Source organism: Oncorhynchus mykiss, chromosome 15 (assembly GCF_013265735.2).
Source record: "Oncorhynchus mykiss isolate Arlee chromosome 15, USDA_OmykA_1.1, whole genome shotgun sequence".
Taxonomy (NCBI): domain Eukaryota; kingdom Metazoa; phylum Chordata; class Actinopteri; order Salmoniformes; family Salmonidae; genus Oncorhynchus; species Oncorhynchus mykiss.
In genome coordinates this window covers 57,661,221-57,805,399 of record NC_048579.1, presented here as the reverse complement: position 1 = coordinate 57,805,399, position 144,179 = coordinate 57,661,221, and the positions used below count along the sequence as shown (strand labels likewise).

Below are 144,179 nucleotides of genomic sequence, written 5' to 3'. Positions count from 1 at the left end.
GTAACAAAGCCTACCATCAGTAACACACTACGCCACCAGGGACTCAAATCCTGCAGTGCCAGACGTGTCCCCCTGCTTAAGCCAGTACATGTCCAGGCCCGTCTGAAGTTTGCTAGAGAGCATTTGGATGATCCAGAAGAAGATTGGGAGAATGTCATATGGTCAGATGAAAGAATACCATACCTACTGTAAAGCATGGGGGTGGAAACATCGTGCTTTGGGGCTGTTATACTGCAAAGGGACCAGGACGACTGATCCATGTAAAGAGAATAATGAATGGGGCCATGTATCGTGAGATTGAGTGAAAACCTCCTTCCATCAGCAAGGGCATTGAAGATTAAATGTGGCTGGGTCTTTCAGCATGACAATGATCCCAAACACACCGCCTGGGCAACGAAGGAGTGGCTTTGTAAGAAGCATTAAGGTCCTGAAGTGGCCTAGCCAGTCTCCAGATCTCAACCCCATAGAAAATCTTTGGAGGGAGTTGAAAGTCCGTGTGACCCAGCAACAGCCCCAAAACATCACTGCTCTAGAGGAGATCTGCATGGAGGAATGGGCCAAAATACCAGCAACAGTGTGTGAAAACCTTGTGAAGACTTACAGAAAACATTTGACCTCTCATTGCCAACAAAGGGTATATAAAAGTAGAAAAACTTTTGTTATTGACCAAATACTTATTTTCCACCATAATTTGCAAATAAATTCATTAAAAATCCTACAATGTGATTTTATTGATTTTTTCCCCCTCATTTTCAAATGACTCAAATGATGTAAACTAGCCTATCAGAAGCTTCTAAAGCCATTACATAATTTTGTGAATTATAAATTAAATAATCTGTCTGTAAACAATTGTTGGAAAAATTACTTGTGTCATGCACAAAGTAGATGTCCTAACGGACTTGCCAAAACAATAGTTTAAGAAATTTCTGGAGTTGCTGAAAAACTAGTTTTAATGACTCCAACCTAAGTGTATGTAAACTTCCGACTTCAACTGTATACACACTTAGAAAACCAGTTGGATAAGGGATTAGTCAGTGTTTGTGTGATTGACCATTCTTTTAACATTCCCCCTCAAGTGAACATGGACACATGAGTATCAATAACTTTGATTCTACTAGCTGATACATGAGCAACAAGGAAAGGTTTATAGCTGGTTCTTACAGCCTTTGTTTTTAAATCACACAGGATTCCCGAGTGAAGGTCATTACTGGTCAAGGTTAGAATGTTTACAAATAACATTCCTTGCAGCAACTTCTCCTTGTTGTATTGTGTCTCCCCACTGTGAAATTGAGACGATAATCACTTTGAAAATGACATGCACAGCATTTTTCTGAGGATACAGAGTATCAGAAATTCTAGAGGTGCACAAATAGCTTAGAAGTTAACGTTAATAGCTTTGATCACTTGCATGTCTTTCAAGGAGGTTGCATGCGAGATAGGCTTTATATACGGTCTATCGAGAGAGGACACTCAGGGTGGTACTGCTTCGATATGGTGGCAGAATAAGAAACCTGTGGATTTAGCTAGGCAGCCGCTTTGGCACAGAATAATAATGTTAGATGATACATTTGAATAGGCAACACGCTTCCTAGCTAATATTGTTGGCAACTGACAGCTGTGCTTTGAAGTGGTTCAATAAGGCTGTCAAGAATGCAGAAGCCTACGTACATTTTATGAAATATATTATACATACAGCACACAAAATAGAAAGGTGGTGGTATTTACTTACTGTCGAACAACGGTCAAGCTAAATGTAAGCATTTTAGGCTAAGGCTAAGCCCCCCCCAGTTTTACACAGTTTTACATAAACACCAGATTTTGGGGTGTAAAAATAGTTTATTATTTATGAAATTAAGTAAAATATGAATAAGATTCCACTCGAGGCCACTTGGTCATTTGTCTGCAGGAAAGGGGTACAGACTTGGTGGTTTAATAGTCATAGCACTGACTTACAGCCAAGAGGTTGTGGGTTTAATATCTTCTGTGTGCTTTTGTATAAATTTTTGCAACTCATTGTCAAAATTACAAAGAAGAACATTTGAAGGAGTCTCTGGTTCTGGCGAAAGGATCCCACCCCATAAGAAGTTTGAACCCACAGCCACTAGGTCAGATCAGACTATAGCTGCAGACACAAAATACTATTTTGGTGCAGGATATCTTCAATCAAATGAGAAGCCATTTAGCACCCTCAATCTTTAACTTACCTTCATATGGGCCTGCATAGTTACTTACCTGCACAGTACACCACCACCAACCCAATCACTCTACACATTTCACCTTCCCTTTACCTCAACCACCAGCTGGCTCTCTATGCACCAGCAATTTGAGCCTGGAGATGAGCTTAACCTTCCCTTAACCAGCACAGAACAGAAGTACATTACTAGCCAGTAAAGATGCTTCACTCTTTTTTGTGGGTCAAATTTATTGAACAGAAGTTGTGGATCAGACACTTCTGAGGTACATGTGGTTGGCAGTGGTGGGGGTCAAAACAAACTGGAATTCCACAGTTTTCCACACAAACATTTTTTGATCATATAAAAAAAACTCACTAAATGGGTACCTCACAAAATGCATTCCACTTAATCCAATACACTGACCCTAAATGTGCCAATTAGGTTGTAACTCGTAAATAGGAAAAATAAGAAAATATATTTTTTGTTTGTTTTCCAAATACATTTTATATAGCCATCTCTTATTTAGCACTAGGTATATGAAATACCTGGTATTTGGTCCTTTACTTGGCCAACGACAGATCAGTGTAATCTGACGGATGACAAGGAACTTGTTGTCTGAAGAGAGGAGGTGCCACGTGAATCTCCTGCCTCTCATCCAGGAAAAAAAATCTAGAACCTATCAAAACGCATCAGAGTCAGATTTGATTCTACTAACTCCCTGAAAAACTGCTGAGTTGTGAGGTATTGTCCAATGAACCTGAGGTACAACAACATTTCAATGGTAGAATGCAGCAAGGAAACGACAGAACACCAGATAAATGGAAAGAGTAAAACATGCTATTTTAGAAAACTGCAGAAGGTACTTCCAGTCGAAGACGTGTCCCACTTTACCGCTCACCAGTTTACATACAGCAAGGAAAAAGCAAGGAAATAGGATTCTTTAAAATTCATAATTTAGCAGCACAAGTGAATATCACAATTCTAAGATTGAAAAACAACAGGCTTAATAGCAGCAAGAAAAATATATCTAAGATAAAACAGATCCATTTAGTCTTTCATCACTTAAATCACTCAATTACTTTAAGTAATTAACACAAACAAAACTTTAAATGCTTACCCATATATTTTCTCAGTTTATAGCAAATTGCGTTTCATGAGAAAAAGAAAATAGGTTTTAAATACTTTCTGCATTGGTGAACGTGGTTGCCAAAAGTAAATAGCAGTTTTCTGCCTATAGGTTTAAAGTCCATATGTTATTTCTTTTCTCTCTGAAAAACAAGCTGAACTGTGGAGCAAAACAAAATACAAGAAAAAACTATGAACCAGAAAAAAAACATTGTGTAATCCTTTCTTAGGACCATCATATTGATTTGGATATGAAGCAGGCAAAAATAAAATTCAAGTTAAATGGATGTATTCAAATAATCAAGTCTAGATGTGATTTTTAATGCTTTCCTAGGTTTGGATTGCAATTGATTTGGTTCCATGTTGGTAAACCCTTCTCCTACTCATTGGTCAGGAAATTCCTTCTAGTCCTTGTGCATCACCCGAAGTGGGGATCCAGCCCAGAGAATATCAAATAACTTAAAATTAAAAAATAAAATTATAAAAAAATAAAAACATTAGAAAACCCACCTACCCCATTTGATCACCATCCCCTTAAGCTTTTAAGGAACATGTTTTTAAAAGTGCATTTAGGTTGATCCAAGTCTTTGACCATGACTTAAATATCTAGTTGGATTTAACAACAGGCCCTTACAGGAAATGTTCCAGCACACCAAACGTCTCCCTCGTGATCAACTCTTGACCTATCAGAATGACAACCGCCTGCAGCCCTTCCAATCAAGAACAGGCTTGTTCTGGTGTGCCACAAGAGCTTCCTACCAATGTCTTCATCCATTTCCCCCTCATTTGAACTGTTTGCAGTCCTTCATTTCATGGCACCAATCGTGCCGTCTCTAGTTCCATTCTCAAAACCTCCCCTTTTTGCCATCTCCTCTCACTCTCCAATAGGCTACTCCACTTTTGCCAAACTTTCACTGCTCTAAATGTTCCACACTCCAACTCTACAAAACTTTTTTAACAAGCCATCTGACACTAACAAACTGTAGTTTCATTCTCATCTCCAGACTAAGACCATCCCTCCAACATGCTGTCTCCCTTTCCCTAGTATTGGCTTTGTCTGACCCAGAACGAAAACATGCTTTCACGCCAAGGTTACTGACAGACTTAAAACAGTGCTCCCTGGTATAAAAGGTATATATGATCCTCAATCAATTTTCTAATAACATGCAGGAGTTTCTCAGAGCACACAACCCAATAACATATAACAACAAAAATAGCTTTGTTCAATTAGAAAGTAAATATTGGCTTGGTATTAACTTGGCAATGAAATCAAGACCTTAACAGCTGAGTTGTTCTGTCCTTGCTCTCACCCTTAGGGGGCAGTATATACACACCCTCAGGACACCTTACCTGTGTCTCTCTACACCCTCTCGCTCTCTTTGTGTTATGTGTGAGTGGGCCCAGCCCTCTCCTGGCCAGCATATAAGAGCATAAATAGGAAGCAGTGCTACAGATGCAGAGCTAAGCAGGCAGGAGATACCGCTCTCTTCATCCTGTACATTAGCTTCTCCTAAATAAAGGTGTATGAACACTGTGCAGGACCAAACCAGTACTTAATGTAATGCGCACAGTACTACAGGGGCTTCCTGTATTTGAAATTGAGGGAAACACCCAGCCACTGTGAAATTGATAAATGCTTACTAATGATTAACAATTATTATAATAATCATAAAACTAAATTATATTGAAATAATGATAACAATATCTAGAATAACAATAATTAAAATACAATAATATGAATGTTTTTGCTAGCTTTTTTAGAGTGAAAAACTATATTTTGTATTTTTATCAAGTAAAAAAACTAATATTTCTATATTTAATAATTCAATGATGCAAATCTATTCAAGTTTCCTTTCTGCAAACCTAAGGCACTATCAAGTTTTCAAATACATTGGGTCTAAAAAAGCTTGTTTAATTCAATATGGCACATATGTCAATATGTGACCAGCTAAATATAGATGGGAGCCACCCATTTTTATTTTTTTTACCTATTCTCTATATTGTTTGTAAAAGTTCTTATCAGTTGATAATTCCAGCATAATGCTGTTGACAGCTCAGATTGCCAACCCAAACTTTGTGGGACCTCACAGGTTGACTTAACAAACAAGGGTGGGAACTCGTAGGTTGGTGTGGCATTTAGTGGTGGGAGTTCATTGGTTGACTTGGCGTATGTGCTGGCAGCTCATTGCTTGACATTGCGAATGTTGTTAGATCCCATAGATTGACAGAGCGACGTAATTGTTGGGAGCTCGCTGGTGGGCGTCACTCTTGTAGATGGTGGTGGTGGGGGGGGGGAGCTCATAGGTTGACGTCGCGTACGTCTGTTGGGGTGCTGGATACGTCTGTTGGGGTTCTGGATTGGTCTTGCTGCTCCATGGCCTTGCTGCCCGGTCTGCCTTGGGCCATCTGCCTCTGCTGCTGTTGCTCCTGCTGCAGGCTACTGGCCAACACCCTCTCTATCTGCTCCTGACACGCCTTCAGACAGTCCTGCAACAGACACAGAGAAGAGACATCAATACACTAACACCTCTACTTAGGGTGCTGTACACACACTCTTGATTGACCCCAGACACCTGTGGACGAACAGTTAACGCTGTCATGCAGTTACATGTTCGACATCTGACTGTTATTGGAACAGCTTTGGTCACATGCATGGCAGGCCAGACCGGGAGGGTATTATGAGTCTTGTGATAGGTGGTCGTGCCTGTTTCATGATCAGTCAGTCACTAGAACAATGGGTACCAGCGCACACAGACACCAGGCAGAGAGTGGCGACTCATTGGGCCCTTGAATCCTCCTAAACACACGTGAGGTGTCGGTAGAAATCCTAATTGTCCTAAAGTCAATAATGGGCTAGACTTCCAAATGGTTACATAGTCCCTTTATAGTGCAACATTTTTGACCAAGGCCCATTGGGTTGTTGAGAGGAACACAGCAGCCCTGAGACCAAATAAACCTTTCTCATCACTCAGGACACAGCGGGTGAATCTCAAAAGTAATTTCCCTGATTCCGTGCATCCTCTCGAGGGAGGTCTGACTCTGGAGCCGAAAGCGCGGGCCCTAAAGAGTGCACACAGCTCGCAAAGAGGCCAACATTCCTTTGAAATGTACGGATAACTAAAAGTTAATGGGCCGCAGTCTTAGCGCCAGCGTTGCCATGGCCACATAATAACCACAGGTCTATCGAGAGCTGCTGGGTTGTTCCTAGTCTTAGACTGACTGTGGCCCCTGAGTCCCTGTGTGCTGCTGTACTGGCCTCAGGTTCCTTTGTGTAAGCCAAGAGCGCAGACTTCGTGATAAAGAAATATCTTAGACAACAAAACAGCGATTTAATCTGTGACGTAAAATTATAGATTCACATCCGCAGTATATATACATATACAGTGCCATCAGAAAGTATTCAGACCCCTTGACTTTTTCCACATTGTTATGTTACAGCCTTATTCTACAATGGATTAAATAAAATCCTCAGCCTTCTACACACAATACCCCATAATGACGAAGCGAAAACATGTTATCTACCTACATAAGTATTCAGACCCTTTGCTATGAGACTCGAAATTTAGCTCAGGCGCATCCTGTTTCCATTGATCATCCTTGAGATGTTTCTACAACTTGATTGGATTCCATCTGTGGTACATTCAAAAGATTGGATATGATTTGGAAAGGCACACACCTGTCTATATAAGGGTCCATAGTTAACAGTGCATTACAGAGGAAAAACTAAGCCATGAGATCAAAGGAATTGTCTGTAGAGTTCCGAGACAGGATTGTGTCGAGACACAGATCTGGGGAAGGTTACCGAAACAATTCTGCAGCATTGAAGGTCCCCAAGAACACAGTGGCCTCCATCATTCTTAAATGGAAGAAGTTTGGAAACACCAAAACTCTTTCTAGAGCTGACCGCCCGGCCAAACTGAGCAATCGGGGGAGAAGGGCCTTGGTCAGGGAGGTGACCAGGAACCCGATGGATACTCTGACAGAGCTCTAGAGTTCCTCTGTGGAGATTGGAGAACCTTCCAGAAGGACAACCATCTCTGCAGCACTCCACCAATCAGGCCTTTATGGTAGAATGGCCAGATGGAAGCCACTCCTCAGTAAAAGGGACATGACAGCATGCTTGGAGTTTTCCAAAAGGTACCTAAACACTCTGACCATGAGAAACGAGACTCTCTGGTCTGATGAAACCAAGCGACAACTCTGTGGCTTGAATGCCAAGCGTCACATCTGGAGGAAACCTGGCACCATCCCTACAGTGAAGCATAGTGGTGGCAGCATCATGCTGTGGGGATGTTTTTTCAGCAGCAGGGACTGGGAGACTAGTCAGGATCAAGGCAAAGATGAACGGCGCAAAGTACTGAGAGATCCTTGATTGAAAACCTGCTCCAGAGCGCTCAGGACCGCAGACTGGGGCGAAGGTTCGCCTTCCAACAGGACAACAACCCTAAGCACACAGCCAAGACAATGCAGGAGTGGCTTAGGGACAAGTCTCTGAATGTTCTTGAGTGGCCCAGCCAGAGCCCGGACTTGAACCCGATCGAACATCACTGGAGAGACCTGAAAATAGCTGTGCAGCAACGCTCCCCATCGAACCTGACAGAACTTGAGAGGATCTGCAGAGAAGAATGGGAGAAACTCTCCAAATACAGGTTGGCCAAGCTTGTAGCGTCAAACCAAAGAAGACACTAGGCTGTAATCGCTGTCAAAGGTGCTTTAAAAAGGACTGAGTAAAGGCTCTGAATACTTATGAAAATGTGATATTTCTGTTTAAAATATATATATATTTAAATCAGCAAACATGTCTAAAAACCTGTTTCTGCTTTGTCATTATGGGGTATTTTGTGTAGATTGATGAACAATTTTTTGAATCAATTTTAGAATAAGGCTGTAACCTAACAAAATGTGGAAGGCAAGGGGTCTGAATACTTTCCGAAGGCACTGTGTGTGTGTGTGTGTGTGTGTGTATACACACACATATATATATATATATATATATTTACACACACACACACACACACACACACACACATACACACACACACACACACACACACACACAGTGGGGCAAAAAAGTATTTAGTCAGCCACCAATTGTGCAAGTTCTCCCACTTAAAAAGATGAGGCCTGTAATTTTCATCGTAGGTACACTTCAACTATGACAGACAAAATGAGATGTATTTGCAAATTATGGTGGAAAATAAGTATTTGGTCAATAACAAAAGTTTCTCAATACTTTGTTATATACCCTTTGTTGGTAATGACAGAGGTCAAACGTTTTCTGTAAGTCTTCACAAGGTTTTCACACACTGTTGCTGGTATTTTGGCCCATTCCTCCATGCAGATCTCCTCTAGAGCAGTGATGTTTTGAGGCTGTTGCTAGGCAACAGACTTTCAACTCCCTCCAAAGATTTTCTATGGGGTTGAGATCTGGAGACTGGCTAGGCCACTCCAGGACCTTGAAATGCTTCTTACGAAGCCACTCCTTCGTTGCCCAGGTGGTGTGTTTGGGATCATTGTCATGCTGAAAGACCCAGCCACATTTAATCTTCAATGCCCTTGCTGATGGAAGGAGGTTTTCACTCAAAATCTCACGATACATGGCCCCATTCATTGTTTCCTTTACACGGATCAGTCGTCCTGGTCCCTTTGCAGAAAAACAGCCCCAAAGCATGATGTTTCCACCCCCATGCTTTACAGTAGGTATGGTGTTCTTTGGATACAACTCAGCATTCTTTGTCCTCCAAATACAACGAGTTGAGTTTTTAACCATCTCACCATATGGCATTCTCCCAATCTTCTTCTGGATCATCCAAATGCTCTCTAGCAAACTTCAGACGGGCCTGGACATGTACTGGCTTAAGCAGGGGGACACGTCTAGCACTGCAGGATGAGTCCCTGGCGGCGTAGTGTGTTACTGATGGTAGCCTTTGTTACTTTGGTCCCAGCTCTCTGCAGGTCATTCACTAGGTCCTCCCGTGTGGTCCTGGGATTTTTGCTCACCGTTCTTGTGATCATTTTGACCCCACGGGGTGAGATCTTGCATGGAACCCCAGATCGAGGGAGATTATCAGTGGTCTTGTATGTCTTCCATTTCCCAATAATTGCTCCCACAGTTGATTTCTTCAAACCAAGCTGCTTACCTATTGCAGATTTAGTCTTCCCAGCCTGGTGCAGGTCTACAATTTTGTTTCTGGTGTCCTTTGACAGCTCTTTGGTCTTGGCCATAGTGGAGTTTGGAGTGTGACTGTTTGAGGTTGGGGACAGGTGTCTTTTATACTGATAACAAGTTCAAACAAGTGCCATTAATACAGGTAACGAGTGGAGGACAGAGGGGCCTCTTAAAGAAGAAGTTACAGTTCTGTGAGAGCCAGAAATCTTGCTTCTTTGTAGGTGACCAAATACTTATTTTCCACCATCATTTGCAAATAAATTCATTAAAAATCCTTCAATGAGATTTTCTGGATTTTTTTCTAATTTTGTCTGTCATAGTTGAAGTGTACCTATGATGAAAATTACAGGCCTCTCCCATCTTTTTTAAGTGGGAGAACTTGCACAATTAGTGGCTGACTAAATATTTTTTTGCCCCACACACCCACATAGCAGTGGAGGCTGGAGCTATAATAATGGCTGGAATGGAATAAATGGGACAGACTCAAACATGTGGTTTCCATATGTTTGATACCGTTCCATTCATGCCATTACAATGAGCCCGTCCTCCTATAGCTCCTCCCACCAGCCTCCACTAATATATATGGTGTGAGAGCTCTCAATGCATGTCATCTTAAGGAGTTAGGAAATCTGTGTGTTTCTCATCTGCCATTTCGCCTGGAAAGATGGAGCCTCTGTTAGGCATAAGAGAAGAGTTAAAGTGGGAGCCATGCAAAGGAACTGCCTGCCTGTGTTCTACCACAAGAATGTGGGCCCTGGGTTCTAAGAAGACATTCCCTTGCCTCTGCTCTTTATAGCTGCAGTCTAGGTCCCGAGCCAAAACCCACAGGCTCTGACTCCATGAAAAGTAAATAGCTTCAATGTGCGACTACTGCAGGCATACTGTAGCATCGCTCTTGTTTACCAGGAAGGTCTCCGTGCTCCAAGCCCAGGAACGTTGGTGAATAGCTAAGTCTAACAGGCAGCCAAAGAGGGTGTCGGTGCCCATTGTTGGAACACATTAAGTATGTTGTGCTATACGCTCGCCAACACTGATATTACCATCTCTTCAAAAGTTTCGCGCCATGCTCCTAAAATGTCTGCCATGTAGCACTTACCTAGCCTGATATCAGATCTGTTTGTGCTGTCTTGCTAACGCCTTGTCATTCATTAACATAACAAGGAATTGGCCAAACATTAAAAACAGACCTGGGATCAGGCTATAGACACTACTTACCACCTCTGTGTTGGTGATCTTGGCCAGCAGGTCAGTCAGACGGTCTCGACTCAGGGCCTGGTCTGATTGGTCCAGCTGCAGGCCGCAGACGGCCGCCCCCACGCTGCCCGTAGCGATCATTGAGGGGGGGTTCATAGCGAAGCTGAAATCTGAGGATAAGAGACAACGTGATCCGTCAGTCACCTGTCGGACATCAGTGAGTTCACAACAGTGACAAATCACAATCATAGTTGCACATTCAAGTCCAGGAGTAGTGAGGAAGCATTTAGAGGGGAAAAATCTACAATATAAGCTACGAACTGAGTTGAACTGTACTTTCCCACAGACTAACACAAGACGCACTATCAAGTCAAGATGTAGTCCAAATGAAGTAGCTGAGCATTTAAAGACGTTCAAACATCTTCCTAATCTCTTAATATGAGCTTTTAAAGAGCTTAACACAACTTTCCCACAGTCTAACACATGTCCAACATGGCCGTGGTGGAGCCTGTGTGTTTTCCCCTCACTCTGCCTCAGCTGTGATTAGGAAAACATAGCAGGAATCCTCCTACTCAGTGAGCAATGAGTTCCAGAAACTACTCCCTCTTGTCCTCCATCAACCAGGCCCAGAGCGCTCAGTGACAATAGCCCTGCCTGCTGGCGGGGGAGGGAGGAAGCAGGCCTGGAGGAAAGGAAACGGCCCTAAAGTGGACTGGGTTTAGCTTCAGCTCCAGCTCTAGCCCAAGCACAGTCCAGCCAAGCACAGACCCTGGTCTCTGTGCTGTGGCCTTCTCTCTCTTTATAGAAAGAGGATGCGACTGATAGCTTTGGATCAACCCCAGGGAGTAGTCCAACCACTCTCGTCTCCTCCTCAAGAGGCCAGCTGTGCAGAGGCCAGAGAGCTCCCCTGTCATGAGAACAACATTCAGAGCAGCACATAAACCCCCAAACATTTACATTATTGCTAAACCACAGACTTTTTTATTGTGGCTGTTTTGCGCTTGTGATATAAAACGGGCAGCTTATGAATAGTGGGGAGACCGCTGAAACACACCCAAATAAAAAATGCAACACTAAAATGGCACTAAACAGCCACAGGGCATGAACCTCATTGAAGGAGCCTATGGCTTGAATACCATATTGTAGTAAACAAGGACTTATGGGCCAGATCGGATCAAAGAGACACATGGCAGTAAATCTCAATACATCAAAGTGGACTTTTTTCCTAAGTTACATTTCCTCCCTCTAAAATTGTCTGACGTGAAAGATGTAATATATAGGAGAGAGAGAGAGCAGCAGCTGCCTACAGGTCAGCTAAATCAGACTGTCTTATTACTGCAGTCCATTCAATCAGAACAAGGACATAGGAGGTAGGGCAGGTAGCCTAGTGGTTAGAGCTTTGGGGCAGTAAGCGAAAGGTTGCTAGATCGAATCCCTGAGCTGACAAGGTAAAAATCTGTTATTCTGCCCCTGAACGAGGCAGTTAACCCACTGTTCCTAGGCTGTCATTGTAAATAAGAATGTGTTCTTAACTGACTTGCCTAGTTAAATAAAGGTAAACAATACAGTAGGATAAAGGAAACAACCCCATTGGGATTCATCCTTAGAGTTTAGGAAGGGTCTGAAGCAGCGTCTGAGTCCATCCTGCTCCACAGCAGAGATGTACAGAGGCTAGGGGAGGAAGGAAGACCACCGGCTGCCAGTTCTGACTTATCAAACCTGGAAGGGCCTCTGTGTGTGTGTTTGTTTTGAGAGAGCGAGAGAGACCCACAGCTGCTGTACCCTAGTCCACAGAGGTGGTGGTGGAAGGGGAGCCAAACAGCAGGCGAGGAGACTCATCCACCCACTGTCATCACAGGGAGAGGCTAACCTAAACACAACACGCACTGAGAGGATTCTCCCAGCCTCCTTTAACTATACTATTAATGCCTTATATGCTCAAAGTGCTCTCGATACTGCTTGCATCTGCTTTTAGCAGCCGTTCTAATGTAAAGATGACCCCATTAGGCTACGAGAAGTGTTGGGAAGAGAAACGTGGAGAGCAGCCATTGGATGGATGTGTGTTTGTGGTCCCTCCCTGCCCTTAGACTGCTGAGTAGAGGGTCAGATGAGTGCAATCAAAGATGAGTCACAATGTCAGATAGATTGTTAACGAGAAAAAAGGCGAGACTATCCTATCAGGAAGCAGAAGTTCTCCTGAGGTAATTTCCTGTTATTACCTGTGGCACACAGGGCGATGAATGTCTGTGTGTGCTTGCGGACCACAGATAGCTTATCTTTCGGCAGGGGCAGTCTGTGCAGGATGTGATCCACAAAGTCGTTTGGGATGACTGCCGCCATGTTCCACTTCAACTTCCCTAGTACCACCAACTCCCACTCCTAGAGGACAGAGACGGAAGGAAGAAAACAAAGCATGAGAAGAATTGTAATGTCTTGTGGATCATTATTATGCATTCACCACTTTTACTCAGCCTTACTGTCAACAAATGCATGAGCTGGGTTTTTTAAGCTGCTGACACTTTATAGGGTATTAGTGCTAAACGATTAACCAAAATGTTGTTTTTTAAACTACTAATTGACTGACGTCTATTCAATTATTAGAATGCCATTTGTTTTTTCTTCTTCGTCTGTGAGCTCAATGGGCACATCGTCCAGTTTCTCTAGAGATAAATCATATTGAGCCTGAACTGTGCGATGTAGTAGGGTGTTGTCGTTTCCAACAGGCCAATATTCTATATAGTTTAGCGAAGTAATTAACTACAATAACCATAATCCATTGCGCATCTACTTGTCCGGTCTGGGTTTATTTTACGCCTGCTACGGAAGAGATCAATGCACGATGAGGTGATATAGAGAGCAGCTGTTGCTTCGCAAGGAATCTACCTGAAAATAGATTGATGGTATTCAGCAGTAATAAAAATATGCCTTATTTACTTTGAAGCACTACTAAAATTGTGATTTTGTCAGACAATAGGCAGCAGCTCTACAGAGATGAGATGACTTGGAATTAAATAATAGTCCTCAAATAAAACAAGTGTAATATACACAACTGAAATACCTTATTAAAAGTAAAATGATGTGAAATGATGGTTAATAAGTGATAAGCAGTAATGGGGAGTCACTACCATCATGGGACTTTTAATGGTTTTATTCTGTTGCACTATAGGGTATTGAGGGGATGTGTGTTGATTCTGTTCCTCTTCTGTTTGCCATGAAATACCATGCATACCAACAAGTCCGTCTCAATTCAGAGGAGATATCATTCAACACCAAAGCAACATTTTCCTTCACACTCTCTCGTTCTGCATGGTTCTCCCATTACTCTTCATGTGACACGTCGGGCCTCGCCACTGGTTCCAGCCAGACAGCAGCATCACAGCCACAGTTGCTTCCTTCCTGTCACAAGCCTTAGCTAACGTCTTTGGTCTGCACCGCCCGTGTTGGTTAGCACGCTGCGGGGAGCTTTCATGTTAAAAGCAGCCTCACCCCAAGGGGAAAAGGAAAGGAACAAAACAGCCAATGTGATAAATTCAGCTGACCCCCCCGACTGGTTTCCTCTTTTGAGATGATGGGTCAACCCGAGATGGAGACTGTGGCAGGGAACACCCATGTTTACTGAAACCCCTCTGTTAGCGTGGACAGGGACAGGCCCCTCTCTGAGCGGCTCTCTCAGATTATAGGGGCAGCCCAGAACAAGCGTCAGCCATACTTCATTAATCTATATGTGTTTCCTACCAGCACAGCGCCACACATGCAAACGATTAACCTATGGTAAGACCGTGGAGAATGTTGACTGAAGATGTGCAGGGAGGTCTGTCATATTGTCACTGCTGCGCTCACTTCCTGGACAGCTGCCCTTGCTAGAAACCCCCTGAATTCCCCTCTCTCTCGCAGCTGATGCACCAGCAGTGGCTCATTGACAAAGAATCTCAATTTCACCATCCTGGTCCCAGGTCTGTTTGTGCCGTCTAGCATGAGTTGGCATTACTGTGACCTTAGGAATTGGCAAGACAGCACAAACACATCTGGGACCAGCCTCTACCTATAAGTTTCCATTCATTTTTTCCTAGGAAACCTCGAGCACAGGGGTTGTGTGATGATGCAACCCCGGCAGCTGGACAGCAGAGGAGAAGAGGACAGTCCTATAGCTCTCCTATGGTGATTCATATTTGGACACTTGAGCAACATGGGTAGGACATGCCATGGGGGGGGGGGGGGGGGGGGGGCAGGATTCACAGGAATAACCTGTGAATTACAGTCCCCTGAGAGAGACCAATCATTCAATTAAGAGAAAGTGGTCAGGAAAAACACAGTTGGATATTATGAAACTAATGTATATAAACTTCCTCAGCCAGTGGATATTAATAAAACCCTTGCGGATTTATGCACGACTGTTCCTTTCTACAAATGATTAATCCACAATGTTGAAACATTTGAAATCCTTCTACCACAAGACAGACTGGATAACTGCCACTAGGTGGCAACACAGGCCACTTTAGCTCAGACGTGATCAGGCACTCTGATGCATGCACAGGCCCACTTTATGGCCACTTTATGGCCAAGGAATGAATCAGTCTCCAGAACTGTACACTGATATATTTAACTAAATATGGCAGAAGAAAAACACTTTAATATTGCACAATTATTGGGCTATACACGAATGTATGATGTTTTAAGTAATTGCATACTTTTCCATGCATTAAGAGAAAACAATAGTTTCTTACCAGCAGCTCCCTTGGTGTGATGGAGTTGTCTGTGTACATGCACAGCTTTTCTGCAGTTAATGGACGACTCTCCTTTAACTTTGTTGCAAGGAACATGCATACAGCTCCTAGAAGTTGCAAATAACACTTTCTAGTGGGCGCCACCGCTAAAAATCTGTCCAAATAATTAATAGCCAAGGGGAAAACGTCTTCCTCACTCTTCTCCTCTTCACAAACCTGGTGGGAGATAATATTATTTATTATATTAGGCCTACTATTTTTAATTACTCTATCAATATTTACATGAATGTCTGCAGACATCCCATTTCAATATATGCATGATGGGCAAACCAAACGTTGTCGATATTCATTCAGTGGATCCGCATTAAAAGCTTAAATATCAAAGTATATCAAAGAGCGGAAGTCGTGACCAAACACCCACGCAGCTCACTTCGCCATGTCCGTCATATTTTCAAAAAATAATTACAAATATAAATAAATTAGCTACAGCAGGAAAATTGAATGCATAATGTTCACAAGCCATTCATAAACCATTCCCGAAAATTGAGAAAGTAATTTGTCTTTGATTAAAGTTTATAATGGCCAAAACTAAAGTAGCCTGTGCGTGCTTGCTATTTTGAGGCAGCAAGAAGTGAAAATATTTTTTTCAAAACAATTGTCATAATTATTTAGAACGGACAAATTGTATAGATTCAACATGAAAATGAAGCTTAGAATGTCTTCTTTCATTTAACTGATTCCATAACCGATACAATACAAGATATTGACATTCAGCGAACTTAAATGTATGGCGATGACTTTAGCTAGCCTGGTGGAACTTCCCAGGCACCACATGCCTTGCATGGGTCATGTCTCAGTGAATTCAATTGTAAAAATTCGGCAACATGTCATCTCTCAAAATAACCATGCTATGAAACTTTAATAAACCATCTGAATAAATAGACAAACGTATTACAGTTATTAGAACATGCTCCTATGTGCAACATTCTTACACAAAACGCACACACCCTTGTAGGCTAATTTGTTTTAGATAAATCAAATCTTACTATACACAGTACACTTATTAGAGTGAGAGATATGCCCTCAAACAATACACCTGACTAATGCACAAATGCATTGAAAACAGCACCATACCTGACCAATGCACATGTAGGCTAAAAACGCTCACAAACCTCGTGCATCCATCCTGCAACCATTCGCCTCATATGTGGCTGAATGTCCTGCTGGACACATTTAAAATACGAACATTGCGGTAGAAACCTGTCTTCTATGGTTAGCAGACTTTGCAATACTCTGTCGTCATAGAGAATGTTGGGGTCAATTTGGGCAAGCACGACTTTGTCCTCGAAGCAAAGAAGTTCCATGGTTCGGTTCTTTCCTTTGCAGAAAAAATAAATAACGTCAAAACAGTAGTGGGGACAGTGTAAAACAGCTGGAGAAGAAGGCTATTCGGGAGGAAGCATGGGTGAGACTGCAGGGTTTATTCCAGCGTAGTCCTGCCTCTCGATAGCCTGTTTCCTCTCAGCCCTGGGCTTTAGGCTACTTGCCGCTTATTGAAGTCTGAATAAACGCAGGGTAGTCTATAGGCTATGATGCAAGCATATCTCATTCTGCACAATAGTTGGCTAGGCTATAGTGATAGAGCAAAAGCTTGTTGTACAATCTATCATTTGCTGTGTTGCTAGAAGCAGGAACCGGATGAATGCCACCTCACTCGTTTAACTTGTCCCTCTCCCCACCCCAACTCCGGTCTCACACATGCGCTGATGCAGTGAAATCGAACATAATGCTAAAGAAATGTCAGACATGAACCTAATCGATCACAGTAGCATTGTGAGGTTTCTGTATCTCTTACATCTTAGTTTGTCATATTTAGCCAGGCGACTGCTTCTACTACGGCTAACGAATATGACTAGGCTATTCTTAATTGGCACTTATTGTGTTAATTATCAAGCGCTTGGAATCTAGCAAACTAAACTGCAAGCTTTTCTTTAGTTCAACTAACTCAATGTTTACAGAACAGTATCCTATACTGTTGAAAAAGGAACTAAAAACCATTGAGCTGAAAAAGCAGCATCTTACTGGGATGATTACACACATTTCCTCTTTCACTACCAATCATTACCAAAAATAACTAAATTAAATATGCCACATCTTCTGAGTTTTTGTGAGAACAGAATGCGCAGAAAGAAAGGGAGAATTGTCTCTATGGGAATGTCAAGGTTAGTTGGATTAGTTTTACTTCAAAGGGGACAGGCGGAAACCATTCAGTTTGCATTCCACTTTCAGGTCAGACAGATATGCAATTAATATAGGCCTATGGGGGAACAAGCTTAAGAACTCAGTTATGGTGTGCATGAGTCTCAGCTGGAGACCAAATGGAACCCTGGCTGCCATGTTCATACCAGGCAGCATAATCCAAACCTTGGGGGAAACGGAGGTGTCAGACAGATAAAGCTCCCTTTGCTCAGTGCTGCTATGTGTGCATGTGTCTAATGATAACACGTGTCAGCCACTATCACACAGTCCAAGTCGCACAGAGGTAACAGAGACTGGGCAGAGCCCTGGGAAAACGTGGAGGAGCGTGAAATCACCTTGATCCAAAGATTCCTGCTGCATACCAGCCCACTGAACCCATTAGAGCAGGGGCTCCGAGACTTACAGGCCCTCAGATCAGAACAGATCACAGGATGACACCAGGGTCAGAGAAAGACACACACACACACACACACACACACACACACACACACACACACACACACACACACACACACACACACACACACACACACACACACACACACACACACACACACACACACACACACACACACACACACACACACACACACACACACACACACACACACTGGGGAGAGAAAGATAGTGGGGTAAAAAAAAGATATTAGCTAATCCCTGAAATTGTCCTGAAGGTCAACGTCATTATGTTAAGAATGATGTGTGATCAAGTGAGTAATACAAGCAAAACAGGTAAATAAAATTCCACCATGAAGTGTCAGTTAACTGCAAAACCTGATTATAGAGTGCCCACATAGCCAGGGCCCAGAGTTTTTCATGACAGTCTGACCCTCAGGGACAACTCAGAGCACCACGATGGCACATGAAGAGGCACAAAGTCTATTTTGGTTTATTTGCAGCAGAGCGGAGCATTCCAGGCTGGAATGCCTGTGTGTGAACAGTCAGTGGTGAGAACCTCTCTCAGAGCTGTAGAGTGGCACTTGGAGCCAATGAGGGTAAGAACCTCTCTCAGAGCTGTAGAGTGGTACTGGAAGCCAATAAGGGTAAGAACCTCTCTCAGAGCTGTAGAGTGGTACTGGAAGCCAATAAGGGTAAGAACCTCTCTCAGTGCTGTAGAGTGGTACTGGAAGCCAATGCGGTAAGAACCTCTCTCAGTGCTGTAGAGTGGTACTGGAAGCCAATAAGGCTAAGAACCTCTCTCAGTGCTGTAGAGTGGTACTGGAAGCCAATGAGGGTAAGAACCTCTCTTAGAGCTGTAGAGTGGTACTGGAAGCCAATGAGGGTAAGAACCTCTCTCAGAGCTGTAGAGTGGTACTTGGGGCCAATGCGGTAAGAACCTCTCTCAGTGCTGTAGAGTGGTACTGGGAGCCAATGAGGGTAAGAACCTCTCTCAGAGCTGTAGAGTGGTACTGGAAGCCAATGAGGGTAAGAACCTCTCTCAGAGCTGTAGAGTGGTACTGGAAGCCAATGAGGGTAAGAACCTCTCTCAGAGCTGTAGAGTGGTACTGGAAGCCAATAAGGCTAAGAACCTCTCTCAGTGCTGTAGAGTGGTACTGGAAGCCAATGAGGGTAAGAACCTCTCTTAGAGCTGTAGAGTGGTACTGGAAGCCAATGAGGGTAAGAACCTCTCTCAGAGCTGTAGAGTGGTACTTGGGGCCAATGCGGTAAGAACCTCTCTCAGTGCTGTAGAGTGGTACTGGGAGCCAATGAGGGTAAGAACCTCTCTCAGAGCTGTAGAGTGGTACTGGAAGCCAATGAGGGTAAGAACCTCTCTCAGAGCTGTAGAGTGGTACTGGAAGCCAATGAGGGTAAGAACCTCTCTCAGAGCTGTAGAGTGGTACTGGAAGCCAATGAGGGTAAGAACCTCTCTCAGAGCTGTAGAGTGGTACTGGAAGCCAATGAGGGTAAGAACCTCTCTCAGAGCTGTAGAGTGGTACTTGGGGCCAATGCGGCAAGTACCTCTCTCAGAGCTTCTCAGAGTTGTAGTGTGGTACTTGGAGCCAATGCGGTAAGAACCTCTCTCAGAGCTGTAGAGTGGTACTGGGAGCCAATGCGGTAAGTACCTCTCTCAGAGCTTCTCAGAGTTGTAGAGTGGTACTTGGAGCCAATGCGGTAAGAACCTCTCTCAGAGCTGTGGAGTGGTAATTGGAGCCAATGCGGTAAGAACCTCTCTCAGAGCTGTAGAATGGTACTGGGAGCCAATGCGGTGAGATAATTACATTACAGATATTGGGTAATGGACATGACGAGCACAGCTTCAAGGTTTGTGTGTGGTAATGGGGTTAACACACTCAATAGAGTTATGTATGTGTAGGGTAGTCGGCATTTTACATAAGAGACTCCCATCACTCCTAAGGTTCTTCTCCAGAGCAAAGTAAACCTATGAAGAAGCCAGTGAATGCGAAAAAGCTGACCTGGCACAGAATAAAAACCATAGAGAGCAAAAGGCATGTGGGTTGGCCTGACTGCAGCCTAAGTCATTCCTTTCAATTTGAGTCCTGTTGAAGACTGAGGGAAGATAATAAAATATTTACATAGAAAACATAGACAGAAACACAGACGTAGTCTATGCAGACATGCATAAACAGTTAAATTTAGTCTCAGAAGAGCTAGAGATAAATGAATGGAAAGAACTATACATTCAGAACAGGAAATAGAGGGGTGTTTCCCACATTGTGCATTGAGAGATTATCAGTGAAACTGAAAGCTCTTATACAAAACCCAATGGCAACATTTAAGAAGACAACGTTGAGACAGTAAGCACTTCCGTGTTTGTCTTTGGTCTTGAACACAGACCTGAGTCAGTGGCTCTATCCAACCTTCTCTCAGCCCCTCCTATATACAACTATCCCTCTATTTCTCTCTCTCTCTAGCTCTCTCTCTGACGTCCATCAGCTTGTGTCTCTATCTTGTAAACATCATCGCTTCGAGAACATTAGCCTACTCTGTCCCTTCCATACACTCAGGAGTGAGTTGGGAGGCAGGTAGCCTAGTGGTTAGAGCATTGGGCCAGTAACCGAAAGGGTGCTAGATCGAATCCCCGAGCTGACAAGGTACAAATCTGTTATTCTGCCCCTGAACGAGGCAGTTAACCCACTGTTCCTAGGCAGTCATTGTAAATAAGAATGTGTTCTTAACTGACTTGCCTAGTAAAATATAAAGAAGAGAGAGGGTGCAAAAGGAGGAAGGGGGGAGCTTGAATTAAGTCATGAGCAGCTAGTGAAATAGGTTGGATTTTTACTGGGTGAGATCACATCCTCTCCTCTGAACAGAGAACAAAACTCATCCTCTGACGCCTGGAGGATCGCACTCTGCCCAGCCTGAGACGGGGTCTTTGTATGTCAACCTGTTCATACAGTGTGTAGGCTATGAGCAAGTGAAGTAGCTTCTGTGAATGCCATACTTGGTAGAGGGATTCTGCGTTATGTAACTAACCAGCCTGAGGCTGAGCCCCCCCCCCTGCTGCTCAGTCTGTCAGTTCACAGGAGGTTGGTGGCACCCAAATTGGGGAGGACGGGCTTGTGGTAATGGCTGGAGCGGAATTAGTGCAACGGTGTCAACTAAATCAAACACAGTTTCCATGTGTTTGATGCCATTCCATTCGCTCCATTCCAGCCATTATTATGAGCCATCCTCCCCTCATCAGCCTCCACTGAGTCAGTTCCCTTCCTCGCCCTCCGGTTGCCTCTCCTCTCCTCACATCACAGACATCTCAAGGCAGTGAAGAAGGGAAGCGGTCTGAGTGGGAGCCAATATTCAGTGGGCTGCCTGTCACAAGTGGACCGGGTCTCTGCGGTCAAAGATCAGGGGAAGGGAGAACACAAACAAAAAAGATTCCGGTGAGGGAGCTCCTGTCAGCAGCAGCGTCGGCTGGTGCTTTCTGAGTGGGGAGGATGCTGTATTTGGTTGTGCTGGGCTGAGGGGGTGTGTCCTTGTGACCACCAGCATCCTCTTTAACGGCTGATTCATCAGGGACAGGATGTCCAACAGGAAGACAGGCCCAGGGGGCAGATAGACCAACAGAGTAGCTGGTGCGATACAGTATCCTCGTCCCAAACAAAAGTTCTGTACAAACGGATGATTGCTGTTGTTCTGTAGCCTGTTGAAAACATGGTGTGTTAATCAGTGGCGAGCAGTTTCCAGTAAAACATTTTCAGAGAAGTTTATTTTAAAGCGCTGGCCCCACTTGTCTACAAATAACATTGCTTTCTTTGTCTCTGTGACTTCCCTCCGTCTTTGCAACATTTCCTCCCCAGCACACTTACATTTCCCTCCAGAGAGAAAGGAGGAAATGGGGCCATAGCTCGCATGGCTGAAGAAAGTGCTTTGAAAACTGCTATAGCAAGGTGATTCGACTCCCTATAAATCACTAGCAGGGGAGGGTAGACTCCTGGGTCTGCTCTGGGGGCCCTGTTCCTTTCCTGTGTGTGATGCATGCTAACCATGGGCCTTATATTCCTATACCAGGCACAAAGAGACCTCTGTGAGAGAATAGCCATCTCAGCTCCCATCTTAATTTACCTTATTGGTCTCATTGCTTGATTAGATTGAGGGAGGACGCAGGATGAGAGAGCTCCCCTGTCGCCAGACTCAGCCATTCAACAGGACGATGGAAGTCATCGTGCAACCCAAAGTGGGACTTGGATTCCATCCAGCCAGACCAGGGTTGAAATAATTACAATATTTAAAATACTTTATCTGTGCTTGATTGAGCTTGCCTGGCTTACTGGACCAATAGAAAAATCCCCAAAAGTGCAAACCCCGCTCACCTGGCACTCCAGCAAAGCTAAAGCAAACGCCCAACAAATTTGAAAACGTCATATAGTATTTGAACCCAGGTCTGGAGCAAGCACAGAGTGTTATCCTGAAACACAGCAGTATCCTGGGGACACTGCTGGGCTTCAAGCAATTCAAGGGGAAAAAGCCATCCATGTCTGTGAGGTACAGTAAGTCTTTCTGACTGATTTCCCAACATATTTCTCTCAAAGTGAAAAGCCATTCTAGGAACCTTGGCTGGGTCAAGTACAATCTTGCAGCACAGGCTTGGTTAGCGCACTCAGGGACAATAGGGTGGGGGCGGTATGGCCTATCGCCCAGAGATGGCTGTGGCCACTACGGTCCCAAACCTCTCACCACAAACCAGTCCAGCAGCAGAGACCGGCAATTAACAAAGCAAACAAACAAACACTCTCACATTACGATGGTAATTTAAAAAAAATCCCAACAAGATTGCATAACCTTACATTCCAAATAGCCTAGAGAAGATCTGAGATAAGCACCAGGCATACCAGCTTTATCACCTTATCTGCAGGAAATGCCATAATATGAATTAGAGTGGTGAGGTCGGTGTGACCGGCAGTGACCATTCCCCATGCTACCCCCCATCCCCTGGGACACGGCCTGGATTTGATCCTGTGATTTCTCTCCTGGCGTGGAGGACCAGGGAGGCAGAGGAGGCTGACCTGACCAGGGTGGGACCAGTATTGCGGTGGTCTGCCTGGGATCAGAGCGTGGTGCCATGAGGCTGGTATGTCAGTGCTCTGTACCCACCAGGGCATTCCTTTGGACCAAGCCAAAGAATGTCACATACTGCACACTGCAATCCTCTAATCTCAACTCAATTGGAGAAATATGAGACTTAAACATGAATGGACTGGAGCAAGTGTTGATTGCTCAATAATGTGGTGTTGTGATAAGTCATGTCTTTTTTCTTCTTCTCTGTTCCTTCTCCTCCAAATTACACTGAAAATATGTTTAATTGTTCTCCCATAATTCCCTGCCCGTCCGTTCAGAAGTATATGGTCACTGTTTTCCCATGTCTTTTTTCCCATGACACATTACTTTGGGCACAGCCCTTTTTTAGCTGGGAGCCTAAATTCAGTTCAACAGGCTCGATCTTTATTTAGCAAGAGGGCAATAAGCACTTTCTTTCTCCACAGTGAAAACCAGTTGAAATACAAACCTGGATAAGAAACTAATAGGACCTGATACTGGTGTTGTCACATACAAAGTTAGAGACACCCAAGAAATGGGAGGTGTATCAGAGCAGGCTGATGATGATGATGGCATTATGAAGGGACCAATAAGAGAGCAGGGTTATGATGTCATAATAAAGGGATCAATCAGAGGTTATGAAAACATCCCAATAAAGGTACCAATCATAAAGCAGGGTTATGATGATGTCATAATGAACAAACAATCAGAGAGCAGGGTTCTGTAAGAGATAATCAACGAGAGGCTATGCATATTATAGAACATAATTAACTCCATGGATGGTGTGTTCCACGTCATGCTAGCGGAGTGGAACTGACCCTCCACAGAGTTGCATTGTTTCGAGTTGATTATCGCTTTTATACCATGGCTATAATTTAACACATTTGCCTCTAGAAATGTGTCCATTTGCAGGTAGAAATGTGTTAAACATCCACTGAAGTAGAAAGCAAGTTTACTAAAAATAGCTACAGTAGTTTTCTTGGTAACTAAACAAACAGACTTGCTAGTCTAGCCAACCAAACCATCAGTGCTAGCTTGCTGTTATGAAAATCAAATTCAACAACGCCAATAATATTTTCAATTCGACTTTTACTTTAAAAGCAGCACAAACATAAAACATATAAGAATGAACTACAGCCATTGAATTCTACCGTGCTAATAACCGAGTTCTAAGGAAATAATGCAAGCTCTCGAATACCCTTCCAGTGTAACGGCTTTCTTCTATGGACGAAGGAGAGGACCAAAGCGCAGCGTGGTTAGTGTTCATCATGTTTAATAAAGACGATAACCGTGAACACTACAAAGTACAAAACAACAAACGTGACGAAACAGTTCTTTCTGGTGCAGACACACAAAGACAGAAGACAACCACCCACAAAACCCAACACAAAACAGGCTACCTAAATATGGTTCCCAATCAGAGTCAATGACTAACACCTGCCTCTGATTGAGAACCATATCAGGCCAAACATAGAAACGGGAAAACTAGACACACAACATAGAATGCCCACTCAGCTCACGTCCTGACCAACACAAAAACAAAGAAAACACAAAAGAACTATGGTCAGAACGTGACATCCAGCCCATCAGAAAAGAGCATTCAACAACGCCACAGTATAAGACAATGTGTATAATGGAAAATTGACCCCTTATTATTACATCATCATAACTCTGCTTTCTGATTTGTGCATCATAATGACATTGTCATAACCCTGCTCTCTGATTTGTCCTTTCATAATATCATGTTCTTACGATGGACTAATCTGAGAGCAGAGTTATGATGACGTCATTATAAAGGGGCCAATCAGAAAGAAATGTTATGATGATATCACAATGTCCTAATAAAGGCTGGGGCTAATCAGAGAGCAGGGTTATGACAATGTCATTATGATGCACTATGCCATTATGAAGGGACCACTCAAGAGAGTAGCAGGTATATTATACACACAACATGTCACACACACAAGCCTTATTTCAACATTTTGAGAAACAAGTGATATACAATCAGAGTACAAAATTCCCACAAGGACTGTTCAGATCGCTCTATTGGGCATTTTAATACCAGATACCCCTCTGAAGAGACATATCCCTCCCTCGTCCCTGAGATCAAACGAGAGGAAGTCATCGATTCTTCCCACCAAAACTCTGGGAAGAAGAATAGAGGCCCAGAGTCTTTTTCCCCTGAAACGTTATTATTCCAATGTCAAGCCCCACACCAGCCGGTCCACTTGTGTGAGAGGAGAAAGCGAGGTTCACAGTGCTGCCGAGGCTTTGCTGCGATGCTCCAGGCTCACCCTGGGCCACCATTTCCCAGGACCAAGGCCACATCCCTGGGGATCACTCATCCAGTTTTGGCCCCCATCGCTTTTGGATCCTCCGTGGTCTTCCGGACTGGGAAAATGGCCCATCAGGCCATCACACTGACCTACATAGCGCACTGTTGGATGGTGCCCATCTATCAAATCCGTCAGACATACAGTGCACTCAGATCGTTGTAGCCTTTTAATTTCTAGGAATGACGAATGTGACATATCCAATGTTTAAAAAACAAATGTTCTTCTGCTGGAAGCTGAATTTTTCCATTATTCTATGTCAGACTAAAGCCATGTAAACAAATCATAATCAAAAATCTTGCTTTTTCCACCTGCCGTCATCAATTTACACACAGTGATGCACATTCTGTAATTATATAATCTGGGGAATATCTTGATAAGAAAAAAGCAAGGTTGGGTTACAGAATAATAACCCCATTGGAACTTTCATTGATGCCAAATACAGAGAAGGTGTCCTGGCTGTTTTTGGAATTGGACGACCTTGGATGTCTGTGTTTCCGAGCCTTATGTAAGCATCCATAACAGGAAGTAGTGAGGCATGTGTTATGGTTGGAGCGATGGCTGTGCTGGAGCTCAGGCCCTTGGTCAGGATTCCCACTGTCAATGAGGAAATTAAGGCAAAGGGAGGCTCTCTTTATGGTTAGCCCTGGTATACATAAATACTCCCAAGGAGGAGGAGGACTTTCAATGGAGAAAAATAACGGAGGACTTATTCTATCTTGCACAACGCACAAAACTGAGCAACTGGATAAAACATTGAGCAATGAAACTGACCACAATGCAACAGGACATTTTCATTTAAATCTAATCAAATTGATGTCTTGGTAAAGAGACCAAAGATTTTCAGGAATCTCTGCAATGCACAGTGTGGGAGGAGTGATTATCCAAACTGAGATGTTTGTAGACATGACAGAGCATTGAAGGTGTGGCTCTTTTCTCCATGTCCTTTGCTGTAATGGTAGTCATTCATTATGAGACCACTACTCCTGGGTGTGTAAACTGAGTGTGTGTTTGTAGGCCCAGGGTATACCCACTGGGATAAAAACTGGTTGAATTAATGTTGTTTCCACATCATAAAAAAACAACAACTGAAATGTGATGACATTGAATCAACATGGAAAACTGATTGGTCTTGAAAAACTAACATTTTTGTTGATTTCACGTTAAATTCACATTAGTTGACAACTCAATCAAAATTAGACGTTGAAATGATGTCTGTGCCCAGTGAGTACACACTAGTGTGAATATGGGGTCCTGTGGAGATTCCCAGTTCCTCAAAACAAACAGGCTATTAGTCTACACTGTGACCTGCTTGCAATCTGTTAAAAAGGAAAGAACAACAGAGGTATCACTACCCAGCTGTGTCTGCTTCCTCAAGACAGTGGTACATACAAGGGGAACATGATACAGCCACTTTCCACTGTGTGCCAGCTAACAACAAGAACCAACATGACATTTGGCAAATGCATTTCAATATACAGTACCAGTCAAAAGTTTGGACACACCTACTCATTCAAGGGTTTTTCTTTATTTTTTACTATTTTCTATATTGTAGAATAATAGTGAAGACATCACAACTATGAAATAACACATATGGAATCATGTAGTAACACAAACAAGTGTTAAACAAATCAAAATATATTTGAGATGTGAGATTCTTTGCACACACAGCTTTGCACACTCTTGGCATTTTCTCAACCAGCTTCACTTGGAATGCCTTTCCAACAGTCTTGAAGGAGTTCCCACATACGCTGAGCACTTGTTGGCTGATTTTCCATCATCCCAAACCATTTCAATTGGGTTGAGGACGGATGATTTTGTAGGCCAGGTTATCTAATGCAGCACTCCATCACACTCCGTATTGGTCTAATAGCCCTTACACAGCCTGGAGGTGTGTTGGGTCATTGTCTTGTTGAAAAACAAATAATAGTCCCACTAAGCACAAACCAGATGGGAGGGAGTATCTCTGCAGAATGCTGTGGTAGCCATGCTGGTTAAGTGTGCCTTGAATTCTAAATAAATCCCAGAGTGTCACCAGCAAACCAACTCCACACCATCACACCTCCTCCACACTACCCACACATGCAGATATCATCCGTTCACCTACTCTGTGTCTCACAAAGACACGGCAGTTGGGAACCAAAAATCTCAAATTTGGACTCATCAGACCAAAGGACAGATATCCATGGTCTAATGTCCATTGCTCGTGTTTCTTGGTCGAAGCAAGTCTCTTCTTATTATTGGTGTCCTTTAGTAGTGGTTTCTTTGCAGTAATTAGACCACGAAGGCCTGATTCACACTCTCCTCTGAACAGTTGATGTTGAGATGTCTGTTACTTGAAATCTGTGAAGCATTTATTTGGGCTCCAATTTCTGAGGCTGGTAACACTAACGAACTGATCCTCTGCAGCAGAGGTAACTCTGGGCCTTCCTTTCCTCTGGTGGTCCTCATAAGAGCCAGTTTCATCATAGCGCTTGATGGTTTTTGTGACTGCACTTGAAAAAACTTTATTGAAATGTTCCGCATTGACTGACCTTCATGTCTTAAAGTAATGATGGACTGTCGTTTCTATATGCTTATTTGAGCTGTTCTTGCCATAATATGGACTTGGTCTTTTACCAAATAGGGCTATCTTCTGTATACCACTCATACCTTGTCACAACACAGCTGATTGGCTCAAACGGATTAAGAAGGAAAGAAATTCCACAAATGAACTTTTAACAAGGCACACTTGTTAATTGAAATGTATTCCAGGTGACTACCTCACAAAGCTGGTTGAGAGAATGTCAACAGTGTGTAAAGCTGTCACAAAGGCAAAGGGTGGCTACTTTGAAGAATCTCAAATATAAAATATCTGTTGATTTGTTTAGCACTTTTTTTGGTTACTACATGATTCCATATGTGTTATTTCATAGTTTTAATGTCTTCACTGTTATTCTACAATGTAGAAAATAGTTAGTTTTTTTTAAGAAAGAAAATAAATAGACATTGGCTGACACTACACATCAGGAACAATTCAAATCAAGAGGTCGGACAGAAAGAAAACATGTCATTCGGTCAGAGCCGCAACATGTGTTTCTTCACATCTAACTGATAAGGTTCTACCAAGTGTGGCGTACAGTATGAAGCATGAGGGATCTACTGGGGGAAAGAGGAGTGATAACGCATTCCCATATGCTACAATAATTTCCTCCCTCAGGCACTGTTGCTGCCTCGACAGCTAGCTCACCAGTTGGGAGAGGGTGTGCTGGAAAATATGCCAATGACATGGTGACATTCTTTGTTGATTTCACATTGAATTCCTGTTCGTTGACAACCCAACCAAATGTAAATCAAAAGTAGATGTTGAAATGACATCTGTGCCCAGTAGGTACACACTAGGGTGCCTATGAAGGTCCTGTGGATTTTCCCAGTTCCCACAAACACAGAGTTGGGGGGCTGCTGCAGCTTTAGGTAGGAAGTTGCATTGAACAACATGACCCATTCTTCCATGCAGCACTACAGTGCATTTAAGAGGTCAAGTCAACATGACACAAGCAAAGGAAGTCAGGTGACAACGCACCTACCGGTAAGTAGACAGACATACAGGCAGCCATATAAGTGGACAAACAGGCTATGACAGTATACACTGTGTCCTGCTTTCAATCTGACTGTTAAAATGGGAAGAAGAACAACAGAGGTATCACTACCCAGCTGTGTCTGCTTCCTCAAGACAGTGGTACATACAAGGGGAACATGATACAGCCACTTTCCACTGTGTGCCAGCAAACAACAAGAACCAACATGACATTTGGCAAATACATTTCAATATACATGACCTTAGAATAGACATTGGCTGACATTACATGTCAGGAACAATTCACATCAAATGGGGGGACAGATAGAAAACATGTCATTCGGTCAGAGCCGCAACATGTGTTTCTTCACATCTAACTGATAAGGTTCTACCAAGTGTGGCGTACAGTATGAAGCATGAGGGATCTACTGGGGGAACGAGGAGTGATAACGCATTCCCATATGCTACAATAATTTCCTCCCTCAGGCACTGTTGCTGCCTCGACAGCTAGCTCACCAGTTGGGAGAGGGTGTGCTGGAAAATATGCCTCGGCAGTGAGTTACTGGAGAAGAAAAGGAAAGATGCTTCAGCCGTATTGGAAACATCTTTTCTCACAGTCAAGCCAATAGGCAGTGTCATGAGATAGGCTTTGGCTGGAGCTAGCTGGGTCACCCTTCACAAGCTGCACTTCCTGTCCTAAGATGACTTGTCACAGGAAGTCAGGAGGCCAGGTCATCACTGTAACGGCGTACACCAGCCAAACTAAAACTAGCAAGCATTTCCCAACACAGTCCACAGAGAATAAATTATAACCAGGAATAGCTTATATTCTCGCTACATATTCGTCGCCAGACCCACTGGCTCCAGATCATCTACAAGTCCATGCTAGGTAAAGCTCCGCCTTATCTCAGTTCACTGGTCACGATGGCAACACCCACCCGTAGTACGCGCTCCAGCAGGTGCATCTCACTGATCATCCCTAAAGCCAACACCTCATTTGGCCGCCTTTCGTTCCAGTTCTCTGCTGCCTGTGACTGGAACGAATTGCAAAAATCGCTGAAGTTGGAGACTTTTATCTCCCTCACCAACTTCAAACATCTGCTATCTGAGCAGCTAACCGATCGCTGCAGCTGTACATAGTCTATCGGTAGATAACCCACCCAATTTACCTACCTCATCCCCATACTGTTTATATTTATTTACTTTTCTGCTCTTTTACACACCAGTATCTCTACCTGCACATGACCATCTGATCATTTATCACTTCAGTGTTAATCTGCAAAATTGTAATTATTCGCCTACCTCCTCATGCCTTTTGCACACAATGTATATAGACTCTCTTTTTTTTCCTTTTTTTTCTCTACTGTGTTATTGACTTGTTAATTGTTTACTCCACGTGTAACTCTGTGTTGTCTGTTCACACTGCTATGCTTTATCTTGGCCAGGTGGCAGTTGCAAATGAGAACTTGTTCTCAACTAGCCTACCTGGTTAAATAAAGGTGAAATAAAAAAAATAAAAAAATAAAAAATAAAAAAATACATTTGTATCTTACATTAAGTGTGATTCAAAGATTTCTTCACTTTAATGGAAATTAATTAAATAGGTGGGGACTGCAAAGTCAAAGAAATTACAGCACTATCTTGCCTAAGATACCCACTTATATGATGCATTAACAAATTCAAGGCCTGGCTATTGCAACAACCACTCTACAGTACACATCTCATTTTGATTGTCAGTGAGTCATCTGCCCAACGCTGGTAAGTCTGCATGGGCACTTCCTCTGACAGTTCTGCATGCTCTGCTCTTCACCCACAGACACACAGAGTTGCACTTTGTTCTTCACAGGAACTGTGATGATCTCTTCTCACCACCTGCGAGGCATGCTGAGCCTCTCGCCCTGCCCTCCATTCACCACCCAGACTGTCTCGCATAAATATATGGGGCACCAGCGCTCTCAAACGTGGCTGAGAAGGCGGGAGACGGGCACGTGCCAACACGCTCAGCTCTGCCCTCACTTGTTTGTCATACTCTAGGGGTTTTCCCAGACGTGCCAACTGCAGCGAACATGTTCTCACAACATCTACAGATAACAACAAAGATGAGGAGGAAGCTTATGCAACATTTCCACAAACAACAATATCACAGAATCAACATGCCTCGCCTCTGGTGTTTCCTTCAATAACCACATAGCAGGAAACATGGTGAAAGCTCTCTGTACAAACAAATAGGATCCTTTGCAAGACAGAGGTGGATGGCTGGCCAAAGAGAGGGCAAAAGCATGCTTTTTTCACATATTCACTGTAGCCAATTCGCCTCAGCTCACATTGCCACAAAAAATGGCTGCACGTTATTGTCCCACTGATGTAATTTGTGTCCCCAAGACACACTTCTAAACCGTGAACAAATGCCTAATCTTATTTCCAGATATGTAATCTTCCTACCATAACCAAACATGCACTAAGGGTTTCAGAATAAGAGGTGAATGAATGCCTCGTGGACCTTTGTATTATAAAGACCAAAGATACAAAAACATGCTCCCTGCACGACGTTAAGATGTTTGCAGCCGCTTTGAAACGGCGATACAGAGGGTTGATTTTACCATTCTAGGCCTATTGACCAGAGAGATCTACAGAGGTACAGAGCTCCAATGCAACTTTAATGGAAAGCTGTGTGGGTAACTGTGCACTCATTGATGTACGCCTAGCTCTGATTCCACAAAAGCATCCAAGAACACATGAAAATCCTTTCTGCCATGTCATAACATCCAGAATAGGCACAGCTCTATCCCCGTCGACGTCGATGACAGCGCCGCATTGTGAATCAGATCAAACGTCTGGGCTAGCCTGGAGCGCATTATATCAGATTCAATTTTGGGTTGAGGCCCCTTCATTCATTTCTGACATTTACAGTTGGAGCAGCCCCCTCTCGGAGGCCTCTTGTATCTGGCTCTCTCTGTGGCCCCAGTCAAGTCAGCCACTCTGGAAAAACCCAGCAGTAGCCGTGTGTGTTCCGTTTGGCCTCATCGCTGGTGGAGTAGAGCGCGCCAATTACCAGCAACTGCTCTCTCCTAGACGAGCATGATGTCCTCCCCCGGTCCGCCATAACAGACTGCAGATGAGCGGGGGTTTGGACTAGAGAGGGCTGGGTCTCAAGCCGAATGAATGTGCCTCACACAGGCACAGAAAATGAGCTGAAGGCTTAAAACAAGGAGGATTTGACTGTACAAACTGCAGAAATACAGACTTCTAACACATAATTAATATTTCCTCAATATTAAAAGGTGCTTGCATCACTTTGCGGTGCTAAATCAAAGGTTGTGTAAGAATTGAATTACAAACACGCCGAAAGTAGATATTAGTGCACCAGCTGTCTCAGATAACAACCCAGGCTACAGATGGGTGTGCATGACTGATGTCATAGCTGTGAGAAAGCACAAAATGCCTCCAAGGCAGGACCTCTATAGAGGGCTTCAGCTATAATGAACCACACCCCTGAAGACACAACACTGTGTAAAGGAGAGAAAACAACTGCCTGATGGGGTGTGCTCCCCTGGCCTCTTCTAGGGCTCTGGAGGACATACTTTTTTGTGTGTGGGAAGCCACAGATAGCCAACTGTATCCTCAAATATCAAAGGAAGGATGAACAATACAGCATAGTGAGGCACACACACACGCGCAAACCACTCCATTGATGACTGGTTTTGGTATCATCCCAGGGGGCTTTGCACTTTTTAGGAAATGTTATAAAGCCACATCAGAGGCTGTCTCCTCTCCCAGAATGGACCTGTGGGTTACAGCAGGCCTCCTTTCATTTCCCCATGTAATTCATCCAGAACTCTCCAACCACACACTCCACACACACTCCCCACCAGGAGTATAAGCTCTTTCTATAACCCCTTTCTAAGAAATAAATATTTGTTTTGCACTATTTAGGAGTGTAATGGAAATAGTAAAAACAATACTGCTGGTGCAGTGACTTCCAATGACTGTTGTGTAGTCTTATATGACAGGGAAACTCCGGTATTTGTTTCACTAGTCCATTCTTGACATAGTCCCAACATGTTTTGTTTGTCAGCAATCACATTTTCAAGATATGTAACTTTCAAAATACAGAGATCATCCGCGTATGATGGATTTTGCATCATATGATGCAAAACACAGCTTCATATGATGCAAAATGCATCCTACGCCGATGATTTCTGTATTTTGAAAGTTACATGTCTTGAAAATGTGATTGCTGACAAACACAACATGTTGTGACTATGTCAAGAATGGACTAGTGAAACTAATATCAAAATATAGTTTTGGGGTGGAGTTTTCATTTAAATATAGCAGTGGCCTGAAGCTCTCAGAAACTGCAAGACAAGAATGCACAAGAATGCACATCATGATATCTGTGTGTAAGAAGAACCAACCAACACATACATAAAACAAGATGAACAGATGGCAGGTTAAGACAAGAGAAAGTTCTAAACAAGATTACATTTGAAAATGACTGGGGTGTTTATCAACAGATGACATTCAGGATGTTTATCAATCTTCCTGTGTGACATCAGGTAAAGCCCAATGTTTCTCAGCCTCAGAAGTAGGAGGCTTCTCATGGTAGACACAGCACTTTCACAGAGGGAATGTTTTTTGGGGGCCGAAGCATTCAAAGGTACATTCAAATTGGCCATTTGACAACATTTGGCCACTGTCCAGCTCATTTCACATCCCCTTAAGTTGAAAATAATTTTTCGAGAGCATCTGGGCTCCTCTTCTGCTGAGAGCAGAGCAGAGCACTTCATCTTCACAGACCACCGCTCAGATACAGCTCAGAGGAGGGTCATAGTAGTTGGAGTAAGGTGAGGTCAGAACCTTAACAAACCTTACTCAACCTTGAACTCTCCTTGTCTCACTCCTCAACAAGTGTGATCATGTGTGGTAGAACTAGCCTGGCTACCATAGAACGATGTAAGGCTTCAGACAATGTAACTTAGCTCAACAGAAGACTGATCATTCGTATCCTACGCTATGTTCAAAATGCCTCCTGATCTTTAGGAGGAGGACACCATTGAGAAGACCCATAGGACAGTCTGGTCTGGGGTTAAGAGGAAATGACCTCATAATCAGAAGTCCCCTCGGCTAATCTCTGTCAATCATGGCTCATGATAGATTGATGGTTGTTGAATGTTGAATGTCTCCAAACACGACTACAAAGGAAGATCTAAAACGACAGTCTAGGCCTAAATGTTAAAAAAAGAACTCTGCTCTATCCTCTTGACTAAGATCATACCCTATTATATAGCTGCCTTTCTCTCTCTCTCTCTCTCTCTATGGACCTCCACCCTATCAGTCTGCAAGGCTGTGTGTGTCACTGTCATAGTAACTGGTGAGCTATGCCAAGGTTCACATTCCACTGCCATCCACCTCCTGCCCTGCCCACATTTTCCCACAGAACTTTAAACCCTGTGAATGAGAGTCTGCCTTTGTTTTCAAGCATTTTTCCTCCAGATCCCAGCAACTTCTCCAAGGTAGGAATCCAGCCGGAATGCCAACACCAGCTACCTGCATTAGAGGGCCTTTGTCCGGAAATAGGAGCGGCTGAAGAAGAGAACAGGTCAAAAAGGTTTGACAGTTGATACCTCGGCTCGAAGGAGCCAAGTCCACAATCCTTAGCAAATGAACAGTACATACAGTCTGGATCAATGTTTAAACATGGTGAAGGGGCACAAGCAGAGAGGCAAAAAAGTATGTTTGCACAGGACAGTTTCAGTTTGTGTCACGGGTCACAAGAGCCTCCCCCCACACGTCCCCCTGCACAAATCATTAACTTTTCTGCTGATGAGAGAACTGATTGCACACATAGCACACTCAACACGATCGCTATCTAAGGTTAGCGTCCCAAATGGCACCCTATTCTCAATATAATGCACTACTTTTGACCAGATCCCTTTGGGAATAGAGAATAGGGTGTTTTGGGACACACCCCAAATGTGTCAGGAGCAGATACAACACTGTGCCGTGGACTTATCACTTCAGCCCAGAGCTTGGAATGATGAGGCAGCCGTTTAGCCTGAGGTTCTAATTCTATATGTTCCTGCATGCTTGCAGTACAGTACAGTGAGAGAGACCTGAAGATGCTAGATGAAATAACCATAGTCTGAGCTTCCAGCACTGCTAAGAGAAGGGTTACAATCGCTGCATAAATTCATTAAAAGTCGTTATGTCATAGCCTGCATAAAGTGGACTCTCCCTGTTCTCTGCAGAAGAGTAATTTGTGATGTAATTCTTAAACCAACGCACCTATTTCCTGACATGATATGGCAGCATACTGCTCTTCTGATATGAATGTTGTTCAATTTGATAGGCTACATGAGCCATGAGTAACTGCTTGGACAAGAAACCCACATTCTCAAAGTATACTTGAGAGGAATCTAAACATTTGCAATCATTTGCAATACCAGCCAAAATAAAAAGCCACTGTAAGCGTGGGAACCATTGGATGCCGCTGTACATGTTGGAGCAAGAGAATACAGAGGCTTTTGCGATGGCATGCACAGGCAGGGCCAGCTATAAGGGCCCTGTGTGAAGACAACAGAGAGGACCGTTTCTCCCCTGCAACCTGAGAAGGCCTATCTCACGGAGTGAGACCGATCACTGATCTGGCCTGGAATCCCAGTTTGACAACTAACGAAGATAAGGTGCTAACAGAGGGGTAGTAATAGAGGTAGAATGAATAGAGACTGGGACATCATATCATGTTAGCTGTTAGCCAACGCTCTGAAGAAGATAAGATTGTCTGAGTTCATTTCCTGGGTGACAACAACAAAAAGCGAACCAAATCCGAACCACACCTCTCCCTCAGTCTTTGAATCTTTAGTTATGGTGGTCAGACATATGATACAACATCCTCTTAGAAAACACAGCAGATGTACAGTTTTAGTTTTATGACCCTCACGCCAACTAGACTCATTGGGGCAAAGTTGACAGAGGGGAGAGGTCCAGAGGTCCAACTTCAAGAGGTCCAGACTCCCTCTGGAGAGGATATATTTTATGAACTCAGAAGGGGAAAGCTGAAGCACGGCAGCCTATATATTATGACCAGAGAAAAGATTCTACTGTTTCCAGACAGTTTAATTTATGAGTGAATCTTAGACAAGGGTTACTGGTAGGAACCTAGGACTATTAGGAATACCATTTAGACAGAGTATCGTAGGAACACATGCCTGCATTCACAGTCAGTCAGTGCTGACATCAATATGAGTCAAGGGTCATGACCCTAGAAGCAAAGGTGAACTGTCACAGGCCACCAATCAAAGTACATCACAGGGATACCTCCACAATGAACTGACAGATGGATGTCTCACTGCTCAACAGATGGAAGACCATCTCACAAGAATTAGGCGTTGGTCTACATTTACCACTAGACGGTACAGCTATAATTTTTGATAAACCTATTGTGGCAGGTCAGAATCATGCACCTTTCATTTTCAAGAGACTACAAGTGGATAGTGTTTCAGTGCTACATCCCATTATATTATTCTACATTGATACGAATGGAAATATCAAAGTGATGCAAAATACATTCCCATTCAGCTCTTGTTTGTTATTATTTACATCCTCCCTTCACCATGGACACCAGGGCCTGCACACTCAACACGGAGAGCGAAGCAGATTCATTTCCTCTTTGAAAACCCATTACATAACCACGACAGCCGGTAGATAAGCTAGAGGTTTCATGATGACAGGTTGACTAAGATTAAAATAGAAGAGTAGGCCTAGTCATGACAGGGTGGAAATCAGAGATTAAAGTAGTTGTCATTGGACATATGGAGGAACGTAGGCTTTTCTTCATGGTGAAGTAGGTGAAAATTCAGCACTAAATCAAACTATTCTAACTAACGCCATTGGCAATGTCCTGGTTCTAGATACGACATGGTGACTGCAAAAGCAACACAAAGGGGGGTTTGTCTCTCAATCCTATGAAAGTCATTGTCCTCTGAATAATTAGAAAATATTGCTTTAGACTACTAAGCCCTGAGAGTCAACGGGCATTTCTGTGAATGGAACCCTCTGCGCAGCAGCATATACTGTACAGTAAACACTGCTAAAGAGGAAGGAAGGAAGACTGGACGGATGACACCAGTGATGTAACACCCCTCTTTCACAGCTACTAAGTGGATGAAAGCAGTGAGAAATGCCCAAAGGAAGCCATGTTGAATTCTGAAACTGCCATCTTTGGCAAGACAGACGGAATACTGGGTTGGGTAGGGATATGTCACAAAGATTCACTCACATTCTCAAGCAAACCACTGACCTGAGCTCCTGAAATGCACCATAAACCATCCACACTCTCCTAGTAACTGGTACACACACATAAACAAAGAACCCAAAGCATTAGGAAACCTTGCCCAAAGACAACACTAGCACTTGAGAGTTTCCACACAGCAAATTGGAATGCATGGCCAGCCGTTGAGAAATGCTTGTTGAAGTTTTCGATAATCATGGATTTGGGGCGGCAGGGTAGCCTAGTGGTTAGAGCATTGGGCTAGTAACCGGAAGGTTGCAAGTTCAAATCCCCGAGCTGACAAGGTACAAATCTGTCGTTCTGCCCCTGAACAGGCAGTTATCCCACTGTTCCTAGGCCATCATTGAAAATAAGAATTTGTTCTTAACTGACTTGCCTGGTTAAATAAAGGTAAAGTAAAAAATTTGCCCAGTGCAGTGGGCAGCTGGGAGGAGGTGCTCATTAGACATGGCAAATTATGTAGAATTGCAAGAAAATTTGCTTTTAAAACTGCTAAATGTTCTGAACCCCTTGACAAAATGTGTAGAATTGCAGGAAATAATCATTAAACCTGCAAAATGTTATCTCTGCCAACAAGAGGGCTGTGAACAGTTTGTGTCATGAACAGTGCTTGTGCCCATAGAAAGGGGGATCTGAGTGAAAAAGTTTGGGAACCTCTGACCTAGATGACACTGTGGTCAGGCAATGAGTTCAGCTGGGCCACATGCTAGTTTAGTCTCTTCCCTCGCTCCTGGCGTGTCAAGAACGGTCACTGTTATGGGCAGAGATAAGTCACCTTGCCAAGAGCTAGAAGAGTAGATCCTGTAAACACAATACAGAAACCAATACCCTCCAGACCGACTGAAAACCTTCCAAATACAAGAACGGTTCATAAGGTGCCTCTCATGTGTCCACTGTCCAGGTGGGTAATGACAGTACAAAGGACAGACGACAGACTAGGAGGCTCAACAATGGGGGTGCAGACATGTAGCGTGTGCCACACGTATGAATAGGAGCTAATGTGTCGCCTATGTTAAGGTAAGTTAAGCGTACACTGGAGCCACATGATGTGGTATGGAGGGGTGTCACGGCAGGTGTTCTCCCTGAGTGAAAATTGTGGCACACGCCAGCCATCCTGTGACTATAAGGGGACATTCACGCAATAACACCTGGTTAGTGTTGGCCTCATTGTAACTGGGCATCAATAATTAAATTACCACTATAATAGAAGAGAGAGAGAGATAAAAAGAGAGAAAGAGGTCTATCATCTAACTCCAAGTTCAGAATTATTTTGGGCGCAATGTTCTATGTCATTGTCTTACTGCTGTAAGTACTGAAATTCAAAACTGTTATTTCAACTATCAAAGTCTATACAGTGCCTTGCGAAAGTATTCGGCCCCTTTGAACTTTGCGACCTTTTGCCACATTTCAGGCTTCAAACATAAAGATATAAAACTGTATTTTTTTGTGAAGAATCAACAACAAGTGGGACACAATCATGAAGTGGAACGACATTTATTGGATATTTCAAACTTTTTTAACAAATCAAAAACTGAAAAATTGGGCGTGCAAAATTATTCAGCCCCTTTAAATTAATACTTTGTAGCGCCACCTTTTGCTGCGATTACAGCTGTAAGTCGCTTGGGGTATGGCTCTATCAGTTTTGCACATCGAGAGACTGAATTTTTTTCCCATTCCTCCTTGCAAAACAGCTCGAGCTCAGTGAGGTTGGATGGAGAGCATTTGTGAACAGCAGTTTTCAGTTCTTTCCACAGATTCTCGATTGGATTCAGGTCTGGACTTTGACTTGGCCATTCTAACACCTGGATATGTTTATTTTTGAACCATTCCATTGTAGATTTTGCTTTATGTTTTGGATCATTGTCTTGTTGGAAGACAAATCTCCGTCCCAGTCTCAGGTCTTTTGCAGACTCCATCAGGTTTTCTTTCAGAATGGTCCTGTATTTGGCTCCATCCATCTTCCCATCAATTTTAACCATCTTCCCTGTCCCTGCTGAAGAAAAGCAGGCCCAAACCATGATGCTGCCACCACCATGTTTGACAGTGGGGATGGTGTGTTCAGGGAGATGAGCTGTGTTGCTTTTACGCCAAACATAACGTTTTGCATTGTTGCCAAAAAGTTCAATTTTGGTTTCATCTGACCAGAGCACCTTCTTCCACATGTTTGGTGTGTCTCCCAGGTGGCTTGTGGCAAACTTTAAACAACACTTTTTATGGATATCTTTAAGAAATGGCTTTCTTCTTGCCACTCTTCCATAAAGGCAAGATTTGTGCAATATACGACTGATTGTTGTCCTATGGACAGAGTCTCCCACCTCAGCTGTAGATCTCTGCAGTTCATCCAGAGTGATCATGGGCCTCTTGGCTGCATCTCTGATCAGTCTTCTCCTTGTATGAGCTCAAAGTTTAGAGGGACGGCCAGGTCTTGGTAGATTTGCAGTGGTCTGATACTCCTTCCATTTCAATATTATCGCTTGCACAGTGCTCCTTGGGATGTTTAAAGCTTGGGAAATCTTTTTGTATCCAAATCCGGCTTTAAACTTCTTCACAACAGTATATCGGACCTGCCTGGTGTGTTCCTTGTTCTTCATGATGCTCTCTGCGCTTTTAACGGACCTCTGAGACTATCACAGTGCAGGTGCATTTATATGGAGACTTGATTACACACAGGTGGATTGTATTTATCATCATTAGTCATTTAGGTCAACATTGGATCATTCAGAGATCCTCACTGAACTTCTGGAGAGAGTTTGCTGCACTGAAAGTAAAGGGGCTGAACAATTTTGCACGCCCAATTTTTCAGTTTTTGATTTGTTAAAAAAGTTTGAAATATCCAATAAATGTCGTTCCACTTCATGATTGTGTCCCACTTGTTGTTGATTCTTCACAAAAAAATACAGTTTCATATCTTTATGTTTGAAGCCTGAAATGTGGCAAAAGGTCGCAAAGTTCAAGGGGGCCGAATACTTTCGCAAGGCACTGTATCTATTATTTTTCTGTTTATTCCTCATGTTATTATTTTTCTATTGGTATTGTTGGAAAGTAAGTAAGAATTTCACCTGTTGTTTACGAAGCATGTGACAAATTACTTTTTATTGGATTTGATTCAAAAACAGAGTAGCATTTATAGGGGGCAGCCCAAAAATATACACTGCTCAAAAAAATAAAGGGAACACTAAAATAACACATCCTAGATCTGAATTAATGAAATATTCTTATTAAATACTTTTTTCTTTACATAGTTGAATGTGCTGACAACAAAATCACACAAAAAGTATCAATGGAAATCAAATTTATCAACCCATGGAGGTCTGGATTTGGAGTCACACTCAAAATTAAAGTGGAAAACCACACTACAGGCTGATCCAACTTTGATGTAATGTCCTTAAAAATAGTCAAAATGAGGCTCAGTAGTGTGTGTGGCCTCCACGTGCTTGTATGACCTCCCTACAATGCATAGGCATGCTCCTGATGAGGTTGAGGATGGTCTCCTGAGGGATCTCCTCCCAGACCTGGACTAAAGCATCTGCCAACTCCTGGACAGTCTGTGGTGCAACGTGGCGTTAGTGGATGGAGCGAGACATGATGTCCCAGATGTGCTCAATTGGATTCAGGTCTGGGGAACGGGCGGGCCAGTCCATAGCATCAATGCCTTCCTCTTGCAGGAACTGCTGACACACTCCAGCCATATGAGGTCTAGCATTGTCTTGCATTAGGAGGAACCCAGGGCCAACCGCACCAGCATATGGTCTCACAAGGGGTCTGAGGATCTCATCTCGGTACCTAATAGCAGTCAGGCTACCTCTGGCGAGCACATGGAGGGCTGTGCGGCCCCCCCAAAGAAATGCCACCCCACACCATGACTGACCCACCGCCAAACCGGTCATGCTGGAGGATGTTGCAGGCAGCAGAACGTTCTCCACGGCATCTTCAGACTCTGTCACGTCTGTCACGTGCTCAGTGTGAACCTGATTTCATCTGTGAAGAGCACAGGGCGCCAGTGGCGAATTTGCCAATCTTGGTGTTCTCTGGCAAATGCCAAACGTCCTGCACGGTGTTGGGCTGTAAGCACAACCCCCACCTGTGGACGACGGGCCCTCATACCACCCTCATGGAGTCTGTTTCTGACCGTTTGAGCAGACACATGCACATTTGTGGCCTGCTGGAGGTCATTTTGCAGGGCTCTGGCAGTGCTCCTCCTTGCACAAAGGCGGAGGTAGCGGTCCTGCTGCTGGGTTGTTGCCCTCCTACGGCCTCCTCCACGTCTCCTGATGTACTGGCCTGTCTCCTGGTAGTGCCTCCATGCTCTGGACACTACGTTGACAGACACAGCAAACCTTCTTGCCACAGCTCGCATTGATGTGCCATCCTGGATGAGCTACACTACCTGAGCCACTTGTGTGGGTTGTAGACTCCGTCTCATGCTACCACTAGAGTGAAAGCACCGCCAGCATTCAAAAGTGACCAATACATCAGCCAGGAAGCATAGGAACTGAGAAGTGGTCTGTGGTCACCACCTGCAGAACCACTCCTTTATTGGGGGTGTCTTGCTAATTGCCTATAATTTCCACCTGTTGTCTATTCCATTTGCACAACAGCATGTGAAATGTATTGTCAATCAGTGTTGCTTCCTAAGTGGACAGTTTGATTTCACAGAAGTGTGATTGACTTGGAGTTACATTGTGTTGTTTAAGTGTTCCCTTTATTTTTTTGAGCAGTGTATATCTACCAATCAAGAGTGAGGTTTAAGACTTAGTTACAAAACTGTCACATTTCTGTAGTGTTGAGTAGACTCAAGCGTCAACTCTAGAAATGCAACATCTAAAAGGAACAGGGACACGCCAGCAAAATAACTGTACATCACCACTGTACACACTGAACGCATTACTCTGCTACTCTCCGTTGACTGTGGGTGGGAGATGCCCACGTAGGCTACTTAACCTGTTGCACTGTGCAGACGTCTTCCATTCTGTCAGCACGAGCCAGGCTGCGAGCACACGGGCACCATTTCAACTAGTCCTCAGTCTTGGCTAGGGTAGTGGGAACAGTTTTTATTAACTATGTGTGAGATTCCCCAGACATACAGCCTATACCAGTTGTACATGCACTGTAAAGTATATACTGTAAAGTATGTTGAGAAGGAATAGGTGGATTGGAGATATTTTATCTGTGCCTCACTCTCCTTTTCTGAGAGAAAGATGATAGGCAATGAGAATAAATAGAAGAAAATAGAAGATAAGAAAATAACAATAGAGAAGATTGGAAAAATCCTCAATGCATTTTCAGGTGCTAGCTGGGAAAATGACCGTTTATTTCTCTGTTGACAGCATTATATCGGTAGTGAAATCAAAACAGAACAGAGTACCGGTAACTACTGTATAAACCAATTGTTCTGAAACAAGGTGAGTCACATGTTTCCATGTCAGGCAAATATTATCACCAATGAGTCAATGGCCTTTTTCAGGTTTTCCCCCAGAATACCTCAACTCAGCACTCTCTTCAAACCACCCGTCTTATAGTGGTTTCAGAACGTGTAGTCAGTCTCTGGAGCTTACAAGATGACTGTACTAATGACAGGGTGAAGAGTCTTTGCCTCCACCTATTGGCTAAGCTCAGTAATGCCCTGTGAATGTCCGACATATCCAGTATAAACAAAACCTCAAAACATATACACACCACACCAAATATACTTAAACAAATCCATGTAATTGCACATAAACAATGACCCATTACCCATCATTTTAAAGTGACAATAATCCAGATAAATTACATCCCCAATGCTGCATGAAGACAACAACCCCTCCACTAGGTAGTTCACCCTGCAGTGAGTGCACTTTGTGTTTGGTCCTTGATTCCTACGGTCTCCAGTCTCCACTCTTTAACCCTTTAGCTCCGTCAGCCTGAGGACCACTCCTGTTGCTTTCCCTCTGGGGTTCGTCTGTAGAGCAGCATATATGCTGTGTCTTCTCTGTTAACAAAGGATAAGACACCTGTCAACTGATGCCATTTCCTCCCCAGAATTGATCGAGGATAATACTGAGTGTTGTCGCCATTCTAAAGAGAAGTAATTTTGTGTTAAAACCTTACCTTAGACTTCCTCCATAGGTGTTCTGTACTTCCTTCCAGCTAACCTGTGTTTGTGCAAATGTTAGGTTACTTTTAATGATACCAAAAAACGTATAGGTGTAATACAAACTTGCTGAGTGGTGTAAACATTCTTCCGCTCATTTTCTTTTACCTGCCGTACAGAACTATCATTAGCGTGGTACCAGCTCTGGTCCTTGTGACGAAGGTATGCTGTGTAGTGTCCAAACATGGCATCGCCGGAGTGCACTATGACTGCACACAAACTGTACTGGCTGTCACTCTGAAAGAACAAACAAATACAATTTGATGTCCGTCAGTACAGCTGTACTATTTCCCTCCAATGATGTTGTGATAAAATGTAATTGTGTTTATATAGAGGCCCATGTGTAATTGTTTTATGTGCATAATTTTGTATATTAGCATACCTCAAACAAAAATTGTAAACATCTGCCTATCTACCTGTACATAACGTTCTGACAGTGCCTCTACTGTCAAGATCTCAGAAATGTTCAGGGTTTCTGGGAAGGTGACTTTGCAGTGTAGTTTCCTGGTGTAACCACGGGAATTACGGAATCTCTTCAGGTGAAGACACAAGACAGGTGGCAGGGAGATAAGTTTGAAGCCCTACATAAGAAAGAACAAAATGGAGTAATTCAGTTAACAGGCAAATCACAAGAGTCTCTACAATGGAACATCCCTTCAGTTAGAAAGAACTGACCTGTTTGGATGGCTTCTTCTCTCCACACCTTTCACAGTAGCACTTATCTCCATCACTTAGCTCCAGAAGCTCGAAGAAGAACCGTATGCAGTCCTCCTGGAAGACCACAGAATAGGAAAGACACAGAGACTAAATTTTCATTTTGAACAAACCACATCCTCCCTTTGACAGCTATCAAATAGAGCAATGTAACATTCCGTGCCAAGTACTTTGAATAGAATCCCAATAAAAGAGAAAACTCAAGCCAAGTTTGAGGGAACCCTCACCAGGGAGTCATGGCTCTCCCTTATGTGCATGGGGAGGCTGAGTAGAAAGCTGGTCCCAGTTTCGATGTATGTACATTCTAGACACTGAAGGTGTGTCTCCACGGTAACCTTGTACAGAGACTGAATCTCCTGAGCCTGGGGATGGAGAACACAGACAGAGAAGCTTCCTATCGTATCATCTCCAACATGCTTTTTGTTGGGTGTCCCTGTTGTTATTTTTTAGTTGATCTAATATTATGTCAATTTAAGTAGTACATACCAAGGCCTTGTCACTCATCTGTTGTTGGATAAGGTTTAAAATGGAAAGGAATACCTCATCTGCATCCTGCTGAACATTGTCTGAGAAACACATTATTGTCAATGTTAAAGTTACAGACAGTAAAATTATATTCTTTGTAATTCATATTTTTTTCATTTTTTATGTAATGACACAGACTACTCATACTGCGGATGTAATTTCTGTCCAGGCAGTGCAGGAAGTCTTTATGAGGAGCAGGCTGGGATTGGTCACTCTGCATGGCTAGCAGCACCTTCCTCAGATACAAAGGGACACTCTCCTTGTCAACTGGGTTCCACCTAAGAACATAAAATTCCAAGCACTCAATGCTTTCCCACAAGCAGCCTGATAACTACCAGTAAGCTAACTAATGTCTTTGTTACATGTTGATTCTTAATAGCAAAGTATTGTAACCTGCCACCTGGCTTACCCTTCTAGCAGATCTACCAGTTCCCAGGTGGCAGAGAAGGACTGCAGCAGAGCATTCACACAGCATGACAGGCCATAGTTCAGCAGACCTCTTAGGCCTATGGGCATCAATATGATCAGAACATAGCTGCCTGCCTCAATTCTATCCAGACAGTTAAGTAATAATAATGTATTATGTCTCACAGGAGGTTGGTAATTGATGGAGCAGAGTCAGTGGAATGGTATCAAATACATAAATATATGGTTTCCATGTGTTTGATGCCATTCCATTCACTCAGCAGCCTCCTGTGCTTGTGTCCATATTGATCAATGCAAAGTGTGTGGTGTAAATTGCAGTGATGCTACGGCTGATTATGGTCAGAATTTTTTCCTGGTCATGTGATCAGGAAGAGGGAAAACTCAATGCCCTATGGCGGCTAAGTAGCGTTCAGTTATAGGGAAAAGTGTAAAACAGGTCCCGTGATCAGGGAAAAATAACCAGCCCACTGGCTTGTTTCAGTATCTACTTTCCACCATATGCATTCAGTCAAAGCCCGTACCTTGTGACCTACTCTCGATAGGTAGACTCCAACTACGGTAGAACATTGAGTAACTTCTTCGTGACATCAGGGCTATCGTTTTATCGTATCTATTGCTGGACTACTGTTGTTGAGTTAAGAAGTCCAAGGGGTCCACCTCCCTGTGAGTGAAATACAAATGAATAACTGGATAGTCATCATACATTTTTACATAGCTGAGTTTACTTAACTTTGAGAAACTAGGCTAACATTAAGGGTGCAATTTCTGTGAATCCAAAACACTGCATATAACATAATATGTATTTATTTTAAGCAAAGATTTCACTTACTTTATCGATCTCATTGACTATCCACAGCCTTGGGAAAAAATCAAATGGAAAAGACGCGACTTGAGGCGACTACCGCAGCATCACTTTCACTTTCTATTTCTGGCAAACTTTAGGTAAAAACGAAACTAACGAAACTGAGTCCATGATATCGCCATCTGCCGGCCTTTGGGCTAAGTGCCATTCATTTCTACCGATTTCTATCTTATCTTATTGTTGGGTTTTGTGGAGGTCACCACATACAGTTTTTTAAAACAGCATGGACTGTAATTTGCCTGTAAAATTCCATGTCAGGACTATAAAGTAGTTGGCAGCAACAGTTAACAAAAATTGGACTTCTGTTATGTAAAAGGTTGTCTACATAGTTCTAGACAGCTGTGTAGGCAACTATTTTAAATCAGCATGGAGGCAACCTTTCGCAGCAAGAGAAGAAATTAGACTTATTATGGGACAAGATATAGAACTATTGGGCCCTCCTTCAGAACAGTACAGTATGAAACCCACATAGTTGGTTGGATGGCACCCCCTAGTGATAAACCTGATCAAGCTGTAATTTATTCAATGGAGAATGAGGATGAAGCTCCCAGGGTTTGAGGTCTTCATGGCAGGGGCGTAATTTCATCTAAACCTAGGGTATGGCAGCTCATTTACTGCATTTCTACACAATTCAAAAACTCTCCAATGCATTTAGGAGAACAGCAAAAACAACCTAAATGCACTCCAGCCATTATAACATTGGCTGCAGTAGCTTCATTCACCTCAGTCAATAGGAGACTTAACATTCTACAAACATGTCATACTGCAATTAGCTACTACGCACTAGCTCAGCACAGGGGTCAAACACTCTAGTTTAGTTACACGTCAAGTCAAACAGTTACCTAGCCATCTTATAGATCTGCACTGTCATCTGGAGAACTGCGTCGATGTTCTCTCTGTCCATAGTCCTAAAGCCAGCTAGCCGGGCAAACAGCCTTCTCGCCCTGCTCTGAGCCCTCTGCATGTTCCTAAAGCCAGCCCTCTAATCCTGCTAAACTGCATTTTCCTTTTAATTGGGATTGGAATGATTTTAGTTGCCAATTTGAAATTGTTGGTGTTGCGCTAGGTAGGGTATGGTGACTGCCATATTGCCCAATTGACGACCTACTTCACAGGTCCAAAACGTTGGTCCCAGATCAGAACGAGGACAATTAGACCCGGATTCGAACGGACCCGGTCAGATTTTTGGACCCGGTCACTTGTTTTTTAAATTATTATTATTTTTTACCAATGATGTATATAAACCCTTGATTGCTATTTATTCATATTGCCCAATGAGAGGTTTTGAAGCCACCGTCCGCCATATTGGTACTCCTCAGATGGAGCAGTCCTCATAGATGGGTTGGTTGTTTAGCAACAAAACTGACAACTATGGGGCAAAACAGAGGGGGTTATCTTAGATTGTTGTCAACATGTTAACTCTATTATGTCTCCAAATGTTTATTGAAAACTTAAATACATTTGCACAATGAGCTTGTTGTCTCTCAAATACATCATGACAGTTGTTGATAAGCTAGCTAGTGATTTTTTTGCCATATTAGCATTGACATGAAATCAGTCAAAACAAGACATGGTATCAAGAACAAGATAAAACTAGCTGAAGCAAGCCACTTACAATTCCCCATAAAGCAGCTTCTTGTCATTGTTACCAGCTATCTGACCGCTCAGAATCATAACAAAGTACGGCTTCCGGCCACATCAATGTGCACGCATTATTTATGTGACGTTGTCAACCTACCCATCATTACAAGTACAATCACTTGGTTTAATTTCATTCTTGGTGCATAACTTTACACCTACATTCCGGTTTGTTCATAAGAATGAATAAAGTGCTACTTCAATCAGCAAAATTATACTTCTCAAAATATTTACAAAATTGTGATTAATGCAAAGAAAACGGATGGATTATATTCATAAAATGAAGGAAACCCCTAATCGTACAATCATTGAACTGATGCACATCAGCAGATACTGTAAAAGTACTGTACTGTACTATAAATGTATAAAGCTTATAATGTACACAACTACTTCATGTTGTGAGGTTCACAATTTGCCATTATATAAAGTGTGCAAAGCTATCTTCAAGGCAAATGGTGGCTACTTTGAAGAATCTCAAATAGAAAATATATTTTGATTTGTTTAACACTTTTTGGGTTACTACATGATTCAATGTGTGTTATTTCATAGTTTTGATCTGTTCTATTATTCTACAATGTAGAAAATAGTAAAAATAAAGAAAATCCCGACTTGCCTGTCTCAGCCTCCAGTATTTATGCTGCAGTAGTTTATGTGTCGGGGGGCTAGGGTCAGTTTGTTATATCTGGAGTACTTCTCCTGTCCTATTCGGTGTCCTGTGTGAATCTAAGTGTGCGTTCTCTAATTCTCTCCTTCTCTCTTTCTCTCTCTCGGAGGACCTGAGCCCTAGGACCATGCCCCAGGAATACCTGACATGATGACTCCTTGCTGTCCCCAGTCCACCTGACTGTGCTGCTGCTCCAGTTTCAACTATTCTGCCTTATTATTATTCGACCATGCTGGTCATTTATGAACATTTGAACATCTTGACCATGTTTTGTTATAATCTCCACCCGGCACAGCCAGAAGAGGACTGGCCACCCCACATAGCCTGGTTCCTCTCTAGGTTTCTTCCTAGGTTTTGGCCTTTCTAGGGAGTTTTTCCTAGCCACCGTGCTTCTACACCTGCATTGCTTGCTGTTTGGGGTTTTAGGCTGGGTTTCTGTACAGCACTTTGAGATATCAGCTGATGTACGAAGGGCTATATAAATAAATTTGATTTGATTTGACTTGCCAAAACGATAGTTTGTTAACAAGAAATTTGTGGAGTGGTTGAAAAACTAGTTTTAATGACTCCAACCTAAGTGTATGTAAACTTCCGACTTCAACTGTACATACACTCTAATGCCTCACTGCCACTGCGGCTGGGACTTTCATATCTCTTACAGATCTCACAGGGGAATACCCCCACTAGGGACCTATCCTACATGTCACTCATGGATCTCACAGAGAGAACTAGCTCCACTCGGGACCTATCCTTATGGAACCTACCCTACACCATATATTTACGACCGGTTGTTAGACAATGGGCCTACTGAATAAACTCAGGTTTTCTGGGTCCCTATCCTATAATTGTTCAGCCTACGATTCTCATCTCCCCAAGATGTCAGAATTGGTGGTAACAGGTGTAGGAATTGTGCCTACCTTGTTTCTGGTGCCAGCTCGTTTCACTGATTTAGACTCTCTAGTTCGACTGTAAATCGTGGTGAACCCTGCTCGCAGCGCCAACTGTTGGATTCTAAATAAACGGAGTAGAAACTCATAGACGACTAGTAAAGCTCATATCAAGTTTATTCACCCAATGGGTCAAACAACTGAAAGACAAAGACATATTTACACAAGCACTGGTATTTAAACCTTCCTGCTATGCTGAGTCTCGTCCTTACACATCTGGACAGCCAATAGATCTCCGTTGCTAGACAGGACTTTAGTGATTTCTGTTCTTTCTCACTTCATCTGACCTGACCTCAGCCCAAATTCCTCACTCCTCCCCAACTCCTCCCCAACTCATGGCTGTCTTGTTGACTTGTACCAGACTGTGGCCTTTCTCCTTTCCATAGGATATCTGATGTCTAACCATAACATGTTCTGACAGAATGTAAACATTCTGCATTTCCCTCCCTCCCTCCCTCAGTAACATGAATAATGCAAAGAAAACAGATGGATTATATTAATAAAATGAATGAAACCCATAATTGCACAACCATTGAACTGATGCACATCAGCAGATACTGTAAAACCACTGTACTGTAAAGGTATAAAGCTTATAATGTACACAACTACTTTTGTTGTGAGGTTCGCAATTTGCCGTTATATAATGTCAGTAGCACTACAAAAATGCTTGCATTGTAGAAAACAGAACATCTAGTAATCATAGTAAGGTGCATCCCAAGGGTATCTGTAATTTGTCAAACATTTAACAGAGTGCTAAATCAATTTCTCTAATTCACAAAAGCATATGTTTTTGCCTCGGTTTAATATCAAAAGGTTCACAATTCACCCCTCGCAGTCAGCCTCAACTAATGACACAGGAGTTGTCAGGTTTAGGTGCAGGGGTTGGTGATGGTGTGTATGTTGGTGCAGGTCTAGGCGCTGGTCTGTATGCTGGTGCTGGTCTAGGCACTGGGGCAGCCGCTGGTCTGTATGCTGGTGCTGGTCTAGGCATTGTGGCAGCCGCTGGTCTGTATGCTGGTGCTGGAGCAGGTACAGGAGCTGGACGGTAGTATTGCTGGTATCCTTGTGTCCATGCATCGTCCTCACCATAATGGATGAGGTACTCTGGGTACACCTGGTGCTTCTCAAACACCACAAAGATGGAGGGGTTGCTGACGTCATCCACACAGCTGTCGTAGAAGATGGTGTCCCCTCCATCCTTTGAGGGGGGCCGGAGGAAGCTCGAGTGTCCTTTGATGTAATCTCCCGACAACACACGACAGACAAACATGGACCTCGAATTTGATTGGCCAGTGTAGCTGTTGGAGTATTTGGCATCCCTGGCAAAGTAACTCCCTGAAATTGGATGTTAGGGGGATGAAGGGGTAAGCAGTAATCATTAATCACAGGAAAATATATTATATCAACGATATATCATGTTGATTTATGTCAATAATTAGAATGACATGTAATAGCACAAGCACATGAGACAGCTCACCTTTCCCATAGGTTGTTCCATTTAGTCCACAGATCCGCCAGTCAAAGTTGTTAAGGCAGATGGCATCGAGGTATTTGGAGTCTGTGCCATGGAAAAGCTGTTTCTCCGTTACATTCCTCCCTCTGTTGTTCTTCTTCATGAGATCCCTTTGCCTTACAATCAGAATAAATCAAATAAATCCCTTTGCCTTGCAATCAGAATTACACAAATAAATCCCTTTGCCTTGCAATCAGAATTACACAAATAAATCCCTTTGCCTTGCAATCAGAATAAATCAAATAAATCCCTTTGCCTTGCAATCAGAATTACACAAATAAATCCCTTTGCCTTGCAATCAGAATTACACAACTAAATTCCTTTGCCTTGCAATCAGAATTACACGAATAAATCCCTTTGCCTTGCAATCAGAATAATAGAAATACATCTCTTTGCCTTGCAATCAGAATTACACAAATAAATCCCTTTGCCTTGCAATCAGAATTACACAACTAAATTCCTTTGCCTTGCAATCAGAATTACACGAATAAATCCCTTTGCCTTGCAATCAGAATAATAGAAATACATCTCTTTGCCTTGCAATCAGTGCATGTCCCCTAGAAGCACTGTAGACAGTGTGCAGAATGTATTGAAAATAAATTATTTGTATTTCCTTTTGAGATTATATTTGTGACAGAAAGTTAGTCGAGAGAGAGAGAAATATTGTATAATGTGCAATTATTGTGGGTGCATTCAGGAAGTGAGCATCAGGCTGTATCACATCCGGCTGTGATTGGGAGTCCCATAGGGCGACACACAATTGGCCCAGCGTCATCCGGGTTTGGCTAGGGTAGGCCGTCATTGTAAATAAGAATTAGTTCTTAACTGGCTTACCTAGTTAAATAAAGGTTAAAAAAAATCAAAAATCAAACATCTAATCTAGACCAATCAATAGGTGATTGTCAGTTGAAAGTGTATGTAGTCTTAGGGAACGTACCACTGAAAGACTTCCCAAAGGGCTTTGTTCTGAATCCTCTCGATTTGGCGGATGCTGAAGCCTCTCATGGTGTTCTGAAAAAGTCCTTGAATCTCCTTAAACTCCACTGACGAGCATGGAAGGTCAATTCTCTGATAGGGACATGATGGGAGACAGAGAAACAGTCATAATACACCATTAGCCTACCATGTAGGGACAGATTGGAGCAGTTATTTTGCCCAGGAACAAAACAAACAGTCATCTCCATTGGTCTAAAACAGCAGGTTCCTTGCATCTGGTATGTACTGTATATAATATAATACCTTGTATCCTGTTTCAGGGGTTTGTGCCTTGTCCCAGTGTCCTGGTAAAGCTCTGAAATTTGAGTGATTGATCGGAGCCCTTTTTCTGAAATGTAGAAGAACAAAAAAATATTCCTAAAGGTAAAAATGCAAAGAGACATTTGGCTGTCCAGTTCAACCACAAAATGTAAAACAAAAGTAAAAAAGGCAAATGGTTGCAGATAAATAGTAGCCTGGCTAAATAAAAGACAGCTTAGAATTTTTAGACTGCCATTGTTTTGGGGGAAGTTTTGGACACCATTTTTAATCAGGAGAATCTCTTTTTAATAATGCAAGTCTGGGCAGCGAGCTCTGCTGTCACCGATCGCTAGACCAGAAAAAGTCAGAAGTTGCAATTTTTCTATACTTGCTCATTGCGCAGATGTAAGCACACTTGACACCACTGAGTTGTTATTTATAAAATAATATTTATAAAATAAAAAGGGATACTTCTTTTGGTGCCATTTAGGGGAAAGAAATTGAATTCTAAGTATCACTTCTATCAAGGATCATGGTAAGACCCAGATGCAGACCGTGTTGAAGTAACAATGTTTATTACAGCAGCAGGGGCAAAGGTACAGAATGGTAGGCAGGCTCAGGGTCAGGTCAGGCAGAGGTTGGTAATCCAGAGATGGGGCAAAGGTACAGGACGGCAGGCCAGCCGTCCTGTACCTTTGATCAAAAACCAGGAGGATGGGAAAAGAGAGACTGGGGAAAAGCAGGAGCTGACACACAAACGCTGGTTGGCTTGACAAACAAGATGAACTGGCAACGAACACAGACAAACACAGAACACAAGTATAAATACGCGGGATGATGGGGAAGACGAGCGACACCTGGAGGGGCATGGAGACAATCACAAGGACAAGTGAAACAGATCACAACTTCAGTCAGAAGAGGCTCAGCGAAGGTTTGTTTCAATTCATTTGCTATGGCCTTGTGCTGGTGTCCCAGCTCAGCCAATGTTCCTTTGGCTGTTCTTCAGCCTTGGGTAAATATTTACTTATTCTATTGTCCAGCCTACCAGCGGAGCTAGCTGGTAAATCAAGCTCTTGCCGAATCCAGTCCGATAAAACATCTTCTACCCCAAGAAAAGCCTTCAATGCAGTTTTTTGCTGATCTTTCAATTAAGCTATTGACTCCAGTTCTTTAATAACTGATGCTATAGCAGCATCAACACCAACCTCCAGGCACTTCTCGTTGTCATCATCAACTAAACCACCCCCACAGATTATCAGAGGACGCTGATTGGTCCGGCTGTACGGTGGAGGGAGAGGGATGTGCTCAAATGGTTTGAATCTGGTCGTTGCCAGACTGTATCCGTGTTGCGAAACAGAATGTAAGTTTGCGTCATCAGGATGGTTCGTACAAGGCTATAGTGCTACGGCAAAATCAAAACGTGCACCCGGTCAGCTACTCCTCTTCTATAGACATCTTTCAAGGCAAGAGAACACATGAGGAGCCTAGTGGTGAAGTGAGTGAACAATCCCCAGGAGAGTCATTTCAAGAGCAAATTGATCCATGCAAAAAACATTCACAGCTTTATCTTACCTGGTTTTGATAGTTTGTGCATCAGCTGAAGAGACAAACACAGGCCGTCTTCTCACAACCTTCTTGGTGGTGTACTGCTTGTTTGTTTGAATCATGTCTGAAAAGGAGCAGAGCTGTTGTAACAACAGACAGTTCACTTCACATGCAGATGTCATTGTTTTACCATAGTGACTCCATCGAGAAATCTCTCAATTTGTCACATACAGCAGTAGCTGTAAGAATCACTGCATATCTGTTCGTAATATACTATGTTTGGTGTATATAGTTTTAAGGCTGCAGTTGGTTTATCTTCGATATCACGTCATCTGTGCTCACCAGGGAAACTGAATTCATAGGTCTGTGACCCCGCAGTGAACTCTATCACAGCCTTGTTGTCTTCCTGGAACCTCTTCTCCAGGTCTTCACTGGTGATGGTAGCTGCCCTGTGTCCACTGATCTGTAGGGCAAGACAGAAAACATGGAGGTTATGCATTATTTTTATTTAAAGAGGGACTGAACTCTGTCCTATTCAACCATCACTATTCAACACTGCTCGTCGTCACTCACTGCTGATGCGTACTGGATCCAGTTTCCAAACTCGTCCTCCCAGAACCAGGACCACTCTGTGGTGAGGATGAAGGTAGGCTGTAGCACAGAGGAGATGGTGGAGAGACGCCGGGCTTTGTTCAGGCCGCAGGTCATCGTATCGAAACACACAGGCTGGACTCCCCGACTAGACAAGAAAGAATAAAAGACAGCGAACAATCAGCAGTCACAATAGGAGAAGCTGTATTTCACACTAACTAGAAGCGTATATGGCATTAATAACTCATTGTATTAGCAACATTTGCCCCCCATGGACCAAGAGCCCTACGTGTTACTGCCCATTCAAGTGAATTCTTCTTAAAGGTAGAGCCCACCTGTATGTCTTTGCTGGGTCGCAATAGTCCTTCTCAATCACCTCGTTGTTTTGTAGAGCTGTCCAGTTTAGTCCCTCCCTCACCTCCCATTGGTAGGGCATGGTAGAGTGGGCTTTAAAGCACTTATCTGAAATATGAGTAAAGTTAGGTGTTGAAGTCTTATGTTTATTAAGCTGTACGCATTGATTATTCATAAAATGATGCTTTGAAAATGCTGTCTTACCACCGTGCATGCAACTGCCCTTGATGAAGTACATGCATATTTCAGCTTTATCTGAAAAAGAGAACTGGACATTTCATTTACCATGCCAATAGAATCAACATCTATACATTTTGATAGCTTGTGACTGGGAACTTGTTCTTAATGTTCATCACTCATCGGATCTTAATACCAGTTAATAATCATACAAATACACTGTAACTGAGCACGTAAAATAGTTTCTGCCAAATGTTATTTTAAACAAGAAATCCACAATTAACCTATATGTTGATTCTTGACATCAATGATGTGACTGCATGACCACCATGCTACGTGCAGTATTGCCGTTACCTTGACTAGGTCTGTTGGACCTCTGGCTTGTGTTAAGGGCAGCGGTGGCAGCAGCCGCAGGAGTAGCAGTATCATGCTCAACCTCTTGGAGGTGGAGCGCCCTGAGTCTGGCGAGCATAGGAGCGGGAAATAGGGGTGCTGGAGTTTCTGCAGCACCCTCTGATAAATGTAAATATATTTTCCAAAAATATATAATTAGCCTACTCCTGTCTGTACAGACATTAATAAAAGCATTCAAAATAATACAACAGAGAGCCGCAATCTGGGCAGCAAGCGCACCAAATATCCAACTGCTTGTTGCGTTGTGGCCATGGACCTATAATCCATGGAAGGGTCTTGGAACCTCTAACCCTGGCAATTTGACTGGTAAACTCATGAGTACACTCAAGATGCCTGCCAGTCCTGACTTCAATGGACACAACCGTTCTGTGTATTCTAATTATATTGTTGCGGTTGTCAGTGAAGAGCAAGCTATTGGCCTTTCGTTAATGTCTAAATACAATCGCGGGAAAAACTTAGTTTGAAATGCAAATGCCTCTTGCTGAACAGATAAGACTAATCTGTCTGCAGAAGCTACCAAATGTTTTCTCAACACCTGCCAATGTTAAGCAAAGAACCAGTTATTTTGATTGGCTCAAGCGAATCGGCCATCACCGGTGAGTAGCCTACGTATATTCATGCGTTATCATGAATGGATCTTTATCATTGGGTAAGCCAGTGTCACTGGATATTTTATTTAGTCGCCTATACTGTAGCCCAGGGTTTCTTAAATCATGAGTAGGGACCCAAGTAGGCCCCTGGTCATGTGAGAGGTGTGTTGCAGTTATGAGAATGCATCTATAATCACACACTATTTCTTCTAACTCCTGAAGATATTAGGAAGTAGCATTAGGTTGCACTAAATGCTATGTTCTCATTAATTAAACAAACTCACTTTACCATCTTTACACTTTAGTAAAACTATATTAAGGTAAAACACAATATTATTTAATAACTTATGAGTTAACATGCTAATAACAGTGTCGGCCTTACCGTGAGTGCTCAGAGGGCCTCTGTTAGACTTGTTACTTGTGTTAGCGGTTGCATTAGCTTTAGCTCTTTGATGTTGCCCCTTGCCTTGCATGACACGGTCTTGCTTTTGCAACCACTCGATGTTCATGTACACCGACTTCAGGGAGGCAATGAGCTCGTTGGGCACCCCTCTGTCCTGCAGGATTTTTAATGGGTGGGGTTCGTAGAAATCATGGCACCTGGGACAGTTGCAGCTACCCCTGAGATACATCTCACAGATGTGGAGCCTCTTGCATGTCTCGCCATCCAGGCATTTGCCATACTCTCCAACGCCGTTGTTGTAGTTGTGGCACACCTAGCAGAAGGAAATGTTTGTACGAGAAAACAATACACACAAACACACATGCATGCACACACACCTATACACATGCATGTATGAGTACATACACACACAATATTCTGGGATATTCCATGTATATTTCTGCACACCACAGCACAAGATTGGCGGAACATGAACTTAATTTAGATCATGATCACTAAACACAACGCCTTAACCAGACAGAGCATACTTTAGCAAAGGAGCCTACTGCAGTGTTACATACTGGTGGTAAGAGGAAGCCATCATTCTGAAGCAGCAGGGTGCACAGCTCAGATCTGTTCAGTTCCTCCAGTCCGTGTTCTTTCAGGATTCTGCTGTTCTCCCCCGAGGTCATGTCATGGTTGAAGCGACATCCTCCTCTGTAGTCAAAAGTAAACATTTTCTTGATACAACCTTCCATCTCACTAGGCACAAACTGGTTGAATCAACATGATTTGTCAATGTATTGTAACGTGAAATCTATGTGGAAAATACACTCAGTGTACAAAATATTAGGAACACCTTCCAAATATTGAGCCCCTTTTGCCCTCAGTACAGCCTCAATTCGTCAGGGCATGGACTCAACAAGGTGTCGACAGCGTTCCACAGGGATGCTGGCCCATGTTGACTCCAATGCCTCCCACAGTTATGTCAAGTTGGCTGGATGTCCTTTGGGTGGTGGACCATTCTTCTTTTTTTCTCATGATATCCAATTGTGATCCAATTACGATTTTGTCTCATCGCTGCAACTCCCCAACGGGCTTGGGAGAGGCGAAAGTCGAGTCATGCGTCCTAAGTTAAGGCTATCTTACAAACTAATGTAACAGTATTTATTTAAGTGATAATGCCCGAGACGCCAGTGTTTGGAGGATATATTGGCATGGGATATGTTGGCAAACCGTGCCAACATATCCTCCAAACACTGACTTCAATGGCATTATCACTTTGATACAACGGGTTACCAACATATTCAAATAATGATTGACATATTTTCATTAACGTTATTTAGATACATTTATTCATACAATTTCATCCTTCCACAAGATTGTTCCGACACAAATCTAGGGTTGCTACACAAGCTGGTTGCCAGAGACACGACCCAGTTGTTCGGGCTGTTTGTCCTGTATCAATGGACGCAACCCAGTCGTTAATTCTAAACGTTACATTGCCATACTGGCTGGCAACGTTCTTATCCCTTGCTTGCTAGCTAGCCAACTACGGCTAACTTACAGTCACGTCAAACAGTGCAGCCAGAATAACAACAAAGTAGCTGCATTTGCATTAGCTTTTTTCTAAATTACATTTATTTGCATACATCCATAACAATGAGCGATTTCCCCTGGTGTAGAAAAGGTGTTCACTCGTCAGGACACTGTTGTTCAGAGGAGCTAGCCAACAACACAGCTAACACAATCACTTAAAACTGAAGCTGAAAAGTCTGCAAACTAGCTGTACTCCGTTTAGTTGTACGTTTTTTCAATTGACATTTATGTGTATATATCCATAAAAATGATGCCAGCTGATTCATGATTTCGACTGGCTGAGAAACGCTGCCTGCCTGTCTGTATCGTCACGACATATTAATTACTATTGGACAGTTGGAGATTTTTTTTAAATATTGAAACAATGTTGCAAATGTCGGGGAGACAGACAGCAAGGTTTATACAAATCTCTGCTGTTGAAAACTAAATGTCAGTCTAAAAGAAATGTGAGATAATGTCTAGATGTTTTTTATAAATTACCTGGCTAGGCTGATGAGACAGCAGATTGCGCAGTCAAATGGAACAGAGTAAATAGGCATTTTAACTTAATAGATTTAGCCCGGTGGTAACTTGTGGAATAGACACCGGCTGGAATGCGGTTTTAACCAATCAGCATTCAGGATTAGACCCACCCGTTGTATAATCAACTATAAATGTCTTATGTATAAATGTCTTCTTATGTAATTACTGAAAGTGTGCATGCTCAAAATAGCATGCAAAGGTTGCAGGTCTGTGAAGGTGATAACACATCAAATAGATGCATAAATGCGACATATCTGATATTGTATTCCCAATTGAAATTTGTTGTGGTTTTAAATGGTTGAGAGCACAGTGATAACACATTTAGATGATGTCCCGCTGGTATGAAGAGATTCGGGAGACAGGAGCAGGAATGCGTAATAGTTTTTTTTAATCACACCCAAAATTACGGCGTGCCGTGTAAAGGCACGGGGACAAAGACCAAACAAACACATACACAAAACACAGGGTTGAAACCCAAACAAAAGAGCAAGGAGTACCTTGAATAAATACACGAGCACAAAGATTAACACACAGGACGAGACCCGTAATCATCTACGCAATCCACAACAGTATGAAAGCCCAAAACACACAGCACAGGTACTCACACGCACCAACGGACATTGGAACAATAATCGACAGCACCATGATAAACAAAGGGCACATATATACAAATACAATCAGTGGGAATAGGAGCCAGGTGTGCGCAATGAAAGTTCCAGAGGGATCCGTGACAGATGACAACTAAGAGCTTGATTCAATCTGTATCACCGAAGTTCAGCGCTATAGTGCGATTGAAATTTAAACGAGCCCTAAACCAAAATCAGACATCGCTTTTCCATTGGAATTTGGTTGTGCTTTTAGATGGTTGAGAGCATAGTGATCTAGAGGTGAAAGAAACGCACACCTATTTAGACGAGGTGCTGGCTAGCGGAATGGAAAACTTGAAAATAAAGGGGAGCTGCACACTCTAGGAGCTCAGATGCAAAAATGTAATGTCCAACGTTTCGACAGACAAGCTGTCTTCATCAGGGTATATTGACAAACACTGCGGGGTGACTCATTTATATAGTATCAAAAGACACACACAGGTGTCTGTAATCATGGCCGGGTGAGGCCTGATATCATTGGTTAATTCTCATATTAAAATAGCACACAACAAACATAAATGGATAGCGTACGATCATAGATACAATTTGGCTACATAAGCCAACAAACATTTACAATAGCAAAATCACAATAATCACAAGAATGGCTTCAGATCAAAGTCTACGTTGAGACGGAAGGGAGCAAGGTCTTTAAATTAAAGATCCATGCAGCCTCTCGTTTTAACAAATTATCGAGGTCACCCCCTCTCCAATATAACGTAGAAACAAAATCGAGTGGTTTGCTTCCAAAAAGTGGGCCGCAACTGGGTAAGTCGAGTTGTTGTACCTAATGGTGCTACGATGCTCTGAGATTCATACTTTTAATTCACGCTTTGTTTTACCCACATCATTTTTTTACCACAAGGACAAGTTATAAGATAAATAACTGCCTTAGTGGAGCCCATGACAACACCTTTGATTGGGATCTGTTTCCCTGTTTGGGGGGTGTTTGAAGGATCTACATTTATAAGTGCCATTGCATTGAGCACAGCCATTACACTTGTAGTTTCCATCCAGAATGGGTGCAAGACATTGTGCAGGGAGATCTTGGGCTGGTAAATCAGAGTTTACCAATTGATCTCTGAGATTTCTGCCCCGCAAGAATACGACCAAGGGAAGGTCCGAAACTCTTTACCAATACTATCATTGGATCTTAGAATGTGCCAATGTTTGTGAACGATTCCCTTAATTTGTTCAGAGCACTTTGAATAGCGAGGAGTTAGAACGCAAGAATGCTTCTTTTTGCGAGACTGACCTTGAAAAAGGTCATGTCTCATTTTGTTTTGAATTTTCTCAATGGCAGTATTAATCTGACCATTTCTATCGAAATCTGATTGTTTTTTGCAAATTATTTTGATTAGACAGAAGTGGCTGTAGGGCAAACCATTTTTTCAAATGGTTGGTGACAACTATTAGCCCTCAACAAATTGTTACGATCAGTAGGTTTCCTGTAAAGACCTGTGTATAGAACATGATCTTCACACAAGATCAGAAGATCAAGATTTGACGTGTATCAGATTGCATAGTAAATCTCAAATGCTCAGAACAGGAGTTAAGAAAAGCTTGGAACGCCTGGAGCTGTTTTGCATCACCCCTCCATAGAACAAAAATATCATCAATATACCGTTTCCAAATAATAATGTTAGACAAGAAAACATTTTTGAGAGGATTAAAAATAGACTATTTCTCCATGTAACCCACATACAAATTAGCATAGTTAGGAGCCATTGGGGATCCCATAGCAGTACCCTTCGTCTGAATAAAGAAATAATTTAGAAACATGAAGTAGTTGTGTGTGAGTACTATTTCAGCCTATGTTATAATGCATGCACTGGAAGGTAGTTCATTACAGTCACGTTGCAGAAGATAATGTTCCATAGCTTCAATAGCGCCCTCGTGTGGAATTTGTGTATAACGACTCAACATCAAAAGCAACTAACAAAGTATTCTCAGGGAGTGGACCAAGAGATTCAATGATAGAGATCATACTGCTGGTGTCCTTTACAAAGGAGGGGAGCTGTTCTGCGAGTGGTCTAATAAAAAAAAGTAAACAAAAGTAGATAGATGCCTGCTACAATAGGGCACCCTGGAGGTTTTGTAACATTCTTGTGTAATTTCAGCAAAGTATAGAAAGTGGCAATTTTAGGGTGTTGAACAACATCTGACCACAACTTAAATACCCATCTAGGACAGTAAAGATCGTGTTCTGAAATTGGGCGGTGGGAGTTTCTTGTAAAAGGTTTTGTCTATGACACTCATTTACATAAGCTGTCCTATCCATGAGTACAACCGACCCACCCTTATCAGCAGGGCGGGTAAAGACTGAAGTATCGGATTGTAAATCAAGCAAAGCTTGTTTTTCATCCTTAGGTAAATTATGGAAAGATATGTACTCCTGTTTGTTCTTAAGGAAATTAACAACAAGTCTGCAATATGTCTCAATGGAGTGATTGCGATTGGCTGGAGGTATAAAATAACTCTTACTTCTAAAAGGAGTTGGAGTATGTACAGGTGAGCAACCTACTATTTCAGTAGAAATACCACGATTAGGGGAGCTTAAGTATTCCCTGAAACGGATGCTTCTAAAAAACTTAAACATGTCTACCTTAACATCAAAATCGTTGCACTGAGTTGTAGGCACAAAAGGCTTGATAAATTAAAGACACTCAGTCCCGTGGGTTCTGGGACCGTGTGAGCGGTCCCCTCTGCAATCTGGTAGTCGTTTCTTCTTACCACGTCGGGTGCGGCATCTCGTCGGTGCGCGTGCCTACGGCCACCTGCGCCCTTCCGTCGGTCCAGTCTCTCGTTGGATAAAAAAGTGCCACTGGAAGCAGATGAGACGGTGGTTGAAGAGCGTTGGGCAGACGGAGGTGGACAAAAGGAAGCGGCATCTCTCCTGCGTCTGTCATGGAGAGGCGGAGCAGGACCTCCCTTGTCAGAGTTTCTCCAGAAGTAGCCTTTGTCCTCGGCCTTGTCTTTTTTGTCTTGGTTGAATTTCTTGATTTTAAGTTCCTTAATTTCTGTAGACAACTTGTCCTGGAGCGCTTGGTTAGTTTTCATCAGTTCAATGAATATGCCATCATCATTAACAGCTCCTAACAGCTGTGCATTTCTCTTCAATCATGTTATCCATTTCAATAAAATACATTTTCAACTGGTCAACAACAATTTCGTCTCTACATTATATTGGCATCGAACATGTCACCCTCCCTAAGAGAGGGGGTGACCTCGATCATTTATTGTTGAAACGAGAGGCTGCCTGGATCTTTAATTTAAAGACGTTGGACATTACATTTTTTTGCATCTGAGCTCCTAGAGTGTGCGGCTCTCATTGAGAGCATTGTGATAACACATTGGGAATTCAACAAACTTTTGGCTGTCTTTCTGAGTGGGTGAATAAATATTGAAATCTCACTGATCAACATCTCAAACAAATATTACAAGAATATCCACGTTGAAATTACGTGGTGTGCCCAGTGGGATGCGGCTATAGGCCTATACTTAATCCATTGGAAACAGTAAAAATAGGGATCCTACACACTGGGCAAAAAAATGGTTGAATCAACGTTGTTGACATGTCATTAAAAAACATATGTGTAATGTGATGACGCTGAATCAACATGGAAACTGATTGGATTTGCAAAATGTCATCAACGTAAGGGAATTTCGTATTTTTCTCACCAGACTTTTAACCTAAATCTAATATGATGGATTTTTATTTGATTTCACGTTGAATTCATGTTAGTTGACAACTCAACCAAATGTAAATCAAAAATAGACTTTGAACAGACGTTTGTTTTCATTGGGTATTTGATCAGTGCATGATAGTATGCCCAGGTGTCACGTTCTGACCTCTATTTCCGTTGTTTAGTATTTATTTAGTATGGTCAGGGCGTGAGTTGGGTGGGCAGTCTATGTTTGTTTTTCTGTGTTTTGGGGCATTTCTATGTTTTCGGCCTAGTATGGTTCTCAATCAGAGGCAGGTGTCATTAGTTGTCTCTGATTGAGAACCATACTTAGGTAGCCTGGGTTTCACTGTGTGTTTGTGGGTGATTGTTCCTGTCACTGTGTTTGGTGTCACGGGATAGGACTGTTTTGCGTTTTCACATTTCTTGTTTTTGTTAGTTTGTTCATGTGTAGCGATTTATTAAAACATGAATAACCACCACGCTGCGCTTTGGTCCGCTTCTCTTCCTCCTACAGACGAACGCCCTTACACCAGGCCTGTTTCTTACTATTTATTGCAACTTACGTTTAGCTTAGCGCACAATGGAAAAACTTTTGAATGCAATGCGGAATTTCATGCATAATTATGGAATATTTTGGATAGGGCCTACTGGAAAAGTTATTAAAAGTAGGCCCCCTCAGAGGGCCGCCTGTGCCGCCAGTCAGCCAGGGGCCGCCAGTAAGCCAGGGGCCGCCAGTGCCGTCAGTCAGCCAGGGGCCGCCCGAGCAGCTGCCCCTCTGTCCAGAGCAGCTGTCGCCCCTCTGTCCCGAGCAGCTGCCCCTCTGTCCCGAGCAGCTGCCCCTCTGTCCCGAGCAGCTGCCCCTCTGTCCCGAGCAGCTGCCGCCCCTCTGTCCCGAGCAGCTGCCGCCCCTCTGTCCCGAGCAGCTATCGCCCCTCTGTCCCGAGCAGCTATCGCCCCTCTGTCCCGAGCTGCTATCGCCCCTCTGTCCCGAGCTGCTATCGCCCCTCTGTCCCGAGCAGTTGTCCCTCTGTCCCGAGCAGTTGTCCCTCTGTCCCGAGCAGCTGCTTCACCTCTGTCCCGAGCTGCCCCTCTGTCCCGAGCAGCCCCTCTGTCCAGTGGGGTCATTGAGAGGGGTGGTCATGGTGAGTAAGCCAGGGAGGCGGACAATAAGGCGGACTAAGACAATGGTGAAGTGGGGTCCGCGTCCCGCGCCAGAGCCGCCACCGCGGACAGACGCCCACCCAGACCCTCCCCTATAGGTCAAGGTTTTGCGGCCGGAGTCCGCACCTTTGGGGGGGGGTACTGTCACGTTCTGACCTCTATTTCCGTTGTTTAGTATTTATTTAGTATGGTCAGGGCGTGAGTTGGGTGGGCAGTCTGTTTGTTTTTCTGTGTTTTGGGGCATTTCTATGTTTTCGGCCTAGTATGGTTCTCAATCAGAGGCAGGTGTCATTAGTTGTCTCTGATTGAGAACCATACTTAGGTAGCCTGGGTTTCACTGTGTGTTTGTGGGTGATTGTTCCTGTCACTGTGTTTGGTGTCACGGGATAGGACTGTTTTGCGTTTTCACATTTCTTGTTTTTGTTAGTTTGTTCATGTGTAGCGATTTATTAAAACATGAATAACCACCACGCTGCGCTTTGGTCCGCTTCTCTTCCTCCTACAGACGAACGCCCTTACACCAGGCCTGTTTCTTACTATTTATTGCAACTTACGTTTAGCTTAGCGCACAATGGAAAAACTTTTGAATGCAATGCGGAATTTCATGCATAATTATGGAATATTTTGGATAGGGCCTACTGGAAAAGTTATTAAAAGTAGGCCCCCTCAGATTTGTGCCTCCTAAGATTTGCCCTGTTTAAAAAATAGTTGTATAATTTTTTGGTTTCATTTTTTGTTGGTGTTTCTCTGTAATACTCCTAGCCACCTAGCCAACTTCAGAAAATTGCTATCTCCCAACCTTATAGCTGGTCACCAAGAAGCCATTTCAGCTAGCTTGTCTAACTATCTTAGCTGGCATGCCTGCTGGCAATGTTGGTAGACTTTAGAAAAGCAAGCAACGACTAAATGTACTGAATAAGACTCACATTCACGATTTTAGCAGATACAGAAAAGCATATTTATGTTCTTTAAAAAAAGAACCAGGCACAGATCTGGGGAAGTGTATCAAAACATTTCTGCAGCATTGAAGATCCCCAAGAACACAGTAGCCTCCATTGTTCATAAATGGAAGAAGTTTGGAACCACCAAGACTCTTCCTAGAGCTGGCCGTCCAGCCAAACTGAACAACTGTGGGAGAATTTAAGCACTGTATGCTTAAAAATACAGAAAAATAAAAATTTCTGACATAGAATTAAGCATAGTGATTATGGCTCAAGATTGCAGGAAAAGGCTGTTTGGGGGCCTAGCCCCCCTCAGACCACCCCAGAGATATCCTCACATACTTGTACTTTGATTTTTTTGGGCACGGATTGTACTTTATAAACTTGAAAAGCTTAGAGAATAAAGTCGAGACATTTCGAGAAAAATTTGAAATGTATTTTTTAAAATAAAGTCAATATTTTGTGAATAAAGTGACAATATTTTGAGAATAAAGTTGCAGTTGTATTTCAAGATTAAAGTAGGGGATGGGTTAATAAATGCATACCTCCCTGGCTCCCTGTTGCTGTGTGCTCCGCCTTTGAAATGCCTGAGTTAGATGACTGGTGAAACTATACTTTAGAATTGTCTTTAGTAACAAGGACATCCTTGCACTTTAGGCACATAATAACCAAACTATTATAAGTATTAGGACCTGGAAGAGGTTGTGACTGCCACAGATTGGGTCTTTTCAGAACGAGGAACCACACGGACTTGGATTAAGTATTTAAGTCAGTGTGGATACATAAATAGGTAGAGACGAGCAGGTTAAAACAAACAAATGGCCATAATAATTAAATACATTGTTCAAACAGGCGTCACTGCGCACTCACGCTTATCAATCTAATGTTCTGTGTCCTAAGAACAGCCCTTAGCCGTGGTATATTGGCCATATACCACACCACTTTGGGCCTTATTGCTTAGTTATAGCAGTCAAAATAAGTGAAATCGACATTCATTGATGGAAAATGTTTAACAAGGGTGAATTATCTTTTCTCTTGCGACATATTCTTAAACTCAGAAAGATCATCATTTTGATGGAAAACCTCATTTTACCTCAGTCTATGTCGTTACAAATTATGGCAATATTCCTTCCTACCTGCTAGATAACATTATGGAAAAAAATGTGTTTTTTTTTTGGCTCAGAAAACTTGGGGACCAAATATAAAACAACCGTTGTTGCCAGTTGTGGAACCCTGGTTTATGGCGTTATTGGTGTATATTGAGAACCACCAGGGTTGGTGGTTCTCAATATACACCAATAACGCCATAAACCAGGGTTCCACAACTGGCAACAACGGTTGTTTTATATTTGGTCCCCAAGTTTTCTGAGCCAAAAAAAAAAAAACATTTTTATTTGGACATCAAATACTAAAAACACCAGGAGATCAGCTGCAAGTGATTTTAATTTGAGAAATATGTTCCACATATTCAAAAGCATAATATAGATAGACTTGATCGTAAACAAATGTAAGCAAGATTTGAGATTATTACGTTTCAGTGAAATATTATATCTGTTTGGGATTCTTGCGGTCAATTTGCAGTCAAATGATTTGTAATTATGATCCCTGCCATGAAGCAAAGGGAAAGGATATGTGCCAAAAGTTCCCCAGAGCAGGCCTTGTAATTAAAATAGCGTCAAGGTAACAACAGTATCAAAATTGGGAAGCGTTGAAGTTCCATACCTTCTCCGTCTGAATGGGCAATCCCCAAGCATGAATCGTTTACAAAAATGTAAATTTCGGCATCCCTGGCAATCTTTGGATTTGCACAATCGAACTCCAGTCTTGGCTACCACCCTTTGCTCTCCGTTAAAAACAACAAAACAAAATTTCGCTCTATTCGTAATTACATCCCGCACCGAGACTTGCAAGTCACTGTAAAAAATTGCATCTAATTCATCGACGTTCATTGATCCACGATTAGCACAAATAAGTTTAGTTATTGTCGATTCCGTCATTTCTTCAACCCGTTATACACAGTTATATTCTTTCCATATGGTTCGGGACTCAGACGAGGAAATGATGTGTTGAGAAGGAAGCTGGTGAGTGAATCGAAAACGAAACTTAGTATAACCTTACTGATCATTCCTTCTTCTGCAATGCAATAAAGCGTTCATATTGCACAAAATAATTAGCAAGATCTTGACACTAGCCAATGTGTTATAGTATTTATATAAATAGGCCTGGAATCTTTATCATTGGATTGTAAATATGGAGGTCTACTATCGCCTGTCTACTGTAAAAAATGCCAACTATGCCCAGTAGATGTCAGATGCATCCCATCCAAACTCTAAGCCTAGGGAAAATTCATGTCAGTCAAATCACTTTAGGTGATCAGAATTTTTTAACATGTAACTATCAATATATTTCCATGAATTTGTTGCAATTTCCATCCTTACATTTGTGCATAATTGTTTATAGTGAGTGCCAGTTGAGGTTGCTGAGGGAAGGATGACTCATAATAATATCTGGAATGGAGTCAATGGAATGCTACCAAACACGTGGTTTCCATGGTCAACATTCCAGACATTATTATGAGCCGTCCTCCCCTCAGCAGCCTCCACTGGTGATTGTGCTGCCGTTACCATATGCCAGGGAGTTACACTCACGGCTGTACAGCAAGATTGAAACTCTCTCATATTACATTGGTGGCAGAGGTGGGATAGGCCAGAGACAGCAGAGGCTATGTTGTAAGTGTACCATTGGGCTTCATGCAAAAGTACACATAGGGAGAGTAGGGATAATTTGCTGATAATAGGCTTATATCCTACATCAGGAGTACTCAGCTCTTACCCTACGAGGTCCGGATACGAGGTCCGGAGCCTGCTGGTTTTCTGTTCTACCTATTAATTAAGTCCCAGGTCTAAAGCGCCCCCTCAAACAAATGGCATGGAACTGGCTTCGAGGTCCTGAGTTGAGTTTGAGGGGCCTACATGCATAGTATAATTGACAAATGCTATAGAGGGAAAATATTGTTATGAGAGTTTTATTAAAATATGCACATTTTGGAGGTCCCACAGGGACCTCTTGAAACCCCAGGGGCCCTAGACAACCAGCTTACTAATTAGTGACCTTAGTTCATCGCTCAAATACAAGGGTGGAGCGAAAACACGCAGACACTCAGCCCTCCGCGTGTAAACATCATAGGCAATATCCCGATATGGGGTACCCCTTTAAGAAAGAAGTGGCTGCAGAAGAGAGTCTGGCTGCAGGCTAGACTAAAGTGTGTTTCTTGAATATAATTATTTAATTGGCTCCGTGGATTTCGTAGGCGTCTCTTTCTAGCAATGAACCATTTGGAGATCTTTCTCCCCAATAAGAAACGCTTACGAAACTCAGGAAACCAATAAGATAATTATACGCAAGGAACGCCTTTTTTACCAGGCTGCAGTCAAACCCTCTGTAGCAAGTGGGCTGGGCTCAATACTGAGAATTCACGTCATTTCGCCGTTTACACATCCAAGTCAATGAGCAGCACCACGGAGATGTCTGCCTTTTACACCCGTCTTCCAGGAAGAGAATTAACCAACGCGTCGCCGAAATGTAGAGCACAGCACCAACAGAAAACAAAGAACTTTCATGCGTTTATGACAAACATGGTTATGTAATGGATCGATAACAAACCCTAAACATATTTATTACGTGGCCCTGTAACCATCCCCAAGTCAGGGAGTCGGGTGTGGGTGTTTTTTTCTGGTTTATTTCAAAGAGGAGAACGAGAAAAGGAAAGTGGGAAGAGGAGAACTTCCTGAATTTAGCGAGACATGTCAGAATCGTCATCGCAGATCATAACCAAGGTATTTGTTGATTTTATAATGCAGAATCAAGTTCTAGGACCCCGGGGTGAGATGCGCTTGACGCAGTCGTGTTGTTGACAACTGCATCGTGTGTGTTGGTAATCATCTGTTGCTGAGGGGAACGTTTCGCCGCTCTGTTGTATACTACAGCAGCGCCTGGTAAGTCCATCCATGCTGCGCTATAAGTTTACCGACTTCACAGCACACCTGAGATAAACGTTTTCGTCACGACGTTCGTTTTCATAGGCTATTGGTGCTTTGAAGACAACTGAGAACTCGGGAAAAAACGAGGTCAAATCATGACGTCAGTGATCTTGAGGTCGGAAAGTCGGAGCTATAGAAAGATGCCCCAAACGATTTTTCCCAGTCGGAGCTCGTTTTTTTCTGTGTTGCTAGTTGTCATGAACGCACTGAAGTCATAAGTCGGATATTTCAGAGTTCCCAGTTGTTTTGAACGCGCCATATGGCTTGTTTGAAAACCACCAGAAATGTGACTATCCTTATATATCGTATACACAGGTAATTCATTTTCTATACAATATATTTTGTATATGTAAACCTGAAATGTGTAGGCCTAAAATATGTAAAACAGTTGCAGTGCATAAATGCATGGTGGTTATCATGTTATTACATTACAGTAACAGTCTAAAGATGGCTCTTCAAATTTCAGGTGACAAGGAAACTATTTGGGATTGTTGGGATGCAACCCTAGGAGAGTAGGCCTAAATATATTTTGGAATGATATTGTTTTGCAGAGAAAAGTAGCAGAGTTATTGAAGGCTATATGTATGCCCCTAAACACACACACACACACTCGCACACAAACTCACTCTCTTGCCCCCTCTCGGCCCTATCTGTACCTGAACCCCTTTTTGACCTTACATAACCTTGTCAAATCTGGGCTGTACACATGCAAAATCTTCTAAAGGTAAGACTTGATATAGTATATTATTGTTGGCTATAGGCTACCAAAATACATGAAATATTCTTGAAGAGTAGGGCGGTCATGCTACATATGCCACAGTGAGTTCCTAATACAGTAGGCTAATAGAAACTAGCCATTTTAGATTGACTGGTTAAATTAATCACCAATCCATGTTATAAGATGCTGCTGTTGGCAAACGGAGAGCCTATAAACATCACATTCAGCAGCACTGTTGATGTTCCATAGAAGGTGCAGAGTAGAAAGAGGCAAATGAATGATGTTAGAAGACCATGGTACACAACAGAACATGCATACATTGTCAGATTGACAGGTTACATTTTGTATAAGTAAATGTGCACAAATACCAGTAAGTTCAACCTCCTGTTTAGTGACTGTCTGCATTGACCATGCAAACACACCAGCATCTTTCACCAAATAAGTCAAATACGATTTTATGAATAAAAAGATTGGCTATGTGTGGGTACCAGATAAAGAATGTGTAAATGGTGTTATAGTTTCTCGGTGTAGTGATTCTCAGGCTGTTTGGGTTTAAGGATGGTTTTCGGGAGGTTTGTAACTAAGGCATGCTTTGTGTCTCTGTGTATCTATTCATAGAAGGAGAGGCGCTCATTCAGTCCTTCCTCCGTGAGCCCCCTGCCAAACTCCACTTCCTCCCCCGTCCATGCTCCCACGGCCAGGCCAGCCAGCCGAATGGAGGACGAGCCTGCCAGGCTGCCAGTGCACCTGCGTGAGTCACTCACACAAACATGCAGACACGCACACACACACACAACTCATGACACCCACAGGCGCACACAGAGAATACATGGCAGTCATAATCAACAAACGAATCTCTTTGTCTTTTCAGCCTGCATTTTTTTTATCCCTTAAACATTTGTTTTGAGAGCATTTGACCTCAGAAAATGGCAGAATGAAAGCCATGATTTACTATAGCTACTTGCATGTCACGTCATCACTCCAACTGGCATCACTCTCCCCATGAGGACAGACAGACCTACTCATGTATCCCTCCTCTGAGGTGCTGAAGCAGACCCAGGGTCAAGGACCAACACAAGATGTCTTTCCTGGACCATAGCAGAGTCACTGTACTGGAACACTACACAGTGGAATTCAACACAGCAGGACAGTGACAGCCAACACAACTCAGTACACGGCAGCACCGCAGTGTTCAGTACATTAACACCTCAGGGTACTGAAGTACAGCACACAACACAAGGTAGCTCAGTACAAGAGGATAGAGAACAGCACAGAATAATAGCCCAGTGTAATGGAGGAGTATAACACGTAAAGAGTTTAGGAGAAGAAAGGAAGTAGGAGATGGGTTGGGCTGGGAAGAGTCTAGAAATAGGAGAGAGAGTGAGGTATTACAGGACAGGACGGACAAGAAGGAAAGCAGGGAGAAGGCTGTAAATATGAGGCAAGGTAAAGAGAAGATTTTTAATCGAGAGGGCAGATGCGTATATTGATTTACTGTGCTACTTTACATTATTCTGCACTGTTGAGGAAGAGCAGCAAGTAAGAATTTCACTGTATCATTTACACCCGCTGTATCCTGTGCACGTGACGAATAAACTTCGATTTGAGGTGTTTATTGACCTGACATGGTTGGAAAAGTGAGAGCATTGGTGGAAACCATGTTTTTTAAAAACCTATTCTTAAGACCAGTAAAATCCCCAAGGGCCTCAAAAAAGAGGGGAAGGAAGAGAGACAAGGAGAGGAGGAAACATGACAACTGTGTGCTGTCTGGTGAAGCTGACGGCAGGTCTCAACCGGCCACTGCCTGAGCCAATAAAACAACAGGCGGGGTTGGATCACAGCCAGGATATAGACTGGGTGTTTATAGAGTTGTAGAGTCACTGGGCCTGCTCTGTGTGAAAAACTATTAATGTTTAACCAGGCACCTTTTAACATGTATGACTTTTAGGGCTTTGAAGACTAGTGAGATTCGTCTTTGTATTTCTTCAGTGAGTTTGGATATAAATCTTCCCACTGGGCACAGCCGTCAATTAAACGTCTATTCCACGTTGGTTCAACGCAATTTCATTGAAAAGACGTGGAAACAGCGTTAATTTTACTAGTTTGTGCACAATGATTTGTCGTGGGAACTTTTGAGGGTAATTGACCTAAATATTGCCGGTTTGTTGGTGTGTTTGGCAAAGATATGGTACAGTACTCCTAAATTATACCAGTATATTAACACACTTTGTGGTAAGCTCAATATCTAAAAGAAATGACCTGTAGTGTCTATCCACGTGGACCATACAGAGGAAATTCCCCATTTCCACTTCCCCTTCTGTATTGCCATAGAAAAAGGAAGAACGTTTAACATGTCTGTTTTGGTCTGAGGTTGTCTGTTAGGGCCATTTATCTGGGCGTGGTGAATGTGGTCTGCTGGACTGTGAGCTTCGATTCAACTTTTTGTTTGAATCTTTAGATTAGGCAAGATTTCCCTCCATTATACATGTTGACTCTGTCTTTAACTCTGTGAAATATATGAACTACCCTTCACCTGTAGGCCTACAGTTCCCAAACCTCTTATTGGAACCTTGTTTGGCTCAAAGCCATCACTCTTCCTGAAAGACAGAATGAAAGCGGGGGGGAAAAAGAGGGAGAGGAAATTGCAGTGTGGGCAGAAATCCGCCTTCTCCATTTCCTGAGGAGGAAGTGGATTAGATCAGGGGGTGAGTTGTAGCCGTCTCCTCACTCTCAAAGAAGGCTTCTCTTCTTTTTACCCCATTTAGCCAGGAGTGTTAGAAACCACCCCACTCTGAATGGGAGAGGTTTGCCTGGGTGAATGTTCTTGAAGTGGTGAAGTTAAGAGTTACATTTCTCCATCACATTGGCGGATTTTCACGTTAATCCTCCAATTTCCTGTCTGTTAGCTGTCTCATTGTTGAACTATAGAACATGCACATGAAAAGAAAAATAAGCACAGCTGTAAAACACTTGATTATACTGTTTGGTTGCACTAGATGTCAGCGTTTGAGTGAAGTGGATGACTTTTCAACCCTCAATTCCATTCCATTAATCGTGTTTACTTAATTGTCTTGCAATGTGTCAGCCTCAAGGTCACCCGCCTAGCAGACACTAAGAAGCGTAGCAGTGTCATTCAGGCTCACTGCAATAAGGGATTCACTCTATTTACTGACGTCACGACAAGTCGGGCGGGCACTGATGGGGAGGTAACATTGAGACACCTGTGACAAGTTCAAAGAATATGGAGTGAGTGTCTATGGGAATTTGTATGGAGAGTACAGCTTACGTTAAACATTGAAGCTTATTGAACATGAGAAATCTCTTGCTGGGTGACAGAGAAAGAAGCCTCGTCTTGGATACTTGGCTTGCTGCTGTTTTTCTTTGTAAACCTTTCTCAATAGATTGAGTTTGCTTTGCTCACAGCTGGGTTTCTACTGTGTGTGTGTGTGGGTGGGTGGCTGAGTGTGTGTGTGTGTGTGACTGTCTTTGTGTACAGGCATGTTGGAGTTGGTGTGTGCTTGTGTATTAATCGATCTCCTTGTGTGTGCATGTCTACATGTCACTCTGTGAGTAATTGTACTGTGTGTGTGTGTGCCTGCATACTCGTTTGTGGAGTCTTTCTGTATGTGTACAGATGTTTGCGTGCATATCAACGGTACAGGACACACAGAAGGGTATTTGAGTATCTTGTGTGTGTGCAGTCATTGTATATGTGTGACTGTGTGTACCCCAGTGCCTTTCAGAGGGGAAAGCCGTTCTCATCCTCAGGAATTTCCTGAGTGGGCAGACGGCGCTTCCTGAATAAATGTTGTTGTTTTTCCCCCTTCGTTCCCTTTTCTCCCTCTGAAAGGGGAAACTGTTCTCACATGCCAGCAGCCAAGTGGAGAGAAGCCCCTTCTCTTCCTGTTTGAAACACTCCACATGCCATCATGGAAGGAAGGGGGTTTGGGAGGAAAGTGGGGGTCATAGTTCCCCACCCTAAACCAGGCAGGGAGAAAACTGAGCCCACCAGACAGATTGATGCTTAAAAGACATCGCTATGTTGCTAATGCTACCCATTCTGCCTTTAAAGGGCGACTGCACTTCCTTTGGCTTTGTTTTGAATATTGCTCAATAAGAAATGCTTGAGACCACAACTGAAGCCAAACCAGAGTTATTACTTCTAAACAAAATAACTTTTTGGGGTTCTCATACACTTACAATTGTGTTTTGATTATAGCTTGAACAGTCAATAAGACAATTTGGTTGTGATCTTTGCAAAATAACTGTTTTGGATGCCGCAGTTGTTAGCTAGAATGCTAATGCTCATTGACATAGTCTGTAGCAAAAGCTAGCCAAAGAGTAATTTTACTGGTTGAAGTTGAAATGTTTTTAAAGTAAAATGCAGTTGATTTGCGATGATGACACAAACATTCATACGAGCCTTAAAGGCCCATTTAAAATCCAAAAGTCATGTGAAATGCTATCAAAAGCTGGCGTTCTATAAGAACTTCCCCGTGTTCTGCCACCAACTTGTGCGTATCGCTCTCGTGAGGCAATGTTTGCAAACACAGAAATGGGTTTATTGTACCTTGGCAGGTGTTTGTCCCTCCTGAGTCACTGTTGCAACAACAACCACTTCCTCAAAATATTAATTCATTTAGACGGTTTTGCAGAGGAGGTCTTAGTTGCGCAATTTTGCATCTAGCTAAGGTGTTTGGTGCAGTAATTCTTAAGTAAAAACATTTGCATGAAAAACTAGTCTGCACTGCATACAGTCTATCGAGCCAGGAAAGTCTGGCTCCGCGCTCTGGACTGATTTCTGAGAACAATAATATCTTTACAGTATCATCTGTAAGCTGTCAAACTATTGTAAATAAAACACAAGCAACACACTGTTTATCAGTGTACAAATCACTTGCTAGCTAGCAAAGTTCCAACTCTGTGTTTGTCAATTAAGCTAGCAAGTAGGGACAAGCAGGCACACTGAGCAGCCAGGCCACAATCATCTTATCAAGTCAGTGGTGAGTTGTCTGCTTCGGTGCTGTTATTTATTTAAATAGATTTTTTTACTTTCTCACCATCTATTACCAGAATGTGAGTCTGTCTGGCAGTGTTTTAATAGGGAATCATGTTACAAAACAGGTCGCGGGAAATACAAAATGCTTGCGAATGGGTTTTGGAATATTGAGCAGTGCTCTCTGATCGTCTCATTTTGCCCCCAAAAAGTGTCCGACTCGAGTGATTGACACTATCAAACATAATCAAGTGGCCACTCCATAAAGGGCTTAGGGTCAAGGGTTATTTCAACATAACGTTGGCGAGATCAGTTGTCTTATGTAAACACGTCTGAGATGCTGTGTAATGGGCAGATCTGTTTCACAGTCTGGAGGTTCTGGCTGCTATGATTGGATAGAGCGCGTGCAGCTGATGGAGCGCAATTAGTACAGCTGCTCCTCTCGTGTTAGTGGGCATGACCGTAATCCATACCCAACCCCCCAGTAAGTCACGACAAACTCATTTACAGAACTCAGTTTTGGATGAGACTGTCTTCATGACCAAAATTATCTTATTTACACGTTGTAGATGATTTTGACCCTACAATTGATGTTTCTATCTCATATCGATATAACCAACTTCTCTGGTTTTAAACGGCCTAATGGGCAGTTGACATTTTTAAGTGAAGCGCCTACTGCAAATGTCATTAGCATAGATGACATGCTAATTTCCATGACATTGTGGTTTAGTACAGAATAATTCTGGATTGAACAATGAGGTCAAACTGAGAACAGCTATTCACTTGAACATCTCTGAAACCTCTAGCTGGGCTGATGTATGTTCCTAATACATTTGCATAATTTCATATATATGAAACCTTCAATCCTGTAAGGGTCTGTTAACGTGAAACATTGCATTTATTCTAAGTTCTTGGTTGGTATTCTATGGCTCTAAGCTCTCAAGGGCATAGCTGGCACTGTTTAGTCTGTTTGAACAATAACCTCTATCTAGCATGTACATGTTCTGTGGTCTGTTTGCCCAAAGAGAAGGAAAGCATGGTAGCTTGTAGGTGTGCATTTAAGATTCACAAGTGTAGCTTTTTAGGTACAGCATTAGTACAGTACTACTTGTTCCTACATTTTCTAAAAGAGGGTTGGCCTTCTCTTATAAAAACGCATAAATAGAATCAGTGAAGGCAGGAACTTGTTGAAAACAAACTACAGTACATGAGCCAGCTTGCCCCCAATGCACAACATACTATCAAACAGGTTGCGCTACTTCCTGCCCATGAACCAAGCGTTTGATTGGTCATCTGTTTTATGCTTGTTTTGACTGGATGGAGTCCAATCCGGCTGGATTTGGAACACACTGTTTCCGATGAGGTGAAGTATGTAGTTTGCATATTGACCTGGAGCGAGAGAAAGGAGGGGGGATAAAGTGAAGGACAGAAATGGGGAGGGTGAGAGAAGAGGGTGTGAGTAAGGGAAATGTGTAAGGTGTTACACCCTCATGCCTGACTCACAAGGTCAAAAGGCCTCTTCTCCCTCCTACCCTGCATGAAGAAAAGCTATTTTCAATCAAGAATGGAAGACAATATCCGCCTCTTCATTCAAGAAGGAAAGCAAACATTTGCAGCAAAGGTAAATGACTATAGAGAGCATTGATTCAGGAAACATACTTTTGACCAAAGTCCTTAGCTGTCAAAAGCATTTGCCAACTTCTATAGCATTTACAGGTGAAACTGTACACACACACACACACACACACACTACTGGTCTGACCTTTAGAGGTCTACAGAATGGACACATTTCCCCTGTATGTTCTGTTTTGCTGAGAGAGGAGTTAAAGAGGTTGTGGAGGGTAACGACGAAACAAGATACCAGTGATCTCATCCCTTCTCTCCTTCATTCATCCCTTGCACTTCCGAGTTTCCCCGGCAACAGCGTGCATCACTGTGTGAGTGCGGGGGCCTGCAAATCCACAGAGTGAAAATTATGTGTCATCAGAGAGGATTAGTAGCCCACGGTTTAGTCAAGGGCCTTTCGGTTGGATCCGCTGGTCGTGTTCGAGAGTGTTTCATCCCAAACACAAACAGACTGTACACCAGAAACCCGAGATGGTGTCCAACAAAGACACGGATGGTGAAACGAGAGGGGGGGCTGAAATTGATTTGGTCATGAACACCGAAACAGTAAATCTTCAGTGAAATGTGAAAAGGATTGGGTGAAAGGGGAAACTGCTCTGAGCCTGTGAGGGACATTAAGATGTGGGGCTAGTCAAAGAGGCACTGTCATTCTCTTTCCTCCTGATCTTTTTCTGGCTGCCTCAGCTTCTCTCTTTCCTCTCTCTCTTTCTCACCATGTGCTTGTCTGCTGAGTCTTAATATCCGTTTCTCTTCCTGTTGGTCTTCTTTATTCTACCACTTCTCCGTTATTGTTTCTGGTTCACATCACTCTCTCTATCCCCCCCCTCCCTGCTCTATCCTTTTCTCTCTCCGCTCTCTCCGTTGCTGCTGACTGTTGATAAACCTCACAGCGTCGCTCCCTAAGCTTACCGTAGGAAGTTTCCTGTGCTGAAATGGAGCCCATGCTGGATCGCTTCCTGCCCAAGCGCCCCCCCCTCCCTCCGCTGGGCCCTGTGCAGATGGCTGGGTCCAGCAGGCCGGATCTCAGTGGAGTTTTGGCAGCGTTGTGCCTTCCCTCTCTTTCTCCTCTCTCTCTCTCTCTCTCCCTCTCTCTCTCTCTCTCTCTCTCCAGCCGTGGAGAGAACATACCACGGCAGTGACCTCACAGCCAGGGCCTCCCTGCACGCCGTACGCATCACTAAGGTTATGTGATTAAGGGGTCACCCGTAGGCGGCACAGCTGGTGGATGCTGAGCATATGGTAATTAGATCTGTTCTCTTGTTAGGTGCTACCTTACTGATAGTGTTTGTTCATGGGAGGCAATGGCATTGTTCGGTTGTTCAATCTAAAATCTAGAGCTGGCATTAGAATGAAAGGATATGAAAACATATTTCATTGGGACATTCTAAAATCCCTACAAACAATGGGCTGTAGTCCTCATGTTATTCTTGAACACCGGTATCCAACTGTTGTATGATTTACACCTTTACTCATAAAAGGGCTCTTTACTTGTCATATGTGACCCTTTGGGGGCCAATTGGCCCCTGATTGAAAATCCAGCTCAGCTAGATAACCAGATGCATGGCCCCTGTGACAATCTGTAGTATTATTCACAGACTCTGGTTCTGACTTGACTGTTTGTGGAGACTATCTAAGTAGACCCTGTGTAGTGATAGAATAGGCTGCATAAAACATTCCATTACACATCAAGTTGTTCACTGGCTATATAAACTCAGCAAAAAAAAAATTGTCCTCTCACTGTCAACTGCTTTTTTTTCAGAAAACTTAACAAATGTAAATATTTGTATGAACAAAACAAGACTCAACAACTGAGACATAAACTGAACAAGTTCCACAGACATGTGACCAACATAAATGGAATAATGTGTCCCTGAACAAAGGGGGGGGGGGGGGTCAAATCAAAAGTAACAGTCTGGTGTGGCCACCAGCTGCATTTAGTACTGCAGTGCATCTCCTCCTCATGGACTGCACCCGATTTACCAGTTGGGCCAATGGGATTGAGATCCGGGCTATTCGCTGGCCATGGCAGAACACTGACATTCCTGTCTTGCAGGGAATCACGCACACAACGAGCAGTATGGCTGGTGGCATTGTCATGCTGGAGGATCATGTCAGGATGAGCCTGCAGGAAGGGTACCACATGAGGGAGGAGGATGTCTTCCCTGTAATGCACAGCGTTGAGATTGCCTGCAATGACAACAAGCTCAGTCCTATGATGCTGTGACACACCGCCCCAGAACATGTTGGACCCTCCACCTCCAAATCGATCCAGCTCCATAGCACAGGCCTCAGTGTAATGCTCATTCCTTCGACGATAAACGCAAATCCAACCATCACTCCTGGTGAGACAAAACCGCAACTCGTCAGTGAAGAGCACTCTTTGCCAGTCTTGTCTGGTCCAGCGACGGTGGGTTTGTGCCCATAGGCGACGTTGTTACCGGTGATGTCTGGTGAGGCCCACAAACCCTCAGTCCAGCCTCTCTCAGCCTATTGCAGACTGTCTGAGCACTGATGGTGCGTTCCTGATGTAACTGGTGCAGTTGTTGTTGCCATCCTGTACCTGGCCTGAAGGTGTGATGTACCGATCCTGTGCAGGTGTTGTTACACGTGGTCTGCCACTGCGAGGACGATCAGCTGTCCGTCCTGTCTCCCTGTAGCACTGTCTTAGGTGTCTCATAGTAGGGACATTGCAATTTATTGCCCTGGCCACATCTGCAGTCCTCATGCCTCCTTGCAGAATGCGTAAGGCATGTTCACGCAGATGAGCAGGGACCCTGGGCATCTTTCTTTTGGTGTTTTTCAGAGTCAGTAGAAAGGCCTCTTTAGTGTCCTAAGTTTTCATAACTTTGACCTTAATTGCCTACCATCTGTAAGCTGTTAGTGTCTTAACGACCGTCCCACAGGTGCATGTTCATTAATTGTTTATGGTTCATTGAACAAGCATGGGAAACAGTGTTTAAATCCTTTACAATGAAGATCTGTGAAGTTATTTGGATTTTTAAAACAAAAAAAATTTAAAGACAGGGTCCTGAAAAAGAGACGTTTCTTTTTTTGCTGAGGTTAGTTATGTCCATATGCTATATTCTAGATAAACTTTCCCTTCACAAGCCCTGCCAATCTCTCCTCTCTATCTCAATATGGAAGGGAAGAGAGAAATGGGAAACTGGCAGTCTAAGAGACGTTTATTTTTATATTGATTGTTCCCTGTATAAAACGTTCTTTGTTTGACGGGTGGGGGGGAAGCGATCGCTCTGAAACAGAGCACGGGTTCCGATTATTCCTGTGACAGTGACATTGCGCGCACCGCCGGCCAAAGATAACAGTTGTCCCATTCCAAGAGGAAGTGTTTGAGGCCTGGCGATAAGTGAGACGTAGAAACTGCTGCTCTTTGTCTGGTGTAGGCGTGATGGATGCTACTCTGGTGGTTTGCTGTGTGTGTGTGTGTGTGTGTGTGTGTGTGTGTGTGTGTGTGTGTGTGTGTGTGTGTGTGTGTGTGTGTGTGTGGTGAAGCACAACGATACTGTAAATCTGTTCACAGGTTAGTGCTTAATACACATGTATGAATGTAAATATAGGCCACCCAGTACCCAATGACGTCATCTAGATCATGGCTCTCCAACGCTGTTCCCGGGGAGAGACTCTCCTGCTACAGATGCCAGAGAAAACAGTTCCTGACAAACAACAATTACTTTTCTGTCAGTGATTTATGTGCTAAACATCTCGTACTCACAATTGCAAAATGATGAGCAAGACTGGGAAAACAATACGACTTGACTCAATATGCCGTATAAACCCATGGTAAGGCTTTCTAGCTGATATGAATTACATGCTCTTTACTTTCTAGACATCCACTGCTCTCTGATTCCTGCGGTCACCTGCCATTGTTTTCCCTTTGAATACTATTGTGTTGTTCATGTGTGGGTTTAACGAAAAATGTAATGTGATTTTTATGACATCAATTTCCTAAAATAATGTATAGAATGCATCTGAAGGTTTGATTTAACCACGTTGTTATTGCTTAGGTTACAAGGAACAAGGTTACATTTTCTAAGTCATGGTCCTGGTCACACATTTATAGTGAGCGTTGATTTCTGGGCTATTGCTCAGTCACTAATGCGTTTGGGCGATCCGAAAAATATTTCAGAGCCTGAAGGGTGAAAAATGTCAGAGCTGTTTCCTCTGGTATTCCTTAGTGTGTCCTTGCCTTTTATATGCACTATGCATTAGACTACTCTAATACACATGTAGTTAGTTATACACTATGTTTTAGACTGACTGAGAGAAAGCCACAGGCTTTCCTTAGCGAAATAAATCTACCACGGTTAACTCACAAATATTGACAAACATTAAGCAAATATGAAATGAACGGGCACTGTATGTGAGCACGCATGACTGAAGTTTCATCTTTCTTGTTCGACACCTCCATTCCTGCACTCTGCTTATCTCACCTCATACCCCCCCCCCCTTCTCCCCCCCCCCCCCCTCCGCTATAATCTTCAAATCAATCCCTCTTACTTTGATCTCCTTCCCTCATTTCCCTTTTTACTGCCACCTCTGTCTCCTTCCTCCCTCGCTCCATTTTCTCCTTCCTTTATTTCCCCCGGTCTCCCTCCTCCCCAACACTTTACTCTCTCTTCTACCACTCCTCTCTCCCTCCTAACCCCCCTCTCTCCCTCCTAACCCCCCTCTCTCCCTCCTAACACCCCTCTCTCCCTCCACCCCCAGGCCTGCAGCCGGTGTTCTGGAGCAGGGAGGACGTGGGCCAGTGGTTGCGCTGGGCCGAGAGGGAGTTTGCCCTGCGGCCCAACACCAGCGGCAGCTTCCAGATGAACGGCAAGGCCCTGCTCCTCCTCACCAAGGAGGACTTCCGCTACCGTTCGCCCCACTCCGGTACGCCCACCACCCACGGCCCTTATTAATTCAAACGGTTGCTATGTTATTAGAACGCATTTCTAACAACATGCTCATGTTTAACAAAAATTAATACTGAAGGGGGAATGACTTTGGAGAAATGGCACACTGACCTAAGATAATGGCCATGTGTTTAGGGCATTCACTGAATGTCTTTGATAGACCTTTAGCCTAGCAATATCAGGTGATTTAGCAGCTGCCTTAGTGGAGTTGCTGTCTGTCTTTATTGTTGGGGGGAGGAAGTAGGAGACTGGTTGGGTAAACGGCCGATCAGGAAGTGCAAACCGACCTCAACCGTCACCTGCTAACACCAGGAATTTCCCCTGCAGTGCCGTGTTAAACAGCAGGGCCAGAAAGTGAGAACTGAAAGGGGTTTATATGTGTAAGTGTGTGTGCCTGTGGCGTCTTCACTTCCTTTATGAGAACCATTTCCTTGATGTTCTGACGGGAAGCCTCTCAAATTGAAGTGAAAAAACTCCCTCCATTCTATTGATTCCCTTTGAGGGAAATATATATACAGGTAGCGAGTTAAATCTTTCAGGATGGCCTAATGCAATTTTTACACAATTTTTAAACGGTGTTATGCTAATGCCATCTCTGTTGTAGAAGATACTACAGGCTTTTTTTCTTATCGTCTGACACAATCAACCTAGCCTTAACACAGGAATCTAGGAGTGAGTCACATGGTTGGTTTATGACTAGACTTGCCATTAGGATTCTGTCACGTCCATGACCACCTCAAGTAGGCTGCTTTGTAGGAGAACGGACGAGGTACGGAAGTTGCTAGGCAATAATATCAAGTCTTGAAACGGTCTCTTGGCAGGCTGACTCATTAGCAACGCTATGACTCTTGTCTTGATCTGTTGGCATCATTTACCATCTGTTTGGTCCGAACATGTTTTAAAACTTTTTTGAATCCTTTTGATGACATTGATTGACAGCTGCTGCCATGTCCATGGGGTGCACCATTGGAGGGGCTCATACGGTAACGTCTGACCTCTAACCACTGACGTGTGTATTCTGCAGGGGACGTCCTGTACGAGCTGCTGCAGCACATCCTGAAGCAGAGGAAGCCGCACGTCTCCTACCCCTCCGCCTACTTCCCCGGCAACTCCTTCCACCCTTTGCCAGAGGGAGCTCTCCAGCACCACAAACTGGAAGGTCAGTGATGTTCATTAGTGCACACTGTAGCACAGGGCTTTGTAACAGCAAATTCAAATCTGTGTTCAGACAAGTTCATGTTGTACATTGCGTTTCACTCTCCCTGCTGAACAGCAGCCTGATGGTGTTCTTGAGATTACACCTACGGAAGGAAGAATGGGGAGCGATGATTACAGGAAAGCGTTGAATTGAATGGGGGGAATGCAGTGGCGTTGAGTTCAATAACTTTAGGATGGCTGTTGATTATTGTAATGTGATCTTTGAGAGCCAGTTCACTTGGAAAGCATTTCTCAGACCAATATGAAATCAACTTATTGGCCTATGGGGGGGAAAGACAACATTTGAGGCCCACCGTGGAGTGGAATATTGAACGCATCACCATTGTGTCACTTTCCTGACAATATTATTTTGTTATTCATCAAACTTGTCTGCCAGAAGAATTTCGCAATTCTGTTCTTGCCTAGGGGAATTTGCCATGTGTAATTCCCCCTGAAGAACCCAACTGCTCTGACTTCTGTTTCACAGGAGTTACTCAACAATCTTAGACGGTGGCTTCAATTCAAGTATTTAATTACACATGATTAGCAAAAATCAGTTGGTCATGTAGCAATACAATTGCGAGAAAGCATCTCAAGTATGCTTTAAGTGAATCTGACAAAAGTAGCAAGTGGTTCAATGGTCTACTCTAGAGAGAGGTGTTTAAATCTCTGTTTACTATCCACCTGAAAAGAGGAGAGATTTCACCTTCTTCGTGCTACACTTTGGACTCATTTCCCTGGCATGGATAGATGGAAATAGAAGGAGCGAGGAGAGGAGAGGTGTGGGGTTGGAGTGTTGACAGTGAAACCTGCTCCACAAGGAAATGCTTCTATAATTTAAACAACCTTAGGTCTAGGAGTTGAATATCTACAGTTCCTCATCTCTACATGTTTTATAGGGGAAGTGATTGGGTTAGACGATTACGATGCTCAGGACTTCCTTGTTGTTCGGTATGCTAGTTTTGGTATGCAGAAGCAAAGAGATTTCTTTCTTGCTTAGAGGCAAAGAATACTAGCTATTCACATGTAAACACTAAGTAAATGTGTACTGTACATGTTATAATGTCCTACCCAGTAGAGGGCAGTCCAAATTAATCACTAATAATCTACCACCCACATACATTGAGACATGATGACGTTTGTAAATGTGTGTAGTGACATCTACTGGACATAATGTAAATATGTTTTGAAACATATATCCAAGGGGCTGCAGGTAGCCAAGTGGTTAGAGCATTGGGCCAGTAACCGATAGGTTGCTGGATCAAATCCCCGAGCAGACAAAGTAAAAATCTGTCATTCTGCCCCTGAGCAAGGCAGTTAACCCACTGTTCCCCATGCACCAAAGACGTGGATGTCGATTTAAGGCAGTCCCCCGCACCTGTCTGATTCAGAAGGGTTGGGTTAAATGCGGAAGACACATTTCAGTTGAAGGCAGGCATTCAGCTGTACAACTGACAAGGTGTCCCCTTTTCCCCTTCATTGCAGAAACGGTACGGCGGACACCACGCAGTACAGAGCTCCAACCCCAGCACCCACCCACCATTGAGCTCCGACACCGCTCCCGCTCGCCACACCAGCCCGCTCCACGCCTCTCCCCTCTGGACCCCAACTACCCACGCCCTGGTGCCGAGGACCACCTCCAGACATCCTCCCAGCTGCCCGACAGCAACCAACACCTGCCAGAGGACTTGTACACTCTGTCAGTGTCCCCGGCCGCCCCTAACGGCCGCTGCGCCACACCCCGCGAGGCCCCCTGCCCAGGCAGCCCCGGTTGCCAGGACGCTGCCCCCCCTCGTGTCATCCAGCTCATGCCCAGCGCCATCATGCACCCCCTGCTGCTTAGCCCAGGGCGAGGAGGTGGCGCTGGAGACTTCAGGCATGGCCGTGGGGGGCCACCACTTCAGGCCCACCATGAAAACGGGCGTGAGGGGAAGAGCCACATCCAGCTGGCACTGGCCCACCACCAGCAGCTTACTCTGCATCAGCAGGAGGAGGCGCTCTACAGGAACCACCACGTCATCGTGCCCGTCTCGCCACCAGAGGAACAGGCAATGCCCATTGGACGGATAGCAGGTAACTAACACTCCTAAAAACTCAGGGTTCATCTTTGAGGGGGGTGGTCATGGCTTCAATCAACTCTGGAAGAAGTGTGGCTAGAAAACAGTTGAAGTTAACAGATACTGTCTGAAATGTCTCACACCTCTAACGTGTTTGTGTTCCCAGACTGCAGGCTGCTATGGGACTACGTCTACCAGCTCCTCTCAGACAGCCGGTACGAGAACTACATCCGCTGGGAGGACACAGAGACCAAAGTCTTCCGCATCATGGACCCCAACGGCCTGGCTCGCCTGTGGGGGAACCACAAGGTAACGAACTCCACCCCCCCAGTGTTTGATTGGAAAAGGCATTTTCCCGCAGTGCCGGTTTTCTTAAAGTTCTGTGTTGACATTATATCTTGTTCCATTGGTTGTAACAGAACAGGACCAATATGACGTACGAGAAGATGTCGCGAGCACTGAGACACTACTACAAACTGAACATTATCAGGAAAGAGCCAGGACAGAGACTCTTATTCAGGTATGGTAGGGTTTAGTTAAAACACAATAATTATTTGAACACACACATCCAGTTTGAGTTAATGATTAACCACTGTGTGTATGTGCGGTTCAGGTTCATGAAAACCCCAGATGAGATTATGAGTGGACAAACTGACAGGCTGGAGCACATAGAGTCGGACACAGATGATCAAATCTACATCAAAGAGGAGTGCTGAGGCCCTTGGGAAATGGAGTCCACTAAAGCGATGAACTACTACAGCCGCTGATGCCTTTCGGAAAGCAGCTCAAACAATCGTTTCAAACCAAGAGCGCCCGGACATTCACTCTATCCAAAACTCAGAGGAACTTGAAGGTGACGTCTCTCTGCCTTTTAAAACTTTATAAGATTTTCTTTCCAGACAAATCTTATCAGTTTTCTGTCTTAATTCAAGGAGTTCAAAGGACCTGGTGAAAAGTATATCTCATAAGACATTCCTTTTCCCTGAACTACCACAGCAAATCAATCATTTCATGCTTGTCATGTCATATTGTTGATTTTTCTTCCCCACGTCTGCATTAAGTATAAGAAAATGTTGCAATTTGTGCAAATAATGGGAGGGGGTGTGTAGCTGGAACGTTTTCACCACCGAATAAATATTTTTGAATAATTTGTATGGCTGACCTCTTTAAACTGCATCTGACCTTATTGCCTGAAGCATAAGTCTAGCAATCATTCCTGAAATGATTGAATGAAGTGATATGTAGGTTAAATATATGGTGACAGTTTTTTTTAATTGTTTTTTTTACATAACTGCCAACATCAAGTTTGGAACTTATTCTGAAACAATCCACATGGTGGCAATGCTGCACCACTTTTGACTGTAAACCAACAGTTCACTGCACTGTAGCCCAAGTCCAGCTCTGTTGAAGTTCACAAGGAATCAAAGGTGCAATGCAGCCATTATTATCTCAATGTCAAATCCTTTCCGGGTAACAATTAAGTACCTCAACTGTGGTTTTTGTTTTCAATTAAAATGGTCAAAAAGAAACAAAAATAGCAACTTAGCAAAGAGCAATTTCTCATTATCATCATGTTCATAATTTCACAGTATTATTCCACGCTCATAGTGTGGAAAAATATATATATATATATATACACACACATACAACACAAGAAATTCACTTTTTGACTGCACTGCGCCTTTAAGAGGTTTTAATTAGTCTGTGTGATCCAACCACACCTGTTCTCACATAAGACAATTTAAAGGTATACAATATATCTACTTATGCAAAGCTGGGTCCCCTAAGGCTCACATCTGCCAAAGTTAAATTCAATCTTCAATCTAGACCAATGCAAATACTACCCCTAAACTATAATGTCATGTCTCTTACAACTTTCAAAAATCATATTTAACGATATGATGCAATTCAATGTCATGAATCGAAAATCCCATTGATCGTATTTGCGCAAAACTGAGCAAACACATTTTTGTGTAGTCTTGAAATGATTAACCAATGTAGGCATATTAGTGTGTTTACGCCAGTGGCGATGGATTGTGTTAGTGGCCTTGTGCCACTATGATATGGGTTATTCCCGAGTCTGTGATGAGCGCAGCGGTCGGTAGGTGTTTGTATGATGATAAGTTAGTGCGTACAGTCAGTCTCTGATGGAACTCCGTGGAATACAGACTGGTGCCGCAACTGAGGCAGAAGTAGGGACCATTTAACTTCAATTTTGAGTTTATTACTATTTATTTTATTATGTTATTTTATTTTCTCTCAATTCAAGTGTGATCACACTCCGTTAAGACTGGGAAAAAATTATCACAGTGTATTCACATTTTGGACAATAAATACCCTGACTATCAGAAAGCATAATAGGACGAGAAAGCTCCTGAATAATTTTATGTGCTCTATCAATCTACAGTCAAGTATTTGTTCCAAGAAAACGAGCAGTGTTTCATTTGTGTGCGCGTGGATTTAATTTTCGGATATCTATCACTGTCAAGCAATATTGGATCCGTCCTACACAAATCTAGGCTGTGCTGATGTCGCCCGCGGACAGACGCACCGCTGGATTGTAGCAGTGCCGATGGATTAAAGGGCAACCTTAAAACCTTTTGGAGGGCGCGAAGGGAGCGGGGCAGCAGGTATGAAAGCATGATTTTAGCATACTTGGTCAATTTTGTGCGCCCTATAATGATCGCGACTGACACTTAAAAAAGTGTGCGCAGTCAAGCACCATTTTTTTTTATTGCGTGCTACAAGAGAATTGGTCTACAAGGAGCTCACCTACTAGGCACATGCCATTTCAACGTTTAGTTTTGATTTACATTTGATTGAGTTGTCAACTAACGTGAATTCAACGTGAAATAATCAATGTAACAATGTTATTGGATTTAGGTTCAAAGTTGGGTGAAAAAAAGAGGACCTTTCCTTAGTTAATTACTTTTTGCAAATCCAATCAGTTTTCCACGTTTATTCAACGTCATCACATTAGTTATTGTTGAAATTATGTGGAAACAACTTTGATTCAACCACTTTTTGCCCAGTGGGCGTTCTCAATAAGTGCTTAACTTGAATCTCATCAAAATCAAGTCAAGTCAAGTGCTGGTAGCTAGTATGATCAAGTCATGTTGATCATACTAGCTACCAGCACGAGTTTAATTACCAGTCAATCGCCCTCATCTCGAGAAAGTGCACATCGAGTGATGTGTGGACCTGCATTTATTAGGCTATGCCAACTGCATCAGCTCATTATTTATTTTCTCTCGATCAAAAGTTTAACCACTGAAATTTCTGGCATCATTGTAACTATTTAGATTGTCTTTATAATTAGAAATCACACATCCCTTAATCCTCCTGTCCCCTAAATATGGTTTAACTGTCAAGTTAGTTGTCTATTTGGTCTTGGGGCAGTTAATAAGGGAACCATATATGGTGATTCTCCATCCACTCATTTTATGCACAGACATCCATTGGTCTGCCGACAGTGCAACCATTGTTTATTCAGTGGGCTGCCATACACGACAGAGCTGCCTCTTCAACATTGGTCCACTGTCAAGGTCCAATACTAAATAGGCTTGTAAATTAACAGGCTAAATGCATCAGAAGGGCAAGTGTGTCCTCTGGATAGTCATGCAACCTAATGACTAGCTGTTCAACCCAAGACAGTATACCAGAACAAGGGGATTTATGTAGGCCAATTGAAATCTATGATAACATTTAAAAACACAGGGATGCACAACTACAAACATGCTCTCTCACTGTGGAGAAGCCAAATGTGTTTTTGTCTGATCAAAATCTGGGTTTTCAATCAAATAGGTTGTCTCTCTCTTTCTATTTTTATGTGTGCCTGCACCTTACACCCTCTATACCAATTCAGAGGCACATGAGGTGTTCTTGCATCACCACCAGCAGAGTAAAGATTTGAGAGGCTTGATATGAAATAGACTGCAAAATGTGGTCTCATCCTACTGGCAGTCAGAGCAAGTTAATGACAGCCTTGATACACTATAAATGATACGAAGTAAATGTGGAGTCTGAAGAGCATTGTGGTGTTCAGGTATGACGTTATCATAAATCTCAGTCAGTAGAATATTGAAGCTGTTTGTCAGGCTGCTACTTCTTAAAATATCTCATATTTGTATCTCTCCTGCTCATCTTGTGTCACACTGACATTGTTAATCAGATGACATGAGCATTTGTCCATTTGTCACCAGTGACAATTATATTACACCTCATGGAGAGGGGATATGGATTTTGAAGACGGGAAGAATTTGCACTCACAGGAGAGCGAACACGCACGTTAGTGAGCACACACACACAGGTGCATGCATAGTAGTTAGTCAACATCAATAACATCTACTGACAACTGCCCCAACTCCCTCAGACAGACAATTGATGAGCACCTCCTTGGCTCTTATCAGACTGGCTACACTGTGAGGGGACATATCACAGAGGAATGCCCTCTCCAGCTGGGTGACCTGGTGCCAACTGTCGGCAGCTGTCTGACCAGAGCCGGATGATGATTCTCCAATGTCACATCCCTGGTGTGTACTGTGCCCTTTCCCATTCAGGGCATTACCATTGATCCACCCATCCATCTATGAATCTGAGTGGTTACATTTCTCTCAGCTCATTCCTTTAAATTATCAAACAAAGTGGCAGGTGTTAGGCTGTTGAAATGACAAATTAGGCTTTTAAATGAGCAACATTTCTTATTGGTGGGTTATGAACCCTACATTGACCTGCTGCTATATTAACACATAAACCCTTGTGGTTCAAGTCCCCTCTGGAGCTTTTCTGTGATGTCTGGCTTGACCTTTCAGTAAGAGTCAATGAGGCATCCTTGTTCAGGGGTTCCCAAAGTGGAGTCTGAGGAGATACTGCAGGGGGTCCATGGCAAGACCTCAATATGTCTATATATATATTTTTAATACCCTTTTTATGAATATTGCTAGCAAGAACAGTTTAATACATTTTGTATGAGATGCGTGGAAAAAGTTGAGTGTACAATACAATGTAATATTATTCATCCACAATTTATGTTCTTAACCTTTTAGATGCCCAACATGGGCCTGGGAGGCTCACATGGATATTTGTATACACAGTACTCCATCATTTACACATTTGTCTCTACTCAATTCTTCTTATATTCCCCCAAAATGTTTTGAACATAATGCAGTGTAATTTAAGCTTTAAAACGGCAGCTCTTTCACTCTGCCCTATGGCAAAATGTGTATAATTGCAATAAATGAGCTTTAAAACGTCAGAAGGTTCTCTTTCTCAGGGTCCGAGACTTGATTAGTCCGGCCATGCACTGCAGAAGTCATAGTAAAACTGCTTGTATGCTATTTGAATAACTCTCCACATAAGAGTTGTGTTCTGATATTCTGAGAGGGTCCCCAATATGTTTGCTATCACAAATGGTATCACAAACTGACATGCCTGAGTTGTAAACTAATTCTACGGTCACAGATTGATAAGGGTCACGGAGGTACATGACCTATAGTCCTAATGGTGATTCTATAAAATCAATACATTGTGGATTTAATCTAGTAGACCATTTCTCTTATCAGGCTTAGGTTACATGGGTAGAATATCCTTCAAAATAAATAGATGTAGCCTATGACCTCAAGTACTTTTGTAACAACTTTTAATATCAATGTGACATATCCTTGGTGTCATTTGAAAGGCGTTGGAATGTGATACATTCTATATTACTCCGCAAAGAGAGAACCTATATTGTAGCTCTCGACTGTTCTGGGCTCCATTTTCTTTGTGATCAAAACAAAAGACTTCAGAGGCCAAGCTCTCGCTCCTTCCTCCAGAAACTATAGAAATGTGTGAAAAAAATTGGTAGTTGATTGTCACCCGCTGTGCCTGCGTTTGATGTAAGTCGGCAGCAAGGGCTTTTTTTTCCCCTCTCTCTCTGCCTGTCCCATTCTTTTTGATCAGCCTTTTCCAATTGGAGTTTATACAAATTCACCAGCCGCAGAATAAATAAAAGAGCAGAAATGCCAAAATAACAGCAAGTCCCGCCCCTCACCACCACCTATCTACCCCCCCCCCCCCCCCCCCCCCACACACACACACACACACACTGTTAACATACACCTCATAGATGTTATTTTCCTACTCCTACTTTCGCTCCCTTGCTCTCTATCCAATCAAATGGGCTTTGGCACTCTAGTGCCAGGGTTTTGCTAGGTCCTCCCAGGATCCATTTGCCAATGCCGTGCGGACGCGTTCGTTAGCATCATGTCCGCCTTCATTAGTCTTTGTTTAGAGGCTGAAGGCTTTGTTCCTTTTCCAATTTAACACATTGTCCGTGGTGTTTTCGACAATGTTCGCATCTCTCTGCCTTCCCCTCCCTCTCCATCTCTTTTGCGCTCTCTCACTCTTTTATTCTCTCTCTCTCATTCTCTCTTTCCCCTCTTGTCTCTGGAGAGGTACATTGTATATTTCACCATGAAATAATACAGAGTGAAGCACAGCTGTTTGGCACTGTGTTGTGCATCACATGCTTCTATAAGTGGTGGTTTCAATTTAGTAGGAGGAAAGAGGTTTATTGTAGGATTAGCTATTGTGAAATATAGAGCATTTCACCATGCATTGAGTCACTTCCTGTTTGTGTGTTCTACTGACTAAAGGGTACTACATTGGCCTATCAAACTGGCCCTGTGAATCGTCTGTTGACTGTGGAATGTGATGGTTTTAAGTGTGTGGCCGAGTAGGTACTTGCCGTTGTCGACAGCCACTACCTTTTTAGACCCACAGACAACATTACTTACACAATTATGAAAGAGTAGGTTATTGAGCGTGATGCTCTTCTAAGTTCCATGTTGTTGACCAAGCCCACTGGGCAAAAACTGGTTGAATCAATGTTGTTTCCACGTACTTTTAACCAAAAATGACATGACATTGAATCAACGTGGAAAACTGATTTGATTTGCAAAAAGTCATCAGTGACTTTTTTTTCACCCAACGTTTAACCTAAATCTAATGGCAGGGTGACATGTTTGGTTGATTTCAGGTTGAATTCACGTTAGTTGACAACTCAACCAATTGTAAATCAAAACTAGACGTTGAATTGACGCCTGTGCCCAGTGGGATGCTTTGTTACGGTTTCCATGCTCATTACATGCGTACTCCATGTGTGCACACCAATCGAACATAACTATGACCTCTCTCTTTCTCTATACTTGTGATTGTCTCCGAAGATGGCTGGCAGCCATTGCTATCCCAGGATCCTCTTCTGGTGCGGTGGCTCACATTCCCTGTCCAAAATTGCCCCTTCCTCTGCTACCCCCTCTTCCACCCCCTCCTTCTTCATGGGCCGTCCTCCAGCCGTCTGTGATCCTGTTTCACACCACTGGTCTGCGTCCACCTTTCCCCACCACGGCCGTTTTATCTCTCCTGCAGGGTCTTAGCAGGGCTCTGCGTGTGGCCCAGTGGCTTAAAAACATGCGGCCGTCACGCAGCTTGCCAGCAAGGCCCAGAGAAGTCTCCACAAATACCAATACTCTTTGGACAGTAGGAAGACAACTTTTCATTGCTTTTTTGTCGGTTTGTGGGGCAAATCTGTAGCTACATCAAACTGTTGTTTACCAGTAGGTCTCTGGCTCTTCAAAATTGACAGTTTGTTAACCCTTTGAGCTAAAGCCAAGGTTGTAGCTCCAGGAGGCAATTGCTGTCTTTAGGTCAAAGACAAGGTGACATCACAACCTCCAGGCTGGCAATGCCTGACTAGAGATTTAGACTAGCCGCCTTTACAAATGTCTGGCATCACACATACCTTCAACATAACTAGGCAGTGCAAATAGTTTAGCAGATAGCTTACTTCCTGTTCAAGTAAAATACATTTGTATTTGTAACATGCTTTGTAGACAACAGGTGTAGACTAACAGGGAAAGGCTTACTTACGGGTCCTTTTCCAACAATGCAGAGTTAAAAATAAGATAAAAAAGGAATAATACACAGTGAATAAGGAGTAGAAATAACAAGTAAAATGATCATGGCTATATACAGGGAGAAGAACAATAACATGGCTATATACAGGGAGTAGAACAATAACATGGCTATATACAGGGAGTAGAACAATAACATGGCTATATACAGGGAGTAGAACAATAACATGGCTATATACAGGGAGTAGAACAATAACATGGCTATATACAGGGAGTAGAACAATAACATGGCTATATACAGGGAGTAGAACAATAACATGGCTATATACAGGGAGTAGAACAATAACATGGCTATATACAGGGAGTAGAACAATAACATGGCTATATACAGGGAGTAGAACAATAACATGGCTATATACAGGGAGTAGAACAATAACATGGCTATATACAAGGAGTAGAACAATAACATGGCTATATACAGGGAGTAGAACAATAACATGGCTATATACAGGGAGTAGAACAATAACATGGCTATATACAGGGAGTAGAACAATAACATGGCTATATACAGGGAGTAGAACAATAACATGGCTATATACAGGGAGTAGAACAATAACATGGCTATATATACAGGGAGTAGAACAATAACATGGCTATATACAGGGAGTAGAACAATAACATGGCTATATACAGGGAGTAGAACAATAACATGGCTATATACAGGGAGTAGAACAATAACATGGCTATATACAGGGAGTAGAACAATAACATGGCTATATACAGGGAGTAGAACAATAACATGGCTATATACAGGGAGTAGAACAATAACATGGCTATATACAGGGAGTAGAACAATAACATGGCTATATACAGGGAGTAGAACAATAACATGGCTATATACAGGGAGTAGAACAATAACATGGCTATATACAGGGAGTAGAACAATAACATGGCTATATACAGGGAGTAGAACAATAACATGGCTGTATACAGGGAGTAGAACAATAACATGGCTATATACAGGGAGTAGAACAATAACATGGCTATATACAGGGAGTAGAACAATAACATGGCTATATACAGGGAGTAGAACAATAACATGGCTATATATACAGGGAGTAGAACAATAACATGGCTATATACAGGGAGTAGAACAATAACATGGCTATATACAGGGAGTAGAACAATAACATGGCTATATACAGGGAGTAGAACAATAACATGGCTATATACAGGGAGTAGAACAATAACATGGCTATATACAGGGAGAAGAACAATAACATGGCTATATACAGGGAGTAGAACAATAACATGGCTATATACAGGGAGTAGAACAATAACATGGCTATATACAGGGAGTAGAACAATAACATGGCTATATACAGGGAGTAGAACAATAACATGGCTATATACAGGGAGTAGAACAATAACATGGCTATATACAGGGAGTAGAACAATAACATGGCTATATACAGGGAGAAGAACAATAACATGGCTATATACAGGGAGTAGAACAATAACATGGCTATATACAGGGAGTAGAACAATAACATGGCTATATACAGGGAGTAGAACAATAACATGGCTATATACAGGGAGTAGAACAATAACATGGCTATATACAGGGAGTAGAACAATAACATGGCTATATACAGGGAGAAGAACAATAACATGGCTATATACAGGGAGTAGAACAATAACATGGCTATATACAGGGAGTAGAACAATAACATGGCTATATACAGGGAGTAGAACAATAACATGGCTATATACAGGGAGTAGAACAATAACATGGCTATATACAGGGAGTAGAACAATAACATGGCTATATACAGGGAGTAGAACAATAACATGGCTATATACAGGGAGTAGAACAATAACATGGCTATATACAGGGAGTAGAACAATAACATGGCTATATACAGGGAGTAGAACAATAACATGGCTATATACAGGGAGTAGAACAATAACATGGCTATATACAGGGAGTAGAACAATAACATGGCTATATACAGGGAGTAGAACAATAACATGGCTATATACAGGGAGTAGAACAATAACATGGCTATATACAGGGAGAAGAACAATAACATGGCTATATACAGGGAGAAGAACAATAACATGGCTATATACAGGGAGTAGAACAATAACATGGCTATATACAGGGAGTAGAACAATAACATGGCTATATACAGGGAGTAGAACAATAACATGGCTATATACAGGGAGTAGAACAATAACATGGCTATATACAGGGAGTAGAACAATAACATGGCTATATACAGGGAGTAGAACAATAACATGGCTATATACAGGGAGTAGAACAATAACATGGCTATATACAGGGAGTAGAACAATAACATGGCTATATACAGGGAGTAGAACAATAACATGGCTATATACAGGGAGTAGAACAATAACATGGCTATATACAGGGAGTAGAACAATAACATGGCTATATACAGGGAGTAGAACAATAACATGGCTATATACAGGGAGTAGAACAATAACATGGCTATATACAGGGAGTAGAACAATAACATGGCTATATACAGGGAGTAGAAATACTAAATCGATGTAATTGAGGTAGCTATGTACTCTGCATACAGTATAAGTATGAGTAAAGTGACTAGGCAACATAATAGATAATAGACAGTAGCAGCAGGGACCACTTGCCATGCGGTAGCAGGGAGAACAGTCTGTGGCTTGGGTGGTTGAAGTCTTTGGATAAAAATGTGGGCCGTCCTCTGACACTGCCTGGTATAGGAGGTCCTGGATGGCAGGGAGCTCCGCCCCAGCAATGTACTGGGCCGTACACACTACCCTCTGTAGTTGCCTTGTGGTCGGATGCCAATGAGTTTCCATACCAAGTGGTGATGCAGCCAGTCAAGATCTCTAGATGGTGCAGCTGTAAAACTCCTTAAGGATCTGAGGGCCCACGCAAAATTTTAACAGCCTCTTGAGGGGGAATAGGTATGGTCATGCCCTCTTAACAAGGGGGAAGAGGCGTTGTAGTGCACTCTTTAAGGCTGTGTTTGTGTGTTTGGACCATGATAGATCCTTAGTGATGTGGACACCGAGGAACTTGAAGCTCTTGACCCGCTCCACTACAGCCCTGTTCGATGTGAATGAAGGCATTCTCGGCCTTCCATTTCCTGCAGTCCACAATCAACTCCTTTGTCTTGTTGATGTAGACGTCAGCAATAGGCTGTCTGATCGTCGTCTGTGATCAGGCCTACCACCGTCGTGTCGTCGACAAACTTAATAATGGTGTTGGAGTCGTGTGTGGCCACGCAGTCGTGGGTGAACAGGGAGTACAGGAGGGAACTAAGCACGCAACCCTGAGGGGCCCCCATGTAGATGGTCAGTTTGGCGGATGTATTGTTGCTGACCCTCACCACCTGGGGCCAAGCCCATTAGGAACCAATTGCAGAGGCAGGTGTTCAGTCCCAGGGTCCTTAGCTTAGTGATAACCTTCGAGGGTATATGGTTTTGAACGCTGAGCTGTAGTTTGATGAACACCAGTCTCACGTAGGTGTTGAGACACTGGACCTGTACTGAACGCCATCCTTTAGACATCTGCAACGTCAATATATAAACTCATTCCAGCTGACATTCTAGAGTCTAAACAACTGACATTCTAAAATCTAAACAGTCTAGAGAGGGTCACTCCTTGTGATTTGCATGGATATGTCAAATGGAATGCTCCATGACAGAACTGTTCATTTTGTCTGTGTTTACAGTATCTGTGTGTTTCAGCCAAAAAACTGTTCATGGATATTTGTGTATACATACATACTACATGGATGCCTATGCATTTCTACTACGATCATTTCCGAAATTATTGGCACCCTTGATAAAGAAGATATAAAAAGACTGTATAAAATACAGTGAGGGAAAAAAGTATTTGATCCCTTGCTGATTTTGTATGTTTGCCCACTGACAAAGAAATTATCAGCCTATAATTGTAATGGTAGGTTTATTTGAACAGTGAGAGACAGAATAACAACAAAAGAAAATCCAGAAAAACGCATGTCAAAAATGTTATAAATTGATTTGCATTTTAATGAGGGAAATAAGTATTTGACCCCCTCTCAATCAGAAAGATTTCTGGCTCCCAGGTGTCTTTTATACAGGTAACGAGCTGAGATTAGGAGCACACTCTTAAAGGGAGTGCTCCTAATCTCAGTTTGTTACCTGTATAAAAGACACCTGTCCACAGAAGCAATCAATCAGATTCCAAACTCTCCACCATGGCCAAGACTAAAGAGCTCTCCAAGGATGTCAGGGACAAGATTGTAGACCTACACAAGGCTGGAATGGGCTACAAGACCATCGCCAAGCAGCTTGGTGAGAAGGTGACAACAGTTGGTGCGATTATTCGCAAATGGAAGAAACACAAAAGAACTGTCAGTCTCCCTCGGCCTGGGGCTCCATGCAAGATCTCACCTCGTGGAGTTGCAATGATCACGGTGAGGAATCAGTCCAGAACTACACAGGAGGATCTTGTCAATGATCTCAAGGCAGCTGGGACCATAGTCACCAAGAAAACAATTGGTAACACACTACGCCATGAAGGACTAAAATCCTGCAGCGCCCGCAAGGTCCCCCTGCTCAAGAAAGCACATATACATGCCCATCTGAAGTTTTCCAATGAACATCTGAATGATTCAGAGGACAGCTGGGTGAAAGTGTTGTGGTCAGATGAGACCAAAACTCGCCGTGTTTGGAGGAGGAGGAATGTTGCCTATGATCCCAAGAATACCATCCCTACCATCAAACATGGAGGTGGAAACATTATGCTAAGGGGGTGTTTTTCTGCTAAGGGGACAGGACAACTTCACCGCATCAAAGGGACGATGGAAGGGGCCATGTACCGTCAAATCTTGGGTGAGAACCTCCTTCCCTCAGCCAGGGCATTGAAAATGGGTCTTGGATGGGTATTCCAGCATGACAATGACCCAAAACACATGGCCAAGGCAACAAAGTAGTGGCTCAACAAGAAGCACATTAAGGTCCTGGAGTGGCCTAGCCTGTCTCCAGACCTTAATCCCATAGAAAATCTGTGGAGGGAGCTGAGCGTCTGAGCGTTCAGAACGCTCTGCCTGAGCGTTCTGGAGCAGGTTTTTTATCAATGATCTCTCTGTACTTTGCTCCCTTCATCTTTCTCTCAATACTGACTAGTCTCCCAGTCTCTCCCACTGAAAAACATCCCCACAGCATGATGTTGCCACCACCATGCTTCACCTAGGGAAAGCAAAGTACAGAGAGGTCCTTGATAAAACCTGGTCCAGAGCACTCAGGCAATAGGACTGGGGTAAAGGTTCACCTTCCAACAGGACAGAAACCCTAAACACACAGCCAAGACAACACAGGAGTGGCTTCAGGACATGTCTTTGAATGCCCGGACTTGAACCTGATCAAACATCTCTGGAATGACCTGAAAATAGCTGTGCAGCGACACTCCCCATCCAACCTGATAGAGCTTGAGATGATCTGCAGAGAAGACTTGTAGCGCCATATCCAAGAAGATTCGAGGCTGTAATCGCTGCCAAAGGTTCTTCAACAAAGTACTGAGTAAAAGGTCTGAATACTTATTTCTGTTTTTTAAATGTATACATTTTAAAAAATGTCTAAACCTGCTTTTGCTTCATCATTATGGGGTATTGTGTGTAGATTGATGAGGGATTTTTTAAAAAAAATCAATTTTAGAATAAGGCTGTAACGTAACAAAATGTGGAAAAAGTCAACAGGTCTCAATACTAGCCTATTGGCATGGAGGTGGCGTCTAATTGTAGATTTGGAGACTTGGTGACCCTAAGATGCGACACACACACACACACACACACACACACAAGCAGAGCCTGGCTTGATCTGGCACTCTGCCTCCCTCAGGCTATTTAACCCGGGGACTGTAACCTAAAGACTTTACCCTCAGAGACTGTGGCTTTCAATCTGACCACTTTCCTGCTCTTATCTGGTGAAGAGGCCATTTTAATAGCTTACAGCCAGTGCCCTATCAGGCAGCTGAGTGTAGTGAGGATTCAGATAAGGCTGACATGGAGTCAGGCGTGAGTAACAGGATAAGAAGACCACAGATAAACGGGGGTTGAGTCTTCTCCAAGGGAAAACACTGGCCTCAGGAATGCGGCAAAATATTAATAAGGAGACTCCATTCAATTAATTAAAACTAACATTGTTCCTTGGGTTCCGGGAGCCAGCATGAATAGCATGAACTATCTGGTAGTCAAATGCTGTGATATAGCAGTCAATGGAATTGGCAGTTAAGTGTTTGTATGTTTTGTCTGTGTGCAGGCGTGCCGTGTATGCATGTGTTTGTGTGTGTATTATTATAAAAATAAAAAAAATTGACCACTTTATTTGTTTTGTCATTTTTTGTTGAGGTTTGCAGGTACAATATCAATTTAAATTAATATATTTTGGCTGCCATTGAAAAGAAAAACAATAGTAAGAAATACATATATAGAAATGACCGTATTGAGGATATTGTACTAGTAAAATTGGTAGTTAAAGAAAAATAAATAGAAGAGGTGGGCCTACACCACCAATGGCTCTAACAAGAATAAAGCGGAGTGGGAGGCCCTGGTGCACGACTGAGCAAGAGTACAAGTACATTAGTGTCTAGTTTGAGAAACAGAGTCCTCAAATGGCAGCCTTATTAAAAAGTACCCTCAAAACACCAATCTCAACGTCAACAGTGAAGAGGCGACTCCGGGATGCTGGCCGTCTAGGCAGAGTTGCAGAGAAAAAGCCAGACTGGCCAATAAAAAGAAAAGATTAAGATGGGAAAAAGAACAGACACTAGACAGGAAGATTGGGAAAAAGAGTTATGGACAGACAAATCTAAGTTTGAGGTGTTCAGATCACAAAGAAGAACATTCGTGAGATGCAGAAAAAATGAAAAGATGCTGGAGGAGTTCTTGAAGCCATCTGTCAAGGAATGTGGAGGCAATGTGATGATTTGGTGGTGGTAAAGTGGGAGATTTGTACAGGGTAAAAGGGATCTTGAAGAAGGAGGGCTATCACTCCATTTTGCAACGCCATGCCATACCCTGTGGACGGCGCTTAATTGAAGCCAATTTCCTTCAACAACAGGACAATGACCCAAAGCACAGCTCCAAACTATGCATTGACTATTTAGGGCAATGCAGTCAGCTGGTGTTCTGTCTGTGCTGGCCACTCCATTATAGTCACCGGATCTCAACCCTATTGAGCTGTTGTGGGAGCAGCTTGACCATATGGTAGGTAAGAAGTGCCCATCAAGCCAATCCAACTTGTGGGAGAAAAAAAAAGTTTGAAGGACACATATATGATTTAAATTAAAAATCATTATTTATAACCTTGACAACGTCTTGCCTATTTCCAATTCATTTTTCAACTAATTTCATGTATGTTTTCATGGAAAACAAGGACATTTCTAAGTGACCCCAATCTTTTGAACGATGGTGTATATACAGTGCATTCGAAAAGTATTCAGAGCCCTTGGCTTTATCCACATTTAGTTAAATTACAGCCTTATTCTAAAATTGATTAAATTGTTTTTTTCCCCGTCAATCTACACACAATACCCCATAATAACTAAGCAAAAAAAGGTTGAGGTTGTAGCTAATTTATATATTTTTAAAAATGGAAATATCACATTTATTCAGACCCTTAACTCAGTACTTTGTTGAAGCATCTTTGGCAGTGATTACAGCCTTGACAGCCTTTCATGGGTATGACGTTACAAGCTTGGCACACCTGTATTTGGGGAGTTCTACCCATTCTTCTCCGCAGATCCTCTCAAGCTCTGTCAGGATGGATGGGGAGTGTTGCTGCACAGATATTTTCAGGTCTCTCCAGAGATGTTCGATCGGGTTCAAGTCCGGGCTCTGGCTGGGCCACTCGAGCATTCAGAATCTTGTCCCGAAGCCACTCCTGCGTTGTCTTGGCTGTGTGCTTAGAGTCGTTGACCTGTTGGAAGGTGAACTTCGCCCCAGTCTGAGGTCCTGAGCTCTCTGGAGCAGGTTTTCATCAAGGATCTCTCTGTACTGTGCTCCCTTCTTTACCTTGATCCTGACTAGTCTCCAGTCCCTGCCGATTTAAAAACATCCCCACAGCATGATGCTGCCACCACCATGCTTCACCATAGGGATGGAGCCAGGGTTCCCTTAGAGATGGTGCTTGGCATTCAGGCCAAAGAGGCCATCTTGGTTTCATCAAACCAGAGAATCTTGCTTCTCATGGTCTGAGAGTCTTTAGGTGCCTTTTGGCAAACTCCAAGCTGGCAGTCATGTGCCTTTTACTGAGGAGTGGCTTCCCTCTGGCCACTCTACCATAAAGGCCTGATTGGTGGAGTGCTGCAGAGATGGTTGTCCTTCTGGAAGGTTCTCCAATCTCCAAAGAGGAACTCTAGAGCTCTGTCAGTGTCCGCGGGTTCTTGGTCACCTCCCTGACCAATGCCCTTCTCCCCGGATTGCTCAGTTTGGCTGGGCGCCCAGCTCTAGGAAGAGTCTTGGTGGCTCCAAACTTCTTCCATTTGAAGAATGATGGAGGTCACTGTGTTCTTGGGGACCTTCAATGCGGCAAAAATGTTTTGGTACCCTTCCCCAGATATTTCACTCGACACAGTCCTACCTCGTAGCTCTATAGACAATTCCTTTGACCTCATGGCTTGGTTTTTGCTCTGACATGCACTGTCAACTCTGGGACCTTATATAGACAGGTGTGTGCCTTTCCAAATCATGTCCAATCAATTGAATTTACCACAGGTGGATTCCAATCAAGTTGTAGAAACATCTCAAGGATGATCAATGGAAACAGGATGCACCTGAGTCATAGCAAAGGGTCTGAATACTTATGTAAATATGGTATTTCTGTTTTTTATTTGTAATTATTTGCAAAATGTATAAAAACCTGTTTTTGCGTTGTCATATGGGGTATTGTGTGTAGATTGTTGAGGATTTTGTTTTATTTAATCCAGTTCAGATTAAGGCTCTAACGTAACAAAATGTGGAAAAAGTCAAGTGGTCTGAATACTTTCCGAAGGCACTGTATATACTACTTGACCAAAAGTATGTGGACACGTGCTCGTTGAACATCTCATTCCAAAATTATGGGCATTAATATGGAGTTGGTCCCCCTTTGCTGCTAAAACAACCATCCACTCTTCTGAGTCAGGCACTGATGTTGGACGATTAGGCCTGGCTCGCAGTTGACGTTCCAATTCATCCCAAAGGTGTTCGATGGGGTTGATGTCAGGGCTCTTTACAGGCCAGTCAAGTTCTTCCACACCGATCTCGACAAACCATTTCTTTATAGACCATGCTTTGACGGGGCCATTGTCATGCTGAAATAGGAAAGGGCCTTCCCCAAACTGTTGCCACAAAGTTGGAAGCACAGAATTGTTTAGAATGCCATTTTATGCTGTATGGTTAAGATATGCCTTCACTGTAACTAAGGGTCCTAGCCCGAACCATGAAAACATTATTCATCCTCCGCCAAACTTTACAGTTGGCACTATGCGTTCTCCCGGCATCCGCCAAACCCAGATTAGTCCGTGGTGAAGTGTGATTCCTCACTCGAGAATGCGTTTTCACTGCTCCAGAGTCCAATGGCAGCGAACTTTACACCACTCCAGCTAACACTTTGCATTGCTTATGGTGATCTTAGGCTTGTGTGAGGCTGCTGTGTGAGGCTGCTTGGCCATGGAAACCCATTTCATGAAGCTCCCGACGAACAGTTATTGTGCTGACATTGCTTTCACAGGCATTTTGGAACTTGGTAGGGAGTGTTGCAACCGTGGACAGACAAATATTTTACGCACTGTGCGGTTCAGCACTCGGCGGTCACATTCTGTTAGCTTGTGTGCTCCTAGACGTTTCCACTTCACAATAACAGAACTTACCGTTGACCGAGGCAGGGCAGAAATTTGACTAACTTGTTGGAAAGGTTGCATCTTTTGACGGTGCCATGTTGAAAGTCACTGAGCCTTCAGTAAGGCCATTTTAATGACAATGTTTGTCTATGGAGATTAGATGTCTGTGTGCTCGATTTTATACACCTGCAGCAACAGGTGTGGCTGAAATAGCCGAATCCACAAATTTAAAGAGGTGTCCACATACTTTTCTATATACAGCTCTGGAAAAAAATAAGATTCAGTTTCTCTGGTTTTACTATTTATAGGTATGAGTTTGGGTAAATTTAACATTTTTGTTTTATTATATAAACTAGTGACAACATTCATCCCAAATTCCAAATTAAAATTAGTGTCATTTCGAGCATTTATTTGCAGAAAATAACAACTGGTCAAAATAACAGTGTTGTCCGACCTCGAATAATGCAAAGAAAATAAGTTCATATTCATTTTTAAACAATGCAATACTAATGTTTTAACTTTAACTCAGAAATCAATATTTGGTGGAATAACTCTGATTTTCATTCACATCTTTCATGCATCAAAGCATGCTCTCCACCAGTCTTTCACATTGATGTTGGCTGACTTTATGCCACTCCTGGCCCAACAATTCAAGCAGCTCAGCTTTGTTTGATGGCTTGTGACCATCCATCTTCCTCTTGATCACATTCCAGAGGTTTTCAATGGGGTTCAGGTCTGGAGATTGGACTGGCCATGACAGGGTCTTGATCTGGTGGTCCTCCATCCACACCTCGATTGACCTGGCTGTGTGGCATGGAGCATTGTCCTGCTGGAAAACCAATCCTCAGAGTTGGGGAACATTGTCAGAGCAGAACCAGGACAACCGTGTAGGTGGCTTGATTCATGCGTCCTTCACAAAGACATCTGCCCGATTTCCAGCCTTGCTGAAGCACCTCCGAGATCATCACCGATCCTCCACCAAGTCAATGTCTCGAACCCACTGTGAAATTTGGTGGAGGATCAGTGATGATCTGGGGGTGCTTCAGTGGTCTCTTCATTTTTTTCCAGAGCTGTATAGTGTTTGCATGTATGTGTTGGACTTTATGGATTGTTTAGTTGTACAGTGGGGCAAAAAAGTATTTAGTCAGCCACCAATTGTGCAAGTTCTCCCACTTAAAAAGACGAGAGAGGCCTGTAATTTTCATCATAGGTACACTTCAACTATGACAGCCAAAATGAGAAAAAAAATCCAGAAAATCTCATTGTAGGATTTTGTAATGAATTTATGCAAATACGGTGGAAAATAAGTATTTGGTCACCTACAAAACAAACAAGCAAGATTTCTGGCTCTCACAGACCTGTAACTTCTTCTTTAAGAGGCTCCTCTGTCCTCCACTCGTTACCTGTATTAATGGCACCTGTTTGAACTTGTTATCAGTATAAAAGACACCTGTTCACAACCTCAAACAGTCACACTCCAAACTCCACTATGGCTAAGACCAAAAAGAGCTATCAAAGAACACCAAATTGTAGACCTGCACCAGGCTGGGAAGACTGAATCTGCAATAGGTAAGCAGCTTGGTTTGAAGAAATCAACTGTGGGAGCAATTATTAGGAAATGGAAGACATACAAGACCACTGATAATCTCCCTCGATCTGGGGCTCCACGCAAGATCTCACCCCGTGGGGTCAAATTGATCACAATAATGGTGAGCAAAAATCCCAGAACCACATGGGGGGACCTAGTGAATGACCTGCAGAGAGCTGGGACCAAAGTAACAAGCCTACCATCAGTAACACACTACGCCGCCAGGGACTCAAATCCTGCAGTGCCAGACGTGTCCCCCTGCTTAAGCCAGCTTGTCCAGGCCCGTCTGAAGTTTGCTAGAGAGCATTTGGATGATCCAGAAGAAGATTGGGAGAATGTCATATGGTCAGATGAAACCAAAATATAACTTTTTGGTAAAAACTCAACTCGTCGTGTTTGGAGGACAAAGAATGCGGAGTTGCATCCAAAGAACACCATACCTACTGTGAAGCATGGGGGTGGAAACATCATGCTTTGGGGCTGTTTTTCGGCAAAGGGACCAGGACGACTGATCCGTGTAAAGGAAAGAATGAATGGGGCCGTGTATCGTGAGATTTTGAATGAAAACCTCCTTCCATCAGCAAGGGCATTGAAGATGAAACGTGGCTGGGTCTTTCAGCATGACAATGATCCCAAACACACTGCCCGGGCAATGAAGGAGTGGCTTCGTAAGAAGCATTTCAAGGTCCTGGAGTGGCCTAGCCAGTCTCCAGATCTCAACCCCATAGAAAATCTTTGGAGGGAGTTGAAAGTCCGTGTTGCCCAGCAACAGCCCCAAAACATCACTGCTCTAGAGGAGATCTGCATGGAGGAATGGGCCAAAATACCAGCAACAGTGTGTGAAAACCTCGTGAAGACTTACAGAAAACGTTTGACCTCTGTCATTGCCAACAAAGGGTATGTAACAAAGTATTGAGATAAACTTTTGTTATTGACCAAATGCTTATTTTCCACCATAATTTGCAAATAAATTCATTAAAAATCCTACAATGCGATTTTCTGGATTTTATTTTCTAATTTTGTCTGTCATAGTTGAAGTGTACCTATGATGACAATTACAGGCCTCTCTCATCTTTTTAAGTGGGAGAACTTGCACAATTGGTGGCTGACTAAATAGTTTTTTGCCTCACTGTATGTGCTAGGCTTTAGCTAAGATGATTCTTTATGGAGTCAAGTATATTTGTCCAGGCCTCAATTGTTCCTTTACTAGCTCCATTAATTCTCGCTGTCGATAATTCTAATGGTCTAACTTGTAATTGTAACTGGCGAATTGGGAGAGAGTGGGGTGATTGCCATCTAAGAGGCAACTGCCAACAGTAATCTTCTCTGATTGATTGAGAGATTCAAGGAGCTATCATCGTGAAGTCACATAGTAAATGCAACGCATTGAATATTTACATTCATGCCCTTATAAGTTGATGGTTGGGACTGCGTGATGCCAAGGTAATATTTTTCCATATTCTTTTCAATTTAAAGAGTTGTTCCGATTCACTTAGATCTGTAGACCATACTTTTTTAATGGCTAGCTCAGAATATGAGCTTTCCAAAAGGTGTTTATATATTATAGAGATCAGTCCTTTCGGGGTCCCAGATAATATTTATTTTTAAATCGCATCATTGGATGATTCGGTAGTTGGGTTTCCTAAGGGATTCCATAGCCAGCATAGCTGACCTAAATTGATAATATAGAAAAAATGAGTTGCCTGGTAATGTTTATGAGTCTTTCAAATCTTGGAATGTTCTCAAACCATTACTATCCATGATATCGGCAAGGATACAGATGTCACACTCGTCGTAATGAATAGTCCAAGGCGCAGCGTGAGTAGAGTTCCACATATTTTTAATAAACAGAAACTCAGCAAAACAAACAAGCACAAACAAAACGTGAAGCTACTGGTGCTCACAGGCAACTATCCGTAGACAAGATCCCACCAATAACCATGGGGAAGTGGCTACCTAAATATGATCCCCAATCAGATACAACGATAAACAGCTGCAGTATGGGCATGCCATTTCCCAGTTACATAGCAGTATGGGCATGCCATTTCCCAGTTACATAGTTTTTTTACATTTTGCGCCAAATAGGAATTGTGTGAGCAATAATAGGACCAAATCGTTGTTTCCATTGTTTAAGAGATATATCAGTGAAAACCACCTCTTACAGGTCAGTAGAAGACACCATATTTCTCTCTATACTCAGCCAGGGGGGGGAAGAATCATGTCAAAACCAATTTAGGATGGGACGAAATGCTAGTCCATGGAAATACAATTTAAAGTTTGGTACGGATAGTCCTTCCTCTTTCTAAGTTTGTTAATTTTATCCAGGATCTCTTACCTTGCAATATATATTTTTAATCCACACTATGGATTTCATCCCAATAGCCAGAAGGGAGAGACAAGGGGAAGCAAACTATAGAAATTCAGTCATGGCAATATTTTCATTTTGAAAATAGACATTCTGGGACACTAGTCCATCTACTGAGGTTGGATTGAATTGAGCTTTCTGTTAAAGGTTCTGGCAATGATCGTATTTAAGGATGGAAATATATCTATTCCCAAATATTTAGAATGGAAAACATTTGGGATTCCATAAGTGGAGACGGGGTACTCCATCATGGTCTTGAGGCAGCAGGGCAGATTTGGTTAGATTTATTTCATAACTTGAGATGGCGATGAATTTGTCTATGATCTTCAAAGTCTTTGGGAAGGTTTGAGAGACATTGTCTAAGTAAGATATTGTCTGCGTATAATGAGATGACGGGATCCGTAGAATTGAGAAATTAGTGTAATTTCTTTTGGTTATCGAATTGCTTGGGCCAAGGGCTCCATAAACAAACAATAAAAATAGCAGAGGTGAGATCAGATCACTTTGCCTGCTATGTCTAGTTATTCTGAATGGAACAGAGCAGGTATTGCCTGTTATTACTATGGCTGAGGGATTGGCATATATTTTAATCATATTAATGAAATTGAAGCCAAGTGCAACCAAAGATATGACCATTCTAGTCTATCAAAAGCTTTTTCTGTGGTCACATTTTTGTGCAACACATGGCAAATCAACACACTCCCTGGGTAAATGTCAACCCGGGTCCTAACGAGATCTGCGACCACGGCGGAGCACACACTAGCACGGACGCTTCACTCACGCTCTCATTTGCATTCTACCGGGGTGACTGTACCAGAGATGATTCCACAGGAGAGAGCAAGAAGGAGGTAGGAAACGAGAGAGAGAAAGTGAGAGAGGTGGAGGACGAAGAAGAGGAGGTGGAGGAAGAAACTCTGAGGAGTTCAAAGCCACGTCTTTGGCCCTGTAGCACCCTGTCAACCCAGGCACACTTCCTGAATGTCAGAACACGCCAGACATGAGGGGAAGAGAAAGAAATCCAATCACACCAGTATGCACGTACAGTAACATGCCGTGAATGCATAAAATCAAGGCTTCTTGTTGCTAAGCCAATGGCACAAGCCAGTAGGCTCCAAGCTTTGGTTGGTTGTTATGGTTGCAGGCAGGGACTCTAGTCTAGGTCACACAAATCATTTAGCAATGAAGAAGTTTGTCACTCGTTAATCAAGAGAAGCCAGTTCATGCAAGAAACCAGAGTGATAGCATCAGCTAATATTGCACCAATTACATTCACTACCGACCATGCGCTGGAGTTTATTGGTTTACTCGCTATGCATGTCTGTTTTCTGTTATCCCACCAGCACCCCAGCCTCCACCTGTTTGGCTCTTCTTTTTCTTCAGTCAGGGGGATTTGTATAGTATACCTTATTCACTGTCTGTAATTATTATTATCTTAACATGATGCATGCTTTATCTGTACATTGTCAGCCCCTAAAGGGTCACACGTTGGCAACATGCAGGATGTTACACACCAGGGATCATCAACTAGATTCAGCCACTGGATTTGTTTCTTTTTCTTGAGCGGATAGTTGGGGGGCCGGAACAGACTTACTTTTATGACTAAAACATAATCATTTTAAACCTTGCTTACATTTGTATTCGATCGCGTATCTTTCTATTATGCGTGGGAATACTTGGGAATAGATTTTCTAAATAAAAATAACTTGGATCTGATTTCCTGTTGTTTTTCAGTCTTAAAAAAAAAACAATTTAACCCCAAAATTTTGCGAGGCAAATAAAACCACCCACAGGCCGACAATTGTGGAACCCTGCTGTACACTCTTACAAAAATAGGTTTCAAATGGGTTCTTCGGCTGTCCCCGTAGGATAAACCTTTTTGGTTCCAGGTAGAACTCTTTTTGATTTCAGGTAGAACCCTTTGAGGTTCCATGTAGAACCCTCTGTGGGAATTGTTCTATATACATGGAAACCAAAAGACTTCTATCTGGAACCAAAAAATATTGTTCAAAGGGTTCTCATAATGGAACAGCCGAACAAACCTTTTAGGTTCTAGACAGCACCTTTTTTTTTCTAAGACTGTAGTTGAAATTTTTGTGTTAGCCTAATTGGATTTCTTGTAAACTGTAGAGTGAGCGAAATCAGACAAACTGATGTAAATCTGTTTCAAGTGTGTCCCATCACGTGTCCAGTGTTGTTGTTGCAAGCTACTTATATGCAGTTAATGACAAACTGAATGTGTGCCTATAGCAAATACATCTGTATTGGATGGTCGTTCAATCTCAGTAGTTGTCAAGGACAGGGCTTCACCTTCTGTCCATGCATCAGGCTTTTCCCCTCACTATCAGTCTGCTTTTTAAACAGCAAATCCATAATCCTATCAATAAGCTGCAAACGTGTGGCAAAAAGAAAGGTGGGTTGCTGTTATTAAAGGTTGTGAAAAATGTAGGTCTATTATGGCGTCTTTGCAGTGTACAGTGTGTGAAGGACATTATCGCTGTGTAGCTGGATTGTATTTTACTCTTCGTAGGCTGATTCAGTCATTATATTATGTTCATCAGTATTATATTATGTTCGTATGCCAGTCCTCTATGCTCATATGCATTTCTTAGGCCGTGCTGATATGGAGCTACCCAGACAGTGCCACACGCCACCAATTTGCAGCAGCTTTCTGGAGGTGTCACTTTTCCTCACCAGACTTTATTTAAAGGCACAAGATCAGACACGTATTCAGCAGCATCTGCTCAGCGCAGCATTTTTCTGTTCTGTGTGTGTGCTAAGATGACACAAGGGGAAATAGTGTGTTCTAGCATGAGCACATTCTTATTCAGAAAAGGCAAACAATTCATCAGAAGTCCTGCTCAAAAGAAATAGGCCTATCTTTTGAACCTATTGTTTGATATTATTGCAGAAAGATTTTTTAAAATTAGAATCTTAATATTGTTGGTTATAGGTTATACATTCACAAGCTGCCAGGACAATTGTACCCTGCATCACTATCCAGAATGCATTTGGTAAAAAGGGGCAATTTGGTTTGGATCATACAGTACATCAAAGTGTTTACCCAGGCTCAATTGTTCATCATGAAAATGTGGGCTGAACAGTTGATATACTTTGATTTTTCTCTTGTAATTCTTCAGCCTGTCCCTCACAGCCCTCTGACTATGTAGGCTACCACAGCGTGCTCTCAGACAACAGTTCCTACTCAGGCTTGAGTTTTGTAGCTTAATGATGCCCCCCAGTCATGGCTTTGTGTCCACTGGTGGCTTTGGAGAGGGACTGCAAGTTCCAACAATGCATCAACTTCTGTATGCCTTACAAACCAGACAATCATTTTGGGGTCTCTAAACATTCCCTGAATGTAGGCCTTCAGTGGTAGGAAAAAGGCGCAAAATTTTTTTTATCAGAAGTTTCCAACTTTGTGTTGTCAAGTCAAGATCACTTTCTCCGTCAAAAAGCAAGCCGAGATCTACCGCTCAGGTAAAACAATAAAAACATGACTTAAAAAATGTAAACCTATGCAACATTAACGTAATACCAACAGTTCTGTAGGAATGAGGTTTACCACTGGGCACAGACATCAATTCAACATCTGTTCCACATTGGTTCGTAACATAATTTCATTAAAATTGATTCAACCAGTGAGTGCCCAGTGGGTTGTGCAATAGGTTTAATACAATATCATAGTATATTGGCTATGCTTGGCCTGCCAATGTTGTTCATCTCAGACCATATTATACTTCAAAACTCAAGCTTTGATAACAAAATAGGCCTAGATCAGTTGTTGTATCACTTGCAAGGTACAGCTGAGCATAAATTGAAGTAATTTACTGATCATTTTGTATTTTATTTTAATGGACTGATGGTACCTGCAAATTATCAGAGGAAGGAGGGAGAGAACAGTAGATGGTCCACCTCTCACAGTCCCTGCTCTCTCCTTTCCTCCGGTGAGACTGACCAGAGAGAGGGGACATCATCTTCCACCTGACGGCGAAACTCGAGTCGCACTGCATTATTTCTGCCTCATGAACAAATTCATGTTGTACCTATGACCAGAGAAAGTTAAATATTCCTTGCTAAAATAGACCCTACGAGCTGCTGATAATAAGACCTTGAAGTAGTGGTTCCCCTTTCTCTGCAAGGGCCGCGGCTTTTGTGGAGCGATGGGTAACGATGCTTCGAGGGTGACTGTTGACGTGTGCAGAGCGTCCCTGGTTCGCGCCCAGGTCGGGGCGAGGGGACAGACGTAAAGTCTATGCTGTTTACATATACATACTCATACATTGCAGCTGCAGCGCGAGTGGAAGTAGGCAAAAGAGCGTTTTATGTTTTGTTAATGTGTTGAATAAAAACAGTGTTGAATGAAAACTTGAACTCCCTGATAAAAACATCAGCTCTTTGCTGTAATCTTTGGCAGTCTCTCTCTGGTCATGGGTTTTCAAAGTTCTGAAATCTCACGTAGGCTTGTATCAAACTTTGCTGTGGGGTTGTGGAAATTGTAGGGAGGCACGTTGATTTGAGCTATCCGATTGGCCAGCACAGTAAGTGCACTTGATTTAGCCACAGCTCTCCTGGTCTGCCAGGTAGGTGGAGTTTGTGCTTTCAGACCAATGAAATGGTTCAAAATGGGAACACTTTGCCTACTTGGTGCACAGCAGGGCTTCTGAATCAAGTGCACCTACCGTCAACAGTGCAAGACAAACTTTTTTAAAATAGGAGCGCAGGGCTTTATCGTTGGCTTTTCAACAGAAATGTTTGGTGATCGACTAGGAATGCCTTGAAGATGGACCGGTTGGTGACCACTGGTCTAGAATGGTTCAGAGAACAATGGCACTATAGGGTGGTGGAACCTGTAGGACATATATGCTCCAAACTGCATGTCTAAATCACTTTCAGGTTCATTTACTGTAAATCATGTTTTAAATCAGTCCTATTAGAACATTCTAGAAACAGGCAACAAACAGATTAACAGCCTGGTCATTGATCACCCATCAAAGATGGCTGCCGCTGCTCTGTATTTGATGCTCTCCTTAAACAGTGGCACCTCACAATAATTAATAAGTGATGTCCCACACAGAAATAAGTTTAGTCATTTGGAGAGGTTTGCTCCAGTTTGGGGGGGGGGGGGGGGGGGGGGGGGGGGGGGGGGGGGGGGGGGGGGGGGGGGGGGGGGGTTAGACGTGTTCTGAGTGATAGTAATGAGCTCCTGGAGACAGGCCCGGCGTGCTTCCCGTCGACACGGCAACCAATTATCGGCCCGCACCTGTCCAACTTGGTCGCAGCTGTACGGAACAGTGAAGTAGTCAGGGCTGCATGCTCCAGTCCCTCCCGACAGAGCAGCGAGCATCGAGCACTTTCCAATTTCCTATTCCTGGTTGTAATGAAGGTGGAGCCTGTTCTGATCCACAGCGATCAGCTCTCCATTTGAGTGTCAGAGCCCATCACATTCCCCATCTTGTCTTTCTACCCACCCAACCACCCATCTACTGAGGCTGTTAGTGTTTGTCTCTGATGTCGACTCAGACTAGAGTACGCTGCTTTTGCTTTCAACAAGCTGTGTGTGTGAGTCTTAAATACTCTGCACACAATAGAAGCTACAGCTGGCTGAGTAAAAAAATAAAATAAATAAATAAACTGCAACCTTTTAACATCTAAGTATCATGTCGATAAATGTATTTAACGTTGCAAGGAATTGTTTGCAGACGCTCGCTGTTACATGCCATGCAAATGGCCATTATCACCCCCCCTTATAAATAATACATTTAAATGACATGCATTTCCAGAATGGCGGATATGGATTGTTTCTCTGGGTCACATGGCCTGTATTTTGAATAAGAGAAAATAAAATGTATTCCTTAAATGGCGGATTTCATATTTTAGCATTCATTGTTACATATTACTTTTCTCTGCACAAAGAGAGCCCCGGCCACCATGTTCCTAATCATTTAAATCCACATGCAATCTCGCTCAGCCATCTTATCCAGGCCTGGCCATCCATTAGCTACTTCTCATTTCAGGGAGAAGCTGCAGCGCCATTAGTTCTGCCATGCTCGGCTACATTTCCATATCGTTCCATTTCAGTGTTTTCAGCCTAGAAAATGGGAAGAGTTGGGGATTAATTCCAACTAATCCTCAATTTTTCTATTGCCTTTAATTACTTGTTCTGGCCTCTGACATTCTGAATGGTCTCCTGCAATAACTTGACTTAGACGCGTTCCCCATTGTGACTTTAAGAAATGTTTGCTTATTTTTTTGCTTCCCTCTGTCTCTCTGTGTGTGCCTGTCTCTTTCTCTCTGTCTCTGTCTCTCGCTCTCTCTCTTTCTGTTTGTGTGTGTGTGTGTGGTCTCCTATAGTTTGGTAATGAGTGACACCTTGTTCTGGTGGATCCTCATTTGAGATGACTAGCTAGGCAGGTCATTTTTAATTTCTGGACCATTTTCATAAAGATTTTAGACAGCTGATGTAGACTGAACGGATGCTTGTACAAGTGGTCTACTTAATGATCCCTAAATGTTACACTCAAGCTCTGTAAGAGTCTTCTGTCAATGTCTAACATAGCTGGTGGGAGCCACTTGCATAGTACTGCAATGCAATGTCAGACACCTGCTAAAAGGACAACATTTTAATGTGCCACATCATCTGAATAGAATCCATGTATACATTTTTTCATAGTGAGTCATCAAGGCGTTGCAACAAGGCGATTGGCAGGTGTGTGTGACTCCTTGGTGTTGTGATAGCCCCCTTGACAGCCCTCATGAACAGCACACTAGTCACCGTGGCCATCCATGCAGAGCAGCCGTTTATGCCCCTTTGCGTTCCAAGGAGGCCCCAACGAAACGCGCCGATGAAAGTAATCTAATACCACAAATTAGCCTGTCACTTAGGCCGGATTATAACCCCCGCGAGAGCACGAGCTCAAATAACTTCTGCTTCGTTGTTCCTGGATGTAAATGGAAGAAAGAGGGAGGGAGGGGGTAGAGGGAGAGGAGAGGGAGAGAGGTGAGATGGAGGGGGAGAGAGGAGACGGAGGGAGGGGGAGATGAGGAGACGGAGGGAGGGTAGAGAGGAGACGGAGGGAGGGGGAGAGAGGAGACGGAGGGAGGGGGAGAGAGGAGACGGAGGGAGGGGGAGAGAGGAGACGGAGGGAGGGGGAGAGAGGAGACGGAGGGAGGGGGAGAGAGGAGACGGAGGGAGGGGGAGAGAGGAGACGGAGGGAGGGGGAGAGAGGAGACGGAGGGAGGGGGAGATGAGGAGACGGAGGGAGGGGGGAGATGAGAGGAGACGGAGGGAGGGCGAGAGGAGACGGAGGGAGGGGGGAGAGGAGACGGACGGAGGGAGGGAGGGGGATAGGAGAGAGAGAGGAGACGGAGGGAGGGGGAGAGAGGAGACGGAGGGAGGGGGAGAGAGGAGACGGAGGGAGGGGGAGAGAGGAGACGGAGGGAGGGGGAGAGAGGAGACGGAGGGAGGGGGAGAGAGGAGACGGAGGGAGGGGGAGAGAGGAGACGGAGGGAGGGGGAGAGGAGACGGAGGGAGGGGGAGATGAGGAGACGGAGGGAGGGGGGAGATGAGAGGAGACGGAGGGAGGGCGAGAGGAGACGGAGGGAGGGGGGAGAGGAGAGTGAGGAGACGGAGGGAGGGGGAGATGAGGAGACGGAGGAGGGGGAGATGAGAGGAGACGGAGGGACGGGGAGAGGAGACGGAGGGAGGGGGGAGAGGAGAGAGAGGAGACGGAGGGAGGGGAGAGAGGAGACGGGGGGAGGGGGAGAGGAGAGGGAGGGAGGGGGGAGAGGGAGGGGAGAGGAGAAGGAAGAAAAAAGTGTACCATTTCATTTGAAATCTGCTCAATCGCTCTCTGTGTAATTAAATAGACCACCCCCCCCCCCATTAAAATAAGGCCTGCTTGTTCCATTTGAACACACCCTGATTCCCTTCTGGACTTCGAGGAGCCTGCCTCGCTAATCTAAATCAATGCCTGGTTTGCCCCAGCCACCCACTCCAGCCCTATGCCTATGTAGCTGTGCTGACATGTGAGGGAGGTTGACACAAGTAAGAGAAAGAGAATGAGAGGTGTTGTTGATTCATGGCCTGCTCTGGCAAAGCTTGTCATAGGCTGTGCATTCGGAATGGTCAATGGCACTGACCTACAAATTATCACTGAAGAAAGGTTTTGAAGCCTGGGTTTGATAAGCTGTCAGGGTCACACACACACGCACATGTGTACACACACACACACACTGAGGGAATGAACAGAAAAGCATTGAGGGTGACATTGGCTGAATTTGTCAGCCATTCTTATGGTAGATGGGCTTGAGTATACACACACACACACACACAGAGAAAACACACACACACACAGTTAAGTTCTATTCTGGGGAAGGGCTGCTCACCTTGTCTCTCCCCCCTATCAGTCTTAACTTGAACCTCTGAACAAATGGTGCCCCAGCTTCAATGGGAGAAAGGAGCCTTTGAAACATTGCTCCACAAGGTCTCTCCACTTGCAGGCAGGCAAGGACAGCAGAACAGAAATCTCCAGTCACTCTTTTGAATAGCATCTCCAATAGCTACAGTTATAATTACGCTACTGTATGTAACATCAGATGAAGACAGCAACTCTTCTATAGAATCATGTCAGGCTAATCACCGGCTTGATTATGCACATGATCTTGATGAATGATAATGATATGATGACATTTTCTAACAAGGTGTTTCTATTGCAACTGAGGTACTGTAAAATCACACCTAACGGTTCTTGGACAGCTTGACAATGTGGCAGGCAGGGTGCTTTACAACACCTTTTTATACAGTTAATCCGTCACCAATGTAGTCGGTACAGATAGCATAATAAAGCCCTACCATTGTCTTAGACATTCATACATCTTGAATACTTAAAATGAAAACTTCAGTACCAAACAACATACAGTACTACCCATTATATGCTGTGCATCAATTTCCCAACCCTGGCTACGGTTTACTGCGCAATAAAGCAACATATTCAGTTCCATGTTTTCCAGGAAGTGATATATTACAGCTTCAGTTACAAAGTTATTAAGAGTTGGGTGCAGAGTGCTCAGAAGATAATTGGCTAACAGGTAGAACAGTCAGTCTCTGTGGCTAATTAAAGACATTAAATAATCTCCTGTCTCTTCTCACCTGTCCTTGGTACAGAAATGAAGTTTCATCGAGGCTCCTAAAAATAGAGGGCTCCCTCGCTCTGACTCCTCACTTTTCACCTTCTCTTTCTCATCAAAGAGGAGCTCAGCGCGCCCGAGCACGGCTTAGACACTCTATTCATGTTTCCTCTCGCTTATTGGCTTCCGTTAATCCGAGGTGGGAATTTTTGGTTTCCGATCACACCAAGTTAGGCTAAGAAAATTGAGCCTGTGACTTTGAATGCCGGATGTGGCCCCCGGGGGGATACATTGTGTAGTTATTTACCGGTACAATATCTTAACTTTAAAGGCCCAGTGCAGTCAAAAATGTGATTTTCCTGTGTTTTATATACATTTCCACACAATGAGGTTGAGGTAATGCTGTGAGATTGTGAAAATTATGATTAAGGACCTTTTTAGTGTAATAGCTGTTTGGAAAGAGTGGCTGAAATTTCTTTCTGCCTGCTGTCATCAAATGAGTTAATAGACCAATAAGAAAGAGTGTTCCAACCCAATCTGTCAATAAGAGCTAAACTCAGCAAAAAAAAAGAAACGTCCCTTTTTCAGGACCCTGTCTTTCAGGACCCTGTCTTTCAAAGATAATTTGTAGAAATCCAAATAACTTCACAGATCTTTATTGTAAAGGGTTTAAACACTGTTTCCCATGCTTGTTCAATGAACCATAAACAATTAATGAACATGCACCTGTGGAACGGTCGTAAAGACACTAACAGCTTACAGACAGTAAGTAATTAAGGTCAAAGTTATGAAAACTTAGGACACTAAAGAGGCCTTTCTACTGACTCTGACAAACACCAAAAGAAAGATGCCCAGGGACCCTGCTCATCTGCATGAACATGCCTTATGCATGCTGCAAGGAGGCATGAGGACTGCAGATGTGGCCAGGGCAATAAATTGCAATGTCCTTACTGTGAGATACCCGAGACAGGACAGACAGCTGATCATCCTCGCAGTGGCAGACCACGTGTAACAACACCTGCACAGGATCGGTACATCCGAACATCACACCTGCAGGACAGGTCCAGGATGGCAACAACAATTGCCCGAGTTACACCAGGAACGCACAATCCCTCCATCAGTGCTCAGACTGTCTGCAATAGGCTGAGAGAGGCTGGACTGAGGGCTTGTGGGCCTGTTGTAAGGCAGGTCCTCACAATGTTGCCTATGGGCACAAACCCACCGTTGTGAGATTGCAGGCAATCTCAACGCTGTATGTTACAGGGAAGACATCCTCCTCCCCATGTGGTAAACTTCCTGCAGGCTCATCCTGACATGACCCTCCAGCATGACAATGCCACCAGCCATACTGCTCGTTCTGTGCATGATTTCTTGCAAGACAGGAATGTCAGTGTTCTGCCATGGCCAGTGAAGAGCCCGGATCTTAATCTCGTTGAGCACATCTGGTACCTGTTGGATCAGAGGGTGAGTGCTAGGGCCATTCCCCCCAGAAATGTCCGGGATCTTGCAGGTGCCTTGGTGGAGGAGTGGGGTAGCATCTCACAGCAAGAACTGGCAAATCTGGTGCAGTCCATGAGGAGGAGATGCACTGCAGTACTTAATGCAGCTGGTGGCCACACTAGATACTGACGGTTACTTTTGATTTTGAAAGTAACCCCCCCTTTGTTCAGGGACACATTATTTCATTCCTGTTAGTCACATGTCTGTGGAACTTGATCAGCTTGTATCAGTTGTTTAATCATGGTATGTTCATACAAATATTTACACATGTTAAGGTTTCTGAAAATAAACACAGTTGACCGTGAGAGGACGTTTCTTTCTTTTTTTTGCTGAGTTTAGTTTTCAGTGTTTCCCCTCCCCACTCAGACTACTCCCAGACAGTCCGAGCACAATTCTTGCTTAAGAAACTGCTCTTTGCTAAGCAATTTGTATTTATTTTTAGCAATTTTAATTGAAAACAATCACAGTAAGGTTCTTAATTGTTACCCAGAAATGATTTGATATTGAGAGACAAAATGGCTGAAGTGGACCTTTCAAAGGGAATGTCGTTTCAGTCACACCAGATGGAGTCTGAGGTAACAACTGTTTGGAGGGATGTTAAACAGCCAAGCCCATGAACACAACTCTACTATGACATATAAACAAAATCAGTGCATTAACACTGGTGAAATATGTCATCCTGAGGTGCCTGGAACTAAATTAGTTCTCAGCTCTCCTGTCCGATCGCATCAACAGCTCCTTAAATAACGTGTAATATTAGGCTTGTTTAAACCATATTACTGCTACAGGTGTGAATGTGCCTCAGCATCTGTGTACCCACCAGCTCTCCCAGGTGTCTTGATTGAAGGTCACTTTCCCTAGTGGGCAAAGTTGGATGCGACACCCTCATGACAGTTTCTGGTTCCAATGATGTCATAATGACAGTTTTTGGTTGTAAGGATGTCATGAAAACAGTCTTTGCCGGCTGGGCCCTTGACCAAGAGGGGTGTTCAGGTCTCTAATTTGTGCCAAATGACCGTCCTAGTTGCATCACCGACTTGGATTCTACACAACAATGGTGGTGGATTAGGAACGGTATTCTTTACTGTGTCCTTAATGAGCCCCATCTTGTAATTGCAGATAATAGGTCATTTCATTGTCTTTTGTTCTAAGAATAATCAATGTAACCCCAGTCTTGTGGTGATTCTGTTGGGCTGCGTTGATTCCCATACGGTGGTTAAGTGTTTGTGAAAAGCGGCCTACCTTTAAAAGGTCAGACCACTTGGCACCCTCTGTTTTATATGATGCTACTGCACCTCAAGCAAATACTGGGGGAAAACACTCTGAAGCCTAGGTGGTTCTATACAAGGATAAATGACAGTGTCTAATGCTAGCACACAGCATGTGTACACACACAGCCTACATACACGCATTCACACACATATACACACCCACGGCCTCACACACTACAGGCATGCCCACATGCACACTCCTGCACACACACCTTCCGTAACAATCTGCATCATTCACCATGATTGGATAATTCAAGTGGCTCTCCGTTTTCGACATGTTGTCAAGTGCCAGATCTTTGAAGTCATTTGCTCCCCGCTGAACAGCTAGGACCTATTCACCCTGCAGCACTAAGGCATAATGTGGTGCCATTTCTCTATGGTTGCGTGCCATTTCTCTATGGCTACGTCCCAAATGGCACCTTAGTCCCTACATAGTGCACTACTTTTGACAAGAGCCCTATGTAATATAGGCCTATAGGGGATAGGGTGCCATTTGGGACGTAACATATGTTCCCTACCCAATACACTGCTTTCTTTCTGTAGCATCGTCTTCTGGGGTTAGGTTGTAAGGGGATGGAAACATTGCTTTAACAAAATATTGCACATGAATGTTTCAAACGGCTGCCAAAGCATGTCAATAGTCATAAAGAGTGTTGCACTTCTGAAGAGAGAATGGTAAAGAGTGACGAGAGGGGAAATATGCTGCATACAGTTAGGGAAGACATCCCACATCATACCCTCATCTATTCACATTCATGATACATGTTATTGTAATAGTGTAATTGATACAGCGGTGCAGCCCGAAGGCCTTACCATAAATAGATGACAAAAGCATAATAAAGCAATATGATTAAACATAAAGGATAATATAAAGATGAGAAAAATGCCAAATCAAACCAATAGATTTTATGACAGACACTGAAGACAATGGGAAGATCAATTGAAATGTCAAACACACAAACTGAGTGTGGGGATGGTGGAAGAACATCAAAATGTGGCTAGATAAAAGGGACACAAATATTTCAAGGATCTAACTCTTTGAGACTGGTGGAGACCAGTGTCTGAATTGCACAGGAAGTGACTATCTGGCGTGATAATCTACCTCCGCAATTTGATTGTATTCTAACGTGTCTGTTTGCGCAGACAGCGCCAGCCTGGGTGGCGGTGTGGATGCTGCCTGTAAATAACACAAAACTCGACAGGTCATTACTAGTACAGGCAGATGATGCACACTTCCTCTGAGGATGCGACAAAGGTCACCCACAACAATAATCACCACTTCATCATCAATATCAGCTGTGCACATGAGAAATGCCCCGAGGAGGTAGGCCTAAGCTGAAACTCGCGAGGACAATAAGTGTCACCTCCAACTACACACACAGCTACACATACAAATGTTTCTAAAAAAAAAACGTTTTCCCTTTGTCATTACGTGGTGTTGTGTGTAGATGGGTGAGAAAAAAAGTAAGTCACATGACCATTCTTATCAAGTTAGACACGAACATTATGCATTAAAGAAAAATAGCTCTTGCTGGGTTCTTTACAGTTATTTCAGTCGCATCAATCAGGAAGACAAACTTAATAAAGCGTACAAAAGGGCATAACTAGTGAATGTAAACGGCAGAACTCAGACGCTATTTCATAGTTCCCCCCCCCCCCCCCCCCCCCCCCCCGCTATATTCATCTCTCTCTGATCAATCGGTTTCATGTGGAAGTCATTATTGGGTAGCAGTCAAGGAGCCCATCCTTTATGACTACTTCCTGTACCACCCTTCATTAAAGTAAACACTCAAAAGATATGCACTGCCTTACTACTAAAATGTTTAGACCACATTCATTCATAATTCATGAAGCCTCAGCTAAGAGAGCAATTTACCGTCCATTCCAAAATAGACCATTGTACTATGACCTCATAACTCATAGGAGGAGGAAGTGGGAAAAGGAGAGCAAGAGAGGCAGCCATCCAATCCATTGGTGTGAATGCACTGTTTTCTCCTGATTGGTAATAGTGCCAGAGTGAACTTGATGGGAAATGGATTGAAATATCACACTGGCCCCCATACGCCTGTCTGAGACGGGGTTGAATGTTGCAGCCTGCTACGTTTATGAGCTTGCCCTCTCAAATGGCTTCACATCGCCGAGTGTCATTACGGAAGGTCATTAGGACGGTTACCACTCGGAAAGGGCACTCAGCGTTGGTGTTGGGTAACGGGTGAACACTTTGAAAGTGAAAACTTTTTGAAAGGGTTCAAACTGAAGTCAGGTCAAGCATTTAGGGGTCCATGCATTTATGTCAGTTACTTACAGTATGTTGTTTGTCTTTTTCATCTCTGCTGGACATGCATCGCAATTGCCATTAGCCAGTGTGACCCGGTTAGTTCAAGATAGACATTTGAACCAGATAATATTTTGTGACAGGGTTTGGTCATTTTGTTGATCGTTTTCGACCTAAAAATCACAGGCTGTTATGACTGGTGTCACGTCTCGTTTACATTCACATTAAAGCAGGATCTGTGACAGAAGGTTCATGAAAAGTGTTTGGTGTGGCGGTCGGAAAAAAAGCTTTACTTTCGCTTCATACCGTCAGTGGAGAACATCTGTGTAGCAGAGATGCTTGTTCTGTGACCGTGCAATCGGCCCACTGCAGCTGTCCGAGGTGACAGTCGCTGTCACGGTCGAGGAAAAGAGAGGGGGGGGTGAGAGAGAGACTAGAGAGAGAGAGGGAGACCAGAGAGAGAGAGACTAGAGAGAGACTAGAGAGAGACTAGAGAGAGAGACGAGAGAGACGAGAGAGAGAGAGAGAGAGAGAGAGACGAGAGAGAGAGAGAGAGAGAGACTAGAGAGAGAGACTAGAGAGAGAGAGAGACTAGAGAGAGAGAGAGACTAGAGAGAGATAATCCCTGTATCAAATCCAGCTCCAGAGAGTGGAAAGTCCAGGTTTTTGCAGTTTAACGATTTCACTCGCTTGCCTGCCAATCTCTCCATCCACAGCTTTGTCTGTCTCCCACGCCACCCTCTACCGCACTTTATTACGCTGAGGCTTTTATCATATGTTGGGCCATGTATATAGGAATAAAAGCCTATGTTTGTTCGCCGAATGTGTCAGGGCTCTTTGTTGTTATGGCCTCACAAATCCCTCTGTGGGCTACTGTGTGTCGTCTCAAAGAGGTTTGCACAGTACAGTGGCGTAGGAACAACACTCATATTGCGTGGCTTAACTGTGTGATAGCTTTGCAACTTCAGCAGATCTTTCCACTATGTAAATACAGATGTAGGATCTTAATTTGATCTCTCTGTTGCATGGGAACTGTCCTGCAATACAGGAAATGTAAAAATGTGTAATGTATTTGAGGTATACAAAGACTTCTGAAGTTTGTAATTTCCACTTTGAAATGTTTCAAGCCCCACAAAAATGTCCATGAATTATAATTCACATTTCCTGTTGTTGCAGGATTATTTTCCTGCTGTAGAAAACTGGCTCAAATTAAGATCCTACGTCTGTAAGTCTTGATGAATAAATGTCTTCCCTTTCCTGAGTTCTTTCCTCTTTACAGTATGTATGTAGGCCAAGGTCGACGGAGTCTTTTGTCCACATTATGAAAACTATTATAGTTTGGTCCTTCAAGGCGGGGATATGAGTGACGTGTTACGCGGCAAAATATTTTTAGGTTTAACAAATAGGACAGAATGATTTGACATGTATCCATGACATGTATAGTCTGTCTTCACAAGGGAATACAGCTTTTCCGCTATCTGTTCCCCTTGGCAAACGTGGTCTTAGATTTCAGCCCCACTCTTAAATGATTGAATCTCAAGTTTCTTAAAAAGTCACCTAGTTATGCTATCCATCCCTGACAAAAGTTCTAGAACTTGCAGCAGCTTGACCCATTGGCTGTGAGAACACTCCATCGCTTGTCTTTGTTCTTATATCAGCCTGAATAGACTTACTGATGCAAACACTCACTCTGGGTTGAAAGAGATCTTGGCCTGTCCTGTCTGTAGAGTGCCAGCATCTCGCTTTTACCTCGGGTCAGAATCCATCATTCTCTGTCCATGGGGAAGGCTGACCTACAACCTTCTCCTCACCACAACGGCACAGAGGGAACTTCAAAGTCTGTGAACACGACCTTGCTCTCCACAGATCATCCAAGGAGCTCGGCAGAATCTAGTAATGATTTTGGGGAATAGGCTAACTTTCAGTGGAAGGCTGACCATAACCACATGCTGACCTAATGACCTGTTGGAACCACAGTGAGGACCAGCCTCGTAAGCAGTCCAGCATAGCTTGTGGATGGGAATGAATCATATGGTCTTCATCCAATCACAGTTGGCCTATATAGTAATACTATTCAGTCTAGCCAATAATTGTACTCTAGAGTATTTGGTGTTCAAGAACAGTTATGAGGCAAATACTCAGTTCACTGCTACCAGTGGCAATGCTCTCATATCAAAACCATGCATTATGACACAGTTTCATATATTTATGTAGAATATAGTAATAACATGAATATGTGCAAAAACAGCATAATTACATCATTATGTCATATTTGCATTGGTAATTGTTGGCGCTCAATGAAGACAGGTGTAATTGCTGGTCATTAAACAGTAACAGCGTTTAACATTCAACTCCTGACTTTATGACAACCTGCTAAATATAGATATTATCACATTAAAAAGGTAATAATGCATATTTACATCTTATTAATGCAACATAATATAGTTTTTTTTTTTTATTTTTTTTTTTTACCTTTGTCATTATTTAATTAAATCAAAATACTACAGTCAATTCCCTTGTTTTTCATTGCATTCACTTCAGCTAATTTTACAGATAGATCAGCTGTGCATGCACATTTTTTCTGAGCGGGAAAACTTTTTGTGAAGTGGTCCTTCCATAGCCAATGCAACCGCTCCACTCAGCAAGGTCAAGTTGAGTCTTTTGAAAGCCTGCTCATTGGTCTGTAACTATTCCATTTGTTTCAGAGAGAGAAGAAGTCAATAGAATAGGAAGGGGCCTACGAACAGAGTTCACAGGAAAGGAAAAATATTTCTTGCTTCATTCAGTTTTAAACTAATGCACTTTGTACTCTTGAAAGAAAATCAAATCTATACTCCATAGGCCATACATCAAACAACAGACCTTACTGCAACAGAGATATAAAAAGGGAGAAAAGTCCCATTCCAGATGAATTTGAACACAGATTTCAATTAAGGGAAACCACTGAGGTGGCACAAGTGAACAATACTGTGTTCTTCAAATGAACCATTTTAATAGAGGTATTGTATCGTTAATATCAGCGCACATCCATAGAGTAGAGGCAAAAGAAAAAGAAACTCATCCTCACAAACCAGATTTTAATTATACAGTACATTTCTATGTGGTTTATTACTGTTTGGTTTGTTTTTGCTCTCCTCTAAACTTTTGTGTGATATTCGTGTTTTGTGCCTGCAGCAATCAGCTGCATACATTATGCATATTTCCTCTGGGTCTATTCTGTGACAAAAAGCCATGCATTAAACATGAAGTTGTATTTGAATAAAACCCACAAATTAGAACTTGACGCTTGCACTTTGACACTATCTTAACTCGAAAATAAGTGTGAGTCTCCTCCTTTCTGTCTAAAACTACAGTACAATTAAAAATAGTAATTTCACACAGTGGCGATGTGGAATATTTAGGTAACTCAAATCCCGCTGCTTGAAGCCCAGCGCACAATTTTTTAAAATGTTTTATCTGCACCCTTACTTTCATAGTTTCCCATGAAATGAAAAGGCTTTGCAAGAATACTAACCATGCACAAAATGGTTCTTTACTTCACAGACCTGTGTTTTGTCAGAGAAACCCCTCATGTGAGGTAGTGGTCTATGTGAGTGTTCAAGGAGGAGTGAAAACCTAGGAAGGGGATGAATAGTTTGCTAAATCAACACTTTCACTGATCCCACAATCATTTTTTAACATTCAGTGAAGAAGGTGAAAATTGAGTTGTTGACTAGAAAGAGGCTAATCATGTGATTGTTTGTACTGTGCATGGCTGACTGTGTGGTATACTGGCACAGCTATGCAGCGTCATAGTAACATCCACTTATTATGGGAGACGTGGAATGAACAGTCCATTTTTACAAATCTTGTATTGAAAAATGGAATCCTGTGCAAGGCCACCATGGCAGCTCAGTGCTATATTAGAGTGGTCCGTCTTGTATCTGTTTTATCGACCGGCCATCTTTTAATCACTATTTCCACACTCAAAGGCTGGCTCCCATTTCATGATTGCAAAAATAAAATGAACTAGATGAATAATCTGATAATCCCTGTGAGAGATACGCAATCTATACGTCAATGATCGAGGCGGAGGAAGACAGGGGGTGTTGAAAGAAAAGGGGTAGACGAAGCATGTCACTGTCTCTGCCTCGTGGCATCTGATACCTCGCCTCTTCCAGTAATTACTGCACCACTTGTGTCTTGTGTTTTGAAATTTGATCATTTCCTGTCAAGGATAGCAAGCAATGCCAAATGGTTTATGTATTCTGTCCCCATCTCAACCACACTTCATTAGGGAGAAAAGGAGTGCAAGGGTAAGGCTGAAGGAAGGGATTCATTCTGAGTTGAAGAACCCAGGCTCCTCTCTCGTCTCCTCCCTTTGTGGAGCCACAGCCCACGGGTCTGTCAAGGCCTCTGCCCTGCTGAAATGGTGAGGGCCTGTGTGGGGGTGACAAAGGGCCTCGCCTGCTCTGAGTGGCCCTTTGGCTCCTGTCATAGAGAGAGAGGTAATTAGGAAATGTGGTAAAGACGGAGGTAAAGCAAGTGAATGAAACTGGAGATTTAAAATACATATATATGTATACATTTCACCTTTATTTAACCAGGTAGGCCAGTTGAGAATAAGTTCTCATTTACAACTGCGACCTGGCCAAGATAAAGGAAAGCAGTGCGAAAACACAACAACAACGAGTTACACAAACAAACGTACATTCAACACAATAGAAAAATCTATGTACAGTGTGTGCAAATGTAGAGGAGTAGGGAGGTAAGGCAATAAATAGGCCATGGAGGCGAAATAATTCCAATTTAGCATTAACACTGGAATGACAGATGTGCAGATGATGATGTGCAAGTAGAGAATAGAGATACTGGTGATGAGGGGGATGGGCAGAAAAAGATAGAGAAGGAGATAATGAAGGAGAAGATAGAGTTGAGTAGTTGGCTAGTGTGTAGGCTTCCGGTGTGCAGAGGTTGGCCTGATGCCTGATGCAATTGAAAGCACATCTCCTACAACACTGGAGAAGACGCTACTAGAGGGACGCTTGGTGTGCCTTTCTTGGAAGTGGATTTGAAAAGGCAGGAGCAGAATGAATGTGAACCACGGGACTTCAATAGTCAAATGTCTTCCTCTTTTCGCACTGATCCAAATGAACACGATTGGTGAAAGTAATATGGCAGAAACCAACGGGATGATTTTCTTTCACCTGTCCAGTTGTTACAGATCAACGTCGATGAATAATAGCTATGTGGAGAGAGGAAGTCTCTTAAGACCACTGAGATGCAACGGCCATGTTTTGGATGACCTAAATGCCTAACGTGCGAGATGCTGAAGTAGACAATGAGATGCTTGTGTAAGTGTAGCCGTGTATCTCCCTTCACCCTCTCTGTTTTTCTCTCGCAGGATGAGTGAGAGACACACACAGCAAGGAAGTAAAGGGGTTCTACTTCTAATGGTCTGCATGGTGACTCTGCTGGAGATGGCTAGACCAACAGAAGGTCACAGAGGTAAGGACAGTACGGTACACCTGTAAGAAGGGGCGTGTTATGATGAGCGTCTGTTGGCTGTCATGGACAAATTGGAGCATGCTCATTGCCTTTTTTAAAGTTCATTTTGGCAGATGCCTACTACTGACTGTACAAAACATTATGAACAGACTGACCAGGTGAATCCATATGAAAGCTATGATCCCTTATTGATGTAATTTGTTTAATCCACTTCAAATCGGTGTAGATGAAGGGGAGAAGACAGGTTAAAGAAGGATTTTTATGCCTTGAGACAATTGAGACATGGATTGTGTATATGTGCCATTTAGAGGGTGAATGGGCAAGACATAATATTTACGTGCCTTTGAACGGGGTATGGTAGTCTTTTTATTTAATTTAACACTTGTTTAACTCGGCAAGTCAGTTAAGAACACATTCTTATTTAAAATGATGGCCTAGGAACAGTGGGTTAACTGCCTTGTTCAGGGGCAGAACTACCGATTTTGACCTTGTCAGCTCGAGGATTCGATCTAGCAACCTTTCAATGCTCTAACCACTAGGTTACCTGCCGCCCCGGTGCCAAGCGGACCGATGGAATACTCTCAACACCTTGTCGAGTCCATGCCCCAACGAATTTAGGCTGTTCTAGGGACAAAGGGGGATGCAACTCAATATTAGCAAGGCATTCCTTGCTAATGTTTTGTACATTCATCCTGCTAGTTTAGGTGATGTCTGATCTGAGCCTTCACATTATAATAACTTTTTATAGCCTATAGTATGCCTAGACGTTTTATCTTAGGTCATAGATGATTAAATGCACCTGGTGTTCCATCGGTAAAGGATTGTGTGATAGGGTTTAAATGTGTGAAAGAGATGTAATTCTAAATACTTCCCTTGTCTTGTTAAGACAAGCTGGGACACCACTAGAACCCAGTGAGATCAATTATGGCATCTCAGTAACATTACAAGTGTGGGGCAACTCAAATGTTTCAACATCATTGGTTTTAACACTGGGAGCCTCACTGACAATCCACTGTTGCAGATAATTGGCAAGGTGATTCCGTAGACATGCAGGATGGCCATTCGTGGACATGACAGAAAATATTTAGCTTTCTTCTGTCTGTCGACCAATTAAAGTAGGGCATGGGCCTCCAGCATGTGGCTTTTGATTGGCAGCGATCCTTACTCAAGGCGCTCATCATTTCTGCAGGAATTGGATCAGAATAATCTCGCACACGTTCAATTTCTATCTGATAGCTTCAGCAGCCCTCTAATTTCCCTCGGGTGTTATTTCTGTTGCTGTAAACCTGTTATCATTCCAGGGATGAAATCAATCCAGAACACGTTCAAAGTCAAAAAAATACATTCTTCCCAGAGAACACAAGAAAAAAATTAATTATACCATTGAAAAAAATAACCACCCTAAGTAAATATTGTTGGTTTCGGCAAGCAAAGAAATTGATTTTCTAATGCACTTTGTGTCCTATTTGAGTGCTCGCAATACTTTTTTTTATTAGTGGCTTCTGTCAGCAAAAAGCTGCATAAATTTGTATATCTTCAAAACACTCTTCCCTCTTTTCGCTTTGACGTGCCTGGCTTTAATTTGCTGAGATGTGCAGGAAGAGTGATCTGCCTCGCCTTCCGAGTTGCTCTCTCTGGTTCACCTTGTATTTGCCACTATATTGAGTTGTTTACACGGCCAAGGTGCAATACTGGAGAGGCACAACAAGAGCACTTGACCCTATTGGCACTCCTACCGGATACACATCCTTGGAATAAGAGATCCAAGGACCTTTACAATCCTTACCACTACAATGATCCACTGTCCTTGTAAAGTCAGTGGAGGAATGTTTCTGATCATCTATATTTTTCCTAGTATTCCAAGTATTGATCCAATGGGAAAACACTGGACACATACAATTAGCACTGAGACTAAACATATAGCTTTAGTTTGTCCAATGGTTTGTCCAATTACTGTCATAGACCATTAGCGCATTGCAATAAAATGTACAATGAAGCATGGTCTCACTCCAAAGGTTTACAACCTATTCAGCCTACTTAAAAACATTGTGAGAATGTCCTTATCCCCCCATTATACGGAAGCAATTCTATTTGAATTATAGGCAACCCAGAGCGAGTATCCTATTATGTCTGTAAGTGCATTTGATCTTCTTTGTAGATTTCCAGTGTTTGTTGGGAAATCAGTTGGCTGGTAACAGTGCAAATGGATTCCCAAAAAAGAAACACTGTTCTTTTCCTCAAGAGCACAGTTCCCGACCATTTGGGAGTCCTATCTTTCTTTCTTTTTTTCTGAAACAGCACAATCTATACTTCTTGGTCAAGAATAGATCAGCAATTGCATTACCCTCGGGAAAATACATTTTATTTCACTTCTTAATCTGATTTGTAGTGTGCCTTGAGGATTTCACTTCATAGACTGTCCGCTTCAGTGGAGCCCTGCAATAAAAGGTATCTTATGAGAGAGAGAGGTGTTCACTACCAATTTACATGATCAAAATGATGACAAAACAGTCTTCTATCTATCGCCCAAGCTTGAAAAGCTATTTGCGCCACTGGCTGTCTTCACTTGCACTATTTCTATAATTACATATTCAGAATTGATTGACGGTAAAGAAAAATCTGGACATTCTGTACTGTGCATCTGAGACCGACTCGGCCAAAAGCCTCTCAAACAGAGAGAAATAATGACTATATACATTTTTTAAGTGAATATAATCATGAACTGTAGTGTTGGTACCACTTTCCAAACACTGAGAGAATCAATTTGTAGTCAGTCAGTGCAGAGCAATTACATGGGTCACCAGTTCTTTATCACCTTGGAATATGCTTTTCACCAGCCTATAAAGCCACTCAGTCCTTTTCCATGCACCGGCCCAGCAGGGAAAGGCGCTTCTCTGGGATTCTGGGAAAGACTCATTCCCAAGTACATAAAAAAAACTCTGTTTCATAGCAGGACAGCACAGTGGTCATACGGCTAGAGCTCCAAATATACTCCCAAAAACTCTTCCTCTCTGTGAAATGGCGCTACTTTTACATAGATCTAAGCAACGCCGTCAGAAACGTATTTGTCTTTCATGTCTTTTTTGATACGAGTAGAGTGTGAGTCAGACTCCCGCTACGTTCAAGCAATTGCGCCTCAGTTATTTTGATGAATGAGCAGGGACAGGGGGGGACGGCGATAGCAGAAGCGCTATCAAAACTTGTGTATTATCAAAAAAGAGCTCCACCTCCCTCCTTTTCACTTCCTGCTTGCCTTTTGATCTATAGGCCTATACCTAACACCTCTCGATAACATGGCACGACTACTCATCTGCTTGAACTCCTAACAGTTAGTTTGAGGAATCTCACCGTAGCAATAATACTATTATCAAATGATAGATTGAAGCCATTGGAAACATTCAAATGTTATTGATTGAGGTGTGAGTCTTCCACATTGTGTCCCAGTGATGGTGGTGTTGAGGGTGTTACTTTAGGTGTTGATGCAGCTGCAATACAGTCGACTCAATACCCTACCTCCTCCTACGACATTTTTGCCTAATTGAAAAAAAGAAAATAACATAACAAGACATGCAAAAGCAATTTAATTAAATAAACTTGGCTGGCTTCACTGGTATAAAGTACAGCAATCAGTGGGAAGGTTCCACAGCACTTTTCATTTGTTGTTTACCAAATGAGCAATAACTGCCTCTGCAGAAGGACGGACTCCTCGTGAAAATGTCACATGTAATTAAAAGAGCAGGGAGCAGTACAGTCCCTAAATAATTCAGACAATGTAGCGTGAGCTGGAATTGGCTCAACATACTGCAGCAACTGCACCTTATTTTCTGGAGAACTTGTAAGAAACTACTTACTGAGAAAGTGATTTTTCAATTGTTTTTTGAATTGCAAAATAGCCTACTAATTCATTGGCTGATGCTTTCAGTTGCAAACTATTTTAAAGCTTAATCATAGTTATTCTGTACCTTCAGGGTTGTGGGTACCGCATAAGTATTAGGTAGCCTCCCTTAACAGGTATATGCCTCCAGTGTTCTGAATATGTGAACAGGCTGTTAGTCAACCTAATACAAAGTTAACTCTACAATGGACATATAGTAGACCTACTTCATTGCCTGTTAAAAATGAACCCCTGATTCTAACCTTTTTTGCAGTCACACAGCATAAGTAATACAAAAGTATTTGCGTTAAGGCTCTTTTTTGTGCTGCACTATGACATTAAGCTGAGTTTTAGGCTATGTGGAAGTACTGCTGCGTTATTTTAGTTACGGAGTTATCAAGTGGCTAATTCTGATTTCCGTCTGTTTTATGTTTTCTACAGTGCATCAAGTCAGAACCGGCACTTGCGAGGTTGTGGCTTTGCATCGATGCTGCAACAAGAACAAAATAGAAGAACGTTCCCAAACGGTTAAATGCTCCTGCTTCCCTGGACAAGTGGCCGGGACGACCAGAGCTGCCCCGTCTTGTGTAGATGGTACGTTCCAGCTGAATATTTAATGTTCTATCGATGTGTCATTTTTTGCTGATGGTCTGTTCCACTCTGACTAATCTGAGGAGGTTAAACTGAGATCATTAAATCTTTATATGGTGAGCTTGCACCGTCTTCCTTAGTGAAACTGCTCTTAAGAATTGTTGTTAATTTTTTAACGCTTCAGACCACAAGGTGCTTAGTCATAGCCATCCACAGAGGCCTCATTTATACTTTGTTTTATTCTTAAACTTTACAATACACTTTACAAGTGTTAAACTGTAATTAAATGTGTTAAAAAAAGTGTTTACCAGAAGTGCTCCTGTGCCATATAGTCGCATCCTCAGGGGAAATTAGTTTGGTCTCCTGCAATTCCTTACATTTAGTGGAGTCTGGTGCTTTACGACAACTCGGTACTGTCTCTGCCTTTTACAGTAATGGTCTTGCTGAATTGTACTCCTCCTCTACCTCCCTATAGTGCTGTAGAACCATGTGATCCCATTAGAATGAGCTGAACATGCCAAATACACTGCCTTCAGAAAGTATTCATACCCCTTGACTTTTGTTGTGTTACAGCCCGAATTGAAAATGCATTAAATTGAGATTTTTTTTGTGTTACTGGCCTACACACAATACCCCATAATGTCAAAGAGGATTTATGTTTTTCTACATTTTTACAAATTAATAAAACATGAAAAGCTAAAATGTCTTGAGTCAATAAGTATTCAACCCTTTTGTTATGGCAAATCTAACTAAGTTCAGGATTAAAAGATGTGCTTAACAAGTAACATAATAAGTTGCAAGGACTGTGTGTAATAATAGTGTTTAACATGATCTTTGAATGACTACCTCGTCTCTGTAAGGTCCCTCAGTCGAGCAGGGAATTTCAAACACAGATTCAACCACAAAGACCAGGGAGGTTTTCCAATGCCTCTCAAAAAAGGGCACCTATTGGAAAAAACGGATACAGAATAAAAATATTACAAAACATGCATCCTGTTTGCAACAAGGCACTAAAGTAATACTGCTAATAATGTGTCCTGAATAAAAAGCGTTATGTTTGTGGCAAATCCAACGCAATACATCACTGAGTACCATGCTTGTCACCGGCAAGGACTAGGACGTTTTTTTTATGATAAAAAGAAACGGATTAGAGCTAAGCACAAGCAAAATCCTAGAGGAAAACCTGGTTCAGTCTGCTTTCCAACAGACACTGGGAGACAAATTCAACTTTCAGCAGGATAATAACCTATAACACAAGGCCAAATTTACACTGGAGTTACTTACCAAGACAACATTTAATGTTCCTGAGTGGCCAAGTTACACTTCTGACTTAAATTGGCTTGAAAATCTATGGCAAGACATGAAAATGGCTGTCTAGCAATGATCAGCAGCCAACTTGACAGAGCATGAATCATTTTTTAAAGAATGTGTAAATACTGTATAATCCAGGTGTACAAAGCTCTTAGAGACTTACCCAGAAACACTCACTGCTGTAATCGCTGCCAAAGGGGATTCTAATGTGTATTGACTCAAGGGGTGTGCAGCACAAGAGGTTGGTGGCACCTTAATTGGGGAGGACGGGCTCGTGGTAATGACTGGAGTGGAATGCATGAATACACATGATTTCCAGGTGTTTGATGCCATTCCATTTGCTCCGTTCCGGCCATTATGATGAGCCGTTCTGCCCTCAGCAGCCTCTACTGGTGTGAATACTTTCTGAAGGCACTGTACCTATAGGACGTGAAAGTAGATGTTGTGAATCTCAGTGCCGTTTCAATGAGTGTTATCTTCAGGCACCCAGAAATGTGTTGTCTTTTCCCATCAGAACCCAATTTTGCGCCTTCAATGCAATGTCTGGCCCAAGCCGGATTCACCTCACGTTGATACTGTACGACTTAATCCTTAAATTACTGACAGATCAGGGGTATAAGTGACTGCTCCTTGTTTTGGAGTAAATCTCATGTGTGGCAAGCAGGGAATGTGTTACCGTGAAATAAGTGTGAAATTAGATATATATTTGTTTCAGGGCGGCAGCTATCCTAGTGGTTAGAGTGTTGGGCCTGTAACCGAAAGGTTGCTAGTTTGAATCCCCGTGCTGACAATGTAAAAATCTGTTGTTCTGCCCCTGAACAAGGCAGTTAACCCACTGTTCCTAGGATGTCATTGTAAATAAGAGATTGTTATTAACTGACTTGCCTATTTAAATAAAATATGTGGTGAGCAAAGTATGCCAGGAGTGCTCTTGGCTTTCTAAAACACATCTTCCATTCTCTTAACTGTTTTCTGGATTCATAAGAGGTTTTCAATGTACAGGATAAGAATTTCAATACTGTCCATCGTTATAGAGGCCTAAGGCTGTATCAATGATGAAATCAATGTACGTTTGCATGTGAACTGTAGATTTGAGTGCTTCAAAGTTGCCAGTAGAAAGAAATGTACTTGATTTGTGTATCTTGATTTTTTAATTTAAAAAAATGTAACTGGGCAAGTCAGTTAAGAACAAATTCTTATTTACAATGATGGCCTACCCCGGCCAAACCCTAACCTGGACGATGCTGGCCCAATTGTGCGCCGCCCTATGGGACTCCCAATCACGTCCAGTTGTGGTACAGCCTGGAACCGAACCAGGGTCTGTAGTGACGCCTCTAGCACTGAGATGCAGGGCCTTAGACCGCTGCGTCACTCAGGAGCCCTCATGATAAATGTGCTTCTTCTGAGGCATAAAGCTGACTGCTGCATCATGTTTCCTTTCATTGCATTAAATCATACAGCCTCTCTGAACCACATTCAAGGTTTAGTTACACTTCAACAGGCCTCACTGCAAAGTCAACTCGGCTTTACATATCCACTGTCACGTTGGTATGAATGATTCGGGAGACCGACGCAGGAATGCGTAATAGGGTTTTTAATTTCACTGAAATTACGGCGTGCCGTGTAAAGGCATGGGGACAAAGACTAAACAAACACGTAACAAAACACAGGGTAGAAACCCAAAACAAAGAGCGAGGAGCACCTCGACTAAATAACACAAGCACACGAGACCCGTAATCATCTGCGCAATCCACAATGGCACGAAAACCCAAGACACACAGCACAGGTACTCACACGCACCAACGGACATAGTAACAATAATCAACAGACTATGGAAACCAAAGGGCACAGTTATACAAGTACTAATCAGTGGGAATAGGGGACAGGTGTGCGTAATGAAAGTTCCGGAGGGATCTGTGACATCCACAAAACCCCTATGTAATTCCACAAGGCTGAAGTTTTGACCACAGAACAGTGAATTCACAGCCCTCCCAGTTTTGCTTAGCTCACATTATATTTGCTGCATTCCTTGTGCACCTGGTATCATATTCAAAGCTCACAGATTAATTTGCAAGGCTCCAAACCTGTTCCCTTGTATTGCACAGTGAACGTAGGTGATTAACAGAGCTGTGTATCAGAATGTTAAGACTGATGTATCATTGTCCCATAAAGCTTTCTATCCATGTACAGTATCATGATACTAGGTCTACGCGAAGTGAGAAGGGAACACACGTTTCTGCTTTGAAATCAATAGAAAGTACACAGCAATCACTATGCTTCCTAAAGGGGAGGGGGCGATTTGAAACCCTCACATTTTCAAAAAAGGCACTTGAAGTTGACTTACATCTATGCCATGTCAGTCCCAGAACATCACTTACCCACACCAATGTGGCAGTCAGACCACCAACCAGGCAGAAAGAGCTGCCTCAATTTGGGATTGAAAAGCAGTTCACACCTAAAGTCTGGCACCAGATGCGTTTAACCTATTCGATGACATTTGAGTATTGACATTCTCAGCAAATTAAAGCGCTGTGCCAATGGCGCCCAGTTTAAAGTGCTCCACGGGTGATCTCTGAAAAATGATCAGCACTTAACCTTTTAATTATGGTTTTTATACATCCAGGGATTACCTGAGCTCTCATCTCAGTTTGAGCCTGATCACCTCCTCAAAGCATTGTTAAGTGTTTGAAATGTATTCTGTTCCAACAGTTTGGTGGACATCAAACCGTATGATACAGCCAACGTTGTACAATTACTGTCACTTCTAAAGGTGCTTTACACAATATGGCTGTTGTAATCATGCCTGTGGGATACAAAAAAGTTGATCTTAATGTATCCACCCTCTGTGCATGATTGTTTGGCTCTCATTAAATTCAATACAACTACCTCATGGTGTTTTGTAGTGATGGGGGGGGGGGGGGGGGGGATCGATAGTTACATTTCACAATATTATTTTTTGCCAATATTATATAAATATTTGACTCCAAAAATAGGTAGGCAACGTAAGCGGTAGTTCTCATCTCTCTGCAGCAGACATATAGTGAGACATATGTTTGGAACATCAAATCGCAATACATATAGAATCGTGAGAATCGCAATGCATATCGTATCGGCACCTAAGTGTCGTGACAATATTGTATCGTGAGGCCTCTAGCAATTCCCAGCCCTATTGTTTTGTCAAACAAGGAACATGTCTGTTCCTGTATGTCTCCCTAGTATCTCTCAAAGCTGCTCATTGTAACGATGTCTCTGTTCTCCCCTAGCCTCTATAGTGGAGCAGAAGTGGTGGTGTCAGATGCATCCATGTCTGGATGGGGAGGAGTGTAAAGTCCTCCCAGATCTGAAGGGATGGAGCTGCGCCACGGGGAACAAGATAAAGACCACCAAGGTAAGGGTCATCGTAATCAACACATTGCACTTTAGACAGTGGCAACAAGCCATCGAATTTCATTTCAGCCAAACGTTTTGAGAATGACACATTCATTTTCACAAAGTCTGCCGCCTTAGTTTGTATGATGGCAATTTGCATATACTCCAGAATGTTATGTAGAGTGATCAGATGAATTGCAATGAATTGCAAAGTCCCTATTTGCCATGCAAATGAACTGAATCCCCCAAAAAACATTTCCACTGCATTTCAGCCCTGCCATAAAAGGACCAGCTGATATCATGTCAGTGATTCTCTCGTGAACACGGGTGTGAGTGTTGACTAGGACAAGGCTGGAGACCACTCTGTCATGCTGATTGAGTTTGAATAACAGGCTGGAAGCTTCAAAAGGAGGGTGGTGCTTGGAATCATTGTTCTTCCTCTGTCAGCCATGGTTACCTGCAAGGAAACACGTGCCATCATCATTGCTTTGCACAAAAAGGGCTTCACAGGCAAGGATATTACTGCCAGTAAGATTGCAAAAAAATCCAAATCAACCATTTATCGGATCATCAAGAACTTCTCGGAGAGCAGTTCAATTGTTGTGAAGAAGGCTTCAGGGCGCCCAAGAAAGTCCAGCAAGCGCCAGGACTGTCTCCTAAAGTTGATTCAGCTGCGGGATCGGGGCACCACCAGTACAGAGCTTGCTCAGGAATGGGAGCAGGCAGGTGTGAGTGCATCTGCACGCACAGTGAGGCAAAGACTTTTGGAGGATGGCCTGGTGTCAAGAAGGGCAGCAAAGAAGCCACTTCTCTCCAGGAAAAACATCAGGGACAGACTGATATTCTGCAAAAGGTACAGTGATTGGACTGCTGAGGACTGGGGTAAAGTCATTTTCTCTGATGAATCCCCTTTCCAGTTGTTTGGGGCATCCGGAAAAAAGCTTGTCCGGAGAAGACAAGGTGAGCGCTACCATCAGTCCTGTGTCATGCCAACAGTAAAGCGTCCTGAGACCATTCATGTGTGGGGTTGCTTCTCAGCAAAGGGACGAACAATGCCTTTTTCCAGCATGATTGAGCACCTTGCCATAAGGCAAAAGTGATAACTAAGTGGCTCGGGGAGCAAAACATCAATATTTTGGGTCCATGGCCAGGAAACTCCCCAGACATTAATCCCATTGAGAACTTGTGGTCAATCCTCAAGAGGCGGGTGGACAAACAAAAACCCACAAATTCTGACAACTCCAAGCATTGATTATGCAAGAATGGGCTGCCATCAGTCAGGATGTGGCCCAGAAGTTAATTGACAGCATGCCAGGGCGGATTGCAGAGGTCTTGAAAAAGAATGGTCAACACTGCAAATATTGACTCTTTACATCAACTTCATGTAATTGTCAATAAAAGCCTTTGCCACTTATGAAATGCTTGTAATTATACAATAGTATTTCATAGTAACAGCTGACAACATTTTGAAAGACACTGAAGCAGCAAACTTTGTGGAAATTAACATTTGTATCATTCTCAAAACTTTTGGCCATGACTGTACAGAGTATCAACATAGTAGGGGTCATAGTAGTCCTCATAGTAGCCAAGTACAGTCAACATCAGTTTAAAAAGACACCTATATGTTTCTCAACCTATTGACCTTGCCTGTTTGTATCATTGGTCAAGGTCAAACGGTTTAGTCTGAAATTACAGCACTCTGCCGTGCCATTGCTAAAACTGTCTAATGTTTACAGTCACTACTGGGACCCTGGGGGCCTATATCTGAGGGGCCGACATGTCTCCTTAGCACTATCAGAGCCATTTTGAGGACCGAAACGTGCAAATTACTCACTCCAATTACTTGCTTTTAACGTGGTAACCCGATGCCCGTATCCTTCCCTGGGTTATGACGACCCCTAGACTTGAGTTCTGCCTCCTTCTATGTACTTAATTATTTAAACTGGCCACACCACACCACACCTGTCTGGAGCCTGTAATTATCGATCCGGGGATTAGTCGGGACCTCAAAATGGAATGGGGTTTATTTGGTGGACAGTGTTGCTGCAGCAGTATTGATGGATTGATCAACCATAATAACCTTACCCACATGTTAATTTAGCTTGGGATGAAATTTAAAACTCATCTCTTCACTTCCTCTTTTTCCCCTGTCTTTGTTAACACGGAACGCTGGAAAGATCTCATCGGACAGGGATCAGCTCTGGTAACCCTTGATGCCCTGGAACCGAATCAAGGTGATGCAATCTTGTTAGATTAATTTTATTGAATTGGACCAATATCAACGTTAATCTTCATTGTTTTCTGAATTCAGACTATAGCCTTTAATGCAAGTATTGAATATTACAGTTTAAACATTATCTGTATCCTACTGTGTCAAGCGCTGGTGAGAAACAGCAAACAAACCCTTTCTATTAGTTTGAACATTTGCTTAATGAGGAAATAAGATTTACACCATGCTCCTTAATTGTACTTATTAGGATGCAAGTAATGACTGACTATTCATGGATCATTTATGGTTTAAATAGATAAATTCAACAAAACAGCTGGGGAGAGTGTTCTAATTGCTTTACCTGCCATCCAAGAGACTTCAACATCTTTTAGAAGATGGAAAATACATTGCTTCCCCATAATGTGATTATGCCATCTCAATAAAATTGCCTTACATTAAAATGGAAGCGTATTTCCCTCTACTCGCTAATGTGCTTCCCTGCCACGGGCAAAACCTATTGAAAATGCAGGAGAATGAACAGGAGAATGATTATCTAGCATAACATGTCCAAATAACCCATTTAGCCATTATAGATTGGAAAATGATAATTGTACAATGAATAATGAGCCAAGCCAGGTTGGGTATCTTTCTGTTACAGATTTCATGAGTCACCCTCTGACCCATGCAGCTATAGGCCTGTTTCGCTCATTGTTTTCACTCAGCCTTAGGTTTAACACAATGTATGTGATTGAATATGATTCAGAAAGAGATTGAGTTAAATGTTTTGAAGGCAGCCTGAAAAACCTTCAGAAGGTGCCACATTCCTATTTAATTCCTCCTGTCTTCTGGTGATGACGATGATCTCAGTCGATGCATTCATTTTCCCCTCCTGCGACTACTGAGATGCCGTTAGATCTGTCTCGTGTAGGCTCCTTTCTCTGCTGACAAAAACCGGTGCCTGCTCTTTGTCTTTGTAGCATGGAATTATTCTCAAATTAGTACCACATTAATCACAGTGACAGCTCGGAAATGTAAATGGCTCATTGAGGGGGAGAATGTATTGCAATATGAACGACAAGAAGGCGCTCTCTCCTTACACATATGAAAGTGGCGTAATGCTAAGCTAAATATCTGTGGAATTTACTGAGTGTGTTTGATATGATTATGAGAGTTTTTTAATATGAAGTTAGGCGATGCCTGGGGGTTGTCACATAATTTTTTTGCCACTATATTTTAATCTAATTTATTCATAGACAGAGAATACAGTGTATTCGGACAAATTAAAACGGGCCTGTCCACAGTCAAATAGCTGATTGGTGAATTAGCAAAATTAGTCTGTCAAAGGTGCCTGTTTTCTTTGCAAAGTTCAGCAGTAAAAATGTAGCTTGACAACTCCCGTGGCAGCTTCCCTCAGCTGTCAGACTGGCCTAGTCGGTAGACAGTCTGCAGGAATCGATAGTGGAACGTCGTTATGAAGGTGTTATGGGTGTTCCTCGCAAGGCACGTTTCTTAAGCCCTTTCCGGAATGTACTTTTGCCTGAGCCGAGGAGCTGTCAGTCAGGGCCGGAGCTTCATGACGGGCAATTTAATCTTGTGAAGGGTCCGAAGTGCTGAGAGTATCTGACAGCATTAAACTAGGGGAGGCAGAAAACCTCCATCTGTACGGTAAGGCAAATTCTATCCACACAAGTCCTTTATCATGATAAAAACACCATCCCTGTCAGGATAGGCCAGAATCTGATATGGAAAGTGGAGCAGGAAAAATTTGAATGACAACTTAGCCTAAACTGCAAAACATATTCTCTGTTTCAATTTTCTTCAAGGAATTTCCTCCCCCTGAGTGTAGCCTACCACTACAAATCATTTCCCAGCACGGATGGGGAAAGGCATTTAGTTGGAAAAGTACATTTTTATCCAGGGGAAATCACTTGTGCCTTTCAAATCTTGATTTAGTATTATGCTTATCATTATTGTTTTACCCCTATCTGGAAAAAGAAGTAGACAAAAGCATGTGTGACTTGTGCAGTCAGTGTGACAGAGGTAATTTCAGTGGCTGAGAACGCTAATGAGTTTGCTTTGTTTGTTGACCACTGTGAGTGAAGACGCTAATATCTCCTGATAGCTTTTCTTTGCTCACTTTATTGCCTTTTCTCATTAAAACTAGCAAAGAAAACCAACCACCTAATTCATACAAGATTAGGTCATGAGATTAAGAATTGTAAACTTCTCAAAAAAGGTCATTTCATAATGAACCGTGAGCTTTCGATGCAAAAGGCCCTGTGATTACTTTGCACCACATTACCTCAAGCTGACTCTGTAGTCACTAAGGACTGAATGTGAGAACACCGTTTTTTTCCTGAAGAAACAATGCATTTTGAATGAATCTGTTCATTAACCTTTATGTCTACACTTCAAAGACACTCTTTATAATCCTTTTCTAACTCAACAACTGGGTGGTGAAAACACTGACGTTGGCTGTATTGCACATGCTGTATTAATTGTGAGATGGAATCTGGATGGCCTGATGTTCATGGAAATGTGTGTGTGTTACAGGTGGATCAATAAATGTTACTGGGTCTTTACCTGTGGAATACCATCATGGACTCAAGAACATTGCAGTGACCCTTTTTGTAAATAGAGACTCCCTCTATTGGAGACTATACTATGAATCTTCTGGAAGACTTACAAGCACAGGGTAACAAAGGACATCTGGATGAGAAGAGTGGACACTACTAAATGATTGCTCAGTAGAGGGGACCTTTATTTTGAAAAGCCCAGACATGACTATCACTACATTGGGCATCAGGATGTCTTTTTATTCTCTAACATTGTTCTGCTTATAGTGGATTACAATGGTGAATTTTGCCTAAACATTATTTGTAAAGTGATAGTTTTTTTCCCCTTAGAATGCATTGTGCATCATTACTGTAACAGAGTATCATCAATATCAAGAATTTCCCCAATGAATATTAGGGACGAGTCGAATTCGATCCCGTTTTTAACAATCAAATGGTGGTCAGAAAATGGTGAGAAGAAGAAATATAAAATTGGTGAACCTTATTGTATTGAGCCAATCATTGAACATGTAGGGTGATTTTCAAAGATACAAAAAAGGCACAGGTACTGGAATTGGCGTATGTACACCTCCATATTTCTTAAATGGGTGGCCATTATTATGGGTGGCCATTATTATGGGTGGCCATTATTATGGGTGGCCATTCTCGATGGTGCTGCGTGCAGGGAACATGGCTTATTCAAAAGAGAGTTGCAACCAATGACCAACCAATGGCAAGTGAGAGAATGTGATGTATCCAAGGATAAATACATGTAGACTACTGATGTATAGGGCAGACTACAATGTAGCACCAAAACTGAAAATTGAAGTTCATGTTTGATTTGCATGTTTTATTCCAAGGGTGTTATCTTTCATTTGGGGCACTAGGTACATACTTTTGAAAATGTACACATTTAATGAATGTGGTGCGCAAATGAGTTACCCCTAGTGTGCTTAGCGTTTGCTTAGGTTCTTTTGAAAATCATCCTGTCAACTGCCAGTGGATCCAGTTAGTTTGTTTATGTTGCACAATGCTGAGGCTCAGATTCGAATGTCCATGTAAAGTTTATGTTAATGTATGCAAGCTAAAATGCATTCATTCTACAATACTGGCTATAGCCCATGGGGTTGGTAGGGGCCGGTTAAGTACTTTTTAAAATTAATTTCTGATTCGCTGATAACTTTTCAGCAGGTCTCTGACGCTTCCTTCGTCTGTACAATTGCTAACATCTTCGAATAATAAACTGTGGTTGTGTCTTAACTTAACGCTTGTCATGTGACCCTTAACCTCCTCAGGTGTAGGAATGAAGAAACCAGAGATTGACTCTGTTTAGCTATGCTTCACACAGTGTAGGCTACAATATGAAGCTGATAAGGCTTCATAATGATTATGTATCAGCCCTTAGATTATCTCTATTGTGGAATGGAACATTGATTCCTTTCAGATTCCTCTTTATGTGCTATTCCACAACACATAGTGTACAAAAAACAAATGTACACACACACACACACAGTCTTGTACAGCTAACCAATTTAGTCACATTCAAAATCCTACTTTCCCTAACCCCTAAACCTAACTAACTCTAACCTGTACCCTTACCCTTAACTCTAGCCTTAACCCAAAAACCTAACCTTAACCCTAAAACTAACCCTAGCTCCTAACCCTAATTCTAACCTGAACCCTAAACCCCCAAGAAATAGCATTTCACCTTGTGGGGATGAACAAAATGTCCCCAGTTGGTCAAAATGTTTGTTTGTTTACTATTTTTGTGGGGTCTTCTGATCCCAACTAGAATAGTTAAACACGTACACACACACACACACACACACACACACACTTTGAAAATGTACATTTAAAGATTTCATTGGCCATGACATGATAAAAACATAGCAAACGACAAATCCTAAATTGGCACTGTATTGGACATTTTCAACCATTATGAATGCAAAGCCCACAAACTCAAAGTCAATGTCACCCCCACTCAACTAGAACCTACCTTTTCAAATCTCCTCCCCCGCCCTAATGAATACCATTGTTTGCCTTTCATGGGCAGACAAACAATGATGTCACCAGAGTAAATACATCACACCGAGAGAGGAGCTAATGAAATCTAGGGGTTATTGAGTTCCAAGTCTATGACAGCCAGGAGAGAAAATACCTTCATAAAATCACAACTGAAAAGGCATGGAACTGCGAGAATAATACCAGTAAATGAATGGCGTACTGGCATAATGTCAACATAATAATAATGCTTTTCTTGAAGCTCTTTTAAATGTGTATTTCCAGTGCAGTAATTATATGGGTGTATAGTTGCTTTGGGGCAATATAATATAGAAAAACAGCATGTTCACTTAGATTTGTCAGTTGTATGGAAAGGACTAGGCTCAAAACAGTTAGCTACTTATTTTGTTTTCTTAGGACATGGCAATATGGATTCATTACTGTACTCTAGTCTACTTGACGAAGGTACAATGTACGGTAAGGTTCAAGGAGGTGCCTTATGTTTATATAGTTCATTTGGCCCCTCTTCAGATTTTCATGGATACATGTTTTGTTCTTGTAGTAATCCTTGTACGATTGACATCATCTCCCAGCAGCCTCAATGCCCTCTCTTACTGAACCACTGAGGTTTCTTTGCAAAGCTCCGCTTCCGATGATGTCAAACACCACCGTCTTGAATGACATGGCTTCCCAAGCCTGCTAACACGCTCCCACTCTGCTGCACCGAGCGTCTCAGTTTGTCATGTTTTGCGGAGTCCTCTTTGACGAGCAAGTGCTTCCTTTAAACACAGAGCTTCACCTTCGATTACAAAGGGCGCCCCATTCAGAACAACACATGTTCTCCACCATCAGAAGGCCATGACACCCCCGCGAGCCTCAGAGCGTTAAAACAGGTTGACATTTTAACAACCCTCACAAATTCTCTGCCGCTTTCTGACACGTCTCAATGCTGTGATGGGAAAGGTGAGGGAGGTGGTGGAGTTAGCAATGAAAGGGAGAACAGTGAGCAGAACTTAGAAGCTCTCTCTCTCTCTTATGCTTCTTGATTCAAATGAGGTAAAGGCATTTGTCTCGTTCTTTTTTTTCCACTGCTGCCATTATAAGTGCACATCAAAGGAAACCCGTTCCTCTCACCATATGCTGTATAGTTTCATAATCTTACGTGGGTTTTGTAATTAAATGCTCCGCCAGGGGAATGGAGCTTGTCGATTCTCTGGGAAAGGAAAATTTCATTAAAGAAGCTCAGTGTAAAACATTGGTGATGCTATCGCCAGCTTTGTACTTTTATTTCATTTTATAGTTTTGCATAACCAAAGGACTTGTCAGGCTTACAAGTTGGAAAAAGTATAGATATGGAATTAATCGTTCTAATCATTTTAAGACAGGGAATGTTGATAGCCTATAGATGTTTTTCCTAAACTTTCCTCAGGCTTGGAGATATGTGTTTCAGCGTGGACTAGGAGAAGAGACAACATATGGGTAGATTATTTGGTCGATTATGAACTTTTTGGATAACGCATTTAGCCAGATGATTTCTTATTTCCATGACTAGACAATTCATAGTATTTCATTTGACAGTAGGTGTAGTGACTAGTCAACAGCATGTGTGGAGAACCAGCAAAAGGACACCATTTCCTGTTCCTAATAATTACTGGCCGAGCACAGTTTCTCTGGACCCCCGCAAAGTGTTGTAGTCTTCGCTGATAAATAGGCAAGTTAGATGCATGACAACTGTCTCACCTACTACCCCATGTAGATTGGACAACACAAACAATTCACTTGCTACATGTGGAAATAAAAAAAATCTGGGTTATTGTCAAATAATTTTTGTATTTTTTAAAATAAAATGTAGACATAGGTTTGAGATGGGTGCATGGGCCCCCAGAGTTAGTGCCTTGTGGGCTGCAGGGGTTTCTGCTACGCCAGGGCTAATAATAAGAGCTCCCAGGTAAGCACAGCTCTAGGATCAGCAGTGCACCTGCACTTTAAGCACAAAAAACAGCTTTTATATTGATGCATTCTGTAGACCCAGGTCCTAATACACTAATTGCTAATGGTCCCTACAACCTGTATGTTGGACAACCTTCTGCCACTAGAACATTTTGTCCTACTCATCAATTTCACTGTTGCAGCCTGGGCCCACCAAGATGCACAAAGACATTTTACAAAGTCAAATTTCAAATTGCCCTCCTCTGACCTGATATATTGAAGCCCAGCCTGTGATTCATTCTGCTTCTCAGCTGCTAATGATGATCACCTGTTTGGTCCCCTTTCTTTCTCAAATGCTTTAAAATGAGCTTGTGCACAGCCAGCAGCCAGAGCCCTCATTAAATCTTAATCATGCATAGGCACACTCACATACATTTGATCTTAATTTGACCAGTATTGTTGCAGCTAAATAATCCTGCAGCAAAAGGATTTTAACGTTTAGTCCATAATGTTGCTTGATCGGTGGTTAGGCTATTAGCTTGCCAAAATGTGGCTACATGAAAAGTGCAATAATGTTAATTTAACTGTTTTTTTAGTGCGGGTTTTCAGTGAAATTATAAATCGTGAAGCTTATCTGCATTTCCTGCAGCACAGGAAAATTCTCAGCAACAAAAGAGTGATCAAATTAAGCTCTTGTACACACATACACAAACGATATACACACAACCTCTATCAGAGGACCCATGATTTTTCTGTCTAAGCTCCTTTTCTACTGATGATGGTGAGATCAAAGATCAACATGAGGCATTCGTCATCATCAAACGGCACTCC

General features: G+C 42.8%; 5 protein-coding genes across 11 annotated transcripts; 2 read left to right on the top strand and 3 right to left on the bottom strand.

Annotated features, from left to right (window-relative positions):
* Positions 1 to 2,401: 2,401 nt before the first annotated feature.
* LOC110490406 (G1/S-specific cyclin-D2) lies at positions 2,402 to 17,138 on the bottom strand. 2 transcript variants are annotated; one of them, XM_021563787.2, is made up of 5 exons: positions 16,521 to 17,138; positions 15,387 to 15,602; positions 12,882 to 13,041; positions 10,684 to 10,832; positions 2,402 to 5,786 (listed from the first exon to the last, which is right to left on the bottom strand). In XM_021563787.2, the coding sequence occupies exons 1-5, from the start codon at positions 16,533 to 16,535 to the stop codon at positions 5,598 to 5,600; spliced, it is 729 nt and encodes a 242-aa protein (XP_021419462.1). In that variant the 5' UTR covers positions 16,536 to 17,138; the 3' UTR covers positions 2,402 to 5,597. The 2 variants fall into 2 exon arrangements, with proteins under 2 accessions (XP_021419462.1, XP_021419461.1); XM_021563786.2 differs by having other exon boundaries at positions 16,559 to 17,137.
* Positions 17,139 to 42,596: 25,458 nt separating this feature from the next.
* Positions 42,597 to 46,601, bottom strand: LOC110490405 (ubl carboxyl-terminal hydrolase 18). 2 transcript variants are annotated; one of them, XM_036944780.1, is made up of 11 exons: positions 45,942 to 46,601; positions 45,634 to 45,773; positions 45,096 to 45,192; positions 44,825 to 44,964; positions 44,648 to 44,727; positions 44,389 to 44,523; positions 44,123 to 44,218; positions 43,864 to 44,028; positions 43,556 to 43,684; positions 43,405 to 43,448; positions 42,597 to 43,285 (listed from the first exon to the last, which is right to left on the bottom strand). In XM_036944780.1, the coding sequence occupies exons 2-11, from the start codon at positions 45,698 to 45,700 to the stop codon at positions 43,213 to 43,215; spliced, it is 1,026 nt and encodes a 341-aa protein (XP_036800675.1). In that variant the 5' UTR covers positions 45,701 to 45,773; positions 45,942 to 46,601; the 3' UTR covers positions 42,597 to 43,212. The 2 variants fall into 2 exon arrangements, with proteins under 2 accessions (XP_036800675.1, XP_021419459.1); XM_021563784.2 differs by having other exon boundaries at positions 44,834 to 44,964; positions 45,942 to 46,518.
* A 2,712-nt stretch (positions 46,602 to 49,313) lies between these two features.
* LOC110490403 (protein mono-ADP-ribosyltransferase PARP12) lies at positions 49,314 to 66,861 on the bottom strand. 2 transcript variants are annotated; one of them, XM_021563782.2, is made up of 13 exons: positions 66,304 to 66,861; positions 56,607 to 56,742; positions 56,026 to 56,359; positions 54,994 to 55,140; positions 54,667 to 54,717; positions 54,444 to 54,570; positions 54,091 to 54,256; positions 53,860 to 53,980; positions 53,545 to 53,641; positions 51,976 to 52,060; positions 51,674 to 51,804; positions 50,701 to 50,852; positions 49,314 to 50,558 (listed from the first exon to the last, which is right to left on the bottom strand). In XM_021563782.2, the coding sequence occupies exons 1-13, from the start codon at positions 66,576 to 66,578 to the stop codon at positions 50,065 to 50,067; spliced, it is 2,316 nt and encodes a 771-aa protein (XP_021419457.1). In that variant the 5' UTR covers positions 66,579 to 66,861; the 3' UTR covers positions 49,314 to 50,064. The 2 variants fall into 2 exon arrangements, with proteins under 2 accessions (XP_021419457.1, XP_021419456.1); XM_021563781.2 differs by having other exon boundaries at positions 54,994 to 55,152; positions 66,304 to 66,860.
* Positions 66,862 to 68,057: 1,196 nt separating this feature from the next.
* Positions 68,058 to 85,278, top strand: LOC110490404 (transcription factor ETV6). 4 transcript variants are annotated; one of them, XM_036944776.1, is made up of 8 exons: positions 68,058 to 68,417; positions 69,958 to 70,090; positions 80,687 to 80,851; positions 81,899 to 82,033; positions 83,557 to 84,144; positions 84,295 to 84,437; positions 84,548 to 84,648; positions 84,742 to 85,278. In XM_036944776.1, the coding sequence occupies exons 1-8, from the start codon at positions 68,385 to 68,387 to the stop codon at positions 84,842 to 84,844; spliced, it is 1,401 nt and encodes a 466-aa protein (XP_036800671.1). In that variant the 5' UTR covers positions 68,058 to 68,384; the 3' UTR covers positions 84,845 to 85,278. The 4 variants fall into 4 exon arrangements, with proteins under 4 accessions (XP_036800671.1, XP_036800672.1, XP_036800673.1 ...); XM_036944777.1 differs by having other exon boundaries at positions 68,058 to 68,576; XM_036944778.1 differs by lacking the exon at positions 68,058 to 68,417 and adding an exon at positions 68,642 to 68,936.
* Positions 85,279 to 85,922: 644 nt separating this feature from the next.
* LOC110490402 (chemokine-like protein TAFA-2) lies at positions 85,923 to 140,683 on the top strand. The gene is made up of 6 exons (XM_021563777.2): positions 85,923 to 86,758; positions 125,406 to 125,509; positions 129,825 to 129,977; positions 134,549 to 134,673; positions 136,832 to 136,888; positions 139,417 to 140,683. The coding sequence occupies exons 2-5, from the start codon at positions 125,407 to 125,409 to the stop codon at positions 136,859 to 136,861; spliced, it is 411 nt and encodes a 136-aa protein (XP_021419452.1). The 5' UTR covers positions 85,923 to 86,758; position 125,406; the 3' UTR covers positions 136,862 to 136,888; positions 139,417 to 140,683.
* Positions 140,684 to 144,179: the final 3,496 nt, after the last annotated feature.

Bases quoted from the DNA above. Each gene is read 5' to 3' on its own strand.
- LOC110490406 (XM_021563786.2), bottom strand. From the start codon at position 16,750: ATGGAACTTCTTTGCTTCGAGGACAAAGTCGTGCTTGCCCAAATTGAC. The intron at 10,833-12,881 runs GTAATAACAGGA...TCTTATCCTCAG, and splicing joins CATCGCCCTGTGTGCCACAG to ATTTCAGCTTCGCTATGAAC. The intron at 5,787-10,683 runs GTAAGTAGTGTC...TGTCTGTTGCAG, and splicing joins AGATCACCAACACAGAGGTG to GACTGTCTGAAGGCGTGTCA.
- LOC110490402 (XM_021563777.2), top strand. From the start codon at position 125,407: ATGAGTGAGAGACACACACAGCAAGGAAGTAAAGGGGTTCTACTTCTA. The intron at 125,510-129,824 runs GTAAGGACAGTA...TGTTTTCTACAG, and splicing joins ACCAACAGAAGGTCACAGAG to TGCATCAAGTCAGAACCGGC. The intron at 134,674-136,831 runs GTAAGGGTCATC...AACGCTGGAAAG, and splicing joins ACAAGATAAAGACCACCAAG to ATCTCATCGGACAGGGATCA.
- LOC110490404 (XM_036944776.1), top strand. From the start codon at position 68,385: ATGTCAGAATCGTCATCGCAGATCATAACCAAG. The intron at 80,852-81,898 runs GTACGCCCACCA...TGTATTCTGCAG, and splicing joins CTACCGTTCGCCCCACTCCG to GGGACGTCCTGTACGAGCTG. The intron at 84,438-84,547 runs GTAACGAACTCC...TGGTTGTAACAG, and splicing joins GCCTGTGGGGGAACCACAAG to AACAGGACCAATATGACGTA.
- LOC110490405 (XM_036944780.1), bottom strand. From the start codon at position 45,700: ATGTCACGAAGAAGTTACTCAATGTTCTACCGTAGTTGGAGTCTACCT. The intron at 44,029-44,122 runs GTCAGTTCTTTC...TTTCTTATGTAG, and splicing joins AGAAGAAGCCATCCAAACAG to GGCTTCAAACTTATCTCCCT. The intron at 43,286-43,404 runs GTAAGGTTTTAA...CTTTGTTAACAG, and splicing joins ACCTATGGAGGAAGTCTAAG to AGAAGACACAGCATATATGC.
- LOC110490403 (XM_021563781.2), bottom strand. From the start codon at position 66,578: ATGACGGAATCGACAATAACTAAACTTATTTGTGCTAATCGTGGATCA. The intron at 55,153-56,025 runs GTAAGGCCGACA...TACATTTATCAG, and splicing joins AGGCCCTCTGAGCACTCACG to AGGGTGCTGCAGAAACTCCA. The intron at 54,257-54,443 runs GTGGGCTCTACC...TTTCTTGTCTAG, and splicing joins GACCCAGCAAAGACATACAG to TCGGGGAGTCCAGCCTGTGT.